A 144,179-nucleotide genomic window follows, 5' to 3' on the forward strand; every position below is an offset into this window, starting at 1 on the left:
CGGAAATATTCGGGTAACACGTCGGGAAAACGCGAATCGGGCCCTTAGTAAATGACCCCCATTATGTTATTGTGTGTGTAAAAGGTGTATTGCTATATTTATTTATTGATGGAATTGTTGCTTTTTTTGCATAAAATGTGGACATTTCAGAAATACCATTTTAAATGTAAAATAGCGTCGGCATCACGGCATAAAACCTCTTCATGGAGGATCGATGCCTCCCGATGATATCATCGTCACCAGGTGTGGCTTAGGTAATTGGAGCCACTGGGGACTTTGCCAACATCATTTAAACTGTTAAGACAGTCAGTGCCGCACTGTCCATGAGGCAGGGTGAAGACTTTGCCTCGGGCGGCAGCTTCCTCCTGCCTGTATGGAGGGGGGGGGACAGGTTTTACTGATTCAGATAAATGAGTACTACAGAGACTGAAGTCAGCTCCAGCAGCGGTCAGGAGTGGGGTTCGAATACATGATAGGGCACAGAAATGGCTACTCTGCACTGATCTTTCATCTGCAGTGCAATGCATGCACATTCTGCTCAGCACAACTATTAACAGCTCTATTCTCCCTGTGCCATGTATAATAATTTTGTGTTTCAGTAACTTGAGGTTTTTTTTAGCTTGTAAGTGAGAAGGGTTGTTATATCACTGCTCTCTGCAGGTAGCAGAATAGCTCGGTGCACCAGCTCCTCAGGGTGGCTCCATATTCCACTGCCACCTTATATCTGCTGATGCCTACTGCCCCCTATAGGATACCTGGAACAGATTCCTAGATATTTGTATAATAACTTTGTCCTTGAGACTAATAATCATGTTATATTAATTAGTGACATAAAGTATTTCCAGATTAATGAGACTTGGTTTAATCTCCAACGTGAATTAAAGAGAAGTAATAATTACCGTATTTTTCAGACTATAAGGCGCACCGGAGTATAATGCGCACCTGATTCTAAGGATGGATGACCAGCAGGTGGCAGATCTGTGCACAGTTCAAGGTAGCTGTTGTCTGTAAGTACGGTTCATATATAAGGCGCATTTGACTATAAGGCGCACCTTTGATTTCTGAGAAAATCAAAGGATTTTTTGGGCGCCTTATAGTCCAAAAAATATGGTACTTTATGGTACTCAAAATTATAATCCTGATGTATTGCTTCTCTATGAGACCTTGGGAATATATACTACCTGATTGGGTATATCCACATTAGCAGATGGTTGTCTCATTTTAAAACATCAAAGTCAGAATCTTCACAGTCAACCTTTTTCAGTCTTATCAGACACCAGATATCCTTCATATGGCGTACACTGTCGCTTATGGCTGAACGTATAGCAACTATGCCTGCAATTAATTTTAAAGGAAACCTACCATTTCAAATGGTAGGTTTAAGCTGTAAACACCGAGCACCAGCCGGTGCTTAGTTTCGTTAGTGTTAAAACCGCGGTATCGCGGTTTTAACACTTTTTAAACTTTATAGCATAAACTGCTTCGGCGCTGCGTGCGCGCGCCTACATAGGAAATGCCGCAGGCGTTGCGCGCGCACGGTCGCGCGCAGCGCCGAAGCGGCTTCTGCTATAAAGTTTAAAAAGTGTTAAAACCGCGATACCGCAGTTTTAACACTAACGAAACTAAGCACCGGCACCAGCTCACCCTGAGCTGGTGCTCGGTGTTTACAGCTTAAACCTACCATTTGAAATGGTAGGTTTCCTTTAAGTGTGTAAGCGGCTCTCTAGGTCCTTTGCTAAACACTTGTGGGTGGGTCCTTTGCTAGACACAGATGGGTACCAAGTCCTGTGCTTAATCGGCACAGGCATGTGTTTGCCACTTGCTCTCTTTGGCCCCTGGTCGCCAATTAAAGAATGGCTTATTGTCACTGTCTGTAGCTGCAGCATGAGGAGGGAGAGAGAAAATAAATATTTTTGATGTCTATTTTAAAACCAAGAAATCATTTCCCTCATCTCTCTCTCCTCATGCTGGAGCAGCTAAAACTAAAAGGAAGAAATAATGCTGGGCACCTGCATTGTGTTATAACACAGAAGAGTGGGAAAAACAAAATGAGAGGAAAGGCACACAAGAGAGGAAGACTAGAGAAGCGGCAGCACATCGGAAAAGAAGAGAGGCAAAACGAGAAGGGAAAGACATGAGGATTGGAGGAAAGGCAGAAAACAGGAGAGGAGTAGGTGCAGAAAAAAGAGAGGATGAAGCGCAGAAAGAAGGACTTGAGAACAGTTGGAAAAGAGGAGTGGAGGGGTAGAAAAGAAGAATGAATGGGAGGTAGAAAATATATCTATTGTCTTTATATACTGCAATATATAATGTTAATATAAAAATATTTAGATTGTAAGCATATACCGTATATACTCGAGTATAAGCTGACCCAAGTATAAGCCGAGACCCCTAATTTCAACACAAAAAAATGGGAAAACCCATTGACTCGAGTATAAGCCAAGGGTGGGAAATGCATTGGTCACAGCCTCCCAGTATATAGTCTGCCAGCCCCTGTAGTATACAGCCTACCCAGCCCCTGTAGTATACAGCCTGCCCAGCCCCCTGTAGTAGGAAAAAAAATAACACTGTACTCACCTTTCCTACGTCCCCTGTAGGTCCTCTTCTGTCTCCGATGCTCCGGCGCCGCCTCGAGGCCTTCGGTCCTCTTCGGATTCTTCCGCTCATCTTCGGCTCCTTTTCGGGTCTCCGTGCTCTGCCGGCACACAGAATGACGTCAGCTGCTTGCTGACGTCATTGTTTGTGAGACGCTAGCAACGCAAGGGGACCTGAAGAGGAGCGGAAATTCCCGAAGAGGAGCCGAAGAGGAGTGGAAGAACCCAAAGAGGATCTGAAGGACCTGAGGTGGCATCGTAGCATCGGAGACAGAAGAAGACCTATGGGTGACGTCAGAAAGGTGAGAAAGGTGAGTGACTCTAGTATAAGCCGAGTTAGGGTTTCTGAGCACAAATTTTGTGCTAAAAACTAAGCTTATACTCGAGTATATATTGTAATTTGATTTGTAAGTAGACACTTATGCATGTGACTATATTTGGAGTAGATAAGAGGAGCAGAGGATAAAAGGAGGATTAAAGGAAGTGCAGGAAAGTAGGTGAGAGGCATAGAAGATAAGTAAAGGAGGGACAGAAAATCAGAGGGAAGGCATAAAAAGAAACAATGTAGAGCCAAAAAATAATTAGAGGTGACATGGAAAAGGAGGGCAAGCATAAAAGAGAAACAGAAAAAAGAGGGAAAATATAGGAAAGAAAGGGAGGCAGGAAAAGGTAGATTGGGAGAGGCAGGAAAGCAGATCGCAGGAGAAGCATAAAAGAAGAATTGAAGAAATCAGAATAAAGAAGGGAAGGAGATAAAGCAGGTAGAAACAGAGAAGAGGCAGAAAAGAGTAGCAGAGGAGGGATCAAAGAGTACCTGAATAGTTAAGAAGTGAAGTAGTGGTTCAGAGGTAGAGAATATGAGCAGAGGAGAAACATAGAGGAGGAGCCGAAGGGAGGAAGAAATGAGAAGTAGAGGAGAAGCAGTGGAAGAAAAACAGCATATGGGAGCAAAGGAAAGTTGCAGTAAAGATGAGTAGAGAATGAGAGAAAGAGAGAAACCAAGAGTGTTAAAGAGTCACAGTAAAGATGTAGAGTTGAGGCTGAAAAGAGGAGAGCAGAGAGGAAGAAAAGGGTAGTGGAGGAGGGGCAGAAAACAGGAGTAATAGAAAGGTAGAACTAAGACGCAGAGGAGAGAAAGAAGGGGCTGAGGAGTTGCGAAAATAAGGAGCAGAGAAGTTGAGAGAGGCAGAAAAAGGAATCAAGGAGAGGCAGAAAAGGAGAATGGAGAAGAGGTGGAAAACAGGTGTGGAGTGAAGCAAACAAGGAGCACAAGATACAGAACAGGATCATTGAGATAGAAGAGCACAGTAGTGACAGAAAAGCAATGCTTTATACAGTTGTACACGTAGAACAGCAGAACAGGTTGTTTGTTTTGTTCTAGGACTTAAATATTAATGTTGGTCATTATCAGGTTAACAAATATACCAAAAATACAATGTATACTGTTAGAAATTCCATACACTGTGGAGTGCCCAAGAAAGAAAGCTGCATCTCAGCTGGATCTCATATACTGGCAGATGTCCGGTGTAGCACCCATGTACCAGATTGAAATCTACACCAGGTAGACAGCTTGCCGGCTGTCTTTTTGTGACTCTTTAGGTGCAAGGCAATGAAGTGCACCTTTCTGGATGCACTCCTGGCTGTGTGGCTTTTTGGAGAAAAAAAACATGGTAGTGAGCAACAGTCTTCATGAACCAGCTACAGTCCAGAGGATGGGACTCGGTGCACCATAGGGACATATGGTAAAATTCTTGCTGTGCAATCTTGAACTGTAACATCACAGAAAAAAGCCATTGAAATGTATGGAAAATGTCAAGCTAGGATGACTGCAAGTGTCATGTTAACAGGGTTGTCCAATCACTAAAAGGATAGGGGCAAACTCGTAGCGACTGGATAACCCATTTACAAGTGTTATAAGAAGGGCCTGTAAATCTACCCCAATGGCTTCCCTCACAACACTTTGGCTGATGGGATCATTCACAACTACAACTGCTGCAACTCCTATAGATTACCCAGTAGGATAATGTACAAACTGATTACACATGTCCTTTGGCCAGAAACAATCACATGGCCAAAACTCCACTATCTCTTGAACCATTAAAACAATTTCATCAAGAAGTCAGAACCTTCTAATAATTTTTACAGAAAAGATTTATGATTGTGGCTACTATGAAGGTAAACTTTATTGTCACTACATCCAGAACAGATGACAATTTCTTTGTTTCACATTCCTGAATAAATGAATGAGGAGCGAGATCTCTTTCTATCCTTTCCTGTGAAAAAAAACTGTGCCTACATCATTGGCCTTAGTAACAATTATCTTTTTATGAAAGACATGTGGCTCTCCTTGAATTTCCACTATTGAATTTAATTGGCAGAAATAATTGGTCTAATTAGACTAATGTCTAATAAATGGTTTTATACGTACAAAATGATTTTAATTCACCACAGGAGGCAGCACTTTCAGTTGCTTTTATCAGTTTTTCTAAATGGTGTAGTCAGTAATTGCTTTTACAACAGGAAATAAGAGATAAAATTACAAGAAGGAAGACATTAAGTGCAGGAATAGCTCTAAAATGTCAAATTCACCAACCTATATAATTAATATTCGTTGAAATCTACATATGTTTATCATATATGAGAAGAATATTTATAGTAAAATAAATACTCAGTCTACAATATGTTATGCATTTAATATTATATAATGTAAACTGCATGGCAATAAATTAAAGGGCCATAATAGATAGATGTCTTTTATATTAAATTGGATTATGTCTGCTTGTAAAGAAATGATTGTCAAACCCTTTAAAAGGGTTTGCCACTCTTTTACAAAAGTTGCCCATAAGGCTTTACTGTTTGCCACTCTTTTACATAAGTTGCCCATAAGGCTTTACTGCCTTAATAATAATCTTTGAATGTTCATCAAGTGATTCAGCATTCCTGCTACTTTCTTTAGTGCTGTCTGCAAACTCTCTAGGAGGGGTTGAAGCCGGAGAGATGACTGATCCTGATTATCCCCCTTCCCTCTCTCTCTGTCAGTGAGGACAGACTGTGAAAGAGGCACAGTGGCTTACTCTATTAGGATAGACTGAAGGAATGAGAAAAAGTAAGTTGTGTATATATACAGAGGGCAGCATGGTGAGAACAAGGAAAGGCTGAAGCTCTCGAAGGAAGCAAAGGTACAGATTTATTGAAAAACTGGTCCCTTTAAAAACATATATTACCTTTGGATGCTAGCTGAATGGGAGGACATGGAGTCATCTGTGAACCTCATGCTGTCAACGTCTGTTGCACCCTCAAGTAGAAATATTTGGAGTGCTCTCAGTCTTGATATACAGTTTGTGCCATATGTGATATAGATTGCTTATCGCTTAACATCAATATCCAGAGTTGTTTCCAATCAAAAATTAAACTTGGGCTCTGCGTAACATGAAAGACACTTAAAGGAAAACTCCAGTCAGCTAAGGGAGGAGCCTGACAGGAGGAGTGTCAAGGAAATACTATTCTTGAATGTGTAAGATTTGTTGAACTATTGGGCAATTACAAACTTTGTAGAAATATATGGCATCCATTGAAGCGTCCAGGCCTCTTTTACAACATCCTGGAGATCCTTACAACCTGATAAACTCTGACCTGCAGAATGTTCTCTGGTGACCTCAAAAGCCATTTGGTCACCTCTCCCCTGCACCTACCCCCACCCCTGCATCTAGGAATTTGGAAACAAAGAACTGTTTAAATATTCCTGGACTCTCCCCCCTCATTAACACTTTGCCCAATTGTGAATGACCCTCTGGACTAACTAATGAATGGGAGGTTCTGAAATCTGAACCAAACTGTAAAGATATAAAACAATATGGAATCCAGGAATTGGTGTTCACATTTTGGGGGCTGCTTGACAAGCTGAGTGTGTCCCTTATTTCTCCTACCTCCAGGGATCAGGATTTACATTAAGTTGTAAGTTTCTGTTATTTTTCTCCCTTTTTATTTTATAACTGTTTTGCCGTGTTGTGTGTCATTTTATTCTGTAATTCTTTTGTTTTTAATATCTTTTTTTATGCACTGACCAACTTTTCGTGATTAAAGCTTTTCACTTTAATTTTGGTCCCTGTATGCTCTGCGAACTCATAGCCTTGTGAAGTGTGACTAACTGTGTGACTGCTGGAGTGCTGAGTGTGACAAGGTGACTGCTTGAGAGCAAGAGTTGATGTAGAGTGGGATACTTATTGGTCCCAGTATAAATGCAATAAGTGGTGGCAGCGGGTCTGGTTCTGGTGCTGGAGCTGTATGAGGTGTGATTTAGGCTCAATTTGTGTCCTGAGTGAAAGGTGAGCGCAAGTTTGAGTAGGCTAAATTAACCCGTACAGTTGCACCCCACGTCACGTGACGAGGCGGCGGCGGGATAAATTCAATTTTGTCAGAGCATTAAGTGTTGGGATTAAGTAACTGACCCCTGCACTTAAGGACTAGTGGAATCCTTGCGAGGAGTACCCTAGTTTTACACGGACCAAATCAGTGCTGTTCTAAGACACACGTGCAAACAGTTTCCCTTCCCCGTTTTTCTTTTCTATCTTTTATTTGGCAAAGGTTGCACTCAGTGATGGCAACCATCTACAAGAGACAGAGCAAGGAGGCTCTAGTCCACCTCTGTGAGCAGAGAGGCATCGACCCGGCTGACAAGTCCAAAGAGCTGCTGGTTTGTGCTTTGATGGAGCAAGATGCAGAGCAAGGATCTGGCACGGCTCAAGGGAGCCAAGATATGGACATTAATCCTGGAAGAGTTTCCCCTGAGGCTACCCACAGCAGGAGCCCTCAGGAAGGCATGGATGTGTCTCTACAAATGGCCCTACAGCAGCTAGGTGAATGTGATCCTAGCCTGCGCCTGCAGCTTATCCTTCAATTTAATCAGGCGGCCGCAGCGCGAGAGGAGAGAGCAGCGCAAGAGAAGGAGAGAGTGGCCGCAGAGCGTGAGCGCCAGGCTGATAGAGAATTCAGGCTGGAAATGGCGCGTATTGAAAGGGGTATCAATCCTGTGCAACCCCAATCCCAGGATGTAGACCCCAAAAGACCTCGTCAAGAACGTTTTCCAGTACTGGACAAGGATGGGGACTTGGACATTTTTCTGCGGTCTTTTGAGAGGACCTGCAGACAATACCATCTGCCCCGTGAGCAGTGGGCACAGTATTTAAGCCCAGGGCTAAGAGGCAAAGCCCTGGAAGTATTTGCTGACCTTCCTCTTGAGCTTGATGAGGACTATGATGCTATAAAAGCTGCTTTGATTAAAAAGTACAACTTAACTCCAGAGGTGTATCGCAAGAAATTCCGGAGTGTAAAGCGAGAAACAACTGAGAGCTACGCTGATACAGTAGGCAACTTACGGACTACCTTTCTACAGTGGACCCGAGGACTTTCTGTCAACAGCCGTGAGGACCTGGAGGATCTCATGATAAAAGATCAGTTTCTGCACATTTGTCCTGTGGATGTACGACAGTTTGTTTGTGACAGGGAGCCTAAAACTGCGGATGAAGCTGCACAGATTGCAGACTCCTACACTGCCAACCGGATGCCTGAAGCAAAGAGGGAAACTTCCCCCCAAAGGTCCACCAGCTGGAAGGAGAAACAAGCCAGGACAACATCACAACCTTCTGTCTCCAAAGTGGGTGAGAACCTTACACTGAGGGAGTCTATAAATCAGGGGGATATGCGCAAATGTTTTATTTGTAACAAAGTGGGTCATCTGAGGTCTGCGTGCCCAGAGAGAGGGGCAACTGTCTACGCTACAGCACCAGTAGTCATGCTGCTTTCTGGTGATATGGAGAAATTACAGCACCACATGCAGACTGTGATAGTGGGTGATAGAGTCACCCAGGGATTAAGAGACTCAGGGGCAAGTTATTCATTGGTTCGCCCTGAGGTTATAAACCCTAAGGACATCATTCCAGAAAAGACTTTGCCTGTGAAGGGGATAACCGGATGCCATCCAGGAGTGCCCGTTGCCAAGGTTTTTATGGACTGGGGTTCTGGTAGAGGTATCAGACAAGTGGGAGTGTCACAAGAATTGCCTGTGGATGTATTGTTGGGAAATGATTTGGGAAAAATGACAACTGTGTATGTGCCTGATGTACAACAATCATATGAGAAAATGGGCAGAAGCCCAAGGGGACTGATTTGGGAGGGAGGACAGGATAGCAAGAGCAAGAGCAAGGCTATGCCTGCTCCAGAACCAGAGGTGTCCCAGTATGAGGAAGCTACGGGGGAGGGGGTGGTGAACGGGCCCCCAGAGATAACCCTGCAGTCAGCAGATATGGTGAAGGGTGTGAGAGGCTGCCAAGATGGAGTCTCTGAATCTGCACCTCAAAGCTCTAAGGTCCTGAGTGTGGATCTGGTGGAGGCCATTACTCAAGGAGAGGTCCTAGAGCAGACAAGAGGTGTCAAGATGAGTAAGGCTCAGAACATGAGCCACAAAGATGCCTCTACTCAGACTGGGGAGATGCAGTGTGTCTATGAGCCACAGACAGCGTGTACACTAGAACCAGTGCTGATAGAGGAGACTGGGGTCCACAGTGAGTTCGGGTTCCCAGTGATGAGTGTTGCCAGTGCAGTTTTGGGGAGCGATCAGAAAGGGGAGCAGGGGCATAGGGACTCTCAGGAGAGCGTTCAGTCAGTGGTCCAACCTAAGCCCTGTAGTATAAATGATAAAGAGAGGGACTCTAATAGCTGTACAGCTGGAAAACCAAAACACAATGTAATTGGGTACAGTAGTCCCACAACTAACTCCATTGGTATTTCCTCCAGCAGGGAGAGGGTTAAACGTTTCACACTTGGGAGAGGGGACACAGAACTTAGTGTTTCTGCAGCACAAAGCCATAAAGTCAGCAGGGGGTCCCAGCACAGCAGTGTACAAGTGACCAGTGATGATATTACTTGGCCTTATACACAGGACAAAGGACCAGGTGGTTGATGTGCCCAGGTAATCACATCTTATGGCAGTGATTTTTATGGTACTGAACTTCTGCTATGTATTATTGGTAATTGGCTTGGGAAAATTTAAAATGGCGTGGGTCATTTCAAATTTGCCCAATCTTGAAAGGGGGAGGTGTCAAGGAAATACTATTCTTGAATGTGTAAGATTTGTTGAACTATTGGGCAATTACAAACTTTGTAGAAATATATGGCATCCATTGAAGCGTCCAGGCCTCTTTTACAACATCCTGGAGATCCTTACAACCTGATAAACTCTGACCTGCAGAATGTTCTCTGGTGACCTCAAAAGCCATTTGGTCACCTCTCCCCTGCACCTACCCCCACCCCTGCATCTAGGAATTTGGAAACAAAGAACTGTTTAAATATTCCTGGACTCTCCCCCCTCATTAACACTTTGCCCAATTGTGAATGACCCTCTGGACTAACTAATGAATGGGAGGTTCTGAAATCTGAACCAAACTGTAAAGATATAAAACAATATGGAATCCAGGAATTGGTGTTCACATTTTGGGGGCTGCTTGACAAGCTGAGTGTGTCCCTTATTTCTCCCACCTCCAGGGATCAGGATTTACATTAAGTTGTAAGTTTCTGTTATTTTTCTCCCTTTTTATTTTATAACTGTTTTGCCGTGTTGTGTGTCATTTTATTCTGTAATTCTTTTGTTTTTAATATCTTTTTTTATGCACTGACCAACTTTTCGTGATTAAAGCTTTTCACTTTAATTTTGGTCCCTGTATGCTCTGCGAACTCATAGCCTTGTGAAGTGTGACTAACTGTGTGACTGCTGGAGTGCTGAGTGTGACAAGGTGACTGCTTGAGAGCAAGAGTTGATGTAGAGTGGGATACTTATTGGTCCCAGTATAAATGCAATAAGTGGTGGCAGCGGGTCTGGTTCTGGTGCTGGAGCTGTATGAGGTGTGATTTAGGCTCAATTTGTGTCCTGAGTGAAAGGTGAGCGCAAGTTTGAGTAGGCTAAATTAACCCGTACAGTTGCACCCCACGTCACGTGACGAGGCGGCGGCGTCCTCTCCGTGACAAGGAGCATGACTCATTTTTATTGTATTCCTAGAAGCTTGTGCAACATCCCCCACCGGGGCCTAGCCCTTGAGGTGAGGCCTGGAGACAGCCGGGGCCCGCGGTACCGGAGTGGCTGGCTGTTGCGGCCTAAGCACGCTATTGTCACGGTGCTTGGTACAGGGGAACCGGAGGGCTGTCCTACAGCCTGGCAGGTCTCCAGCAGGGTGGTGTTGGCAAGAAATGATGAGGGAGAGGCTGCTATAGCGGATCTCCCTGGGGCAACCCCTTAATGTCCCGAGTGTGAGTCTCTGGGTGATGGACAGGGTGCCGGTGATGAAGGCAGCCGTATTAGCAGGGACCAGACGGAGACAGAAGTTGAAGAAAACAACTTACAGTTCTTTATTTGAACCGCAGGAACCGCAGCAAACGTGCCTTTAACAAGTTGGTGGAGTACTGGAGAGGTATTTGGAGGGAGCCACAGGATGTAGTTCACCAGCCTGGATGTGGAGGGCAGGCTGGGAGGCAGCTGTGTCCTTAGAGGAGGCTTCAGCTCGGTCCTGGATCTCTTCAGGTATCACCCTTGAAGGTAGGATGATACCCCTTTCCTCACTACACTAGCTCTAGTCTTATCTTCCACTTCAGGCAGGGGCTAGGCTCTTCCTGCACTGGTCTGGTGTGCTAGAGACTCTGAGCTGCTACTCAGCTAACTACTCTCTGCTTGCGTCCTGCAGACCCAGAGGGCCTGACTAGGACCGGTCTCTTCTCCCTTCTGGGAGAGACTTCTCTCTAAGATCTCTAGAACATTCCTGGCCAGGGGGTTTTATTACCTCCCTTTGGTCAGGTGGTGGCTGCTCCTCCAATTACCTCTCAGTTCACAGAGACAGGATGTAACACATATCATTGGATACTGGACTTTTACATCATATACAGATTTAACTTCTGCCTTGCCAGGCAGGATTAACCACTGCAATTTCCCCTTTGTGATGTGGTGACATTGTTATGGGGCTTATTCGCAAGCACCCACTCGCCATTGCATCGGCGAGGGTGTTGCATACCCCGGGGGCAATTGAAAGAGCCGCCCTCGGCTCGACTACAGATGGTTTGGGGCACAGAGGGGGCTAAGGGCACTTCTAGGAAGTGCAGGCTGTGTGAGGTGTAGGGACAAACCGCCCATGGTCCTGGAGACAGGCACCTGGGTTGGTGTCGGACTAAGACAAAAATATGTAGCTGTATGACAGTTGGTCGCTGACGCCATTAAACCGAACTGTACAGTAGGAAAGGTGTGGTGTCATGTCCTGTAATCCACTCCTTGCACCAAGGCCTGTATATTTGTTTGATCAATGCTTCTTCCCTGGCGGCAATTATATGGTGTCTATCTGCATTGCATGAGCATATGCGACACGAGTACCTCCTGACTGACAACCTTACCCATGTATGAGTGGCATCCAGGTGCTATCTGTGTAACACCCCCGGTCCCCTAAAGACCCGCAGTTTACGGACTACCCCCATGTGCAAACCTCAGTTTGAGGGATCAGGTAGCGGTCAGTGTTTTACATAAAAGACGGTCCGACACAGCCACACTACAACCTGAAAAGCCTATAAAAGGGTTAATGCAGACTACTGGCAGATATGACAGTGTGCAACAGGTTAATTCACATTGGCTTAGGAGCCCAATGGGTACACATCTTATAACATTGCAAACGTTACAGAGGTGGATAGGCTACTCAGGGTAGCAGGATAAAATGTCTCTTTTCCTGAAAAGGAAAGGCATAAAAAGTGCAAACAGAATGTCCGTACCTAAAAAGGAAGGCATTAAGTGCAAAATAATAGTCAATAGCAATAGCAACTTTTCCCTGGTAGTATCTGGCAAAAGTCTCTCAGAAGGTCTCTAGTAACAAAGTCCATCTTCTGGGTAAAGCCCTTGATGTGGGGAAAAGTGCACTGAAGAAGCAAAGGGTCTCCTCTATGTGTAGAGGGACAGAGTCCTTTGAAGAAATCTCTGCTGTGGCAGAGGAAGGGTGCTATCATAGCACAGGACAATAATCAGTTCAAGGTATGTCTCTTGACTGAGATAAATAGGGATGAGAGTCTCAGGAAAGTCTCTGGCTCTTTGGGGTAAGGACAGAAATATACACAATATGTACACAGTACAGTACCTGAAGTGGGCTACAGCCCTTCAGGGGTTAGTCTGCATCTTCTTCGGTGGTAAGTACTTCGGTGTCAGAAAAACGTACCTGCCTCCTGCTCCTGCGGGTCACCAGCTGGTACTCCTGCAGGTACGCAGGAGCTTTACCTTTTGTCTCCCTTTGAGACCTTCGAAGTTCCGGCCTGGAGAAGATAACAATCTCCTCATCGTCGTCCTCTGATTCAGGCGCTGGAGTCGGAGTCTCAGCTGGCTCTGATGTTTCAGGGGTTGCAGACAGTGGAGCCGGATCATCCTCCACAGGCAGCAGTATTGGAGACTGCGGTGGGGATGATGGTCTCTGCGAGGTACCTCTTACTGGAGTGGAAACAAAACAGAATTGAGGCACAGTCACAAGTTCCAAGAAACTGGGGGTAGGCGAACACAATTAGGTCTGTAAGTTGGGGGTCGAGGTGAGAGGTGTAGACATAGGGGCAAAAGGACGAAGACATCTCTTCAGCCGGTTCCTATGTACCCGGAGTGGTGGACGGTCTCCTCTTGAAATCTCGTAGACTTCAGGGGAGAGACTGTCCCTAACTAGGTATGGCTCACGCTCCCAACGCCCATCTAGCTTACTGGTAGGATGGTTGTTGCGCAGCCACACTCGATCTCCTGGGGCAAAAGGCTCAGCACAGGCATTACGATCGAAGTCCCTTTTTTGTTTCTCTCGGGCCTCCTCCAACCGCAGATCCACAACTTCTCTGGCATCCGCCAGGCGCCTCTGGTGTTCGTGAACCCAGTCAGTCTGAGGGAGTAAAGACTGGGAATCAGGGGACTCCATGTCCCAGGTCATATCAGCAGGGAGATGGCCGTGTCTCCCGAACATCAGATAATACGGGGTGTATCCTGTGGAGCAATGAGTGGTATTGTTGTACAGGTACCCTAATTCGGGCAATAGTTTTGGCCAGTCAGCCCTTTTTGCAGGGGTCAGAGTCCTCAGCATATTGATTAGAGTCTGATTCATCTTTTCACAAAGCCCGTTGCCTTGGGGATGATAGGCTGTGGTCCTCAGCTTCTTGCAGCCATATAGAGTGCACAGCTCCTGGAAGACTTGGGACTTAAATGCTGTTCCTTGGTCTGTAAGGATCTGGTCCGGACAGCCATAGGGGAGGATGAAGCTCTTCCACAGGGCCGCTGCGGTAGTCCTTGCAGACAGATCTCTGACAGGTACTGCAACCACAAATTTGGTATAGTGGTCGATGATAGTAAGAGCATAACTGTGACCGGATCTGCTGGGCTCCAACTTCACGTGGTCCAATGCCAGGATCTCCAAGGGCCGTTGGCTCACAATGGGACGTAGAGGGGCCCTTTGATTGTGTCGCTCTCCTCGAGCGATGGCGCAGGCTGGGCATTCTCGACACCAGGCTTCAATGTCGGACTTCATGTTGACTCAGAAGAATCGCCTTCGGAGGGTGGCTTCAGTCTTCTGAGCGCCAAAGTGTCCGGACTGGTCATGGTACATTTCCAGTACTATCTTGGCGTCCCTCCTGGGAATCACAATCTGGTATAGCCGGTCATAAGTGATAGGGTCCAGAAGTCTTCTCTTTAGCAGCCCCTGGTGCATGCTCAGAGTCTTTCTCTGGCGCCACAATTGAGACAGTTCTCCATCAGCTCTTCTGCGCCGGATTCTTTCAGGCACTCGCCCACTAGAGAGATAGTCCATTACTTCTCCTATGGCACGGCTATCAGCCTGAAGACTCATCCAGAGGTCCTTTTCCACAGGGGGCTCTGACTCTTCTTGAGGAGTAGCTGGCTCTGCCTCTGTCGGTAGGGAGTAAACTCTCTGGGCATCTTGACGCACAAACCGGGCATAGAACGCTGGCATCTCCACATCTTCCCACTGAGCATCCGTGGAGGGTCCCTCCCACTGGTCAGGGAGACGGGACAGAGCGTCGGCGTTGTCATTGGTCTTACCAGCCCGGTACTTGATGGTAAAGTTGAAGTTGGCAAGTCTGGAGGCCCACCGTTGTTCCAGTGCTCCAAGACGTGCGGTGTTCAGATGCGCCAACGGATTATTGTCTGTGAAGACAGTGAAAGATGATGCAGCTAGGTAGTCCTTGAACTTTTCGGTCACAGCCCAGACTAACGCCAGAAACTCCAACTTGAAGGAACTGTAGTTCTGGTCGTTTTGCTCCGGTTCTCGGAGGGAACGGCTGGCGTAGGCTATGACCCTTTCAGTTCCGTTTTGGAGCTGGGATAATACCGCCCCTAGACCTTGCTTGCTGGCATCAGTGTATAGGGTGAAAGGCAGACTATAGTCTGGATATCCCAACACCGGAGGTTCAGTCAACCGTTGCTTGAGCATCTGGAAGGCAGCTTCTCGTTCGGCCGTCCACTCAATGGCTACTCGGGAACGTTGGCTCTCTTTTGGCAGGCCCCTTAGAAGCTCTTGCAGGGGAGCCGCCAGCTGGGCAAACTTCGGGATGAAACGCCTGTAATAACTGGCAAATCCCAGGAAGCTTTTGATGTCCCGTACGGTTGATGGGGTAGGCCAGTCGTAGACAGCTGCAATCTTCTCTGGATCTGGCTCAATTCCATGAGCGCTCACCACATGTCCCAGGTACTTGACGCTAGGTTGTAGCAGGTGGCACTTGGATGGCTTGACCTTCAACCCATGTTGGGTCAGGATTTGGAAGACTTCAGCCAGATGGTGGAGGTGGTCTTCATAAGTCTTGGAGTAGATGATGATGTCGTCCAAATATAGCAGGACGGTCTCGAAGTTGCGATGACCCAAACATCTCTCCATCAGCCGTTGAAATGTGCCTGGGGCGTTGCATAGCCCAAACGGCATGTTGTTGAACTCGAACAGGCCCATTGGGGTGGTGAAAGCCGTCTTCTCTCTGTCTTCTGGTGCCATGGCCACTTGCCAGTAGCCACTATTCAGGTCCAGGGTAGAGAAGTAGGCAGCTGACCCTAGGGCTGCGAGGGATTCCTCGATTCGAGGCAGAGGATAGGCGTCCTTGTGGGTGATATTGTTGATTTTCCTATAGTCAACACAGAATCGAAGGGTTCCATCCTTCTTCTTCACAAGGACCAGCGGGGCAGCCCATGGGCTGTGACTCTCCCGGATAACGTTGGCTGTCTTCATCTCTTGTACCAGCTTTTTCACCTCTTGGTAGCGGGCTGGAGGTATGGGCCGATATCGTTCCTTGATAGGAGGATGAGAACCAGTAGGGATGGTGTGTTGGATCAGAGTAGTCTGCCCAAAATCCAGTGGGTGTTTGCTGAAGGCCTGGTGGTGCTTCATAACGACATCCAGGACACCTTGTACTTGGTCTGCAGGAGTAAAATCGACGTCTCCAATATTGAGCTCAAGCCACCAGGATTGCTCGGCAGGCTCACCTTCAGCACTTTGCTTCACTTCCAACTGTTGGGAGGCAGACAGAGCGGTTTCCACCAAGTCTTCAGGATGGACACTGAAGAGAGTGGCTACGGCTTGGTACTTTCTCAGATCCACTGGGGAGTCTCCCACATTTAGTAGTCGAATGGGTACTTGTCCTCGGGATACAGTGACTAGACTCCTGGCGGCTAGAATGGGCAGGTCTTCATCAGCTGGTAGAGGTTCTACTATCGCCTGGTAGTCTTGACCTTGGACGCCCATGCAGGCTCGACACCATACTAACGTCTCAGTCCCAGGTTGAAGGCGGACAGGTTGGGGATCCTTGATCCGGGCTCTGCAGATTTCACCATTAGGGCCAGCAAACTTCTGTTGCGCCGCTAGAACCTGCATAGTCTCCTGAATTACCTTCCGGGAACCGTTGGGCACTGTTGGCAGGGAGTCGTGGAGAGCCTTCAGCACTTCAGGGTAGCAGTTGCGGAGGACATTGGTACCCAGTACCAGGGAAAAGTTACCGTTTTCGGGCACACGTGTCACCACTACGCCCTGTCTGGTTAACTCAGTGTCTCCAATGGTTAGCGTGGGCTCCCAGTAGCCGCGGATGGGTACGGGTTTTCCGTTCGTAGCAATGATATTCAAGTAAGCCTTTGGAGGCTGGACTAAGGATGCTCTTCCTCGGCATTTCTCGAAGGCAGCACTCCGGAGGGTGGTCACTTGAGAGCCGGTATCAATTAAGGCCGGTAGGGTAACTCCATTGATGGTTACATGAACCATGGGGCGAGTCCCCACGAACCTGGGCATCCAGTTAGCATCTCGGGGACTTACAAGTTCTTCCCTTGGAGGTCGTCCCTTAGCTCCAAGGGTTTGTCGTTTAACTGACGACAGTCATTCTCTTCATGCCCATATTTATGGCAGTAGCTGCACCGCTGACGGGGTTTCTTCTGACTCCAGGTGCTTAACGACTTCGCTTCTTTTGGTCGCTGTTTAGTCGGAGAGTCACGAGGAGTAGCTGACCGTACCGGGTTCTCTGGAGGTTTCCTCCTCATAGCAGAGACGGTTACTTCCAACTGGGTCAACCGATCAAGGATTTGATGCAGGGTGTCCGCCAGATTAGAGACCTGTCCTGCTAAGTCAGCAACTTGCGTAGCCGCAGGAGTAGGTGGTGTCGACTGCGTTGGATAGCAAGCTAGAGCAGATTCCTCCATTTCCACGGATTCAGGCTCTTTCTGCGGTCCAGTAGGCGGTCGGTCCCCTAATATGTCAATGGCAATTTCCTTAAACTCAAGGAAGGAGGCCTGGGCATGTTGAGAAGAGATGATCTTTAGTTGACACCTTTGATTTCTATCAACAAGTCCATTAATAAATTGTTCCCTTAAGGTTTGGTCAGAGGTTTCAGCGTCTTTGGGCTCAAGGCAGGTGATGGCCTTCCATATCTCCTGTAGGGAGAGGGCAAAGTCTCGGAGGGACTCTTGCGGCTTCTGTCTTTTCCCGAAGAATTTCTGCCTCAACTCGGAGACAGTACACTTGTCAAAGGTATTGCGTAGCCTATCAAGAATCTGGACCACATTCTGACACTGTTCTCGGGGCCAAGACTTGACTTCCCGGATAGCGGGTCCTTTCAACTGCCCGATGAGGATGCCCACTTTCTGTTCCTCTGTAAACGGACACAGGGCGAAGGTGGCTAACAATTTGTCTCTGAATTCAGAGAGAGTGTGTGATTCTCCCTCGTAGTGGGGTAACCAGGGGGCCCCCGGATAGTAGGGCATAGTCAGAGGCATCATGGTGGGAGTCCCAGGGACACTAGCTGTAGCAGGGCTGAAGGGACTCTCTGGAGGACTTAACATGCTCCGGTACCCTGAGGAGGGACCAGGGGATGGGACTTGCGCCAGTCCCGCATCTTCGTCCTGGGCGGACATGACTGGCCTAGCTGAGGGAAGTCTGTGGGGTTACACAATGTCCGTTGCTATGGGCGATGGCTAGAATGGGACGTGGGCACTTTAAGACACAGTCACTATTCCCTCGGAGGTGAGCCAATAACCTAGCGTCGGAAACAATCTCTACCCCCCTTTAACTTCCCCAGCGGTACTCACTCAGGATCAGCCGCGGTGACAGGACAGCTCCGGTGCACGAAGGTCTCCGTTCCCGATGTCCGGCAGGCAGCAGGGCTCGGTGATGCTCAGCGGTGTTCTCCTCCAGGACACGTGCGCCGGAACTCCGGATGAGGCGCACGCTGCTGGCAGGCTTCAGGCGCGGCCTGCGCCAAAATCCAAGATGGCCGATTAACCCTCTTCGTTGCCGGCCGAACTCGCTCCAGCTCCTCCTCCACGGTAGTTCGCGCCACTCGCGCAGGGGGCGGAGCCTAGTGACGCCTCTGGAGTTCCCGCCAGTGAGGATTTGGCGGGCTGGAAATACTTGCTGCGCCACACGCCTCTGAGGTAAATGCTTCAGGCGCAGCAGCGCCGGATGTAGCAGAGCTGAAACAGTTCTTGCAGGAATTAACCTCTTGAGTGCTGGAGCGGCGCTCGACAGCACGTGGCAGCAGTATAAAGTTCAATGTAGAAACACACAAATACTTGGGCCTAAACCCGGATGGCAGCAGGGTTAGGCAGCACAGTCTTTTTCTTAATAAAGTACAGTCTTTAGTGCCAGGATAAGGCACAGAAGTATATATCCTGTTCGTGACGCCACTTGCAACATCCCCCACCGGGGCCTAGCCCTTGAGGTGAGGCCTGGAGTCAGCCGGGGCCCGCGGTACCGGAGTGGCTGGCGGTTGCGGCCTAAGCACGCTATTGTCACGGTGCTTGGTACGGGGGAACCGGAGGGCTGTCCTACAGCCTGGCAGGTCTCTAGCAGGGTGGTGTTGGCAAGAAATGATGAGGGAGAGGCTGCTATAGCGGATCTCCCTGGGCAAACCCTTAATGTCCCGAGTTGTGAGTCTCTGGGTGATGGACAGGGTGCCGGTGATGAAGGCAGCCGTATTAGCAGGGACCAGACGGAGACAGAAGTTGAAGAAAACAACTTACAGTTCTTTATTTGAACCGGCAGGAACCGCAGCAACGTGCCTTTAACAGGTAGATGGAGTGCTGAGATGTGAGTTGGAGGGAGCCTCAGGAGATAGTTCACCAGCCTGGATGTAGAGGGCAGGCTGGGAGGCAGCTGTGTCCTGGTAGGAAGCTTCAGCTTGTCCTGCAGGGCTTCAGGTATCACCTTTAAAGGTAAGATGATACCCCTTTTCCTCACTATACTAACTCTAGTCTTAAACTCCACTCTTCAGAGGCAGGGGCTAGGCTCTTCCTGCTCTGGTATGGGCTAGACAGAGATTACTCACGCACACACTGATTCTCCTAGGATTCCACACTAGAATAATCATCCAGAACATTCCTGGCCAGAGGTTTTATTACCTCCCTTTGGTCAGGTGGTGGCTGCTCCTCCAATCACATCTCAGCTCACAGAGCACAGGATGTAACACATATCATTGGATACTGGACTTTTACATCATATACAGATTTAACTTCTGCCTTGCCAGGCAGGATTAACCACTGCAATTTCCCCTTTGTGATGTGGTGACATTGTTATGGGGCTTATTCGCAAGCACCCACTCGCCATTGCATCGGCGAGGGTGTTGCACTTGTTAGAACCAAGTCATGCCCCTCCCTTTTGCCCCTGCACAAAGTATAATAGATCAGCTTTGACTAGATTGCTACTTTAACCTTAGAAAAATCGGAGAAAAGAAAGAGTTGGCACTCACCACTTCCTTAAAACTTTCTTCTTTATTTGTTGATCTTTAAAACTGGCATACACAACAGGAGAGAGAGAGTAGCTGATAAACATGTCCTATCTTTATATACGTCCCCCAAACATGTGTGTGAATGTAGCCTTCCACTGACTTTCTTCACTTCAAATTTATGTATAAATCCTATAACTCTGCTCTTCATGTTGCTGAACAGGTCTGTTTTACTAATCTAATATCTTCTCTTTCTAACAACGCCGAAAGGTTCTTCAATTCTTTTCATTTCTTACTAACACCAAAAGTGCAGCCACCTGTTACAGTCCTTGGGGCTGAAGATATGGCCACCTACTTTAAAGATAAAATCGATTGCATTTGCTACGAAATAATTTCTCAATCCACTAACTCCATTAATCCCCTTCCCTCCAGTACCTCACCCTGTTCACTCTCTTCCTTTGAGCCAGTCACAGAAGAAGAAGTGTCCAGGCTCCTTTCCTCTGCTCATGCATCAGGAACCCCATCCACACACATCTCATAAAGTCCCTCTCCCCTGCAGTCACTTCTCACTTCAATACACATAATAATGTCACAGTATAAAGATAATACACAGAGTGATGTCCTGTGACATCACTGTGTGTATTATCTTTATACTGTGACATTGTTATGTGTATTATACCTGTAATGTGACACCATTGTGTGTATTATCCCTGTACTGAGACATCACTGTGTGTATTATCCTTGTATTGCTTTGCTATGGAGCATAATTTTTGCCAGTTATGCCACTTGTAGAAGGATCTTTTGGGAGATGTCAGTTGGCTTGTGCCAGCAATGCCCGCAGATTGGACATAACCCTCAGCCTTATACCAATGACTACAGTGAGTCACTACATGTATCTTGACTGTACTTTTGTTTTTATGCTTTGTATGGAATGTCTGCATAGAACTAATTTATACCATTGCATTAAAATATCCTCCAATATCCTATCACAGTCCTAACTTACATAACCAGGGGTTTATTTTCATGACCAGACCCCAAATGTAGAACTAATTGAGTAGTTCCGCCTGCGCTGCCTGCACCACCTACAGTACACTGCCTCTAAGCCCTGATGCTTATGTTCTTTGGGACTACTTTTCTGGTTATACGAAATATAATTAAAAGTGGCAATAAATTATGATATAAAATATAGCATAAAAACAACAGAACAATAATACAACAAACAATATTGCTTCTTTTTTCAGTTTAAAAGTCAAATTCCATTTTGTGGTGCAAACAGCCTTTTCAGTCCAGCATATTGCATTATTTACAATGCGTGATATATTATCCAAAATAGCTTAATGATACTCAGGTTGATGTCCGCTTGAATTACTTATTTTAATGAGCTCAGATAAAGTGTGGCCAATCAATACAAGTCTAGACAATTCAATTAATTCCCCGTCAAACATTTATCTCCTAAATGAAGAGCATTTCTACAGGAATATTGGCCTTTTTCTACCACATGTCTAATAGCATATTAAACAAAGTATCTGAAGGAACTTTCCATTTTTTTTATATAGTTATTAAACCAAATAAATTGTTTTGGTATTTGAAGACTATTCGGTGTAGATGCTTTTTGATGTTTTTATTCACAGTGGGAGGAATTCATTAAGAACGCCAGTCTTAAAATTCCCCCCCAACGTTGGTCCTGCAACCGTATTCATTCAGAGGCTCCCGCCGATAGTAAATATGGGTGCAAACTGACAGTTTCGACCTGTAGACCAGATGGGTTTTGGTAGGTTTTTTTGCTATATCTTTTCTGGCATAGACTATAATAAATGAGGCCCGTCCTCTGCCCGCCCCATTCCCCAGTACGACACACCCAAAATGGCATGCAGGTCGCGAAAAGAGCAAAACTAGTGGGAAGGGGGGAAGGAAATTCATGTGCAAAAGGCATAAAATTCAGGGTGCACTGGTAACTTGTCAATACCTCCAACAGGTATCGGTAGTAAAGAGCAGTAGTAAAGAGCAGTGGCATAACTAGAAGCTGATGGGTCCCAGTGCAAAGTCTGTGCCAGGCCCCGACTATAATGTATTGTTTAAAGTAATAGTCTTTTCATATGGGAAAGTGACACTATAAGGGCCCCCTAAACCTCTTGGGCCAAGGTGCGATCACAACCTCTGCACACACTCAAGTTAATAGACTTATATAATAATAATCCTTATTTATGTAGCATCATATTCCGTAGCACTTTACAAATCAATATATAGCTTAGATATAGCAGCTGAGGTCATGGCAGACAGATTATGCGCAGAGTTAGTTATCAGACTCTAGGATGGGATGAAAAGCACAGACTTTAAGGCAAGGTCGGCATGGGAGATCAGCGAGGCTAGGACGGATTACAAATGTGAAGTCAGTAACATGGGAAACAGTCAGAATACAAAATGCAAGAACTAACACACTAATAACCTGTTTGCTCAAGCACCGTCCTTTGAGGGATGTTTCCTTAGAAAACCAAGGACATGAGGGGTTTCGTTTGATATGTTTCATGTCATGAATCACTGGGATTATATAATCCGTGAGCAAGATCTGTTTCTGACTTCTTCTATATTTTGTAGCTCCTGTTACTTTTTTTTGCAAATGGCATATTCCAAGGTAATCATGGGCCGAACAGTGGCTAAAGGCATTTGGGGAATGGCTGTTGGAATTGCATTGATTGACACTATTAGATTAGATTGACATAGGATCTTGTGTGTAATAATGCTTAGGCAAGGAAATACTGAGGACGCATCGCCATGATTATACTGTACTGCTTGAACAGTTTGTTCCTGCTGTGTGTAGAGTGCTGTGCATAACCTGGTGTCATGTACTTGGCATTTCTGGATTTCTCATACTGGGCACAGCATGCACTTATCTGTTTAATTTTACATAATGCGGCATACTACTCGCTACTTAATATTCTATTCAAACACTTTTAATAGTCAAAGGTCTTACAAAAGTAAAGTTAAAAAGATAGATGAAACTTTATCAAATAGAAAAAGGATTTCCAGCGCAAACTCTTGTCCGGTAAAAAATCTTGCTTTATTGGTGCAACAATACATCAGTTGTGTTCACATAGAAGAAATAAACGATCGACGCGTTTCGGCTGTACAGCCTTAGTCTTGATCTCTCCTTTATCAAAGACATAGATTAAAGGGATTGTCCAGGATTAATAAAAACTTTCCTGGTGGCTTGGGGAGACGGGGCCCTGAGAAAAAAAAATAAACATATACTTACCTTCTTAGGCACTGTGCCACTGTCCGTGGCTTCTGTGCTCCTGTTTGTTAACAGGGGCACTGCAGCTCTGCTCTAACAATGCCCCCCACCCACTAACAGGCACAGAGACAGGAGACAGGTGGGTGTGCTAGTCCGCCGGAAGTTGTCGGAGCCGTTGTGCCGGTAAATAAACAGGACAGCAGCAACGGACAGCTGCGCGGGACACTGGGAGCACCAAGGGAAGTAAGTATCTTTTTTTTCACAGCCTTCCCCAGCCCACCAGGAAACATGTAGCATGGATAATTAGTAAGTTAACATTGTGAAAAACTTCCCAAAGTGTAAAACACTTTTTCTGTGTACCAGAACCAGATTGGTTAAAAACCTAGAGGATTGTGTGGAATTTTGTATACAATTTAAGGAAAATTGTATACATTTTTAGTGCATATTGTGTGGGCGTAATGTAGGCAGTTTCCATTGGGTAACACACAACATCACCATACATAGGCACACTTGGTTGGATCAAGAATTGTATATAGGTAGCCAGCGCATTCCCCCAGTATATAAGTAGCCAACATACTGCTCCCCCCAGTATATACATATCCAACACAGCTTCTATTCCATCCAGTTTGCATTTCGGTTTACCAATGGCAGGGCTTTAAGTCTGTGGACCCTCTGGTACTAGCTGACACCTGGGACCAGAGTCTAAGTGGCACCTGGTCTTCACTAGAGCCCGCTGCAAAGCAGGATGGTCTTGCTGTGGCGGGGTACCACCAGGTTGTTCCACAGGTGCGACTAGCCCGCAGTGGTAGCCAAGGTAGCAATGAAGGAGACAGCAGGAGAACAGCACAGGAAGGCACACTAGGACTCACGTCAGGACTCGCAGGAGCTGGCACACGGATCAGGAACACTGCAACGGACTGGCACAAGGATCAGGAACACAGCAATGGACTGGCACATGGATCAGGATCCACAGGAGGGCTTTCTCTTCATGGGATGGCTTGAAGATCCAGCAAGGGTCACAGGAAGGGGCAGGAATTTAAGTGGGAAGGTGGCAGGCCAGTGGCAATTATTGGCACACTGGCCCTTTAAATCTCTGCGAGCCAGCGCCCATGTGCCTTAGGAAACGCATGCCAAACCGCGGGAGCCGCAGAAGCCGCCGCTGGAGTCAGGAGAGGTGAGTTCAGCTGGGCTCCGGGAGCACATGGAGGAACACGGGTGCGCCCTCGATCCGAGACAGGGATCGCGGTAGCACCCATGACAACCATCATTTCTTTTTCAGCACGACAATGACCCTAAACACACCTCCAGGCTGTATAAGGGCTATTTGACCAAGAAGGAGACTGATGGGGTGCTACGCCAGATGACCTGGTCCCCACAGTCACCAGACCTGAATCCAATCGAGATGGTTTGGGGTGAGCTGGATGGCAGAGTGAAGGCAAAAGGCCAACAAGTACTAATTATCTCTGGGAACTCCTTCAAGACTGTTGGAAGACCATTCCTGGTGACTACCTTTTGAAGCTCATTAAGAGAAGCCAAGAGTGTCCAAAGCAGTAATCAAAGCAAAGAACCTAGAATATAAGACATATTTTCAGTTGTTTCACACTTTTTTGTTAAGTATATAATTCCACATCTGTTAATTCATACTTTTGATGCCTTCATTGTGAATCTACAGATTTTATAGTCATGAAAATACAGAAAACTCTGTAAATGAGAAGGTGTGTCCAAACTTTTAGCCTGTTCTGTATATTGCAAAACAATAGGATCAATTCTGAATATACTATAGCTCTAATATGAAAAAAACACCACCATAAAGCATATTAATAATAAAGTGACAGTGAACATATGGACTTAAAGTAAATATATGTATAATCACTAGTTCACCGTCCAAAGTGTAGGAACGTCTATTGTATTTTTCCACACAAGCAAAGTCTGGAAGAATGGCAGGGGGGTCATCAGTCTGCTGTCATGCTTAGTCCAATTTTCCTCTAAATGCATTTCACAAAACTAAAAAGTGCTTAAGGCTTTTTTTAACATTAGTTCTTTTTACAAGTACTCCAAGAAAGCTCCCAGCGTACAAGCCAAATGTGTCAGTACACATATCTTTTCAGATAGAGGCTAAAAAATATATTTTTGGTCTCCGAATGGTCAGTTTGCAGCAGGAAACACAGGATGGAATAGTGTAGTAGACTGTGCTATTTTATTTTAATGGGTGCTATAAGCTAAAGCAATGTTTGAGCGGATGTCATAATAGCCTATGGAACATGGATGCTACTTTGTTGAATCCACTACCAGTCTTTGTTACACGTAGACCCTGGGTGTATATTTATGGACAGCCTTCACATGTTTGCTCTTGCTGACAGGGCTGAGGACATTTCCCACTATATAACTATACAGTGTGATACCTACATCCTTATTTTGTGAGTATAGGTCAGAAATCCTCCAGTGTATACTTAGAATGGAAAGAAAAATGAATGGTGACACCAGTCTTAACTTTTTTTTTAAAGGAAATCTACCATCAAAATCAAGCATGATAAACCAGGGGCACTTACTTATAGATCCAGGCACTGTGAATATTCTTACATTTGTTATCCACGGCCTCCTTCCTTCTAAAATAAACCTGTATGATTATGCTAATGAGACTGAAGGTCTCCTTGGGGCGTTACCAGAGCTCCTCAGTGCTGCAGCTTCACAGGCTGTTAAATGAGAAGAACATGTCTCACAACCCCCCTGTTCTCACCCCCGCTCTCTGTTTGTGCAATCTAGCAGCAGTAGGAAGTGCAGGAGGAGAGGAGACCTGTTCTGCTCATTATAACAACCTGTGAAGCTACAGCCCTGAGGGCCCCTGGAAACACCACCAGCGTCCTTCAGGCTCATTAGAATCATTTTGAAAATTGTTTTTAGAAGAAAAGAGGCAATAGATTACAAATATAAAAAGATCACTAGCATCACACCCAACCTTAATAGTTTCAAATGTGGTCATAAAACCCATCTCTTTAAATAAGCCTATCACATTCTGTAACTGCATGAAACTTCAACTCTCTCCTAAGTAACCCATCCTGTGCACTCCTCCCGTCTGTTATCCGGTAAACCACAAATACCAAGCTCTAGGCTTCTTTGTAATTTTACTCACCTTGGACTTTGTATATAAGCTGGCGGCTGATGGCTGGTTCTAGCAGTAGCATTATTATTTTATTATATTCCCTTGGCTGGACCATTATACAAGCTCTGATACCTCTTGTGTTACCCCCTCATCCTCATAGACTGTAAGCTCTTGAGAGCAGGGTCCTCACTCACTCCTATTGTTTCCATATGACTACGTTTTTACTCTTTGTCTTATTTTATTTGTATATGTCCCCCATGATTTGTAAAGTGCTACAGAATATGATGGCGCTGTATAAATAAAGATTATTATTACAGTCACAGTGCCAGTATCTATGGGTAAGTGTCCCTGGTTTCCCATGCTTGATTTTGATGGTAGATTCCCTTTAATATTGAGACTAGGCAGTTGCACTGATATTATATTCTCCTATCACATAACCAACCAATTTAAAAGTAGACCCGTAACATAGTGACATGGCTAAGTGCACCAGTCACCCTAAAAGGGATGTCATTTTCTGCCAAACATACCTTACCGGAGGAATAATAATGCAATGGAGATTATACACAATTGTTCCAATTAATTTCTCCGGCTCATCATGTCGGTAGCTCAGTGTGTGAGTCACAGATCTGTGTGTATACTTCATGATCTAGCCTGACATCTACTTATTCTCCAGATACCACGATGCCTGTGTCAACATAACAAGTGTAGGTGTTATTGCCGGCTATGGAGTTATTCCTGTTATTTTCCCCCTAGACGATGGCTTTCTCATGCATTCAGTTCTTTCACTTCAAATCCTTTCTGCTTAGAATTTTTTCATCTGTTTCAGCCAAATCCTGAAACTGTTTGTTTTATCTCTCAGGACTAAAGCACACAGTTATTTTTAAGAACATAGCTGCAGAAATAATATTGCTACATGGTTCTGTGCTCCGTGTTATATCAGGCAGTTAAGATTATGTTTTCTGTTACCGTTTCAGATAATATCTATAACATTTGGAGGTTGAAATAGAAGAGATTAGCTTAAACTTAAATGTTGGAGCACTCGTGGAATGGGATTGAAGACCGTGATGATAAATAGCAGTAACACTACTGTGGATTTATACATTATTTAATGATGAGCTTGGATGCAAATCAAAATTCTGTCACTGTCTTCTTGGCAACAGACTACAAACTGATGCTGACAGTGTCGGCCTATTTGTTGTTTGTTTTTTTGTCAAGGATGTAGTGGAAAGAAAACAGGCAGATTTATTGATGAAATGTAGTAGATCTCATATATTTGGAGGACCTACAGTACAGGCCATTATTTATAATTGTTTTTGCATGGCTTTTTGGGCATAAAAAAATTAGCATCTTGTTTTTTTCACCTATTAGATGTCAAAAAGTCATAGGGGCACATTTACTTACCAGGTCCATTCGCGATCCCACGGCGCGTTGTCCGACGTGGATTCGCGTCCTTTCGGGATTCACTAAGGTCATGCAGCCGATATCCACCAGGTGTACCAAGGTCCGCCGGAGTTCACCATCTTCTTCCTGGTGCCAGTACGTGTCAAGTGACACAATTTTTTTTTTAAATACCGCAGTTTTTCCGAATCAGTCGGGTTTTTCTGACGGCTACGTCCCCCGATTTCCATCGCATACAAGCCGGTGCCAATGCGACACAATCCGATTGCATGCGTCAAAAATCCTAGGCAATTCGGTGCAAACGGTAAAATTTGGAAAACCCGACGGAAATGCACGATTCGGACCCTTAGTAAATATGAGGGCAATTATCATCACTGGGGCATAGAAACACTAACCAACAGATGAATCAATCTGTCCTCTAGTGCAAGGCCGTGCAAGGCCAAATTTATTTAACTTTGTAAACTTGTGTAAAAAACTTTTCCCCCCACATTTCGAGACTTTTTGTGCAACGTTTTAAGAAGAAATTGCAAAAACAGTCAGCAGTGCAGGAGAATAGCTTTAAACCAGCTTAAAAAATCTGAAAGGTAGTGGAGCACCAAACACAGTCTTAGAGTGCTCATGAGCTAGGTGCGCTCCATGCACAGAGGTGTCCTCTATATACAGCAAACCAGCCCCTAAGACCTACGGCGTCATCAGTGCTAGCAACATTCGTGGGTGTTAACCTGTAAGATGTCACATTCAAAGTCAACTGCATCACCTAAACAGCAGCAACAATGCATGCAAGCCGGAGGAAGAAACTAAATTTCAATATATTGCATGTATGTCGTATAGCCGTGTACTGATGGGGCGATTAGACTCCATTTAAAAATTATTTTTTAAAAAGTAAGTAAAAAAATATATAAATATAGCTAATGTATTCACCCATTTTCCTTAAAACACATTGGCTTAGTAGTCAGCTTTACAGCCTTACAGTTCTGGGGACCTAAGTTCAAGTCCCAGGGTCAACATCTGCAAAGAGTTTGTATATTCTCTTCGTGTTTGCGTGGGTTTCCTCCGGGTCTTCTGGTTTCCTCCCACACTCCAAAACATACTGGTAGGTTGATTAGATTGTGAGCCCCATCAAGTACAGGGACTGATTTGGCAAGTTCTGTGCAGCGCTGCAGAATCTGTGTGCGCTATATAAATAAAGGCATTATTATTATTAAAATAATATAGGTATCCTCATTATGTCCAATAATTCTCAAAATATTAATATCTAATACCTACTGTGGAGGTATTATTGAGGTAATAGTTCTTAGAAACATTTAATTCTGGGGAAGAATCTGAGACTTTACAGAGGTCCAATATGGTAGAACATAGTCATAGGTTTTTGGACAGGGAATGCTAAAGATTATCTTTGCATGAGGCTTTATTAAATTGTAAAGTGTATGATTTAGAACTCATGTTTTTTTTAATGATTTATCCTTGTAGGATAATACTCAAGAAACCCGCAATTATTAGCATTGTGCACATTACAGTCTGAAAAGTGTCATTGTATAAATTCTCCTTGCATTTCTTTCTGCAATTCCATTGAGCTTATCAGTAACAAATTGTAGCCCTTTCTCTATCATTTTCAAAACAATGAAGGCAAACACCCATTACTTTATATGTTTACTTTTCAAAGTATTTATATGCGGAGGCTTTATTTTTGGCCCAGGTTAAATACTGTAATTGCTCTGATGGAAAATCACTGTGAGATGTGAATGCTTGGAAGACAGTCAGGCATTCATGTGAACTGGGGAGAACGATAATGTTGGCAGCTTCATGATCATTGAGCGTGGAATAGATGACAGAACAAATGCTTTCCCTCTCTCAATTGGCTAAATCTATGAGGAGGTTTGGAGAGCTAATGCATTTACAAGGAGCAAATGCACAGTCACTGCAGCCTCAGATTGTATCTGAATGATCAAACATTGGACTTGTATATAAAAATGGATGATGACATGACTGGCCTCTCCTAGAATAGGAATTCTATTCTTTCACATTTTTCTCTTTCATTTATTGCTTTTCTTGTCATTATTTTTAGTACAGAATTACATGATTGCAACATATTATTTATATTGCAACCACATGAGATAAAATAGTAAGCATACTACAATTACCATAGTAAAAATGTAAATGTAAATTTTCTATGGAAAAACAAATGAACAAAAAAGTGGAATTTAAAGTGGTTTTTCAGCTAAAAATATTAATGATCTATCTACAAGACAACTGTCATCCCGGCTGATGGTGGAGGCAGTGTTCACCCTCAAATTATATAAACTTGGCCACGAACATGCAAAGAATTATAATTGTCCATGCTTTTGTTCTTTGAAATATGGAGTAGCAGCTTTTCCTCCTCTCTCTATTTAGAAGGTATGAACAACTTGGACAAACGAAACTTATACTGAATGGGGGAATTTCTTATTGTCTTTTTTGTCTATATTTGGTATTGTTTTGGTGCAGTTGTGGTACAAATGATGTTTTGTGACGTTCCATTGCGCTAAATGAACATAGTACAGTGCAAAGTCGCTTTAAAATGCGCTAAATTTATTATTTGCATTGAATAGGTTTCACAAAACTGAGCTGAATTCATGATTTGCGATTTGGCGCAAATATTTGTTTAGGTGCAAGTTTTTGCGCAAAATGACTCCAGTCAAAAACCACTACCAAATTTATCAAGATATCAAGGGACATGTGCGCCAAAAAAGAACATTTTGTGACAAGCGCAAAATAAACAATATTATGAGACAAACCAAAAAAAAAAAAAGGTACCAACATACATAGACACACGTGATGATTTCAGACAAAACAAAAATGGAATTGAACATAGACAACCAAGTTAAAGATATATTTCTAATGAAGAATTCTCTCCAATGTTTTTAACTATTTTACATGATAGCTGTAAGTCAAACATGTGTAACTATTTTTTATTTACATTTTTATTTTCATACAAACTATAATATAACAACATCACAATCAAAATTCATTTCCGTGTGAATGTCCCTTCTCCAGGGTTGGGCAATTAAAATTCATGAGTAGAGATGAGCAAAGCAATTTGTACTAGTGTACATATTCGAGTATAAGCCAACCTGAGTATAAGCCGAGGCACTTAATTTTACCACCAAAAACTGGGAAAACTGACTTGAGTATAAGCCAAAGGTTGGAAATGCACTGGTCACAGCCTCCCAGTATATATCCAGCAAGTCTCCTGTAATATATAGCCAACCATTCCCCTTTAGTGTAAAGTCAGCCCCGAGTAGTATATAGCCATCCAGCCCCCTGTAGTATATAGCCAGTCATCCCCCTTTAGTACATAGCCAACCCCCTTTAGTATATAGCAGACCAGCCCCCTTTAGTATATAGCTATCCCTCATAAGTATATAGCCAGGCAGCCCCCTTTAGTATATAGCCAGACCACTTTAGTATATAGCCAGCCTTGTGTAGCATATAGCCAGCCCCGTATAGTATATAGCCAGCCTTATGTAGTATATAGCGAGCCAGTCCCCAGCCAGCCAGCCCCCTTTACTATATAGCCATCCCACATAAGTATATAACCAGGCAGCCCCCTTTAGTATATAGCCAGACCCCTTTAGTATATATCCAGCCCCGTGTAGTATATAGCCAGCCTTGTGTAGTATATAGCTAGCCCATGTAGTATATAGCCAGCCCTGTGTAGTATATAGATAGCAAGTCCTGCAAAATTATCAAAAAAATGAACCTTTAGGTGTCCATGCATCAGAATCTGAAAACTTCTCCCCAGCTATACCATTCCCAGCCCACATTTAACAAACCTGGTGAAACAGGTGAATTTCTATCTCCAGAAATGAATGTCAAATGCTTGCTAAACCATAACAGGAGCCAGAGATGTAACTTGAGGTACAATTTGAGAAGGTACGCACATTAACCCAGGTGCCTTAGGAGACCTATAAGATGTCCCTTTCCCATGCAAGGAGACTTAGTCATACTATAAAACCCATGTGGTTGGAAGTAGCATTGCTCAAATGTTTATCCTTAGAGAAGCAATACTAAAGTTCTGGGAGGCAGTTATGGTTTGTAAAAGGAAGTTAGTTACTGCAAGATAATAATTCACAGAAAGGGACATATACATTTGGCTGTGAGACGACCCCTCAATAACGCTTCGCCTGTTCCCTGAGTCATAATAACCAGCAATGGTTTGTGTATTAGAAGAGGCAAACATGACATTGACACAGCACAGTAGATCAGTATTTTCTAATTGTGTATATAAATGTATTTTCCCTGTTTTATTATGTTACTATATGTTCTGTAAATATGTATGCCTCAATGTGGTTTAATTAGAAATGAATTTCTCCTTGGAGCTCACCTTATCACAGAATTGCTTTGCTGTCATTTGTTATTCATGCATCTTAATTCTTTTCTGAAGAGCTGTCAACAAAAGTGTGTGGCGTGGAATACATAATGAGTCCCCCTGCCTCTTCTCTTTTCACATCTGGAAATTAATAATCTAATGAATAAGATCAGAAGGCCGAAGTTTAAAAATATCGCTGTCAGAATTATCAGAATTTATATAAAACTTTGTCCAGCATCACAAGGTAGATAGCTCCATTAATATTGGCCAAGTGCAACAGAAGGCAAAAATTTGGAATATAACTTATTTAAATATTTTAGGCTAGACCTTCCCCTTGGATGTTATGTCTGCCATTTAATATGTAGATTTTAGATGTAGATTTAAACCTTTGTTATGAAATGGGTAGATCCACAACAAATCAGCATCATCCAGCTCATCACTAGTTGTCTTTCAGCCAAGAAAATTGCCAAACTGCATCATATTATTGTCAAGACAGTTGAAAAGCCAAGAAGTAAACATCCAGGCATAATATTGGAGTCAACAAGTCGGCTCATCACATGGTTTATCAGTTCTATGAACAATAGTAGGGAAAGAGCAGCACTGTGACAACTGATCTTAGTCCAGAGGTTGGGTGCACGCCTCAAACAAACCTGGCTCCAAGGTGCCAAAAATAAGAGTGTCTGTAAACACCAATATTCTGGCAGTTACACTTTTGAAATTCAGGACCGAAGAAAGGAAAAAAAACTCTGCTAGTTTTCCGTTTGAAAGGCCATAATAAATGACCCCCAATGAGTTGCTGTATTGGGCACCAAAGTCCCCGGACCTCAATTCAGTTGAACTCAGCTGGCAAGAGGTGAAGAAAAAAACTGTATTTATTTTAGTATACACCGGCTAAGGGTTAGTGTGTACTGGGATCAGATTTCGATGAAGGCATGGTTGAATCTGGTGGGGAACTTCCCCAGGATTCAAATGGGTTCAAAGCTTTAGTATATAGTGAGATATGTAGCTTTGAGTCCATTTGCTTCTAAATTTTGAAAAGTAACACTTCATAAATCTGTGGGACACATCTGGATTCACTTGATAACTATGAAGTACTGTAAGTTTACTGAAATAAAAAAGTGTAGTGGGTTGGCAAAAAGTAAAAAAAAGCACACATTTGGTGCTAATCAGCAGGTCCAAAAATTGTGAGACATTTTAAAGCCAGCAAATGGACATAATTGCAAAGATACTTCTCAACTTTTCTCAACATCCTATGATACTTCCCCCTCCATATACAGAGCCATGACCCGGAACTAACAGTATCTCATGTCTATGGTTGAGCATAGAGGGGCTCATTTACTAAGGCTCGCAGATCGCACTTTTGTCGGACTATTTGTCTTTTTTGGGATTTGCAGAGTTTTGACAGGTATTTAACATGTGTCTGTGCTGGGATTGGCTTTTTTTATGCAACAAAAATTGGGGGCGTGAGGTCGGACGATCCGACTGATGCGGACTGAGGTGAACTCCGTTGGACCTGAGCGGGGAAGTGATACATGCAGGATATCGGGCGCACAATCTTAGTGAATTAGTTCATTATCATCGGACAAAGCACTTTCATTGAACTCCATCGGACGGGGAAGTAAATGAGTCCAAGAATGTTTACACGAATATCACCATGTCCATTATTATTTACCAGTGAGAACGCATTCCGTTTCTGCAAATAACATATAGCTCATGTTAAAAACTGTTGAAATTCTGACATTTTAAATAAGTAGAATAAGATCCAAAAATTGTAAATTGTTATATTAGTAGAGGTTTAGAATAACATTTTTATTTTAAAAAATGTTTTAAAAAAGCACAAGAAATGATCATGGTTAATAACAACAGACCAACAGAAAAAATAAATGACACAGAAAGGAAGATAGCGGGTGACGTATTCCGGACTATAAAAAATCCTGATCCTTATTTATACCTGGATGTTAACTGACTATATAGTAACTTACTCAATGGAGGAGTGGGAGGCGCGTCGGAGTGTGATGACAGTTGTGAAGGCTGGACACCGAATCACATGACCTGATGAACGAACATGTCAGCTTGTGTATTTTCTTTAGTAAAAAATACATTAATTCATGTCTAAGGTTTAAAATTGTAAAAATTTTGGAAAACAAGTCTTTAAATTGAGGTTCCAATATGCTTTACGGGTAAGTATTTATTTTTTTCAGTTACCGCCACATAATGGACGTCGCGTGTGTTCAATGGTCTGTATTGTCATACATATCATTGAACACCTATGTGATTCTTTGAAATGCCCGCATACTCTAGATTAACTGTGTGTTCTAGCAAGGGTATTAGGATTAGCCTGTTATATGTTTACTGATGCGTTTTTTAAGTTTTTGGGTTGTACAATACACATAAAGGAGGTTTCGTTTAGTGCAATGTATCACGTAAACAATATGGATGCATTATCGAAGACATAAAGGAGACTCCATCGTGTAAGATACTTTGGAGGGTAGTTTCCCTTTTGTGTCGTATATTTCGTCTGTTGTTGTTAGCCATTATCACTTCTTGTGATTTTTTATCTTTTTTTGGAATAAAAATGTAATTTTTAACCTCTACTAATATTGTTTGCATATTGGAGTGCTGGATCCTAAAGTTGGTATGCATATCTTTTATGTCTTTGCTGTTGACTTAGACTTGTTTAACTAGTACATATTTCTGCTATTGACAAAGCTTTAGTCACTGCGGTGTGACTTAGGGAAACAACTTAGTAAGTATTGGCTTTAGCCCAGAGCCCTTGACGAACCTAAAGAATGATTTTCTTGAACGAACAAAGCACAGCACGGCACCCATCAGTTATGCTGAAAGAAACTATAATATTATCCTCCTTTCTCACACCCACAGTTTTTCTCACACTTGCTTCTAGTCATGTGAGACACCTGAATTTCATGTTTATGGACCTTTGCCATGAACTCTGGAGCTCAGCCAGCCAAGTCAAACATGGCAGCCTACATTCCACTACACTCCCAAGGAATGTATACAGCTTCATGCATTTATGGAAATCTTCTGCATTTCTTGCTGTCTTAGGCAGGATAATTGCATATTTATGTATGTCAGGAAAAATGGTGCTAAAGATGTCACAACCTCTGTTTTTTTATCTATGACTGCGAGTTACATGCTTCAGGAATTAGACTATGTAAGTAATATGTTCTATGTCACTTTTATTTGATATCCATCAATTTACTGTTATTACCTTATAAGTGCTGAGATATCCAAGCAATTGAGAAAATAGAAAAAACAGCAGCACAGCAGGTGATAATAATTCTTTATTTATATAGCACACACAGATTACGCAGCGCTAAACAAAGCATGACAAATTGGTCCCTGTCCCCATGGGGCTCACAATCTAAACAACCTAACAGTTTTGGAGTGTGGGGGGAAACCGGACTACCTTGAGAAAACACATGCAAACACGGAGAGAAAATACAAACTCTTGGCAGATTTTGACCTGGGTGGGATTTGAACCAAGAACCCCAGTGCTGCAAGGCAGAAGTGCTACCCACTCAGCCATAGTCTGGGTTCTCTCCCAAGGAGTAATCCAGCAATCTTCTGTAATATAACAGAAAGCATCCAGCACTTCAATAGATGTGGTGAAATAAATTGGCTTTATTCACCAATGCAGCTATGCTTCGGATGACCCACACAGCCTTTATCAAGGCTTTATGAAGGCTGTATGGATCAGTCGAAACGTAGCTGCATGGGTGAATAAAGCCACTTTGTTTTACCATATCTATTGGAGTGCTGCCTGCTTTCTGCTATAATACAAGTAATTTAGAGATATTTTATTTTTCTGCAAAGAAAAATAGAATTAAGCATTTTCAAGTGATTTTCGAGTGAATTTTCTATTTTAGTATATTAATTAATATTAGTACATTTTATGAATCGTTTTAGAAAGTGAACGGAAAAAAACAGCCAATCCTCAATTTTTTTTATATACCTGTTTCTATTATTATATGGATCATTTAGCTTTATGACCAGGGGCCCCACTTCTTTCAATAATCTTATCAGTAAAAAGATTCTTAGTGGGGTGGGCAGTGTTATTGCTAGACACTCCTCCTGGTCCAGTTCAGTGTGAAGCGGGGGGTTTGGCGGACCTGGTTTCTGATCTGACAAACCAGGTCCATGGTCTCTGACAACATCAGAATGAAATTGCTGCAGCGGTGTAGGCTGAGCAAGTAGGTAGGAACAGATGAGAAGTGGGTTTAGTCTAAGGGCCCACTGTCTCTGTCTGTAGTCCATTCCCTGATCCTGCATAACAGTAATTCCCCTGATTGCTCTGCAATGGTGAACCTTTAACTACTTTTAAAGTTGCAGAGATTTAGACATAAATATTTTCAATATACAGACCTCATTTACACACACCTCATATACACACCTCATTTATACACACCTCCTTTATACACACCTCATTTATACATACCTCATTTATACATACCTCACATACACACCTCATTTACACACACATCATTTATACACACCTCACATACACACCTCATATACACACCTCATTTAAACACACATCATATACACACCTCACTGCTGCCACTTTTTTTTTCATTAAACAAACTTTATTTCCATTTTCCATTTACAAAGCATAGACATTTATGCATCATATATCATATGCCATAATGCTTTCCATCATATATCCACATCATTATAAAATGTATACTCCCTCCCTCCCTCATCCGACAGAGCACCCCCTCCCCAAAAAAAAGGCAACTCCTTAACAATATTATTATGTTCTACACTTTAACATTCTACAATTACAGCTTCTAAAACCGATTATGGCCTACCTCCCATTATCTTGCCCCACTTTCTCAATGCATCTTTTCCCATTGCCAAGATTTTTTCACACTTTTTAACCTTGCTCATCAGTCTACCCCATTTCATGGCAATTTCCAATCTCTCCAAAAATAATATTTTTTCTAGTACCGGCCTCTTACGTGCTTCCTCTAACCTAATCAGACCCAAGATGGCCACTTCAATATTCTTATCCAGGACCACCATTTGCCGCCACTTTAAAAATTGTGCATTTTAGCAGCTCTTATTTATATATTTGTAGAATGGGTACTGAGTGGGAGTCAGTCTCCATGATGTCCATGTTCTGTAATTACATGAATCGTTTAATAAATGTGTTTAAGAAGCCGGTGTATATCTATATAGGCAATATGTAATATTGGGCAATTTAGAAAGGGGAACGTTGTATTGTTTCTGTCATGTTTAGCTAGAGGTATGCTTAGTGTTATCAAGGGCTTGTTATTTGTGTTACAGGGAGGCATAGCTAATAAAAGATATTAGCAGCCAAACATGTAATTACCATGTATGAAATAGGATGAATGAGACAGGATGAGCCTATGACCTTCCCGCTTAAGATGAAAAAAACAGCATTTCCCCCTGTTGTTGATAGCTTTTAATTTTCTATGAAGCATGGCTGTCAAGCCTTGTAAGTGTACAGCAACACTAAGAGAACCAACAACAATACAAGGATAGCAAATATAGAATCAGAATATGGAAATGTATTAAAGTATAATAATACTGATATCAATAAAGTATTCAACAGATAAATGATATTTTGTCTAAAACTCATATTCACTTATAAAATGTAAGATAATTGTGTGAAATTGTACTATATTAACCAAGTCTAGTAACACATCTAAACCTAAGCCCTCCCACTATTTGAATGTAGGGTAGGAACATTTTATTTATTTATGTAAATATAAAATTGACCAAAACGCCAAACTCTCAAGGCAACCTTTGGGGCAACAACATTATCAGTTCATGAAGAGGTGTTGAACTGTTGTTCACCATCCCTCCATATTTCTTGAACGCCACCAGATATAACCAGATTAAAGATAATTCTTTAAACCTTGACAAAAAGTGACGAAGCCATGGGAGAAGAACACTGTGGGAGGACAGGACAACTCACCTCCAGGTACAAGAAGTAGCAGTAAAGGTTAGACACTCCTTATATACTGTTCCCACCCACAGATTGTTTCCCATTGTTTGGAAGAGACATAGTAGTGAACACATCAATTCTGATTATTAAAGGGGTTGTCCAAGAGCATAAAAAAACCTATTGGGGGTTGGAGGGGGCTGGTTTAAAAGAAATAAACATTTACTTAACTTTGCGGCATCTCCTAGCGTCCTGCACTGCCATCACTCCAATTTGTACCCCATGTAAACAAATCTGGGCATTGAGGCCGTGCTGCGTTCAGCTTCCACGGCACGCCCACCCGTCCCACATGATACAGCACTGTTTAGGAATGGGCTGGAGGGAGGAGGAGGACAGAAATGCTGAATGGAAGGAAGAATAATTAGTAGGCAGCACCATAAGCGGCTCCAATGATGTAGACAGGAGCCCCTGAGGCTCATTTGCATGAATTTTAAAAGATGTTTTTCTCTCAAACTAAGCTATTAGAACCAAAAAGAAAAATTGATTGTGTTTCACACCAGAATGTTAGTGCTATTGCTTTATAAGAACTGGACCCATGTATTAGCTTCTTTTAGTGTTTAGCTTCTTTTAGTGTTTAGCTTGGTCGCAGCCAATCAATGTTCTCACCGTTGTCTTATCATTCCAGACTTAAAACAGAGCTGACAGTAGTGCCACTAGATCTAAGGGGACTGGTAAGTAAAAGAATTATTTTAAAAGAAAGCTGCATCATAGCAATTTGGTGTATAGGCTATACCAGTAATTTAGTGATGTTTCCTGACATTAACACATCATTAATGACCTCTAAAGGTGTGTGCACCTGACAAACATATCTTACTTTAGTAAATGAATCCTCTTTGGTTACTAATGACTTAGTGACCTGGAAGATTGTTTTTCTAAGAACAAAAACCCAAGACCTCGGAGTAAAATTCCTCATCATCTGAAGGTCTCCTAATGGCACTCTTACTGTACAGCGTAAAATACTTTATTGGATTATTAATTATTCTGAGAATGCCTCTCTAAGAAGGATTTGAAGAAAATCATTTATTTTAGATCACTCAAACACTTTGCTGCTGTTTTAGGTAAGAGCATAATAGATAATGACAACTGTAGGAAGTAAAAACTAGATTGTACTGCCATACTGCACAGTGATGTCGTATAAAGGATTCAACAAGAATACACAATAAAGTGGATAATAAATTATTTTCACAAGCACTAGAGAAACTAGATTTCTTATATTAATCAAAACCAGGTACTTTTTCTCTAATTTGTAGATTTTGTTGATGGTCTTTTCCACATTCACTGCTCTTTACTCACCACCTGACCCGAAATGCAGCGAACACTTTTCTTGTGCATGTGGCTGGTGAGCCAATACCTCAAAGGTCATATGTGAATAATATAAGTATCCAATCCTTCAATTTGTCACAACACCTCTTTATAGACTGTGCCATATAGTACTGATGCATCTATAGTAACTGTGTTGTTTTGCAATAGTTATTGATCTTACATAGCATTTTCCTAAGTGCAGATCATAAGTGCACATCTGAATTGTACCGGAATGTAGCATTATAGAATGTCACCTTGCCCTCTATTATGTTCAATCATTTTATTAAACATTTTCAAACATAGTTTACAAAACAAAGTAACCATCAAAACAAAATAAAAAATAAAAAAGAGGGGAAGTTTACAGGGGGGGGGGGAGCTCACATAGTCCATGAGGTTATGACATGTATTGAAGTGTCTGAGTCTGTCTCCAGTAGTTCTGGAGCAGAAGTGACGCATCACTAATTGTAGGAAAGGCAGAGGATTGTGAAATAAATCAACAGTAAGACATTCCGACTAATACACCTCCTCCCGCTTCCGGTATGATGACAATTTTAGAAACCACTCTCCGACAGGGGAGAGGGGATAGTCTTAGTGTGATAGCTTAAACAATCAGAAACATTCCGAACAATGAGCAAAGGATCGGACTTCACATAACATTCATACACATAGAAGGGTGTGGAAAAGACATTGGAAGACATAGTGGGAAAGAACAAGAGGAAGGTTGGGGAAAGGGTAGGGAAGAGGCCCTAGTGATGGGGAGATCAACTGGATCTGAGGTACTCGTCTAAGAGCAAATCGAGGGACTGGGACTCCTAGCACCCGGAGCCATAGTTAATATATCCTTGAAGAACCTCAACAACCTAGAACCTCAACAGGCTGGTTTTTTGTTTCTTAATGGGCCCAGGAAGGATCGATAGAAGAGCCACCTCCGGAGTCTTTGGGGGCTCTGAGCTAATGAGGTCATTGGTGACTTTGAAGATTTGGTCCCAGAAGTCTGTAATGTCTTGACATGTCCACCATATATGAAACATGTCTCCCCTGGCCAATCCACATCTCCAGCACGTTTCTGGGATCGAGGGATAGATCGAGTGAAGCATGGTGGGAACCCTGTACCATCTTGCGAGAATCTTGTAATTCCTCTCTTGGGAGGAGCATGCTACCGAAAGCTTATGTGTATACAGAAATGACTTATCCCAATGTTCTGGAGAAATGGAGGTTCCCAAGTCTGTCTCCCAATTAGCGATAAAACGTAAAGCTGATGTGTCTGACTCTTTTATCAAGAGGCTATATATTTGGGAGATACAGGGGCAGATTTACTTACCCGGCCCATTCGCGATCCAGCGGCGCGTTCTCTGCGCTGGATTCGGGTCCGGCCGGGATTTATTAAGGCAGTTCCTCTGCCGTCCACCAGGTGGCGCTGCTGCGCTGAAGAGCATCGGAACGCACTGGAATACACCGAGCCGGGCTGAGTGAAGGTAAGTGCAATTTTCGCGACACATTTTTTTTTTTAAATGCGGCGGTTTTTCCGAATCCGGTGGGTTTTCGTTCGGCCAGGCCCCCCGATTTCCGTCGCGTGCATGCCAGCGCCGACGCGCCACAATCCGATCGCGTGCGGCAAAATCCCGGGACAATTCAGGGGAAATCGCCGCAAATCGGAAATATTCGGGTAACACGTCGGGAAAATCGGGCCCTTAGTAAATGACCCCCACAGTGTTCTGGAGGGGATGCTGAGCAGAAGAGATTCTCAAAGGGCCGGATAGGTGAATTATATGCTGCCTTTGGACCTGGTTGTTTAAGGAAGAGGCTTCTAGCCAAGAGAGTTTGGCAGAGGCGGAAAGAGCTGATATTTCCTGCATATGTAGAATCGGGGCCTTACCCACTATGTCACGCATGTGTAAGTCCTCGTGTACTGAGTGACCCAAAAAGTTAGTCCTGAGGAACGCCGGGGGGAAGTCAGGATTTCTAAAGAGTGGGGTAAGTGGGCTGAATGGTCTGGATAAAATGGAACACTGAATGAGAGATCTCCACAGTTTCAAGGTCGAGGCCAAGAACAGAGTCTGCGGTTCGGTTTCCACTCTATGTGTAAGATACCCACGGAAGTAAATGAATAGGTATTGTGGAGCTGTATTGTTCCGGACGAACCCACTGCTTTGATGACAAATGGTAATGCCAGCCCAGAAGGCGGACTAAAACGGCGGCTTGGTGGTATAGCTTAAAGTCGGGGAGTCCCGCGCACCGTGCCCCATATGAAACGCAATATCATCGTCCTGATAGTTTTAAAGAAAGCGGGTGGGGGAATGAGTGGAATTCCCTGAAACATGTAAAGAAAACAGGGCAGTACGTCCATCTTTATGACATTTATCCGGCCGAACCAGGAGAGTCCCTTTTTGTTATAGGAGGCTAGGTCTTTATTGGTGTGCTCCAGTAAAACCACATAGTTGAGATTGTACAGGGAAGTTAAGTTGGAGGGTATCTGGATTCCTAGATATTTGATCGATGTGGCCCGCCATCGAAAAGGGAAGTGTTCTTTAATGGATTGAACTTCCTCTGTGGGGAGAGAGACGTTTAATGCCTCAGATTTGTTGTAATTAATTTTGAAATTACTTAGGTGACTGTAAGATTCAAACTCTTTGAGCAGTGCGTGAAGGAAAATGGAAAAGGTGGACCTTTCACACAAACAGAAATGGAAAGGAGTAACCGAAGGGGGAAAAAAAAAACAAACTAGTTAAAGAAACAAAGACAATACAGGGGGTAAGCCCCAGTAATTTGGGAAATATATAAATATGTATACAGACTGTATATAGCTGTATACATGTTCCCACGTGGAGGGTAGTCTAACCAGAGAAGGTGTCCCTGCTCTGGACCCCCGCAGCAATGTAGTTATAGCTGAACAACAATAGTATGCTAAACCCAGCACCCAAATGTACATCATTAACAATGAAATAGAATTTTAAATAACGATCAATAATGTATAGCACCCCTGAAAAAGGATACTCAATCTTCTGGTGTAGTGAAACAGGGTTGACCTATCCCTGTTCTCCTTCCTGAGGGCCTGCCTGGCGTCGCCGTCTTCTACGTGGCTCTCCTGGGCCGTTTCCCCTTTCTCCTCCTGGCCGCCGTGGAGGATGGGGTAGGTGTAACGGGTCCGTGGGGACCGGCAAAGCCAGCCAGTCCGGGAGAGCTGGCTGAGGAATATCCAAGGCGGCAGCTACTTGTGGCACCTCGGAGGGGTGTCTGATGAGGTAGATGTTTCCTGCATGGCAGATCTGAAGACGAAAGGGGAATCCCCAAGAGTATTGTATTCCTTTTTGGTGTAACTGATCCAGGAATGGACGAAGGGCTTTTCGTTTAAGGAGGGTTAATCTCGATAAATCTGGGAGTAGTTGAAGGACTGATCCCTGATAGATAACTTGTTCCAGAGCCCTGGCCCTGGACATAATAGCCTCCTAGAATTGGTAGCGGTGCACCCTACAGATGACGTTCAGGGGGTGACCTTTGGCATCCGGTCTGGCCTGTAGGGCTCTATGGGCTCTGTCCAGTTCCACCGGAGTATCTGCCGGTACTTCCAGCACAGAATTGAAGATAGTTTAGAGCATGGCATGAAGGTGAGCTGATTCGACTGATTCAGGTAGAGCACGTATCCTGATATTGTTTCTCCTTCCCCTATTTTCTGCATCGTCCAGCTGGTCTGTTAAGTAGTGAATCTGGAAAGCATGGGTGGAGAGCGTGGCAGAGTGTGTATCCAGTTGAGCTTGCACCGCATTCTGAGCAGCGTCTGCCATCTCAGCCCTGGCCTGTAATTGTTGTACTTCTTCTCTCAGCACTGTTAACTCTGCACTGTAAGATTGCTCTAAACGTGATACATAGCATTCCATGTCTTCCCTGGTGGGGATAGATCTCAAGTGTGTCTTTAGGTTTCGCAGTTCAGCCAGACCTTCTAAGATTTGAGCAAGCACAGAATTCTGCTGGGAATCTGATATCAGTGACATAGGGGCCTGGTGAGAAGAGACACTTTCTTGACTAGGCACATAGGGCTGAGGAGATGTAGCTACTTCTGGAGATTGAGTTGCCTGAAACCACCCTGGAGAGAGCAGCTAAATATCCCATGCGTGAGTAGCCGAAGGAGATAGAGGTTGCTGCGGTACATGTTGCGGCCTCTGTTGCCACGATGCGTACTGTGCCTGGGGAGGCCGGGGAGAGCCCCCTTGTGTCAGTTTAACAGGATCAGGATGGCTGTGGCTGTTCTCTGATTGTATGGCAGGAATAAGAGGGTTAGGGGCGCCTTGGCCCGATTCCCCATGTGGGGTACTGGATCTGTCCCCTGTGAAGGGAACTGAGACCCCCTGGGACTCCGGAGGGGTCTGTGTAGCAGGGGACGCCAATAGGGGGGGGGGGAGAGGAAGAACCCCATCCAGCTAGGGGGTAATGGAGGAGCTTTCCACGTTGAGATGCTCTGTGTTAGGGCATTGTTGAGCGGGGTCTTGTTGGTAGCAGGCCTCGTGTGCCGGGGCTGACGGCGGCTGCTCTGTTGCAGGATGTGTCGAGGTTCCCGTTGTGGCCGCCGCACATGGCCGCTGGGTATACTCCCGGGTAACAGCCCACTCCGCCTGCAGAGGGACCTTCCCGGGGTTTTCAAGGCTTGCCACGTGCGGCGTGTTCCCCTCCGATCCCGTGCGCACGTGTGCCGTGGCCATGATGGCTGGGGAGACCGGTGGCACCGCGAGTTGCAGTGTCTTGCAGGGGCTGAGTCGCGGAGTGGAGGGCTTCTGTGTGAAGCTGTCTGTCCCAACAGGTATGACCCCCCCCCGGTGTCACCGGCATCGTCTGAGGAGCCTGAACTTCCCAGGGGCTGAGGGCTCTGTGAAGACGGGCTGGGAAGCGCCATTTTCCCCGATTCCCGCGTTGCAGCCGGCTGAGCCACTAGGTAACAGCTGATTCCTCTGGAGGAAACTCAGAGCAGGGGGGCAGACAGAGTCTTGACCACTCTCTTTTTTCTTGGACCCATGTGTGGGTGCCGCTATAGGTGCTGGGTGAGCTGTTAAAGCGTCAGGGGCCCTTGCCCAACCTTGCACTCTATTATAATCATCATCTTCAAAGTCACCATTATCAGCATCATCCTCTGCCATCACTCTCCACCAGCCCTTGCAAGCCCTTGCAATAATGCCTTTTTCTACACCTTCCTTGTTTATTGGTATGTGTGAATCTATCTAATGTATGTGTCAATATAAATCTAATGGTATGTGTAATCTAAATCTTATCTCCTGCTAATTTCTGAAGACTCTCTGTTTCATTCTTTGCCACCCTGTCCTTTTTCACACCTGGTAGAAGTTAATAATTTGTCTTTAGTGTATAAATGTAAGACTAGTGGTCCTAATAATTCTTGGAGTGCATTCTACTAAGTGTAGATCGTAAGTGCATTTCTGAATTATACCAGAATGAAACCAGAAGTGAACAAAACAACACTATATGTAAGTAATAATCCATTACCCTTTCAAAAGGCCCTATTATTCCTTTTCCGCCATTACCCCAATATACCACCACCTGCTCTATCACCATCTCTTCTTCTATTCACTTCATGACCTCTGCCGTATTACAATACCACCACAATCTATCAGACTGCTGCCCTCCTTCAAATGTATTCACCCTCCATTCACCTCTATTAAAGGCAGGTTTATAATTGCCAATTATCCTGATTCTCTTGTTTCTTAGTAATCATAATTCAGTGTTAAAAATCACCCCACTCATACAGACTATGCTAGCATGCACTCCTATTCCTATAAACTAATGCTCCTTCCAATATACTTTTAACCATTGTAACTTCACTTTTATAAACTTGTCAATACTCTATACTAAAACCTACTAAAACTAATACCTTATGGACATGTGGATTAAGGCCCCAAATCAACCTGGATGAGGGCTGTATGTGGGAAAAAATACTTACACATCACATCTTAAGATACTAAGCCAGTTCCTTCTCACGGGATGCAACAAATAAGGCAGAGTTAATGCCCTTGCCTCACTAAACATGTGCCACATGTAAAGAACTTTACTAAAAGGAATTGGACCAATTGTCAGGCAGGGTTTGTTACTGGAAAGAGATACAAAAACCGCCCTAGGGCGGCACAAAGGAGCCCATATCCTGACAATAAGGAGTGGCGATTAAAACTTAACTTTTATTTATGAGCTAAAGTATATAATATAGGGTATGAATAGATACTTGGTGCTCAAAACAGAATTCGTGATTTAAAAGCACAAGTGTCCTAAATGAGGTGGCCTTAGGGTATAGGATCGTAGATCTGTGTATATAGTAACATCGGAGTGGGCTGGACTCGGGTAGTGATAGCTAGTATGGCAGATATACAAACCTGAACGCTATGGGTTATTATCATTTAAACCCAAGCGTTGATTCCTGTGGTATGGGATCAGTGAGATCCCAGACTTATACAGGAATCTATTGCGGTATCCACAGCCCACAAGACCCTAAGTCTATCCAGCCTACAAAACCAAGGTACCACCCCTAGATAGGACCACTGCAATTTAAAATAAGAAAAGAAATTAGCCCCCCGACATGTTTCGCCAGTGACCTGGCTTCATCAGGGGTCGGGCTAATACTAATCGGCGGCGCTGTCTCGCCGGGTATATAAAGATCTTAGCCCCTCCCCTCTGAGGGTATTTGACCTATGGGTGAGGCGGTTGCTCGCCGCCACCTACTTTTCTAAAGTGATTGAAGTGTAACAGAGGTGGGTGGAGCCGAAATCCGTGCCAATGGAGCGGGGCCAGGGGTGGTGCTACCTCAGACAGCTGGCGATGACACTCACCAATCCCTGCGAGCGAGTGTGCGCATGACAGGTTCGGCAGTGTTGATTCAGCGGTGAAGACGACTGCGCATGCCCAGGTACTTTGCCTCCGGAGTACGGCCGGCGGAGAGATGCTGTCAGCAATAGAGCTGACTGCGCACGCTCAGGCACTCTGTCCACAAACGCCACGGTGGAGATCAGGCAAAATGCACCCATCCGCTAGGTTAGGTAGGTATACTTCTGAGCATTTCCCATATAATATCCTAGGTCAGTAAAATGGTGCATAGAGGGGGAGGGGTATATGGGTATAGAATTCTTGGTTGGCACACCAAGTAATGAATATCCATCCTTTAAGAAGTGATGAGGTATACAATACCACTTCTAATAAAGACAAAAAAAAAAAAAAAAAAAAAAAACTTTAAAAAAAAAAAAAAAAAAAAAAAATTCTTTTTCTTTTTTTTTTTTTTTTTTTTTTCTTTCTTTCTCTTTCCTTCTCTTTTTTTCCTTTGAAAAAAATGAAGAAGATAAAGATGCACGTAAGTGGCCCCTTAGAGAAATGCTGCGAAGGTAAAGCCTTCATTCAGGCCCGATGGGCTCAGGGATTTAAGTCGGTGGATCCATCTGGCTTCCAACTGTAGAAGCTTATGGTCGATGTTTCCCTGTCGGGGTCCCGATCGGACCTGATCTATGGCCCAGAAACGCAGGACATTGGCATCTCCTTCATGATGCAGTCTCACATGTCTGGAGATCGGGGTATCCTTCCCTGTCGTGATGGAGCTGATGTGACTAGATATTCTCCTGCGGAGCTGTTGGATCGTCTTGCCCACATACCATCGTGGGCAGGTACATTGTGCCACGTATATCACAGCTGTGCTTTTACAATTTAGATGGTATTTAATCGTGTAGGTAGAACCATCTACTGGGTTAGTGTATGTTTTCGTTTTTAGCATCAACGGGCAAAACGAGCAGGACCCGCAGGGATATGAACCTTGTAAAGTGCTCCTTGGTCTCTGGGCCGATTCAGATGATTCACTAAAGTGACTGTGTACTAAAAGATTGCGTAGATTTAGGCCTCTCCGATAGGTGATAGTGGGTTTTGCTGTTAGTTTTTCTGCTAGGTCGGGGTCAGCCGTGAGTATTGGCCAATAGCGAGACATGATGTTCCTAATGGTCTCAGCGTATGCATCATATGTACCGATGCATCTGACAATTTGTTCAGTTGGTTGTTGATCTTTTTTGGCAAACAGTGTGTTTCTGTCAGTGTTCTTGGCTCTCGCATAAGCTTTATACAAGCATTTCTTCGGGTAACCCCGACTCCTAAACCTACGGTAGAGGTTGTCGCATTCCTTTTTAAACAGGGCATCGTCAGAACAGTTTCTTCGTGCCCTCAGGTATTGTCCTATCGGTATACCTGACTTGAGTGGTTGCAGGTGCCAACTCTGCCACTGTAAAAAGCTGTTGGTGGAAGTCGGTTTCCGATAGATATCCGTTTTGAGGCATCTTAGTGAATCCATACTGATTGTTAGATCTAGGAAGCAGATCTCGTTCTCATTGATCTCTGATGTAAATTTCATCCCGATCTGATTACAGTTCAGTTGGTTGACGAATTCCTTAAATAGATCCTTACCTCCCTCCCACAGGATAAGGATATCGTCAATAAATCTGCCCCAGTATGATATATACTGGGTGTACTTGGTGTATTCCTCGGAGAACACTATGGTGTCCTCCCACCATCCAAGAAAGAGGTTGGCGTATGAGGGCGCACAAGTCGCCCCCATCGCGGTCCCCCTGACTTGGTGGTAGAAGGACCCATTAAAGAGGAAGTAATTGTGAGTAAGAATGAAGTACAACAGTTGGAGTATGAACTGATTGTGTTCTCTGAACTGTATCGCCTTAGTGGTCAGAAAATGTTCGACTGCCTTCAGGCCCAGCTTGTGCTCGATATTGCTATACAAAGACTCCACATCTAGACTAGCAATCATGGTGGTATGGGTCAATGGTAATTCCTGAATTTTCTCAATGATATCCTTCGTATCACGTAGATACGAGGGAAGGGCTACAACAAATGGCTGCAGCATCTTATCAATGTAGACGCTGCAGGATTGTGTGAGACAATCGCAACCAGAGACAATCGGTCTCCCTGGAACAGGGGATCGACATTTATGCACTTTTGGTAGAGCATAAAATGTGGCTATGGTAGGATGTTTGTTGTAAAGAATTTTATATTCATCGTCACTAATCAGGTTCGCATCTTTGGCTTCAGAGAGAAGTAGATTCAATTCACTGATATATTTTGATGTGGGGTCATTATGGAGGACTTTATAGGTGTGTCTATCCGATAACAATCGCATGACCATGTTTATATAGTCCTTGGTGTCCATGACGACTGTGTTGCCCCCCTTGTCAGACGGCTTCACTGTCAAATCATGGTCATTTCGAAGTTCCTCCAGTGCCCTCACCTCATCAGTGTTCAAATTCTTGAAAATGTGTTTCCTGTCCATTTTCAATCCTTCAATGTCTCTAGAAACCAGTTGTACAAAGGTTTCTATATTTTTATACTTAGAGAAAGGGGGGGTATGTTTAGACTTAGGTCGCATATCTGTAAGTGGTGCTCTTATGTTGAGTGAGCCTACAGTGTTTTCCTCTTCCAGGGTGAGAAGTGCTTCCAGGGCTTGTGTTTCCCTCTGTCTAAGTCTTTTTTTGTCCGTGTCTGCCTCTTTGTGCCACTTGTGTAATGCCAACTTTCGTGCAAATAAATTAATGTCCTTGATCCACAAGAACTTATCGCTGGGGGGTGTGGGTGTGAAAGTGAGACCCTTCTGTAATAGTGCCAAGGTGTGTGGAGAAAGTGTTTTGGATGACAGGTTAATAACTAGATTTTGTGTGGAATCATGTATTGGTGGGGGGATTATTTCATGTTGTGCCCCCACTTCTCGCGATCTCTCTGTGGTGCACACAGGGCTTGTGTGCCTAAAAAAGGTGACGGTAGGGATGTGGTTGTAAGGTGTGGGATAATCGAGGTTTGAGTGTTGAAGGTAGGTAATTGCATCGTGGTCATGGTGGAACGTGGTGTTTCTTGTGTAGATCTTAGTTCTGTGCTCTGCAGTGGTGTCATTATCGGGTTGAGGGGACACAGTGAGTTGTTTACAGATGAGAATGAAGATGAGGTAAATGGTTGTGGTCCTGTGGAGGAAGAATTGTGGGCTACTGTACATACTGGTCCTGAGGAGCGGCTGTCTAAGTAACTAGTGTTATTCGTTGTTCTCTTATGATGCGGTGACTTACGGCTCTTGAGATTTTTACGTTTTGTACCCCCCTGTGGATTGGGATGGTTAGACCTAGAGTCTTCTGTACTGGAGAGATCAGATTCCGAGATGTCTGTATACACTGGTTTTGTAGAGTATCTTTTGTTACGTTTTTGATTACTTTTCTGAGGGTAGACCTGCCCTGATTCAAAGTCCTTTCTGTCACGCAGGTATTTTTGATGTTTTTTATCCTTTATGTCCCTTGTGAGTGTATCTATGTATTTTTGGAGTTTATTTTCAAGCGATGAAAATTCAGGGTGTTGGCTGAATTTCTGTATATCCTGAATGTCCCTTTGTAATTTCTCTTGTATTCTACAGAGGTTCTGTTTCTCATATATGCTCAGGTATTCAATCATGCGTAGGGAATTGGATGTCAGGATGGTTTGCCAGCCCTTAAGAAATTCCGGGTCTTCCTGATGTGAGTTAGGGGTGATCTGTATCCTGAGTCCCCTGTACACTAATTTCTGACTTAGGTAAGTTTCGAAGCTGACCACTTCCCAACTTGCTCTGATATATTGTTTGTATGTTTTATTGAGGTCATTGAAGGCTAGGTGAATATCACTCTGATTCAATGGCAGGTCCTGGGTGGAAAAGACCTGTGCAGCCTGCTGTGTAATAGTCTCTAGACTGATAGCCTGTGATAGAAAACCTGCCATAGCCAAAGTGTGTGAAGGTAACACGAGACACACTATTTATCCTGCGTGTGGTGCAGCTGTGTAGGGGCTTAGTAACGTGCACTCAAGAGTCCCGTCTTGGCAAAGACTGGGAAGGTGGGAGTAAATTCCCCCGTGGTCCTGTAGTGGAGAGTTAAAGCTCCAAAATAATCAAATTTTACTAAAAGGAATTGGACCAATTGTCAGGCAGGGTTTGTTACTGGAAAGAGATACAAAAACCGCCCTAGGGCGGCACAAAGGAGCCCATATCCTGACAATAAGGAGTGGCGATTAAAACTTAACTTTTATTTATGAGCTAAAGTATATAATATAGGGTATGAATAGATACTTGGTGCTCAAAACAGAATTCGTGATTTAAAAGCACAAGTGTCCTAAATGAGGTGGCCTTAGGGTATAGGATCGTAGATCTGTGTATATAGTAACATCGGAGTGGGCTGGACTCGGGTAGTGATAGCTAGTATGGCAGATATACAAACCTGAACGCTATGGGTTATTATCATTTAAACCCAAGCGTTGATTCCGGTGGTATGGGATCAGTGAGATCCCAGACTTATACAGGAATCTATTGCGGTATCCACAGCCCACAAGACCCTAAGTCTATCCAGCCTACAAAACCAAGGTACCACCCCTAGATAGGACCACTGCAATTTAAAATAAGAAAAGAAATTAGCCCCCCGACATGTTTCGCCAGTGACCTGGCTTCATCAGGGGTCGGGCTAATACTAATCGGCGGCGCTGTCTCGCCGGGTATATAAAGATCTTAGCCCCTCCCCTCTGAGGGTATTTGACCTATGGGTGAGGCGGTTGCTCGCCGCCACCTACTTTTCTAAAGTGATTGAAGTGTAACAGAGGTGGGTGGAGCCGAAATCCGTGCCAATGGAGCGGGGCCAGGGGTGGTGCTACCTCAGACAGCTGGCGATGACACTCACCAATCCCTGCGAGCGAGTGTGCGCATGACAGGTTCGGCAGTGTTGATTCAGCGGTGAAGACGACTGCGCATGCCCAGGTACTTTGCCTCCGGAGTACGGCCGGCGGAGAGATGCTGTCAGCAATAGAGCTGACTGCGCACGCTCAGGCACTCTGTCCACAAACGCCACGGTGGAGATCAGGCAAAATGCACCCATCCGCTAGGTTAGGTAGGTATACTTCTGAGCATTTCCCATATAATATCCTAGGTCAGTAAAATGGTGCATAGAGGGGGAGGGGTATATGGGTATAGAATTCTTGGTTGGCACACCAAGTAATGAATATCCATCCTTTAAGAAGTGATGAGGTATACAATACCACTTCTAATAAAGACAAAAAAAAAAAAAAAAAAAAAAAAAACTTTAAAAAAAAAAAAAAAAAAAAAAAACTTTAAAAAAAAAAAAAAAAAAAAAATTCTTTTTCTTTTTTTTTTTTTTTTTTTTTTTTTTCTTTCTTTCTCTTTCCTTCTCTTTTTTTCCTTTGAAAAAAATGAAGAAGATAAAGATGCACGTAAGTGGCCCCTTAGAGAAATGCTGCGAAGGTAAAGCCTTCATTCAGGCCCGATGGGCTCAGGGATTTAAGTCGGTGGATCCATCTGGCTTCCAACTGTAGAAGCTTATGGTCGATGTTTCCCTGTCGGGGTCCCGATCGGACCTGATCTATGGCCCAGAAACGCAGGACATTGGCATCTCCTTCATGATGCAGTCTCACATGTCTGGAGATCGGGGTATCCTTCCCTGTCGTGATGGAGCTGATGTGACTAGATATTCTCCTGCGGAGCTGTTGGATCGTCTTGCCCACATACCATCGTGGGCAGGTACATTGTGCCACGTATATCACAGCTGTGCTTTTACAATTTAGATGGTATTTAATCGTGTAGGTAGAACCATCTACTGGGTTAGTGTATGTTTTCGTTTTTAGCATCAACGGGCAAAACGAGCAGGACCCGCAGGGATATGAACCTTGTAAAGTGCTCCTTGGTCTCTGGGCCGATTCAGATGATTCACTAAAGTGACTGTGTACTAAAAGATTGCGTAGATTTAGGCCTCTCCGATAGGTGATAGTGGGTTTTGCTGTTAGTTTTTCTGCTAGGTCGGGGTCAGCCGTGAGTATGTCTCGCTATTGGCCAATACTCACGGCTGACCCCGACCTAGCAGAAAAACTAACAGCAAAACCCACTATCACCTATCGGAGAGGCCTAAATCTACGCAATCTTTTAGTACACAGTCACTTTAGTGAATCATCTGAATCGGCCCAGAGACCAAGGAGCACTTTACAAGGTTCATATCCCTGCGGGTCCTGCTCGTTTTGCCCGTTGATGCTAAAAACGAAAACATACACTAACCCAGTAGATGGTTCTACCTACACGATTAAATACCATCTAAATTGTAAAAGCACAGCTGTGATATACGTGGCACAATGTACCTGCCCACGATGGTATGTGGGCAAGACGATCCAACAGCTCCGCAGGAGAATATCTAGTCACATCAGCTCCATCACGACAGGGAAGGATACCCCGATCTCCAGACATGTGAGACTGCATCATGAAGGAGATGCCAATGTCCTGCGTTTCTGGGCCATAGATCAGGTCCGATCGGGACCCCGACAGGGAAACATCGACCATAAGCTTCTACAGTTGGAAGCCAGATGGATCCACCGACTTAAATCCCTGAGCCCATCGGGCCTGAATGAAGGCTTTACCTTCGCAGCATTTCTCTAAGGGGCCACTTACGTGCATCTTTATCTTCTTCATTTTTTTCAAAGGAAAAAAAGAGAAGGAAAGAGAAAGAAAGAAAAAAAAAAAAAAAAAAAAAAGAAAAAGAAAATTTTTTTTTTTTTTTTTTAAAGTTTTTTTTTTTTTTTTTTTTTTTTTTGTCTTTATTAGAAGTGGTATTGTATACCTCATCACTTCTTAAAGGATGGATATTCATTACTTGGTGTGCCAACCAAGAATTCTATACCCATATACCCCTCCCCCTCTATGCACCATTTTACTGACCTAGGATATTATATGGGAAATGCTCAGAAGTATACCTACCTAACCTAGCGGATGGGTGCATTTTGCCTGATCTCCACCGTGGCGTTTGTGGACAGAGTGCCTGAGCGTGCGCAGTCAGCTCTATTGCTGACAGCATCTCTCCGCCGGCCGTACTCCGGAGGCAAAGTACCTGGGCATGCGCAGTCGTCTTCACCGCTGAATCAACACTGCCGAACCTGTCATGCGCACACTCGCTCGCAGGGATTGGTGAGTGTCATCGCCAGCTGTCTGAGGTAGCACCACCCCTGGCCCCGCTCCATTGGCACGGATTTCGGCTCCACCCACCTCTGTTACACTTCAATCACTTTAGAAAAGTAGGTGGCGGCGAGCAACCGCCTCACCCATAGGTCAAATACCCTCAGAGGGGAGGGGCTAAGATCTTTATATACCCGGCGAGACAGCGCCGCCGATTAGTATTAGCCCGACCCCTGATGAAGCCAGGTCACTGGCGAAACATGTCGGGGGGCTAATTTCTTTTCTTATTTTAAATTGCAGTGGTCCTATCTAGGGGTGGTACCTTGGTTTTGTAGGCTGGATAGACTTAGGGTCTTGTGGGCTGTGGATACCGCAATAGATTCCTGTATAAGTCTGGGATCTCACTGATCCCATACCACAGGAATCAACGCTTGGGTTTAAATGATAATAACCCATAGCGTTCAGGTTTGTATATCTGCCATACTAGCTATCACTACCCGAGTCCAGCCCACTCCGATGTTACTATATACACAGATCTACGATCCTATACCCTAAGGCCACCTCATTTAGGACACTTGTGCTTTTAAATCACGAATTCTGTTTTGAGCACCAAGTATCTATTCATACCCTATATTATATACTTTAGCTCATAAATAAAAGTTAAGTTTTAATCGCCACTCCTTATTGTCAGGATATGGGCTCCTTTGTGCCGCCCTAGGGCGGTTTTTGTATCTCTTTCCAGTAACAAACCCTGCCTGACAATTGGTCCAATTCCTTTTAGTAAAATTTGATTATTTTGGAGCTTTAACTCTCCACTACAGGACCACGGGGGAATTTACTCCCACCTTCCCAGTCTTTGCCAAGACGGGACTCTTGAGTGCACGTTACTAAGCCCCTACACAGCTGCACCACACGCAGGATAAATAGTGTGTCTCGTGTTACCTTCACACACTTTGGCTATGGCAGGTTTTCTATCACAGGCTATCAGTCTAGAGACTATTACACAGCAGGCTGCACAGGTCTTTTCCACCCAGGACCTGCCATTGAATCAGAGTGATATTCACCTAGCCTTCAATGACCTCAATAAAACATACAAACAATATATCAGAGCAAGTTGGGAAGTGGTCAGCTTCGAAACTTACCTAAGTCAGAAATTAGTGTACAGGGGACTCAGGATACAGATCACCCCTAACTCACATCAGGAAGACCCGGAATTTCTTAAGGGCTGGCAAACCATCCTGACATCCAATTCCCTACGCATGATTGAATACCTGAGCATATATGAGAAACAGAACCTCTGTAGAATACAAGAGAAATTACAAAGGGACATTCAGGATATACAGAAATTCAGCCAACACCCTGAATTTTCATCGCTTGAAAATAAACTCCAAAAATACATAGATACACTCACAAGGGACATAAAGGATAAAAAACATCAAAAATACCTGCGTGACAGAAAGGACTTTGAATCAGGGCAGGTCTACCCTCAGAAAAGTAATCAAAAACGTAACAAAAGATACTCTACAAAACCAGTGTATACAGACATCTCGGAATCTGATCTCTCCAGTACAGAAGACTCTAGGTCTAACCATCCCAATCCACAGGGGGGTACAAAACGTAAAAATCTCAAGAGCCGTAAGTCACCGCATCATAAGAGAACAACGAATAACACTAGTTACTTAGACAGCCGCTCCTCAGGACCAGTATGTACAGTAGCCCACAATTCTTCCTCCACAGGACCACAACCATTTACCTCATCTTCATTCTCATCTGTAAACAACTCACTGTGTCCCCTCAACCCGATAATGACACCACTGCAGAGCACAGAACTAAGATCTACACAAGAAACACCACGTTCCACCATGACCACGATGCAATTACCTACCTTCAACACTCAAACCTCGATTATCCCACACCTTACAACCACATCCCTACCGTCACCTTTTTTAGGCACACAAGCCCTGTGTGCACCACAGAGAGATCGCGAGAAGTGGGGGCACAACATGAAATAATCCCCCCACCAATACATGATTCCACACAAAATCTAGTTATCAACCTGTCATCCAAAACACTTTCTCCACACACCTTGGCACTATTACAGAAGGGTCTCACTTTCACACCCACACCCCCCAGCGATAAGTTCTTGTGGATCAAGGACATTAATTTATTTGCACGAAAGTTGGCATTACACAAGTGGCACAAAGAGGCAGACACGGACAAAAAAAGACTTAGACAGAGGGAAACACAAGCCCTGGAAGCACTTCTCACCCTGGAAGAGGAAAACACTGTAGGCTCACTCAACATAAGAGCACCACTTACAGATATGCGACCTAAGTCTAAACATACCCCCCCTTTCTCTAAGTATAAAAATATAGAAACCTTTGTACAACTGGTTTCTAGAGACATTGAAGGATTGAAAATGGACAGGAAACACATTTTCAAGAATTTGAACACTGATGAGGTGAGGGCACTGGAGGAACTTCGAAATGACCATGATTTGACAGTGAAGCCGTCTGACAAGGGGGGCAACACAGTCGTCATGGACACCAAGGACTATATAAACATGGTCATGCGATTGTTATCGGATAGACACACCTATAAAGTCCTCCATAATGACCCCACATCAAAATATATCAGTGAATTGAATCTACTTCTCTCTGAAGCCAAAGATGCGAACCTGATTAGTGACGATGAATATAAAATTCTTTACAACAAACATCCTACCATAGCCACATTTTATGCTCTACCAAAAGTGCATAAATGTCGATCCCCTGTTCCAGGGAGACCGATTGTCTCTGGTTGCGATTGTCTCACACAATCCTGCAGCGTCTACATTGATAAGATGCTGCAGCCATTTGTTGTAGCCCTTCCCTCGTATCTACGTGATACGAAGGATATCATTGAGAAAATTCAGGAATTACCATTGACCCATACCACCATGATTGCTAGTCTAGATGTGGAGTCTTTGTATAGCAATATCGAGCACAAGCTGGGCCTGAAGGCAGTCGAACATTTTCTGACCACTAAGGCGATACAGTTCAGAGAACACAATCAGTTCATACTCCAACTGTTGTACTTCATTCTTACTCACAATTACTTCCTCTTTAATGGGTCCTTCTACCACCAAGTCAGGGGGACCGCGATGGGGGCGACTTGTGCGCCCTCATACGCCAACCTCTTTCTTGGATGGTGGGAGGACACCATAGTGTTCTCCGAGGAATACACCAAGTACACCCAGTATATATCATACTGGGGCAGATTTATTGACGATATCCTTATCCTGTGGGAGGGAGGTAAGGATCTATTTAAGGAATTCGTCAACCAACTGAACTGTAATCAGATCGGGATGAAATTTACATCAGAGATCAATGAGAACGAGATCTGCTTCCTAGATCTAACAATCAGTATGGATTCACTAAGATGCCTCAAAACGGATATCTATCGGAAACCGACTTCCACCAACAGCTTTTTACAGTGGCAGAGTTGGCACCCGCAACCACTCAAGTCAGGTATACCGATAGGACAATACCTGAGGGCACGAAGAAACTGTTCTGACGATGCCCTGTTTAAAAAGGAATGCGACAACCTCTACCGTAGGTTTAGGAGTCGGGGTTACCCGAAGAAATGCTTGTATAAAGCTTATGCGAGAGCCAAGAACACTGACAGAAACACACTGTTTGCCAAAAAAGATCAACAACCAACTGAACAAATTGTCAGATGCATCGGTACATATGATGCATACGCTGAGACCATTAAGAACATCATGTCTCGCTATTGGCCAATACTCACGGCTGACCCCGACCTAGCAGAAAAACTAACAGCAAAACCCACTATCACCTATCGGAGAGGCCTAAATCTACGCAATCTTTTAGTACACAGTCACTTTAGTGAATCATCTGAATCGGCCCAGAGACCAAGGAGCACTTTACAAGGTTCATATCCCTGCGGGTCCTGCTCGTTTTGCCCGTTGATGCTAAAAACGAAAACATACACTAACCCAGTAGATGGTTCTACCTACACGATTAAATACCATCTAAATTGTAAAAGCACAGCTGTGATATACGTGGCACAATGTACCTGCCCACGATGGTATGTGGGCAAGACGATCCAACAGCTCCGCAGGAGAATATCTAGTCACATCAGCTCCATCACGACAGGGAAGGATACCCCGATCTCCAGACATGTGAGACTGCATCATGAAGGAGATGCCAATGTCCTGCGTTTCTGGGCCATAGATCAGGTCCGATCGGGACCCCGACAGGGAAACATCGACCATAAGCTTCTACAGTTGGAAGCCAGATGGATCCACCGACTTAAATCCCTGAGCCCATCGGGCCTGAATGAAGGCTTTACCTTCGCAGCATTTCTCTAAGGGGCCACTTACGTGCATCTTTATCTTCTTCATTTTTTTCAAAGGAAAAAAAGAGAAGGAAAGAGAAAGAAAGAAAAAAAAAAAAAAAAAAAGAAAAAGAAATTTTTTTTTTTTTTTTTTTTTTTTAAAGTTTTTTTTTTTTTTTTTTAAAGTTTTTTTTTTTTTTTTTTTTTTTTTTTTGTCTTTATTAGAAGTGGTATTGTATACCTCATCACTTCTTAAAGGATGGATATTCATTACTTGGTGTGCCAACCAAGAATTCTATACCCATATACCCCTCCCCCTCTATGCACCATTTTACTGACCTAGGATATTATATGGGAAATGCTCAGAAGTATACCTACCTAACCTAGCGGATGGGTGCATTTTGCCTGATCTCCACCGTGGCGTTTGTGGACAGAGTGCCTGAGCGTGCGCAGTCAGCTCTATTGCTGACAGCATCTCTCCGCCGGCCGTACTCCGGAGGCAAAGTACCTGGGCATGCGCAGTCGTCTTCACCGCTGAATCAACACTGCCGAACCTGTCATGCGCACACTCGCTCGCAGGGATTGGTGAGTGTCATCGCCAGCTGTCTGAGGTAGCACCACCCCTGGCCCCGCTCCATTGGCACGGATTTCGGCTCCACCCACCTCTGTTACACTTCAATCACTTTAGAAAAGTAGGTGGCGGCGAGCAACCGCCTCACCCATAGGTCAAATACCCTCAGAGGGGAGGGGCTAAGATCTTTATATACCCGGCGAGACAGCGCCGCCGATTAGTATTAGCCCGACCCCTGATGAAGCCAGGTCACTGGCGAAACATGTCGGGGGGCTAATTTCTTTTCTTATTTTAAATTGCAGTGGTCCTATCTAGGGGTGGTACCTTGGTTTTGTAGGCTGGATAGACTTAGGGTCTTGTGGGCTGTGGATACCGCAATAGATTCCTGTATAAGTCTGGGATCTCACTGATCCCATACCACAGGAATCAACGCTTGGGTTTAAATGATAATAACCCATAGCGTTCAGGTTTGTATATCTGCCATACTAGCTATCACTACCCGAGTCCAGCCCACTCCGATGTTACTATATACACAGATCTACGATCCTATACCCTAAGGCCACCTCATTTAGGACACTTGTGCTTTTAAATCACGAATTCTGTTTTGAGCACCAAGTATCTATTCATACCCTATATTATATACTTTAGCTCATAAATAAAAGTTAAGTTTTAATCGCCACTCCTTATTGTCAGGATATGGGCTCCTTTGTGCCGCCCTAGGGCGGTTTTTGTATCTCTTACATGTAAAGAACTGACACAGTGACTAATGGGTGTATGATGCCAGATTCACTTGCTGCAAGTTGAAGGCACCCAAGGAAGCAAGGAAGGAGGTGATTATGAAGTTTTTGTCTTTCTTTTAATGGCCGCTTAGGAAAATAATACATAGCAATTTTGGAAGCTAAAAGGATCTGTCGGTTAAGTGCTCCAAATCACCATGAGTGGTTTCTTTTCACTCTTTGTTTCCATCCCAATGGAATTATACTATGAACCCCAGTCCTTCAACCTTCAACCAAGGGGGCATGGAGTGGCGTGAAGGGGTGTGTGTGGGAGTGGCCACAGCGGGACACTCCTGTCCATGCGCCTGTGCACTTGTTGGCAAGCGAATACATATGTAAACATTCGCCAACAACATTTATTTCTACACCAAGCCCTGCTGAATACATCGAGAGGCTGGAACCTCTTGATGTATCTGGATGCGTTGGAGCAGTGCCGGTGTATGATAATTAACCCCCTATGACTTCCTCTCCTATAGCTTATGAAAGTCTGGACATGGATGAGATTTTAAAAATATAAAATAAAAAAAAAAAATTATGGCTCCATGTGCTGTCCATGACTGGACTCACTAGGCCCTCATGTACTTAATGCTAAATATGCTCCTGGCTATAGTTAAGCAGTGACCACAAGGGCATGGGACTTTATAATGTAATGTTAATACTTGCTATTTACTTATGTGTAAATGGTCTGAAAGATAGGGGGAACGATTGTCATTTTCTGGGGGGAATATTAGTATCACGGTTGGGAGCACACTTATGTCTTTTGTACCCTTTGTTTTAAACTCCTATCTTTTTTAATGCTGAATCCTTAAATGGGTTTTCCCACAAATTCAAGTTAGGCCCTATCCACAGGATATGGTCTAACTTGCTGATCGGTGGGGGTCTCAGTGATGACACTCCCACAGATCAAGAAAATGAGGGTCTGTTGGGATCTTCGTCAGCTTCATAGAGATGAATGAAGCAGAACGGTCATGTGCGTCCGTCTGCTCCATTAATCTGCCAGAGCAACAAGGGGTCCGACAGAGATACCCGGGACCCCATCGGACCCCTCGTTTTCTTGATCTGTGGAAGTCTCATCACTGAGATCCTATCCTGTGAATAGGGCCTAACTAGAATTTGTGGGAAAACCCCTTTAATCCTTAAAAAAGCTTATTAACTGTTGCACTGCCAACTATCCCTCACATATCCATTCATACACTGCTTTATCTCTATTTCTGTTTCTGGCTCTATTAGTTTCAAAGTACAGAACAGCTTCCAATTTAGACATTTTAATTTTAGCTTTAATTTTGCGCCCACACACTTACCATTAAATCAGTACATTGACCATTCATGTTAAATGCATTTAGAATCACAATCATGAAATCGCTGGGGAGCCCTACCCCTGCTGCTAACAATAAATGCTTTCTGCTCTGAGATTTCAATGGGTGGTTACTTATTTTACTATTTTTATGCTTCCAAGCTGAAAATAATCTCTGCTCATGCACATTCCACTAACATACATTTTAGCATGCTGTTACCTCTCTGGTATGGGGTGGCTTATGTAAGTTTGTTCTTGACACCTATAATTAAACATGTATCCATGTTACGCTTTCAAGAAGTTAAATAGCTTTTAAAAAAGGAAATATTGTCTTAACCTCTAAATTACTTTTGGCATTGTGTGTTCTGAAGACTTGGTCTGTTTAAACACTTTGGGGTTAAATTAAATTCAGTTTCCTTTATTTTAAAGAAGCACATTTGTATTAATTTTTTTAGAGACTGATTGTTCACTACTTTATATACTTATATAAAAATATCAGCTCACTGCCATATGCTGTAATGATCAGGTTGTCTCTTTCAAATATTCCAGATGGTTCATGAATCCAAACACTGAGCCAGTTCCATGGTAAATATAGCATTGCTGATCTGGACCTGAATTTGAATCCTGATCCTGATCTGAATCATGATCTTTTTCAGGACCTGTTCATTAGGGGAAAGCTAGGTGTGTCATTTTGAGTTCTGTTTTCAGCCATGGATTTAGTGAAAAGAACCTTAACCAGTAAGCTGCTGGGGGTGGCCCCCGGGAACTCCTATTTATCTGCTGTGTTCTGATTATAGGTTGCCAGTTACTTCAGTCCCATGACACTTCCATACTATGTTTCTGACCCCTGCTACTTTTATTTGACAAATCTCTTGCCTCTTGATTCTTTCTGATTCTGTATTTTTCTGTTCTTGTGGTCATTTTGACCCCACAGGGTAAGATCTTACAAGGAGCTCCTGATCAAGGGAAATTATCAGTGGTCTTGTATGTCTTCCATTTTCTAATTATTGCTCCCACAGTTGATTTCTTATGCCCACAGCTGTTGGCCAATTGCAGATTCAGTCTCCCCAGCCTGGTGTAGGTCTACAATTTTGTAAACCAAACACACTGACATACTGGTTTGTTTCTGCTCATCTTATGCCCTGTTTTTTTTTTTTAAAGACTTTTAAAATTATGCAAATGAGCCTAGTCTAAGGGGCTCCAGGCAACATAGCTGTTAATGGAACCTGGAGCCTCTCAGGTTCATTTTCATATTGTTAAAGCCTTTTTTCCTTAAAATCAAGAGCATTGGAAGCTTAAAGAAGAGCAGATCCTGCCAGAGGGAGCACACACCAGTATGTCAGTGTTCTTGGTTTATAATTCTTGATCCTGGTGGTAGATGTCCTTTAAGGAAGAAGTTACAGGTTTGTGAGAGCCAGAAATCTTGTTTTGTTTGTAGGTGACCAAATGCTTATTTTCAACCATAATTTGAAAATAATTTAAAAATCAAACAATGTAATTTTCTGGATTTGTCTTTTCTCATTTTGTCTATCTATGATGTCAATTACAGACCTCTCTCATCTTTTTAAGTGGGAGAACTTTCACAATTGGTGGCTTTTTTCCCCAATGTATCTATTATTGTAAGAAATTGTGCCCTTGATCAATTATATGTTATTCTCTGAAAATGAATGTTACATATATTGCCTGCAACATTATTATTGAATAGAGCCCACCATGGTCAGAAATAATAAATAACATATCTTATCACTCCATCAAATCTAAATTATGGCTAAGTCTAGAGACAACATGAGAAAATCGAAAGTTCCAGCACACATCAAAGGGAGTGGTAAAATCTTGAAATTGTATTGCATTGAAAAGACAGAGAACATTGGATCAGAATGTGAGCACAAATAGCAAAGGGGAATCCCTGCAGGGTTCCCCATCCCATAGAAAAGTGTACAGTAATATCTAGTTTTGTTCTCCTCTCCCTCTCAGGATCCTTAAATAGTAGTTAGAATAATGTTCAGAGCCAAGATCAAACGTTTGGAGAGAGGTATTCTTGTACATCCTCCACTAAAGTAGAGTATGGTTGAACTTGTGAGTAGAGACCAATTAGCCTGAAGTTAAATGATACCACACATTCCAGCGCCGGCGTAGCCTCTTGATGTATCCAGTGGGGTTTTGCGCAGAGGTTATCTTCAGGTCCTGCCTGGTATAGAAACGAAAGCAACGGTCAACTTTGCACACATAAAAAATTTGCAGGCAGCAGCAAACGTGCAGGCGCGGGTACAGGAACGCCCTGCACCGACCAACTTCCCGCTAGCCGCAACACCTGGCCGGAAAATAATTACTATAAGCTGACTGACGCAGTGCAGAACCCCTGATAAATATACTCCAATTACTATATTAACAGGAAAATGTTTCAGAACTTTATACATTTTAAGGTCAGCTTTTTGGCCAAAACAAACTCATTGTACTTGATGCTTTAAAATTATTCCCATGGGTTTTCCCCCACATTTCACAAGTAATTTTATTTTATCTACTGCATGTAAAACATTGCATCGTTATTTATAAAGTTTTTGCTTAGGACTTGGAGAGTCCTTTAATAGTTTGATGTAGGAAGCAGCCTAATGTAGATGTAACCTTAATAAACCTATTACAGCAGAACATTGTCATCTGTCTTCAGAGAGAAAGACGTATTCTGAACACCTCTGGTTTCTGCTAGTCAGCTACATTTCTGTATCTTGGACGTGAGCCACCTTGCAGAATAAACAAGTGGAAGTCACGTCATACACTCTCATAGAGCCAGACTCCCAAATCAAATAGCAATTTAACAAACATGACATTTAAAAAAAAAAAAAAAAAGATCTGGATAGTGTACACTTTAGCTCAAACATATTTCCTTTGCCCGAGTGAGTCAGCGTACAGTTTAGTAACAATACCTGAACGTGTCCCAAGTGATGGCCAGTGAATCGCCGGAAGACCCGAATCCACCGCACAGAACGCGCCGCTGGATCGCGAATGGGCCGGGTAAGTAAATCTGCCCCATTATTTTAAAAAATTGCCAGAGAGGGTCTAGAAATGTAGTATTTTTCCTTAATTCCCTTATTTTTCAATGTTTTTAGACCCAAAACTTCTTGGTGAACATCTACATGTTAATTAATCTAATGCCGCAAAAAGCATACCTCCGATCTTTTGTGACATTTACAGAAGGACTAAGCTTGGTTAATTTCCAATGGACAAGCCCCAGCCTTAAAGAGGTTCTGTCACTCAAAATTTCGGCACTTGGAGCTGCTTACTAAAGTAAGCAGCTACTAGTGCTTGAACTAACGCCGCAGTGTTAGAGTGATAGCGTTACTGGAAACCGGAAAGAATGGAATCGTTGGACCGCTCACAAAGTGGTCTGATGTATTCATGAGGGAGATGCTCTTCCCCGGACCGCCACGCTCGCTCCATAGGGTGGCGGTGACTGCCACACATCATGCGGCAGTCACCGCCCATAACCACACCCAACCCCGCCCCCTCATGAATACATTGGACAGCTTGGCGAGCGGTCTGATGATTACATCGTACCCCACAACGTACAATACTGCCAAACTTTATTATATTATATTTCCTTTAACTACCTCCTTAAAATGCCCTGTTTCTTTAGCACTGCATTTATACAGTCCCCTTTTCTGTTGCACCCCATTTAAAATGCCCCCATTTCCCCAACATCCACCTTAGAATCTTCCCTTTTTTTAACCCCACGTATAATAACCCCCATTTTAGCCCCCTCTCTATTTACCCCTATCTTTTTAGCCCCACTCATAATCCCACCCTTTTATAACCCTCAATTTATGTTCCCTTTCCGACAGCACCCACCATCTAAAATGGTCCCTTTTTTAGCCCTTATTCTCATGATGCCCCCTTTCTGGTAGATCATATTAACAGGAAAATAAAATATCTCCTGACCTGTTACCCAGCCCTCTGCTCTTCTGGTTTCTCTGAAACCATTAAGAATAAATACTTACCTACACCTATAGCGGCAGAGACTCAATGGTGATGTGGGGAGCTGACAGTAACCTGCATCACCTTCGCATTAAACTCTATATATTTATCTGACATGGTAGAATTGAAAGTATTAAGAACCAGCAGCTCTTCCTCTGAGGCCCTCAGAAATCTTCTGTGTTCATGACATGATACATTACCAGAAGCATGGACTGTAAAGATCAGATTCCTCTTCTTAATGTCTTTATTGTCAATATCAATGCTTTACTACCAAAGACAATTGTAATGAGCGAAATGTACCAACATGTACCACTTAGGATCACATGACCCTCATTCTGACCTCATTTTATGGACAGAAATGCCAGCTGATGAGGTAAAAGACATATCTGACCCAGGGGCTTCACTTTATATTTCATGAAAGTTGTGTATATTTTAATTATCTAATATCATGTCCACTATGCTTACACTTACATTACAAAATACATGAACTAGAGTGATCAACCCCTTTAACAGAACACAAACACAGTACATTAAAAAATGGCCATGCAAACTAGTCCATTAAAAAGTATTGCAATTAGTAAAGCTGTTTGCTGTCCACTGAAGGTCAAAAACAGATCGTGTACTGTATTAACGAGTCAATGTTTTAGTGAATGTTCAGTTGTGAGCTTAAGCATTAGTACCTCATCATATGTATGTAATGTTTCTATGGCAATGTTTCTCAGTTCCTGCTCTTTTATCACAGATTTAGGCAGGGGCGTAGCCAAAGTGGTATAAGCCATAGAAAACACTATGGGGCCAGCAGTGTCAGGGGGCCCTGTCAACTGACCTGATACTAAAGAATGGAGGATGTGCACCATTATATAGATATTGGGGGTCATTTACTAAGGGCCTGAATTGCTATTTTTCGTCGGTTTTCCCGAATATTCCCGATTTGTGTCGTTTTTCCCACGATCGGATTGTGGCGCAACGGCGTCGGCATGCATGCGGCAGAAATCAGGGGGGGGGGTGGCCTTCGGAAAACCCGACGGATTCGGAAAAACAGCGGTATTTAAAAAAAAAAATGTGTCGCTTGACACGCGCTTACCTGCACCCAAGTTAGGATGGTGAACTCCGGCGAACTCCGGTGGACCCGAATCCTCGACGCAGAACGTGCTGCTGGATCGTGACAGGACCGGGTAAATAATGTGCCCCATTATGCTGCATGTGGCACAGCATAATATGTATATAACATATATGTGATGTATATATGCTGTAAATCTGTGTATGGCACTGTATGTGTGTATATTTAGTGTGGATATTCTCTATAAATGTGTGTATGTGTATGCAAGTGTAGAAATGTGTGTGAATTAGTGAAGAATTGTATGTTTATGTATATAAATGTATATATTTGAGTGTAATATGTATATTTTTAAGAGGTAGGGGGGCTTCATTCAGAAGTCTGCTATGGGGCCCTGCCTCTCCTAATTACACCCCTGGATTAAGGGCTTTTTCCCACACACAGCGGGATTAGCTCGTGAACCCGGACCATGTAAAATGCTGTGTCATGGGCTATCTACACTTCAGGAATGGAGCTCCTTGCATCAAACTATGATTCAAGAAGTCCCTGCTTCCCCCTCTAAACAGCAGCACCGATAATGTGATGAACTACAGTTTAGAGGGATTCCTTGCATCATAGATGAATGCGATGCAAGGAATCCCATTCTTCCATTGTAGTCGGCATGTGAGAGGGAACTCTGCCTGGTCAGTGATCACAGACTGATCATGCTGCGCGCGAAACAGCCCTCAGAAGTGGAAAGTCATGATCAATGCCAATACTTTAGCTCAATTAGCTTGAATTATTGAATTTCGATTGAGACATTCAAATGGTCTGATCTGCACCTTTATTTTCTCCGTGCCCTATAAAATATATAAAAAGTTTATCAGTTCAATTAAAGATTTGTTTCTAGTAATGCCATAATGAAAAAACTTTCAGCATAGAAAAAGAAGGCCATCCACAGATCCGCCGATAGCATCCTGCAGAGTGGGGGTGCTTGATCTCATAATGTGTTACTCTGTGGAAATAAATTGTACGGGCAAGTGCTGAAAAACACAAGCATCTGAAAACTAAAACACAGCTTGATCTTTTCACAGTCTACACAATTCATAGGGAAGTAAACGCACTATAAATATATTCCAACTGCAACTACTGAGTCATGAAATTAGATAAAAATAATCTCAGAAAACCATGGAAATACAAGAAAGGTGGAAATGATTACACAAATAAGTCATAATTTTAGAATGTAATTATTTGACTGTCGTAGGTGCCAGGCCTGGCATTCATTGGAAAACTGGAAATCAATTTTGAACATTGTTGGATGTAATACTGAACTTGCTGCTATTTTTGCTCATTGTAATGATTCAGTGACGAAAGACTTACGAAAGCAGAAGCATGTGCGGTGGTTAGTAATATATATTCATAATGGCTAAAGCAAAGAGAACAGTTGTGGGTCCATGCAGCCCACACAATGGTGCACAGATTTAGTATGGTTCCATATTACGATGATGTAGAGACTCCATTTGGAGGTATTTATGGGGCTATAGATTTTTATGAATTTCATATTCTTAAAGTGTTTGAACACAGATTGAGCAAGTCAGAGGTGGTGTAATTTGGCAGGACAGACAGGGATTGTATAAGAATAGCAAATACCATTTTCCCTAGTGGACTGTTGGGTCCTAGACAATGCCAACCTTCAAGGGAACCCACCAGGGCATTTGGGACAGTACACCATCCACAGGCCCTTATAAACTAGTGGATTAGTGCCCCAAATCTCTCTATATCATCCATGCCCTTTGGCCCCTTTCACACTTGCTGTGTGGGGACGTATATCCCATACATGTACGTCCCATCCCCTACCATACGCAGTGACAAAATAGAGCATGCTCATAATAGCGCTGTAACTAGTTTGACATCTGCAACCACCCTTTCCTCCCCCCTCCATTTTGTTCACTCCCCCCATTACCTTATTTGTTAAATTCAGATCAATACGTGTAGACAAATTGCAGATTAAAGGGGTATTCCTGCGAATGCAAGTTTAGCTTAGATGTACTCAAGATAACAAAATGACACATTGGGTCTTATTTACTAAGGGTACGCGGATTGCATTTCCATCAGACTTCCCGGGGTTTTCGGGAATTGCACGGCTGGGACAGGTATTTAGTAGTAGTTGAGCGGGGAAGTGACCGATGCAGGGTATCAGGCGCACGATTTTAGTGAATCGCTCCAAAGTGCATTATCGTTTTAACAATGCACTTCGGGTGAACTCCTTAGACAGGTAAGTAAATGTGTCACATTGGGGCTCATTTACTTACTTTCCCGCTGTAGGTCACTGAAATAAAAGTGTATATAAACCTTGAACCCTGATTATGTAAACACATTATCCCCATACAGCACTAGATGGATAATGTGTCTGCTACAGAGGCCCTGCACCTCACTCTGGGATTTTACACTGACCAGCCTAGAAAGTGATAGGAGCTAAAACAGCAATAAAACTGAGTAAAATTGTAAAGTAAGGGGTTAAAAATTATCTTTCTTATGTTAACATGGGGATTGAAATTTGAGAATCTTCTTTCATGACCAAACCAATTTAATCTTTGTGTACAATGGACTTATGTTTCAAAATTTCAACTGGAGACTGGTAACTTTAGGTACTGGGGCTTCTTGTACTTGTTTATCTTGTAATGTTGATTGTTTAAATAAAAACTTTTATAACCCCCGACCACCACCACCACCAAAAGAAAAATAGCATGCCCTGTTTATGGCCATGCACCGTGCATCACTTTGGAGAGTGGCATCGCTCACCCCTCCTTCTCCCCAGTGCACTGAAAGTAGCCTTCTCCACATCTCCGGCACCTGCACAATCATTTAGTAAAGCCAACCAAGCACACCCCCACTTCACTCTACATGTCCTTTAGGGCCTGCAAAAAAAATCTACAGCTGTAAGTGCTTTAAATTGTCACTAGTTTTTCAACATAGTTTGCAAAAATCGTTTGTAAAAAATGTTATATATTACACTTTATAATACAGTGGCCAGAAATGGCAATTCTTCATGTACACGTACTTGACTACTGCTTTATGCAAAGTTTCTTATACTTTGGGGAGATAACTCTAAATTTTATAATGACTTTAGAGCTCTTTTACACCTGAGATTTGTTAAAGTGGCTTAGATGGCTTTGGCTTATGAGGTGGATATGCAACTTTTCAGTCAATAAGTCACACAATAATCACAAACTAGCCCCCCAAGTACGAGTATCCTACACCAGGATAGGACTTTTTTGAAACCTTGCATATTATAAATCTGTTTGAATTTACATGAAACAACTGGAATAAAGTTGAATATGTGGCACTAATGACATAAAACTGACGTACCTGCAAATATACATCACGGCACACGACCATGTGTGCATTGTGCGCCCCATGCAACATGTTGTGTGCTGTTGCTTGTGGCCTGGTTGAGACTTATAGGAAGTGTCTGCTGATGCAGAAATAGGACCGGCCCTATCTTTTGTGGTGTGGGCAGTTGGCACATTACCAGTACGGTAGGCACAATGCCTTATCATGCCTCACCACACTGTGAATGTGCCCAATAGTAGATTAAGGGGTGAGTTAGCCACGGTCATGTGCATGAAACTTTATAAATTATCTTTACACTGGTTGCAGAGTGTTCTAGATCAGGTACATGCAGACTCTTATATACATTGTTACATAACCTCTTATGGCGGCCTTCTTTAAATGACTTCTTCCATCAGTTTACTGATGGTAGATGTGTCCTACAATGAAGGAACTATGCTCCTCAGGATTTCTTTTATTAAAACACCATGATTGCGGCAACGTAGAGTTCTGAGAATTATTCAAATCAGTCTTGGGCAATCCGGCTACGTCACCCTGTCAGGTCACCTTGTGTTATGATTTATTTACTCCCCCATTACGACACGAGTCTCGCCCGGCCACAGTGCATAGAGCAGATGACGTCAGGGACTAGGCAGGACTTGTATCATACAGGGAGGAAATAAATTATAAGACGAGGCTCTCTGAGGTGCTGAGCTCTGGTGATGTAGCCGGAGAGCCCCAGACAGATTAGCATAATTTTCACAACACTATATTGAGGCGTATATACTTATAATAAAAGAGGTCCTGAAGAGCATAGTTCCTCAGGATCTTCTTAGTAGGACAATTTTACCATCAGTAAAATGTAGATGTCCTTCAATTAATGACTTAATATTTAAAAATATTAATAACAAGAACACAACAAACTGCACTAGTTCCATGTTTGTTTTAGTCTATTGCTATTTGGGTATGAAGGACTATTTAATGAAGGGAAACTGTCAAGGTTCAACGATCCAAATGATATGTAAGAAAGATGATATGTCTTCGGGTTTTATCTGACTCACTGCAAAACAATGAGACTGTGCAAAGGCTCTCAAACAGACCATGCATGACTGGTCACCCTCAAGGTACTCGCTAATGTGGTAAAGGTTAGGTGCTAAGAGCTGGAAGTTGTTTTACACTCAGGAGCCTCCGAAAATAGATAGAGAAATACTTATACTGTAATACAATGATGATGCTATTATGTTTTAGGTTATAAAGCAATACATTTATAAAAAAAACAACACATTTGTACCAAGTTACATGCCCAAATCATGACTTTCTTAATACAAAATAGGCTAATTGATTAATTGTTGTGTATTTCTAGTGTTATCATTTATCATGTATCTCTTAAAGGGAACCTGTCACCAGGGATCTCACTTTCACTGAAGTCAGATTGTAAAAGCCCATGACAACTGCAGTGCAAAAAAGCCTCTCTGTCTTTTCTAAGCATTTGCATTACAATAAAATTGTGTGTTATAACTTACTCTTGCATCCTGACAAAATCCAGGGGTAGTCACAGGGGCTGGGCTTTGGTTTGGATGCATTTAAAAAAACAACATGTGACTTGTCTGAGCTGCAGGCTCCCTCCATCTTTGTGCTCCTGTGCAGCTTGTCCCTCCTCCACTTATGTCAGGCTAACCAGGCTGTGACCTCTGAGAAGGAACATGAGGTGGAGCTGTACAGGAGCACAAAGGTGGGGGCTAATATCTGAGGAGTGAGTAACACAGACGAGTCACATGTTGTTTTTTGAAATGCTTACTTAGAATAGGCATAAAGGCAGATTGCACTGCAGGTGTCATGGGCTTTTACAGTCTTTAGTGAAAATGAGGTCGCTGGTGACAGGTTCCCTTTAACAGACCAGCAGTGGTTTTCTAGCAGCTACGTTACCATGAAGGCTGCTGCACACAGTCTCCTCTTACCAGTCGTTGGCTGTTGAGATGTGGCTGCTAGACCTCTGTGCGGCAGTGACCTGGTCTCTAATCTGAGCTGCTGTTAACCTGCGATTTCTGAGGCTGGTGACTTGGATGAACTTACTCTCCGCAGCAGAGGTGACTCTTGGTCTTCATTTCCTGGGGCGGTCCTCATGTGGGCCCGTTTCTTTGCGCTTGATGGTTTTTGCAAATGCACTTGTGGACACTTTCAAAGCTTTTCCCATTTTTTTAGAATGACTGACCTTTATTTCTTAAAGTAATGATGGCAACTCGTTTTTCTTTACTTAACTGCTTTTTTCTAGCCATAATACAAATTCTAATAGTCTATTCAGTAGGACTATCAGCTGTGTATCCATCTGACTTCTGCAAAACACAACTGATGGTTCCAACCCCATTTATAAGACAAGAAATCCCACTTATTACCCCTGATGTGAAATGAAAACCTTTACACCTTTACACCTTAAAACCTTTAAACCTATTACACCTGTGATGTGAAACCTTTCCTGGTGACTACCTCTTGAAGCTCATCATGAGAATGCCAAGAGTGTGCAAAGCAGTAATCAAAGAAAAAGGAACCTAGAATATAAGATATATTTTCAGTTGTTTCACACTTTTTTGTTAAGTATATAATTCCAATGTGATAATTCATACTGTTGATTCCTTCAGTGTGAATCTACAATTTTTATAGTTATGAAAATACAGAAAACTCTTTGAATAAGAAAATGTGTCCAAACTTTTGGTCTGTACTGTAAATTGTTTGCATAAAGTCAGGGAGATGGAGAGTTAAACACTGAAGTAAAGTTCTCCCTGTCTCTGCTGCCTGATTGGATACATGCATCAGACTTCAGAAGATGTGGTTAGTGATGTCTCTGGATGCAGGACCATCATTTAAAGTGAAGGGGTTGTTCTGAGCCATGGACAGCGGACCTCTCTGTTAAATATACCTCCTCCTTGACTTTATATAAACATTGCATTTCTTACTTCAAAGTTGATTCTCTGGATGAGGCCACGAAATTGTACTATGAAAGAAACATTGGGGCACATTTACTTACCAGATTGTCTGTCTATAATGCACTGTGCCACAATTCACTAAGATTGTGTGCCCGAAGTCCTGAATGTGTCACTTCCCCACTCAGGATCGACAGAGTTCACGATCTTTTTAGTGGTGCAGCTAAGTGTTTGGGCTTGCAACATAATTTGAAAGTTAAATCCCACGCTCAGTCCGAATCAGTTGGGCCATACGACGGTCCGCCCCCCAATTTGTGCTGCATGGAGGCCAGCGCAGCTGCGCCACAATAAGGGTTGCGTGCTCCACAATCCCAGCGCACATGCTTATTAAATACCTGTGCAAGCCATTTTAGCCCCCAAAACAGTGCCCAGTCAGACAAAAGTGCGAGCTCTACCCTTGGTAAATGAGCCCCAATATCTATAAGTTGTAAAGCTGCTTGACAACATATTGGTAGTGGTTTATTGGGCCATTTTCTGGTGACAGGCTTCCTTTAAGGAATTGTGTCCTTTAGCACTAAAGCCGGATAATTCATGTCAAGTGTTCCTCTGATTTTACACCTAAGAGTACTCACAGTACAATAATAATATTCATTATACTGAAATGTATTCCCTTTTAATTATATACCACTGAGATGATGAGTTTTATTTTCTGTCTATTTCTTCAGATAGAATAGTTTTGCATTGACCTTTAAAACTCTAGGGTGGTAAATTAATTTTTGCCCTGCTTGAGTAACTCGGAAAAAGATTCATTTGTTTCACCATTTCAGTTCTAAAGAAACACTCTTGTCCTTTTCAGATGATTTCACGGTAACTTACAAGATGAAAGCACTTTTACAAATATGACCATATTTTTCTATTTGTTCGATACTATACAGGAGGTACAATACAGAAATGAGAAGTTTATCAGAAGAACATTTCTTTCTATTACAACTATTGACGAGGAGATAAACACAGTCCAGTCTCTGTCTCATCTACTTTTGTTTTGTCTTAACTGAAGCTCAGGTGGGATGTAGTGGATTACGGTAAGTGTAGTTAAAAACTATGAGGAGTTAGTCCAATTCCAAAAATACAAAGCAAGAAGTTGGATGGCAAATTTTGTACTTTCAAATGAATTTTATGTGGTTAAAGAGTAATCATCATTTCAGATGATTTTTGATATTGTGTGGGGAGAGTGTTGTGAACTTTTTTCTAATAAAATTCAATAAAAATGCAGCTTAGTTTGTAAAGAAAGAGACTGCACATTGCCCATGTAACGGTTACATTTGGAAATGCAAGCGACTATGTGATACTATCTGTAGTAATTTCAAGTAAAATTCATTATTAGGTAGCCAGTCATGGGTGTTAACCCTTTAAATGCCAGGGTTCAGGCTTAGGTCCCTGCGACATTTCTATGTCAGCGCATTGCACCAGATTTAATTGCCACCCCCAGCAACTACGAACGTTTGGGTTCGGGTAACTGAGACAAACCTTTTTTCAAGGTTAGCAGAATCTGCTGAACCTGAACCACATGGGATCTGCTCATCCCTAATCTCAAACACATTTTACTACAGAACTGAGTCGCTTCAAAGCGGCATTCGTTTTTTTTATGTTTTGGATTACTCAAGAGCTACCCAATAAAAGTGTACATTATCCATGTGCTAAGATGCACTGTGACATCTGGTTTTGACTGATTATAAGTAACTGTTTTGTACTGTACTCGAAATAGGGGCAGGTACACAACATTCATGTACTGCAGGAACTTGCAGAATTTGAGGAGGTCTCCTAGAGGTCTCCCAGATTCGACCCACTACAAGACTCCACAACTGGTAATTCCACTGTCTTTATGCTGTTCAGCTGCGTAGGATGAGGAGATACCTGAGACACTTACAATTAGTAGACGGATGGAGAAAGACAACACATTTTGCTCAACTGCTCTTAATAGCTTTCACAGACTAGACCATCTCCGTATCTTCCATCATTTATTAGATTTGGAACCTCGTTGCTCATTGGATGGGTCCCTTCTGGTCGGATCACGCCCTTTTGTTTGCTGCCTAACCCTGCCACCTCTTCTCTTGGAGACTAAACAACAACCTCCTTAACGATCCCATTTCTGTTTCTGCTATAAATCCAGCCATCCACTCATTCCCACACAGCAGATGGTTGATCACTCAAACTCCAAGCATCAGGGTGCATTCCTACGTTCAGTTTTTCTGGTGCAGTTTTCAGAGCTAAAAGCAGGTGTGGATCATAATGGGTTAGATAACATAGTTCAGATCCACTATTTCTGCTCATTTTTAAGTCCACTCCTGGTTTGGACATCCAAAGCTACATCAGAAAAACTGAATGTGTGAACATACCCTCAATGTGAAGCCTTGAAATATGATGTAAAGAGGAACCCATAAACCCACAGCTCTCTTTGCAGAGCTGGGACATCTGCAGGACATCAACAAAAAATCCCTCTTTACCACCTAGCAAAAATTTTTATCCATCTTTGTTCAAAATTCGCAGTGCATCCACAATCGCATGTGAAAGAGCTTTTACAAATATGGTGACAAATGTGATTCCTAGTTCGCAAGAACCTTCACCCCTGGGCTTCTCCCATGCACATTTTCTCTATTAATTCACCCACTAAAGGAAAGGTATGTCCCCTCTCTGATATATAAAGGAGTTTCACACCTTCTATGAGTATCACTATAATCTAGATAATCTAGGTTAACTCCTACCCTTCTTTTACCCCACATCTAGGGAATACCTTAACCACTATGCCCCCCATCTATGAGCATTACTATAATCTAGATAATCTAGTTCAACTCCTACCCTGCCTTACCCCACATCTAGGGAATACCTTAACCACTATGACCCCATCTATCCGCTGGGAGACCGTAGACGGCTTTGAACAAGATTTTTATGGAGCAGGAGTTCCAACGGGTCCTCAAGGACCCTGAGGCAAGAGCTCCGGTCCCAATCTTACCACTCCAAGGTTCTTTGAATCATTTGAGGGGGGGGAGCTTGTCACCCATGCTGCTTCGACATTTAACGCAGCCGTGAAGGGGGCTCCATTCCAGGCACAGAACCTCCAGATGCGGCAGATTTTAAATCTGGCTCACGGTCCGACTGAGTGCCGGAACGCCCCATAACTTGTGCCGCATGGTGGCAGCCGTGCTACAAAAGGGTCGTGTGCAACACATTTGTGGTGCAGACACTTCTTAAATACCTGTACAAGCAGTTTATGCTAGAAAAAAGCATGCAAAGTCCGTCAGAAAACTGCACAAAGCCCTTAGTAAATGTGCCCCATTGTGATTTTGTTTTAAGCCTGTAGTAGCTGAAAGTTGGGTCTATGGGCCACTTGGCTACTGGTAAAGTCCCTGACTGTGGTTCAGACATAACTTTCAGAATGACAGGTAAATATATATATTTTTTTAATTTATGAATTTATTTATTTAATACTTTATTTATCACACTGGAGCTTGTAGTGCAGACCAGCAATGATTATTTGTCGAAAGCTTTTTTTAAATTGTAGAAATGAGTGGCTTTTCTTTGGCCTTTACTTAACTGTATATGTAAAAACAGTGAAAAATAATGGTTTGCTCTTCCAATCATTCCTTGTAGCTTTACTAAATGTCATATGAAACATCAGAAAATATTGAAAAATGAAAGCTGTGATACAAATTGTAATTAGACTGCATCTTTTAATGACATGCACAATACAAAAAAATAATTGTTTTTGGGCTTTTCCCCAATGGAAATAATGGTTGTTGCTCTAGAGTGATGCATCACAGATAATGATGTGATGGATGTTTATCGTCATCCAAAAAAATGTTCTGTATTCCACAGTGATTTATAAATAATAGGATAGTTCTTCTTGCCAATCTAGTCATGGGATCATTGCTGAGTTAGTGAATTACAGAATGTTGTAAGCTAGGCCCACATAATGGGTGACATTTTAGATTTATTGATAAAAATGGAAAAAAAACTTCATCTTTTGATAAAAATGAGAGGTAATAAAATGAATGCTGTAAAAACGAGCCAAATACTTAGCTCAGTTAAAAAAAATCAATATTAGTTAACTACAGTATTTATACATCCAAATATTACCTTGGCTTATACACAAGTAAATAAAAACAAAAACTTACATCCTCACCTTCTGATGCTCCCCATTGCTCTGTGCGGCTCCTCTTCTTTCTATTTCTTTCACTGGTAACAGAGCGGAGAGGAGAGGACTTCATACTTGGGTGGCACGGTGGCTTAGTGGTTAGCACTATAGCCTTGCAGCACTGGGAACCTGGGTTCAAGTCCAAAGGTCAACATCTGCAAAGAGTTCTCTCGGTGTTTGCGTGGGTTTCCTCCAGGTCCTACGGTTTCCTCCCACACTCCAAAACATACTAATAGGTTGATTAGATTGTGAGCCCCATTGGGGACAGGTACCAATTTGGCAAGCTCTGTGTAGTGCTACACTCTGTGTGTGCTATACAAATAAAGGAATTTTTATAATTATTATTATCATACTGTGCATCGGCAAGCAGCGAGCATGGATTCGTCTCTGCCTGCTCTGTTACCAGTGAAGAAGAGAAAGAAGAGGAGATGTGCGGAACAACGGAGGCAGGGCATTACATTATCGGGGGGGGGGGGGGTGCAGGGCATTACATTATCTGGTGGCTGCAGTACATTTCTTTACTGAGGTTTGGCTGCACAGGGCATTTCATCACTAGGGGAGGCTGCTGGGCATTTTATTACTAAGGGAGGCTGTTACCAATGCATTTTCCACCCTAGACTTATACTTAAGTCAATAAGTTTTCCGAGCTTTCTGTGGAGAAATTAGGGGCCTATACTTGGGTTGACCGATACTTGAGTAGCCTATTTTGTTAATTACATAAGAATTGGGGTTTTAAATAGGAAATGTTCTCTTAGCTGAAAATCTATACGCCATTCATCATGCGTTAAAAAAATTGCACAATTTGTTTCCTTTGTATATCAGTATTCGGTCACTGGTATTTTTTTATGTTTAGAGATTTCCAAATCATTGGTTCATAAATTAAGTACAAATCTACAATTTTATCTTTTCTTATCTTGTTATCTTATCTGATTTGGTTCAGACCAATCTTTAAAAATGCCTGATAGTTAATACTGTCATTCATTCCAGAGCTTTGAGAGGGGTAGATGGCATTTGGAAATGTAAACAATTTTTTAATTTTAATTTAAAAGATGAGATAGGAGCTTTTAAGTTAAAGAGAACCCGTCATGCAAAATAACCCCCCTAAACTAAATATATTTTCATAAACTGCCATTAGAGAGCATTGCCTCTATCCCTTCATTGTCCCTCTACATGCCTGTAAACCTAAGCAATGAGGTCCTAAAGCTGTATGCAAATGACCTGTGAAGTGTCCAATGAAGCATTAGCATATTCAAGCTGTCCACTCTATTCATGAGTGGGAGGCACAGACACACCCCCAGTGCATGACTGACAGCCTGTATAACGATGTGAGGCTGTATAATGATGTGCTTCCTGGTGCTGGTGCCCCCTGCAGCATGTGTGTGCATGTGTGTGTGTTTAGGAGAGATACAGCAGCTCCAGGCAGCCATGTTACAGCAGAACATGTCAGATTGTCAGTAGCTGATGTCTGTGTCTCTCACCTGTATATTAGGAGGATGCAGCACACACTAGCCATGCTTTACTATACATTACACACAGACATGAGCAGGGGAGGAGAGGGGAGGGGTAACAGGGGTGACATCACTGCCTCTGACCATGTGACCAGCCTCATTTATATGATAAAGAATAGATGATTTTACAATGAATGATGTATGAAATAACTAGATAAAGGCTGGGATGGATCCTTGTGAGCTGCTCCAACAGGTAGAGGTGACAGGACTAGTGACACAGACCTGATGACAGGTGTCCTTTAAATCTGATCTGTGTTCTATAGGGCCACGGGGGAGGGGGGAGAGGGGGTTATAAACCAATTCCCAGGACAACTGAAGTAACAGCTTCTGGGAGTAGAATCTTGGATGATTCCTTGCATATTTACTATATATAGCGCCATCTGGGGAGAGCACAAGTGAGCTGTTGATTTACTTTCATTTTTATAAAGAATAATTGGTGCCCAAGGGCATCACTTGACAGGGTGCAGAGGGCGCAGTTGCACTGGCCCCAAATGTTAAATGGGGCCCATAGGGTGTCACTTTTCCAAATGAGAAGATTAGTACTATAAATTATAGGTTATAGTCAAGAGTCTGGCACAGACTTTTTGCTGGGGACAATCAGCTTCAAATTACGCAACTGCCGGAAGACTTTGCCACCTGCATGTGCCATGTTTAAACCACTGACATTAGACAAAAAAAGGGCAATTAACAGCTGAAAACTTGCCTGTGTATGATGGGGGAATAAATGGTGCCGAATCCAACTGATTGCTATCTCTTAGTGGATGTTTCTCCCTAAACTCTACATACAGTAACCCTTTATCTTTAACAAAAAAAAAGTTTTGGAATGTTATATAAGTTACAGACATAGATAATCCATAGCATAGCAACCAATAACAATTTGTATTTGGCATCTGACCTGCTTTTTATTCCAGACTTTTTTATTATTGTTCAATGTCACATACTAGGACGTGAGCACAAGGCAAGAGCTGTGTCTTACCGTAAATACAGTAACTTCAATCTATTACTGCTTTTGTGCTTTTTATGACTTATTTGAATCAATATTGCCATTCAGTACTTGGTAGTGTTCTGTTTTTAGAATTATCTTTATTGTTTGCCCCTGTAACCACAAAGATCAGAGTTTCAAGTACAGAAAAGCTGGGTCATGTTGCATTGATCTGTTAAATTCTTTTACTGGATCCACATATTGTTCATGATTCTTTGTGTTTCTCCTCAGCCCACTGCACACATTGTTTATCTAAAACCCAATGAGGAGGCGGAATGGAATAGAAATTTCCTATAAATAAGACAGCATTAGGCAGCCCTTGATCAGGGACGTTAATATAGCTAAGTTTTATTCAATTCACTGGTGCTGCTGAAACTATAGCAAGATGACATGTACTTCTAGAAAAAATAAAGACTTGTCAGATATGGTTGAGTGGGGAAATGTTTGAGATCTCTTTTATTGCTATTTCTGAAAGCCTAAGTCTTCCATCATTTATATGTGACAAAAGAATAACATTTAGTAATTGACAGTCTCTCCTTGTATGTCACATTGTAATAGCTGAACATAAAGGCAGTTTAACAAAAGAAAGAACAGAAATGAGTCTGAGGAAAATGATAAGAATAGCAATAAAATAATTACATCTGAATAGGGATTAATATGAGATTAAATGCAGTCATACATTGAAATATAGCACAAGTATAGGTCACGAATGTAGCCTGGGGTGGGGTGGGCCATGTTGGTTATTATTTAAAAAAAAATACAGATAATTTTGCAAAAAAAAAATGTTGACAGATAAGTTGTGGTTCAAAAACATATATGCTCCTAAATATGTTTAAAGCTACCTGGCCTGGAATAGAGGGGGTATGGGAGCTTAGACTGATTCTCATTGAGGAGATCTAGTCACTGTATGGAATCATACAAATTAGTTCTCCTCCAGAAAGAAGAAGAGTTTATATGTAGCGCTAACTACCATTCTCTCAAGTGATGACTAGGGATATTAACTAAACAATTGCAATCAGATTTCCTAACAGGGTATGGGACAGCCATACTTTAACTAATGGCAAATCTTAAGGGAACCTGTAAGCAGAATTAACCCAATGTGGAAAGGAGAGCAGAGTGAGGAGTACCAATATCCACAAACAGGTACTCTGCCTCAAACATTAACTACGGGTTGTGGAAGAAATAAAATAATGCAACATAGGGCTCCATGAAGAAAGGCCTTAAAGGCATTTTGTAAACTGGTTATGATCAAGTCTTCTGGTGTTGGGCAGTCAGATCCACAGAATGTGGGCAGCACTGGAGAAATCCTGTGTGATACAAGGAGGAAGGATAAGGCATGAACTTGGAGCAAACTTGCCTATCTCTATAAACAGATATCTTTATCTTGAACTATTGAGGGAAAGGACTCTGTTGACTTCCACTCTGATCACACTTCTGATCACAATGGGAACATCAGTCACTCTTCCCACAATGAGCACAAGAGGCCAGTCAGCAGTGTCACAGATGCACCCACGATCCTTGTCGCGGATCGCCGGTACACCCATCCCAGCTCCTCGGGCGCACGGGCCAGCTCTCCGGGACTTAAAGGGCCAGTGTCCTCCTGATTGGCGCTGGTCATTTCCGGGTTACTATATAATCCAGTGGCTCCCTCCATTCCCTGCTGTATCTTCCCCAAGGAGCTTCCATGGTTTCCTAACCAAGCTTCCCAAAGCTGTTCCTGTTGAAGAGAAAGCCATTATCCAGCATTCCTACGTTCCTGTTTCTCCAGCGTTCCTATGCTCCTGTGTCTCCAGCGTCCCTATGCTCCTGTGTCTTTGGAATTCCTATGCTTCTGTGTCTCCAGCATTGCTCCGTGTCTCTGTGTTTCCAGTATTCCTCCATTTTCCTACAGCAAAATGTTCCAGGGTTCCTTCCAGCGCTGTACTCCTGTGGGCATCCCTGGCACGGCCTGTTTCCCGCACTCCCACCTCGGCTCTGAGAAGACCAGGTGCCACTTAGACTTCGGTCGCAGGTTTCGGCTAGTGCCAACTCCCGCGGTGGTCCAGAGGATTCCCAGACTCGTTCCAGACTTTTCCCAAAGAGACCCTGAACCCTTCCTTTCCTTTCCTGTGACAAGCAGTGAATAAGTAAGACAAATTAAGGATGTGCTGGCCCTTTAAAGTTTCTGTAGCCAGCAAGCTTTGTTTATTTCTTATATACAATGCACAGGGAATACACTCCGGATTTTCCCTGGACAGTACGCACAAGGAATCCACTTTGGGTTTTTGCTTTGTTTAAACTGACCAGGCATGGTTCTCACGGTAGTGGATCCAAGGATGTATATTTTTCTGATAGCCATGCTGAAGGATACATTGTGTGTTTGAAACTTGTTGCAATTCATAAGCTGTTGCAAGTTTTTATCTTTGTCAAGCCCTGAAATGTAAAAAAGGATGAAGTATCATTTGAGTGGAGCAGTGATTACTATATACATACGTGGTGGTGCGAGAAGAAGTAAATGTGACACTGCAAATCTCCCTTCTCTGAGACCAGATTTTCTCATCTTCTTTAGCTGCATGACTTTTGATAGACTTTCCATGTAATAAACATTTGAATTGATTTGTTACTCTGGATCATAACTAAATATGAAGCACATCACCTTCTGCTGTTCTTAAGGAGTGGATATGAGAAACCAATCATTAAACTCCATTCTTCATGCTGGGAAACAAATGTTCATAAAAAGGAATCCAACTTTAGTTGGAAGAACATTTAGTTTATTAGAATATGACAAGTTTCATAAATCAAATTCATTTATATTTTAAGAAAAAAATTACAAGTTACATACAATTGTATTATAGTTTAACAATGGTCTTTGATAAGTACAGTACATTAAAATGTGCTTTGTGGACTAAAATATTGATAGGAAATCCATAGAATTTTTTGTTGGTATCAGATCAGTGGAGGTTCAACAACAAGGAGGCCCATTGAGCAGATATTAAACAGAAAAATAATAGGAATAAACATCTCCATTTTCTTTCCAGTAGTCAAAATAGGTTGCTACAGGTCAGCTCCCATTCATTTGTAGTAGTTTAGCCACTACACTGAAAACGGAGCCATTTTCTTTCTTTCCACTTTCAGCTGCTGAACAATGATTGGTGAAGTCATTGATATTATTATCCTGGGATACAATTGTTAATAGTCCCAGACACTAAATAACTGTTGGATAGAGAATTCTCCAACAATCTATCATCTAAGGACTTAGTCAGTCTCTTGACCTCATCTGTAGGAAAAAAAACATATTTTTTTACCCTTCAAATTGTTTTTATCTTACCTTTATGTGTAGGCGTAACAGGTTTCTGTCTGCTACTTACGTTACTGCTCTTACAGAAATAACTTTCCAATGAGCTGAGCATCTTTATGTCTATGGCGAATGGAATATTCAAATGCCATTTTGTGGTTCTAAAAGAGGGTGTTGAGGGTCAGAAATACATAACTTACAGGTCACATCAATGTTTTTTTCTGGAATTAAATGATAACTTCTCTTGGCAGTGACTTATGCACATAGAATGCACTTCAGAGTCTTCAGAGTCTTTAGATTTTTGTAGCACATTGCCACACTGCACCCCTAAAAATAACATTTTACAGTTTACAGTATAATGTCCTCTGTATGCCAACTATATCAAACTCTGTGCTCCAAAATAATATTTGCACACAATTGATCTGCTGAATTTATCGAATATACTATTCACACCGCAATTGACCATGCTTTGCCTTCTGCATGTGTCATATGTACCCTTTGTACCACAAATGACCACTCTGTGCCCCCCACATATATTATATATACCACTCACACCACAACCAACCACACTGTGCTCCCTACATACATATATACCATCACGCCATGCCCCCCACATATATACCCCCTCATACAACAACTAACCACTGACTATACCCCTCACACTACATCTGATATATCATTCTCTGATAATTAACTATATTATATATATATATAGTAGCCCTGAATTGAATGAATATATATATTTAGATTTTTTATATATCCTTACTCAACGCACCTGTATTAAAAGGACAAGGAATGGTGCCCCTTGTATACATTTAAAAAATATACAGTGGCTCTGAATAAAACAAAAAAGCACTTACTTCCTTGTGCCCCCCCGGTCCTCCATTTTCCTCCACTTTAGAATTATAGTTTGGACTTAGCACCAGTAGGCTGTCATACATGGCATTTGACAGATACGAGTTAACTCCTACTCTGTATGGAGATAGGATTCTTTAAGGAAAGAAAAGTGGTAAACTGCAAAACTTTGATGAAAAAAAGAAGAATTAGTCATCCTGGTGAAAATGTCATTTCACTTCTGAAGTAACGAAGTATGATTAATTCTGTGCAGAGACAAATACTTGCTATATTAACTGCTAGCTACATTGTTATTATATGGTTAAGTTACCCGATGAAGTGAATAATATCAGGTAGGCAGATTATGTATAAATTATATTTAGTGAATTCTCCATTCGATGTTCATGCTGCTGCCAAGTGTCTACCTCTTGCTATATTTAGTCAGTGATGTGCAGGGAGAGAATACATTTTTGTACCCTAGAACTCCTTTCTTACACTTTTCATTGGTTCTGTCACAGTCTCCTTTTTGCATGATCCATCAGTGAATGTAGGTGCACATTATTCACAGGTGATAATCTGCCTGACAAGGAAAGGTGATGGCTTGTCATTTACAGAATCGCACAGAGACACACATTTCTCAATAGGAAGAAAGATAAAATGATTTTCAATTAATTCTTGCAGCTCCAGTGAGATTTTGTGCACCTTTACAATCCAATGACAGGAAGGGGATCCTAAGGCTTTATTATTGTATTGTTACCGGTTTGGTTCTGTTGCTTCGTATTAGAGAATATCATTATTTTGCTACTATATTTTTACATTACTTGAATTGTTTGTGGCATCCTATCCATACAGTGAAGCATTTTGGCATATTTGGAGTTTATAGCTGTCTCATCTCTGTGCAATTTGAAAGCGCATCTGTACCGCATTAATTTCAGAGCATAAATCTTTATCCCGGAGTAAATCACTCTGGCAAGAGAAAGATTAACAGTTCAATTTTAAAACACATAGGTTATAGCTTTATGCTTCACTTACTTTATTTTTGCGTTAGTATTTATTAATATTGGGTTGATAAAACCTGCCATGGAAAAAGCCAAATCTTTTCTACAGTATTTTTTACAGATCTCATTTTGTATGAAGTGATTGGGGCATATTTTAGAATTTTTGCAAAATATAAAATAACAAAATACTCATTAGGTCATAGGAAACATTTGCTTATAAGAGAAACTTTAAAAAGACATAAGGAAACTGTTAACCTGGAGCTACATGACCTCATGGTTGCTAAGTGGCATAAGAGGAATCCAGTAGGCACCCAAATAAGCGTTGAATTAAAGCCTAAACCCCCAACACCGCCCCCAATCAAGTCTATATAAACACCAAACCATATACCAGAATTGAATATCCTGCACACATAAAAATATACTGGCGGTGAAAATACTGCACATTTTTTATAGCAGCAATAGATGTACTGCACACCAGCGCTGCCACCATTCAGTACATAGTGGGGCATATTTACTAAAGTCCCTGCACCGTTTATTGGCGGACTTTGCACATTCTTTCAGGTGCAAACTGCTTGCACAGGTAATTAAGAAGTGTCCGCTCCACATATTTGTCTCATCTGACCCTTTTGTGTCATGGCTGCACTATTCTTCATTCACAAATTTTATCACTGCAATGCGCGCTCCAGTGCTCAGTCAGACTGTGCGCCAAATTTAGGCTGCATTCACACACACGTATGGGGGATGTATATACGGCCGACGTATATATGGCTGATATACGGCCCCCATACACTTCTATGGGCAGCACCGTACCGCTCTGTAGCCGTAGAAAGATAGGACATGTCCTATCATTCTACGTGATATGGCTCCATGTGCTGTAAATGCCTATGGAGAGGGGCGGGGGTGATCTGCGCTCATCCCCTGCTCCTCTCCGCAGCGCCGATATATGCCCGCCATACTACGGTATGAATATAGCCTTAATGTAGCCTTAACATGACATTTCCAACAGAAATGTGTCACATGCCCCTTGTTAATGGTGCACCAATAAAAATGAAGAACAGGCACCAGAAATTCATGAATCTGGCGCCCTCTACATACTACACAGGCAAACAACACATAGCACAAAAGAAAGAGAGAAATTACTCTGACCGGAGCTCCGACAATCCTGTATAAATGCTTTATGAATTCAACAAAGTATATTGCTTGATGCATCGATCCTTTTCAATGAGTATTGCACATCTCCACAGATTTCTGACAAGAATAGGTCACCATTCAGACCAACTCCATCGCGTTTCCTAATCCTCCTTCATTGCCATCTCTCTTTAAGACAATTTCACTAGAAGGAATACACGTACGGATAGTGTAGTATATTCTTTGCAGTTTAAAATTTTATTTAAAAATATATTCACAAAATATTTGTAAAAATGGCCATATCTAGACAATAGCAGGACGTCAGTCACACATGTCCACCCGACCCTGGGTTTCGCCTACACATCTTCTTCCGGGGCATAGTGAAATTGTCTTAAAGAGAAATGGCAATGAAGGAGGATTAGGAAACGCGATGGAGTTGGTCTGAATGGTGACCTATTCTTGTCAGAAACCTGTGGAGACGTGCAATACTCATTGAAAATAAAGTTTATTAGATCATATTTTTATAAATCCACAGTGCAATTCCAGGAATAACCAATGCGTTTCAAATGGCTAAACCTTTCTTAATCATGGACCATGATTAAGAACGGTTTAGCCACTTAAAACATGTTGGTTATTAATAACTAATAAACTTGAAAACTTTTTTGGAGATTGGCTCCAAAATTTGAACAGCCCATATGATGATGTCACGTTTTAGAAGCTTCTGATTTTTGGCAACATTTGAGACATTTAGAGACACATCTGTGTGTGAATTTTGGCCTGAGAACAATTCCCAATTGTGAAACATGGAAGCGGTAGCATCATGTTGTAGGATTATTCTGCTACAGGAGGGACTGGTGCACTTCACAAAATAGATGCATCATGAGGAAAGAACATTATATAACAATACTGAAGTAACATCTTATGACATCAGCCAGAAAGTTAAAGGTTGTGTGTAAATGGGTCTTCCAAACAGACAATGACCCAAATCCACTGCCAAACTTGTTACAAAGTGACATAAGGACAACAAAGCAAATTTTTGGAGTAGCCATCACAACGCCCTGTTCTCAATCCTATTGAAATTTATGGGCAGCGCTGAAAAGGCAGGGTCAAGCCACTGACACATTGCAACAGAGCTGCAGAAATAATATGACCCCAGGCTGTAATGGTGATGGATCATTCCTCCTTGTTGACCTAACTTTGTCAGCTTTGACATGGTTAACACCTGCAATTGGTGCCAGCACCAATCACATGTGTTAATGGTGGGTGTTTGCTGCAATATGGCAGCTAACACCCTTTCTGTATGCAGAGGGCTCAGCACATCAATGCTCTCCAAACACTGCTTGCTGCACACCGAAATACAAGTACTATACTAGTACAATATTAATATGTAGTACAGAATACCCTGAATACGTGATAAACTCTGCAGGTCATTAATGCATATAGGGGCCTTTGATCCTCCTCTGCTAGTTCTATAATGTAATAATAATTAATAATTCTTTATTTATATAGCGCAGCGCTGCACAAGCATGTCAAATTGGTCCCTGTCCCCATGGGGCTCACAATCTAAACAACCTAACAGTATGTTTTTGAAGTGTGGGAGGAAACCGGAGTACCCGGAGGAAACCCACGCAAACACGGAGAGAACAATCAAACTCTTTTGCAGATGTTGACCTGGGTGGGATTCGAACCCAGGACCCCAGTGCTGCAAGGCAGAAGTGCTACTCACTCAGCCACCGTGCCGCCTACCTGCTGTCCTAAAGCAGGCAGCTTTCCATCAATTATTGTCTGCAGTTGCAATGTGAAAGATGGATGTAATATCATTATTGCAGAGACGTGTTGATACAGTGCCTTTTAGTCTAATGGATAAGTTATGGTTATATTTTTATTCCATACCATCACCCTTATTTCACAATTTCACAATTAGTTTTTGGCATTTTCTCCTTTGTTTTAGCAATTTTTATAAATGTCAGGTATGCAGTTAAAAAACTGGAATACCAAATATATATTATGATCTAAAATGAATTTGAAAAATACACGTCATGTCTTCTCCGAAAATAAAACACATTACAATATTATTTATTTATAGTGTCAGTCACTAAAACAAGCCCGAACAAGATATCATATGAAACTTCTGTTTATTTTACATAAAACTTGTCAACTATCTGCACCGAGCTCCTCTCAAAATGTCTCATTGTGGAAATAATGATGAAATACAATCTTTTTATAGACTTGTAGGATAATCACAGGAAAACTGCTGTCAAAATGTTCCTAGGACAGTACTTGCAAAAACAGACTTTCTACAAATATTTCCTGTTTTTAAATAACAGTAATTTACATTTGGTTACATCATATCACTGTTAACTCGAAAACTTTTAATTGTGCCAGATTTAGGAAGTTTATTATAACAAGCAGCTTACTGTTTTCTAAATATCTTTCATAAGAAACATGCCGGGCTAATTAGAAAGTAAATTACAAGTAATTAGAAATAATTAGAAAGTGTTGTACTTTAAAAATCACAAGGAATGAAGCAATTATATACAGAGTGAAATGCCATTCTCATTTGTCACTTGGCCTATATCCTATGTTAAAGGTGTCCCCACTTTACTCAAAATAGAAAACTTTGATACCTGTAGACAAAGCCACCCCTGACACTGTACTTATTACAGCCAAACTGAAATAACGTGGTTAGTGCAGATGCATTGTGTGGCTGCAACACAGTAAGGGAGATTTATCATCAAGTTTCTGAGGTAAAACTGTTCTAGTTGCCCATGGAAACCAATCAGAGCTCAGCTGTAATTTTATAAACAGCTGAGCTCTGATTGGTTGTCATGGGCAACTAGAACAGTTCTGCTCCAAGAGACTTATGATAAATCTCCCCCAGTGGCTTTTCAACAGTCAACACCCACAGTTGTTTTCAGGAGATTTTTTTTTAATTTAATCATTGGAGAATTTAAAAAATCATTGGAAATGTAGTATTGGTCTTTAAAATTAGGCAATCACTAAAAGATTTTGATGTTGTAGTGTTTAGGAGTAGTTTGACAGCCCCCAAAAATGTTGCCTTTTGCAGCTGATCACATTGTAGACTTTCTTTTCCTTTATAGCATCTTGAGAAATAGAAATCAAACTGTGATCAGCACCTGAAGCTACATGGACATGGCTACTGTACATAAATATGAACACAGACGGTCCCCTACTTAAGAACACCCGACTTACAGATGACCCCTAGTTACAAACGGACCTCTGGGTGTTGCTAATTTACTGTACTTTAGGCTACAATAATCAGCTATGGAAGTTATCTCGTGTGTCTACAATGAAGCTTTATTGTTAATCATTTTTAAAATAAATTTGTCACAGTGACCAAAAAAATGTGGCTGGGGTTACAATAATAAAGTGTACAGTTCAGACTTACATACAAATTTAAAGGGAACCTACCACCACGAATCTACCTATAAAGGTGGTAGGTGGATCAATAGGACGTGAGGATAGCCCTTTTAAGGGCCTGCACAGACGGCAGGATCGCAGGATCTTGCGCGCCCAAGATCATGGGTAGGAGGGGTAAAGTGGCTACTGGGGCGTGGAGTAGTAGCGCCGTGTAACCACAGCTGTGGCTACTCCACGCCCCAGTAGCCGCATAACAAAATTAGCATAAACCTTTTATATAAGTTCACAAAACAGTGCGGGGACGTGAGGATTAGCCCTTAAAAGGGCTATCCTCACGTCCTATTGATCCACCTACCACCCGATCTACCTATATAGGTAGATTTGTGGTGGTAGGTTCCCTTTAACTTCAGAACAAACCAACAAAACCTATCTTGTATGTAACGCGGGGACTGCCTGTATATAGATAATAATCATCCTGTTCCACCTAGTATGTTTCCTCTAGGACAGTGCATCCACTTTTCATTTGTGATATGTAGATTATACATTGACCAAAAAGGCTTCTGCAAAGTGATGAATGAGTCACTTACCAACTAATGAAATGATTAAAACAAACATATAAATCTTCCTGAACAACATAAAAATTGCTGGGAAACATATTAAAATAGTTTTCAATTAAATAGCACATTTGTAAAATGTAATTATAAAAATTGATAAAGGTCTATCATACTATCACAGGGTAAATACAAAGAAAACACATTTTTTTTTATATTTTTGTTTTTATTTAGCTTTTTTTACAGACAATTACAGATGATTACATTATTATTATGTTGGTGATTTTTTTTATTAGTACAAAATGTAAAATTTTTGTCCAAATCTTTAAAAATACACATGAAATACAAGAAAACTTTAAAAAAAAAACAAAAAAAAAAACGCCTTCTCACTCTTTAAAGGAAACATACCACTTAAAGGTGGTAGTTCTAAGACACAGATAAATGGCACCAGCTCAGGGGTTTATTTTATTAATGAAAATAAGCTCTGGCACCAGCTCACCCTGAGCTGGTGCCATGTATCTGTGTCTTAGAACTACCACTTTTAAGTGGTAGGTTTCCTTTCATCTCTAGATACTTAAAGTGTAACCGTCATTCTGAGAAAAAAAAACCTAAAATACATAATTCTGATCCAGGTGTCCCTGGGAATTATTCCTCAAAGTATTTTGCCTCTCTGTCCTCATTTAGCTATCTATCTATTATCTATCTATTTAGCCCATATCTAATATCTTTCTATCTCCTAGCCATCTATGTATATCCTATCCATATCATATCTATCTATCTATGTATGTGTCTATATCTATCTCATATCTATCTCCAATCTATCTGCTCATATCTATCTCATATGTATCTGTGTATATCCTATCTCTCATATCTATCTATGTATCTATGTATCTATCTATCTATCTATCTATCTATCTATCTATCTATCTATCTATCTATCTATCTAAGTAAGTAACCCTCCAGAACAGCACATGAGGGCACAGCACATGAGGGCAGAGCTTGAAGACTTGGAGAGTGTCTCCTGCCACTTCCTTGTGTGAGGTGATGGGGGGAGGGGGGCTGAAGTTTGTGTCTGTGTGGATTATTTGTTTATACACAAGTGTAGGGAAAGCTGAGGAGAGATAAGTGGAGGTGCTTGGTTATTACATTAGCCAGGGCTTCTACCTGCACATGACTGCTGGGGCAGTGAGACATGCTCATGCTCAAGTATTCTTCCCCAGCAAAGAAGAAGAAGCAAACTTAAAGGAAAGTTAACAGCAGAATCCATCTTTATTAACCACTATCTGTAGCTCCCGGCGGTGCCTAGGATAGTAAATAACTGCTCTTAGCTATAAAAAAATAGAATGGGTTAACAAAAAATATTTTCTATCTAGCCATCTATCTCTCTCTCTAGATCTTTCTCTTCCACTAGATGTATCTATCTCTCTTTCTGTCTGTCTCTCTATTTGTCTTTCTCTCTCTCTCTCTCTGTCTCTCACTCTGTCTCTATCTTGACACATAAGCTGTTGTTTACTCATTGCCTATAGTAACCAATCAAAGCTCAGAATTCATATTAATGACCTGTGGAAAAAATAGAAGCTGAGCTGGGATTGGTTGCTTACTGCCACAGCAGACAATGGCTCCTATACATGGTGGTTAATAAGTGTATTTTGGAAAGCACAGCTTGAAAATGTCTGACTCTATGATGTCCCCTGAGTCACAGGGAGTGGCTGTGCAAAATTTGCAAGGGACCAACAGTGCAAATACCTTTAACAGACATGCATACATACAAACACATACACTCAGCTTTATATATTAGATTAACAATGCTGGGTAGCTTTTAAGACACTAAAGGGGTATTCCAGGAATCAGCATATTTTATATATAAATATGTCCTTGTCGCATATTCTGCAGCTGCCAGTACAGGTCATGTGATCACCGCTAAGTCTGGCTGTAGTCAGTTGGTTGCAGTGCATCCAGTATAGTCAGTGTTGTGGTGATGTACAAGGATGGCAGTTACACATCATTAATATGGTAACAGAGCAAGAAAGTCTGTTACATCATCACTGGGAGCCGAGGAGGAGGAGTTATTGAGAACTAAAGCATCATGGGACTTGTAGTTTTCAGTGGTGGCCATGTTGGTGATAACACTGCCCCCCTTGCAGTCCCCTATGCAGCTACACTACCCCCTGTAGCCACACCGCCCCCCGCAGCCACACTGCCCCTCCCTCCTTTCCCCATAAGGCACACTGCCCCCCTTTTCCATAAGACACACTGCCCCGCTTCCCCATAAGGCACACTGCCCCCAACGAGCGCAGTATAGAGGAAAAGTACACAAGATGGTATCATTTGTACCAGTGTCTTAAAGCGACACTGTTACAATTGATCCAGGGGCCGAATTTCTTTTTTTCACCCCCCCCCCAGTGGGCCCCTCCAGCTCCCGGGGGCCCTGACACTTAGTATGACGATCAACCCCTGGTAATTCCATTTCAGTGGAGTCTATACCAAAAACCTGGAGTGCCCCAATTTAGTCCAAATTGTGAGCACAATTTACAACACCATGTCAGAAATTTGATGTTTAAATCAAAGGGGTAAAGATTATTATTCTGAGGCAAAAATTCACCACTGCACCTGATTGGCAACCAGCCATCTTTAAAATTGGCTAGAAGGCCACCCTGCAATACACATGAAATAACATATGCAACAATTAGGGTGGACCTTTATTGATTTTGACCGAGTCTACAGATATTGCAGATCCTCAATTACTTCTATGACTAAGTGGATCCTTGCAAGTTTTTTCAATGTGTTTTTTCCATATCTCCAGCAGCAGCTCACTTTTTAAAGGTACCGTATTTTTCTATAAGGCGCACCAAAATCCTTTAATTTTCTCAGAAATCAAAGGTGCGCCTTATAGGCCGGTGCGCCTTATATATGAACTTATACAGAAATGTACTACAGACAAGATGTACTGTACATTTACCAGTGTTTAAAAGCTCCATCCCCAGAAATTTCCTACACCTTCCCACACAGTATCTAGAGTCCATAGCTCCTAAAGTGCCCTGGCACCACAACTAACATTGTGCCCATCCTGCCCTCCCCTAGCACGGAGAGACCGGAGCTGCCATAGTGCCGACCACGAGGCAATCATCATCATCAGTAACCAATCCCCCATACCTGCCAGCCCTGTAACAGGGGAAAGAGAAGGAGCCACAGGGAACCCCACAGGAATAACACCCTGGCTGAGGAGGGAAGGAGAAGGGGCAGAGGGAGACCGCTTAACCCCTGCCGCATCACCCTGCATTAACCCCCAGAAGCCCATACCTCTGAGATCGGAGCTCTCTGACACGCTGAAGACAAGTTTCCCGGGAAGTGTAGCTGGTTTGAACTGTGCACAGGTCTGCCACCTGCTGGTCATTTTTAGGTACTGCATTTGATCCTGCGCCTTATACTCCAGTGCGCCTTATATATGAACCTAGATGTCTTAGCAGGCATTTATCAGAGGTGCGCCTTATAGTCTGGTGCGCCCTATAGGCAGAAAAATACGGTAACTAGGATTGGACATGTTGAATTCTCATTAGACCTGCTGTTTTCAGACAGTGAGACCTCAATATTAGAAGTATGAGATATGTTTATGATCGGGGTGGACAGCTCCAGTAGAAGGTCAGTGTATTTCATTCTAGACATCTCATTTGAAAAATTGAAGTTGATAGGTTGACTGTTAAATATAAACAGTTTTGAAATAAGACATTCTTGGTTTATTTTCAAGTGGAAATGACCATTAGATTACTACATAACTGCATTGATGTTCTCTATTCATAAAATGTAGCCAAAATCTACGGACAATATCAAAGGCTAGTGCCCATGTTCTAAAAGTAGAACATTGTTTTTACTTAAATACTTGAAATGGCTTTCATGAATGAAGAGTAGAATAGAACTGGAAATTAAAATATAGACCATTTTAATCTAAAATGTTTTACTGAATAAATATAGAATATAGACAAAAATTAAGACAAGATTTAGAAAAATGTATAGATGTTGAAAAAGATAAAAGCTTGCAGCTCACCTTATCAGCCGATATTCTTATATAAGGCAGTCCTATATGCAGTTTCCACTTGAGCCGTGTGAACGGTGCCCGGGTCCTTGGACAGCAGTATGCCTGTGCCGCTGCAGGTGTAGAACAAGAGAAAGGAAATTCTGTGGATCCAGCACTCGTGGTTCGTTGATTAAAAAGGCATATACTTTATTGGTTTACAAAAATATAAAAATCAAGTATTTTCTTAGCGGAAAAAATCATGGGATGCACAGAAAGTGCTATGTGCATATCATAGTGCCTGTTAAAAAGTGCATAGTAGCACTTTTTAATCAACCTTTTTAATCAACGAACCACGAGTGCTGGATCCACAGAATTTCCTTTCTCTAATAAGACAAGATTCCATTCTATGGAAAAGAACATTTTTTTGGATCACGTGCACCAAAAACCCCTGTTAAATGCGGCGCAAATCGGAAATAGTCGGGAAACCCGACGGAATGCGGTCCGTGGATCCTTAGTAAATGTCCCCAACATGTCACAATTTTGTATTTTTTTTTTATAAATTCAGTTTTGTAACAAAAAACTCAATCTGTCGCATGAAACTGAATATTTTTTATTTCTTCATTTTGTATCAAGAAACATTTTTGGGATGTTACTATTTCACAATATGTTTATATTTAAATTTTTGTGTTACAACTGTACTTGTACTAAGATAATTTAATGCTTGCTTAGCACTAGCACCCCATATACACATTCTATCACATCTCATGTGGGGTCACACATGGCTGCATACATTGATCTCATTACAAAAACCTGAAATGAAATTTAAGAATAAGAAAAGAGCTGGTGTGCAGAAAACACACTTCAGGAATAACCATTCCAAAATTTCTAGCGGTAACCGGTACCAAGCACATCGTCCATCAGTGAGATATTTTTGCATCTGAAATGACTGGGGCTGTCTCTTCACTTTTATTATATGTAGTGAAGTGTCGCTTCAGATAAATACAGATCAATGGGACATTTACTGCTTTAGTCACATTTAGTTCTGATGGATTGTCCAGGGATACATTTTTATAAAAACACAAGTGAAAGATTCTTTACTATGAGTCTTTACTTGTTTTTCTTTACTATTGGCCTTGTTCTTATTTATATGAGAGTATATTGACTATTATTCCCTTTGTAGTATTTGTAGTATAGTGATCACCATTCCGAACACAAGGTGATATTAGGTACAATGAGCCCTCCCTGTGTATTCCATTATGCTCAGGCTGTACATAACAGATTATGTATGTTGAAAGAGAAGCAGAACAAAACCGAATGATTTCTTTTCAGTAAACTACAGAGCAATAGAAAAATAATCTTAACCCATACTGAGAGATTATATGACTAGGAGGAGGTTATGTAATCTGATGGTGATTAAGTTTACTTCAATGTAATGGTCTTCAGCCAAATGTATGTATTTTTTTAAAGTAATATAAAATTGAACTGTATGTAACATATCTATAACTGGGTAGTAACGTTTTAATGTTTTGGAGATTTGTTGAATTGCTCTGAAATCCTTTTACATATCGGCAAGGTTAAAAAAACAAATCCATGTACACTTGCATAAAACTAGGTTTGCACCTCAATTTTGTCCAGTGTTAACACTTTGCGTAAGAAGTAGACATTTGGATTATAAGCAGGCAGTCCTCAACTTCAGAACACCCGACTTACAGACAACCCCTAGTGACAAATGGACAACTGTGGCCACTTTGACCCCTGACCTGGTAAAACTCTCTGGATGATGGTAATACTTTAGCCACAAACTGCAATGATGAACATAAGACCTATGAGAGGTGTCTGCAATAGAGCTATATTGTTTATCTTTGTTCCAATCACAGACCAAAATTATGAAAATCGTATAGTCACAGGGCTGAAAAAATACTTTGGAGTTACGCTTATAAAATAAAAGTACAAACACACAGAGGCTATTTGGTAAGGCCATTTTCAAAACTCTCTAGAGATGCTCAATTGGGTTTAGGTCAGGGATCTGGGTGGGCCAGTCATGAATGGTCACAGAGTTGTTCTGATGCCACTGCTTTGTTATTCCAGCTTTGTGCTTAGTGTCTTATTGGAAGGTGCAGCTTCAGCCCAGTCTGAAGTCCAGAACACTCTACATTTACTCATAAATACTGCTTAGAATTAACACCAAAAAGTTCAATCTTCGTATTATCAGACCAGGGAATCTTATTTCTCCTAGTCTGGGAATCCTTCATATGTTTTTTTTTGCAAACTATATGCGGGCTTACATATGTCTTGCACTGAGGAGAGGCTTTCATCGGCACACTCTCCCATAAAGCCCCGACTGGTGGAGAGCTGCAGTGATAGGCTTACTTTACCCCGGAAAACAAGGAGAAAATATTGTTGCGTCAGCAGTATTTTTGGCGCACGGACCTTTTTGGTGTGAGACCACACCTCCTTTTCAAAAAACATGGTCTTTTTCAAGCTAGTCATATGAGAGCCACATAACTGTCTAAAACCCTTTTATAAATGTGGTCCCGACATTTTTTTTGTGCAAACTATAACATAATTCTATCAAAGATAGATTAATAAATCTTCCCCGTTATGTTTTGGGGTGCTTCTCTGCTAAGGGCACAGGACTACTTCACCGCATCAATGGAAATTTATACATTATAATTTTCTGGATTTTATTTTTGATATTCTTTCTCTCAATGTTAAAATTAACCTACCCTACTGAACTATCATAATTGTAGGTCATCAAAAGGGTTATGTCATTAACCCCTTCGCGCTCCGCGGCGGATATATCCGCCACGGAGCGCAGTGACTTAGCGCTCAGTGGCGGATATATCCGCCACGGCTCCTATGCCGGCTCGGCTCTGGATCAGAGCCGAACCGGCATCGGGAAACACGGGGTGCCGGCTGTAACTAATAGCCGGCACCCCAGTGTAACACCCGCGATCGGAGTTGTCTCCGATCGCGGGTGCTTAACCCGTTAGATGCCGCGGTCAGCGCGACCGCGGCATCTAACAAGTATCTGGGGGGTCTTTCCCCCACGATCGGCCCCCCCGAACCGTTTTCGGGGGGCGCCGATCGTTGCTATAGTAACTCTGGGGTCCGATCTGGACCCCAGAGTTACTAGCAAGAATTGCCAGTAAGATGGCGTCTGTGACGTCATCTTACTGGCAAAGTGCCAGCCTATGCAAGTGCATAGGCTGACACTGATAATACTCTGCAATACATGAGTATTGCAGAATATTATCATGAAGAAGCAATCAGAAGATTGCTTCTTCATGTCCCATGGTATAAAAGTGAAAAAGTAAAAAAAAAAGTTATTCAATAAAAAAATAAAGTAATAAATCACTAAAAATGCCCAAAACCCCCAAAACATATAAAGAGACATATAACTCAAAAAAAAGTCTAAATCATAACACAAACCCCACATATATAGTATCACCGCGTCCGTAACAACCCGTAGAATAAAAGTAAATCATTATTGAACCCCCACGATAAACGCCGTAAAAAAAAACTGTTATAAACCCTCCAAAAATTATGATTTTTACCTTTTCAATCCCACAAAAAATGATATAAAATGCGACCAAAAAACCATATGTACTCAGACATGATACTGGTGCAAAGTACAACATGTCCCGCAAAAAACAAGCCATCAACCAGCTCCGTAGCCAAAAACGTAACAAAGTTATGCCACTTGGAAGATGGCAATACAAAAATTATAGATTTTTCCCCACATTAGGGTTTTGTTTGACAAATTTAGTAAAACGTAAGAAAATATATTCATGTCTGGTATCCCCGTAATCGTATCAACCCATAGAATAAAGATAACATGACTATTAGTCTATACGGTGAACACCAAAAAAAAAAAAGTAAAAAATCCAGTACAGAATTGATGCTTTTCTACTCCTGCCCTCAAAAAAAGTTCCTAAATTTTCAACAATAGGTGATACCAACCCCAAAATGGTAACAATGGAAAAAGCATCTCATCCCGCAAAAAAAATGCCGTCACATGGCCCCAATAACGAAAAAGCGAAAATTTTATAGCCTTCAAAAGGGGCCAATGAGGAAACTAAATTCCTGGCAGCTGCAGCGCCCTCCTTCCCTTCTGCGCCTCGCTGTGCCCCCATAAAACAAGTAACGGCCACATGTGGGGGGTCTTTGTACTCAGGAGAAATTGCAGAACAAATTGTATGGTGGGTTTTCTCTTTTTATATTTTGGAAATGTGTAAATTTTGGTGCTAAATGAACGTATAAGGGAACAATATGACCATTCTAAATTTCACCTCCATTTTGATTCAATTACTATGAAGATCTCAAGGGGTTAACAATCTTCGTAAAAGCTGTTTCTGATAGCTTGAGGGGTGCAGATTTGAAAATGGGTTGGTTATATAGGGGGTTTTGATGCTAAATATGTAAAATTTCATTCAAAACTGTATTTATCCCCAAAATAGTCAATTCTGAAAATCCGGAAAAGCGATATTCTATTTGCAAGCCGCGTGACGTCAAAATAAATTATCCAGATATTTCAGAAATTATGAAAATGTAAAGTAGACAAATGGGAAATGTTATTCAGCAACTTATTTAGCTGGTAAATCTATCTGCCTGAAAACGTGATGATTTAGAATTTCGAAAATGGCAAATTTTTCAAAAAATTCATCACATTTTCTTTTTTTTGTAAATAAACGCAAAACTTATCTGCCAAAATTTACCACTAAAATGAAGTACAACATGTGGGGAAAAAACAATCTCAGAATCGTTTTGATAAGTAACAGTGTTCAAAAGTTATAACCATATAAAGCGAAGCAAGTCAGAATCCAAAAAATCGGGCTGAGCCTTAAGCTGTAAAATGGCTGCGTCCTTAAGGGGTTAATAACATTTATCCTCTTTCCACAGGATTGTTGATCAATATAGGATCAAGAGGGGCACGATAACCCACAACCCCCATGATAAGCAACAAGATCTGCCCCATATCTGCAGGATTTAAAGGGGCTGTTCACTTTCAACAAATAATTGATACTGTATGTAATAAAAAGTTATATACATTTCTATATAATTTCTGTATCAATTTCTCAAGGTTTTCTACATCTATTCATAACATGACCACTGACCATATCCTTAGCCTTGAAACCCAATGAAACAGTGCAGAAGTAAACATGTATTCTAAGTCTCTAAGCAATGGAAAATGATATAGAAACATAAAAACTGCCAAGAAATGTAGTGTTTTTTTTAGGTTATGCATAGGGTATTTTGAATGAATGTACATATGTAAAATGTGGAGCTAAATAGGTGCAGATAATTCCAATTAAGGGATTTATGCTAACTTGTATTTATAGGGCTTTTCTTTGTCAACACCTGCAACTTGGCTTAGTATAAAGAGTTATCTTTCTCCTAACAAATAAGTAAGATGTTTAGTGACTCCGTAGATATTAATAGCGGTCACTCACACAAATTCTTATTTAGACCAAATATCATTGGAATAATGACTTCCCCCCAAACTGTTTGCAGACATCACAGCTCTTACAGTCTCTTATGCTAAATCTCTAGATCTGCATAGAAATGGCATTCAGTCCCACACAAAATGCATAGAGGGTTTATATAACATCTCCTTGTAGTGTTGGTAAAGCCATGCTTTGTACACAGGCTTCAGCTGATTTGTCTGGACTTGAATGGAGCATTTAGGATTTTGATCTAATATAATTAATTTGTCACGGCCAGCTGCTAAATTAGTTATACGACACAATAACTATCTATCTATATCTTATACATATTCTATGTCCTATATAATACTATTCAGACACTGATCCAGGCTTTTTGGGTTACTAGCACATCTGTACTTTAACATGTTTGCCTACCATTTTGAAGTTGATAATCCAAGTCATCCTACTTACATCAAACAGCACAGACTTTTCAGGAAACAATATTCTGTAAATTACTAAAACCAAAAAGCAATTTCACGGCCCTTAACTACCAATAAATAGTAAAGATTATTGCTCAAAATATCTTCTCAGAGAGATGGATTGATCAGCAATGAGATCGACCTTCCAGTTCCGCTATGATATTTCTTCGGTTTATGGATCACTGCTGTGGCATCTTTAATACTCAGCAAATTTTTACACTTGATTACTTTATTAAGTATGAAGACAGGGAATATAGCGGGTTGTACAGTGGTGCAACATACAGTGAAAAGATGACCTCTCGTGATCTATTTAAAAGATGTCCCACAGGGTTAACATATGATTGGGTTTTAGGAATGAAATATTTACCTCAGGGCAAAAAACTATATATTGATTAAAGAAAAGCATTGCTCATACAATAAGTCGATTTCTATACATTTTTTCTAGTCATATGCTTTCTACCTTACAATAATTTGCTGAGTAGATGAAAAGGTTTCAAATTAGACCTATAGAAACTTTGGTCTACATTAGAGATGAGCGAACATGCTCGTCCGAGCTTGATGCTCGGTCGAGCATTAGGGTACTCGAAACTGCTCGTTACTCGGACGAATACTTCGCCCGCTCGAGAAAATGGCAGCTCCCGCCGTTTTGCTTTTTGGCGGCCAGAAACAGAGCCAATCACAAGCCAGGAGACTCTGCACTCCACCCAGCATGACGTGGTACCCTTACACGTCGATAGCAGTGGTTGGCTGGCCAGATCAGGTGACCCTGGGATAGACTAGCCGCTGGCCGCGCTGCTCGGATCATTCTGTCTCTGGATGCCGCTAGGGAGAGAGCTGCTGCTGGTCAGGGAAAGCGTTAGGGTGTTCTATTAGCTTACTGTTAGGCAGGAGTGATTCTCAAAGAACCCAACAGCCCTTCTTAGGGCTACAATAACGTTCTACTTTTTTTATTTTAATTTGCATCTTTTACCATTTTGTGAGGAATTAGCAGGGGGACTTGCTACCGTTGTGTTTAGCTCTTAGTGGCACACATATCCATAGCAAAGACCGAAGTGGGAAAATTCAGTAGGGGTTGGATTTCTATTAGGCAATAACTCAGTGTCATCTCATCTGGCATAGTAGTGTGCTTCCTTTGATACTTGGCTAGAAAATAGCCATAGGAGAATACAAACAGCTTCTTGAAGCCTACAGTAGCGTTCTATATATTTGATTTCTGGTTGATCTGCTGGTGGCTGTAGTTTCTGCAGTGCATGTACTTGCCAATTCTGAGCAATTTGTAGTGAGACTTGCGACCGCTGTGTTCTGCGCTTAGTGGCGCACATATCCATAGCAAAGGCCGAAGTGGCAAAATTCAGTAGGGGTTGGATTTCTATTAGGCAATAACTCAGTGTCATCTCATCTGGCATAGTAGGGTGCTTCCTTTGATACTTGGCTAGAAAATAGCCATAGGAGAATACAAACAGCTTCTTGAAGCCTACAGTAGCGTTCTATATATTTGATTTCTGGTTGATCTGCTGGTGGCTGTAGTTTCTGCAGTGCAAGTACTTGCCAATTCTGAGCAATTTGTAGTGAGACTTGCGACCGCTGTGTTCTGCGCTTAGTGGCGCACATATCCATAGCAAAGGCCGAAGTGGCAAAATTCAGTAGGGGTTGGATTTCTATTAGGCAATAACTCAGTGTCATCTCATCTGGCATAGTAGTGTGCTTCCTTTGATACTTGGCTAGAAAATAGCCAGAGGAGAATACAAACAGCTTCTTGAAGCCTACAGTAGCGTTCTATATATTTGATTTCTGGTTGATCTGCTGGTGGCTGTAGTTTCTGCAGTGCATGTACTTGCCAATTCTGAGCAATTTGTAGTGAGACTTGCGACCGCTGTGTTCTGCGCTTAGTGGCGCACATATCCATAGCAAAGGCCGAAGTGGCAAAATTCAGTAGGGGTTGGATTTCTATTAGGCAATAACTCAGTGTCATCTCATCTGGCATAGTAGTGTGCTTCCTTTGATACTTGGCTAGAAAATAGCCAGAGGAGAATACAAACAGCTTCTTGAAGCCTACAGTAGCGTTCTATATATTTGATTTCTGGTTGATCTGCTGGTGGCTGTAGTTTCTGCAGTGCATGTACTTGCCAATTCTGAGCAATTTGTAGTGAGACTTGCGACCGCTGTGTTCTGCGCTTAGTGGCGCACATATCCATAGCAAAGGCCGAAGTGGCAAAATTCAGTAGGGGTTGGATTTCTATTAGGCAATAACTCAGTGTCATCTCATCTGGCATAGTAGTGTGCTTCCTTTGATACTTGGCTAGAAAATAGCCAGAGGAGAATACAAACAGCTTCTTGAAGCCTACAGTAGCGTTCTATATATTTGATTTCTGGTTGATCTGCTGGTGGCTGTAGTTTCTGCAGTGCATGTACTTGCCAATTCTGAGCAATTTGTAGTGAGACTTGCGACCGCTGTGTTCTGCGCTTAGTGGCGCACATATCCATAGCAAAGGCCGAAGTGGCAAAATTCAGTAGGGGTTGGATTTCTATTAGGCAATAACTCAGTGTCATCTCATCTGGCATAGTAGTGTGCTTCCTTTGATACTTGGCTAGAAAATAGCCATAGGAGAATACAAACAGCTTCTTGAAGCCTACAGTAGCGTTCTATATATTTGATTTCTGGTTGATCTGCTGGTGGCTGTAGTTTCTGCAGTGCATGTACTTGCCAATTCTGAGCAATTTGTAGTGAGACTTGCGACCGCTGTGTTCTGCGCTTAGTGGCGCACATATCCATAGCAAAGGCCGAAGTGGCAAAATTCAGTAGGGGTTGGATTTCTATTAGGCAATAACTCAGTGTCATCTCATCTGGCATAGTAGTGTGCTTCCTTTGATACTTGGCTAGAAAATAGCCAGAGGAGAATACAAACAGCTTCTTGAAGCCTACAGTAGCGTTCTATATATTTGATTTCTGGTTGATCTGCTGGTGGCTGTAGTTTCTGCAGTGCATGTACTTGCCAATTCTGAGCAATTTGTAGTGAGACTTGCGACCGCTGTGTTCTGCGCTTAGTGGCGCACATATCCATAGCAAAGGCCGAAGTGGCAAAATTCAGTAGGGGTTGGATTTCTATTAGGCAATAACTCAGTGTCATCTCATCTGGCATAGTAGTGTGCTTCCTTTGATACTTGGCTAGAAAATAGCCAGAGGAGAATACAAACAGCTTCTTGAAGCCTACAGTAGCGTTCTATATATTTGATTTCTGGTTGATCTGCTGGTGGCTGTAGTTTCTGCAGTGCATGTACTTGCCAATTCTGAGCAATTTGTAGTGAGACTTGCGACCGCTGTGTTCTGCGCTTAGTGGCGCACATATCCATAGCAAAGGCCGAAGTGGCAAAATTCAGTAGGGGTTGGATTTCTATTAGGCAATAACTCAGTGTCATCTCATCTGGCATAGTAGTGTGCTTCCTTTGATACTTGGCTAGAAAATAGCCAGAGGAGAATACAAACAGCTTCTTGAAGCCTACAGTAGCGTTCTATATATTTGATTTCTGGTTGATCTGCTGGTGGCTGTAGTTTCTGCAGTGCATGTACTTGCCAATTCTGAGCAATTTGTAGTGAGACTTGCGACCGCTGTGTTCTGCGCTTAGTGGCGCACATATCCATAGCAAAGGCCGAAGTGGCAAAATTCAGTAGGGGTTGGATTTCTATTAGGCAATAACTCAGTGTCATCTCATCTGGCATAGTAGTGTGCTTCCTTTGATACTTGGCTAGAAAATAGCCAGAGGAGAATACAAACAGCTTCTTGAAGCCTACAGTAGCGTTCTATATATTTGATTTCTGGTTGATCTGCTGGTGGCTGTAGTTTCTGCAGTGCATGTACTTGCCAATTCTGAGCAATTTGTAGTGAGACTTGCGACCGCTGTGTTCTGCGCTTAGTGGCGCACATATCCATAGCAAAGGCCGAAGTGGCAAAATTCAGTAGGGGTTGGATTTCTATTAGGCAATAACTCAGTGTCATCTCATCTGGCATAGTAGTGTGCTTCCTTTGATACTTGGCTAGAAAATAGCCAGAGGAGAATACAAACAGCTTCTTGAAGCCTACAGTAGCGTTCTATATATTTGATTTCTGGTTGATCTGCTGGTGGCTGTAGTTTCTGCAGTGCATGTACTTGCCAATTCTGAGCAATTTGTAGTGAGACTTGCGACCGCTGTGTTCTGCGCTTAGTGGCGCACATATCCATAGCAAAGGCCGAAGTGGCAAAATTCAGTAGGGGTTGGATTTCTATTAGGCAATAACTCAGTGTCATCTCATCTGGCATAGTAGTGTGCTTCCTTTGATACTTGGCTAGAAAATAGCCAGAGGAGAATACAAACAGCTTCTTGAAGCCTACAGTAGCGTTCTATATATTTGATTTCTGGTTGATCTGCTGGTGGCTGTAGTTTCTGCAGTGCATGTACTTGCCAATTCTGAGCAATTTGTAGTGAGACTTGCGACCGCTGTGTTCTGCGCTTAGTGGCGCACATATCCATAGCAAAGGCCGAAGTGGCAAAATTCAGTAGGGGTTGGATTTCTATTAGGCAATAACTCAGTGTCATCTCATCTGGCATAGTAGTGTGCTTCCTTTGATACTTGGCTAGAAAATAGCCAGAGGAGAATACAAACAGCTTCTTGAAGCCTACAGTAGCGTTCTATATATTTGATTTCTGGTTGATCTGCTGGTGGCTGTAGTTTCTGCAGTGCATGTACTTGCCAATTCTGAGCAATTTGTAGTGAGACTTGCGACCGCTGTGTTCTGCGCTTAGTGGCGCACATATCCATAGCAAAGGCCGAAGTGGCAAAATTCAGTAGGGGTTGGATTTCTATTAGGCAATAACTCAGTGTCATCTCATCTGGCATAGTAGTGTGCTTCCTTTGATACTTGGCTAGAAAATAGCCAGAGGAGAATACAAACAGCTTCTTGAAGCCTACAGTAGCGTTCTATATATTTGATTTCTGGTTGATCTGCTGGTGGCTGTAGTTTCTGCAGTGCATGTACTTGCCAATTCTGAGCAATTTGTAGTGAGACTTGCGACCGCTGTGTTCTGCGCTTAGTGGCGCACATATCCATAGCAAAGGCCGAAGTGGCAAAATTCAGTAGGGGTTGGATTTCTATTAGGCAATAACTCAGTGTCATCTCATCTGGCATAGTAGTGTGCTTCCTTTGATACTTGGCTAGAAAATAGCCATAGGAGAATACAAACAGCTTCTTGAAGCCTACAGTAGCGTTCTATATATTTGATTTCTGGTTGATCTGCTGGTGGCTGTAGTTTCTGCAGTGCATGTACTTGCCAATTCTGAGCAATTTGTAGTGAGACTTGCGACCGCTGTGTTCTGCGCTTAGTGGCGCACATATCCATAGCAAAGGCCGAAGTGGCAAAATTCAGTAGGGGTTGGATTTCTATTAGGCAATAACTCAGTGTCATCTCATCTGGCATAGTAGTGTGCTTCCTTTGATACTTGGCTAGAAAATAGCCAGAGGAGAATACAAACAGCTTCTTGAAGCCTACAGTAGCGTTCTATATATTTGATTTCTGGTTGATCTGCTGGTGGCTGTAGTTTCTGCAGTGCATGTACTTGCCAATTCTGAGCAATTTGTAGTGAGACTTGCGACCGCTGTGTTCTGCGCTTAGTGGCGCACATATCCATAGCAAAGGCCGAAGTGGCAAAATTCAGTAGGGGTTGGATTTCTATTAGGCAATAACTCAGTGTCATCTCATCTGGCATAGTAGTGTGCTTCCTTTGATACTTGGCTAGAAAATAGCCATAGCAATAGGATAGGATTGTTTGGTTTTAAAAACTCAAAAAAAAACAAAAAACACAAAAAAAAAAAAAAACACAAAAAAACACCAAAAAAAAACAAAAAGAAGTAAAAAAAAAAAAAAAGTTATAACTCTCATTTTAAAAATGTTTAACCCGAGGGCTAGGGGTAGAGGACGAGGGCGGGGACGTGGGCGTCCAACTACTGCAGGGGTCAGAGGCCGTGGTCCTGGGCGGGGTGAGACACCACCTGCTGATGAGGGAGCAGGGGAACGCCGCAGAGCTACACTCCCTAGGTTCATGTCTGAAGTTACTGGGACTCGTGGTAGAGCACTGTTGAGGCCAGAACAGTGCGAACAGGTGATGTCGTGGATTGCCGACAATGCTTCGAGCAATTTGTCCACCAGTCAGTCTTCCACGCAGTCCACCCATGTCACCGAAATCGGCACTCCTCCAGCTCCTGCACCTCAGCCTCCTCCCCCCCAGTCTGCCCCCTCCCAGCAAAATTTGCCATTTGAACCGGCATACTCTGAGGAACTGTTTTCTGGACCCTTCCCACAGTCACAAACCACTTGTCCGGTTGCTGATGAGCAATTTTCCGATGCCCAGGTTTTCCACCAGTCACAGTCTGTGGGTGATGATGACCTTCTTGACGTAGTGGAAGTGTGTAAAGAGGTGTCCGACGATGAGGAGACACGGTTGTCAGACAGTGGGGAAGTTGTTGTCAGGGCAGGAAGTCCGAGGGGGGAGCAGACTGAGGGATCGGAGGATGATGAGGTGACAGACCCAAGCTGGGTTGAGAGGCCGGGTGAACACAGTGCTTCTGAGACGGAGGAGAGTCCTCGACCTGAACAGGTTGGAAGAGGCAGTGGTGGGGCCAGACGGAGAGGCAGGGCCAGAGCTGGTGCATCAGCGCCACTGTCAACTAGTGAAGCTCCCGTGGTGAGGGCTCTTGCGGCGAGGGCTAGATCTTCAGAAGTGTGGAGGTTCTTTAAGGAAACACCGGATGACCGACGGACTGTGGTGTGCAACATTTGCCAAACCAGGCTCAGCAGGGGTTCCACCACTACTAGCTTAACTACCACCAGTATGCGCAGGCATATGAATGCTAAGCACCCCACTCAGTGGCAACAAGCCCGTTCACCTCCGGCCGTGCACACCACTGCTCCTTCCCCTGTGTCAGCTGCTAGTCAGCCCCCTGCCCAGGACCCTGGCACAAAAACCCCATCGTCGCCTCCACGATCCTCCACAGCATCCACCAGCGTTCAGCTCTCCATACCCCAGACGCTGGAGCGGAAACGCAAATATAGTGCAACCCACCCGCACGCCCAAGCCCTTAATGTGCACATCTCCAGATTGCTTAGCCTGGAGATGCTGCCCTATAGGCTAGTAGAGACCGAGGCCTTTCGCAACCTCATGGCGGCGGCCGCCCCTCGGTATTCGGTCCCCAGCCGCCACTACTTTTCCCGATGTGCCGTCCCAGCCCTGCACCAGCACGTGTCAGACAACATCATCCGTGCCCTGACCAACGCCGTTTCTGACAAGGTCCACCTGACCACGGACACGTGGACGAGTGCTGCCGGGCAGGGCCACTATATATCGCTGACGGCACATTGGGTTAACTTGGTGGAGGCTGGGACCGAGTCTGACCCTGGGGCTGCTCATATACTGCCGACGCCGAGGATTGCGGGGCCTACCTCGGTCCAGGTGTTTCAGGCCTACTATGCCTCCTCCTCCTCCCACCCCTCCTCCACCTCCTCCTCCGAACTACCATCCGTGGGCAGGCGCCATCAGTCGGTAGCTCTAGGCACAGCAGCAGTGCCGTCGCTAAGCGACAGCAGGCGGTGCTCAAACTGCTGAGCCTAGGCGACAAAAGGCACACCGCCCAAGAGCTATTACAGGGCATCACGGCGCAGACTGATCTGTGGCTGGCACCGCTGAACCTCAAGCCGGGAATGGTTGTGTGTGACAACGGCCGTAACCTGGTGGCGGCTCTGCAACTCGGCAGACTGACACATGTGCCATGCCTGGCCCATGTGTTAAATCTGATAGTGCAGCGTTTCCTCAAGACATACCCCAATCTGTCTGATTTGCTCACGAAGGTGCGCCGCATCTGTGCGCATTTCAGGAAGTCCAGCCCAGATGCTGCCACTCTCAGGGCAGCGCAGCGCCGCCTCCAACTGCCCGCTCACCGACTGTTGTGCGACGTGCCCACGAGGTGGAATTCAACACTGACCATGTTATCCAGAGTTTACCAGCAGCGCAGAGCGATTGTAGACTGCCAGATGTCAACTTCCACCAGAACTGGTAGTCAGGTCAGTCAGCTTCCTCAAGTCTACAATGAGGAGTGGACGTGGATGTCTGATATCTGTCAGGTGCTGAGTAACTTTGAGGAGTCAACACAGATGGTCAGTGGCGATGCCGCCATCATCAGCCTCACCATCCCGCTGCTTGGCCTGTTGAAAAACTCTCTGGTCAGCATGAAGTCGGAAGCTTTGCGCTCGTCACAAGAGACGGGGGAAGAATATTCCCTTGTTGATAGCCAAAGCACCCTGAGGTCTGTTTCTCAGCGCATATCGGAGGAGGTGGAGGTGGAGGAGGATGAGGAGGAAGAGGAGGAGAATGTTGGCGAGACACAAGAGGGGACCATTGTTGAGTCCTTCACTGTTCAGCGTGTATGGGCAGAAGAAGAGGAGTTGGAGGAGTTGGAGGAGGAGGAAATGGACAGTCAGGCCAGTGAGGGGAGTGAATTCTTACGCGTTGGTACTCTGGCGCATATGGCAGATTTCATGCTAGGCTGCCTATCCCGTGACCCTCGCGTTCAAAGAATTTATTCCAGCACCGATTACTGGGTGTTCACTCTCCTGGACCCACGGTACAAGCAAAATCTTCCCACTCTCATCCCTGGAGAGGAAAGGAGTGTGAGAATGCATGAATACCAGCAGGCCCTGGTGCACAAGCTGAAACAGTATTTCCCTTCTGACAGCGCTAGCGGCAGAGTGCGTAGTTCTGCGGGACAAGTAGCGAGGGAGAGTAGGCGAGCAGGCAGCTTGTCCAGCACTGGCAAGGGTACGCTTTACAAGGCTTTTGCCAGCTTTATGTCACCCCAGCAAGACACTGTCACCTGTCCCCAGTCTCGGCAGAGTAGGGCTGATCTTTACAGAAAGATGGTGAGGGAGTACGTAGCTGACCATACCATCGTCCTAAATGATCACACAGCTCCCTACAACTACTGGGTTTCAAAGCTGGACATGTGGCACGAACTGGCGCTGTACGCCTTGGAGGTTCTTGCCTGCCCTGCCGCTAGCGTCTTGTCCGAGCGGGTTTTCAGTGCAGCTGGTGGCATCATCACCGATAAGCGTACACGCCTGTCGACTGACAGCGCTGACAGGCTGACGCTTATTAAAATGAATAAAGGCTGGATTTCTCAGAATTTCCAATCTCCACCAGGTGAAGGAAGCTCAACCTGAATAATTGATCCACTCCTCCTCCTCCTCCTCATTTTCCTCCTTCTCCTCCTCTTTGTACAGTAAAGCAGAGGAAAATGGCTATTTTTTGACAGGGCCCACTGGCTCTTGCTATAGTACTTCATGCATTTAATTTTTCTGGAGGGCCACCTACCCGGTCCTCTGTTTGAAAAAATTTTTGTGAGTGCCACATACAGGCACTCAATCTATTCCATTTTTCTGGAGGGCCACCTACCCGGTCCTCTGTTTTAAAAAATTTTTGGGACTGCCACATACAGGCACTCAATCTATTCCATTTTACTGCAGGGCCACCTACCTGCTCCTCTGGTTTGAACAATTTTTGGGACTGCCACATACAGGCACTCAATCTATTCCATTTTACTGGAGGGCCACCTACCTGCTCCTCTGGTTTGAAACATTTTTGGGACTGCCACATACAGGCACTCAATCTATTCCATTTTACTGCAGGGCCACCTACCTGCTCCTCTGGTTTGAACAATTTTTGGGACTGCCACATACAGGCACTCAATCTATTCCATTTTACTGCAGGGCCACCTACCTGCTCCTCTGGTTTGAACAATTTTTGGGACTGCCACATACAGGCACTCAATCTATTCCATTTTACTGGAGGGCCACCTACCTGCTCCTCTGGTTTGAAACATTTTTGGGACTGCCACATACAGGCACTCAATCTATCCCATTTTACTGGAGGGCCACCTACCTGCTCCTCTGGTTTGAAAAATGTTTGGGACTGCCACATACAGGCACTATCCAAATTAAATTGTCTCCATAGCAGCCTCCACACGTTGTCTCCATTGCTACCTCCAAAAGTCGTCCATATAGCTGCCTCCATACATCGTCCCTTTATCAAACGAGGTGTGTCAGGCAGAAATTTGGGTTGTTTTCATGGATTCCACATCAAAGTTGTTAACTTTGTCGCCACCCTGCTGTGTTATCCACAAAATATACTGGCAAACTTTTACCATTTAGGGATATTATTTCAGCGCTTCTTGCGCATCTGTTTACATTCCCCTCACCCGGCATATCCTAAACTTATAAGAACGCTACTACACTTGATCTTATACAAAAGGTTCTTAGAAGTGCTGTTTGGGGAGTAGCCTAGAGACAGGGGCTTGGATTGGCGAAAGCTCGCCTGGCAGCGGAACGCCAGCTCCATGCGCATCATGCGCTTCTTGCGCATCTGTTTACATTCCCCTCACCCGCCATATCCCAAACTTATAAGAACGCTACTACACTTAACTTGGTGCAGGCTGGGACCGAGTCTGACCCTGGGGCTGGTCATATACTGCCGACGCAGAGAATTGCGGGGCCTACCTCGGTCCAGGTCTCAAAGGCCTACTATACCTCCTCCCACCCCTCCTCCACCTCCTCCTCCTCCGAATTACCATCCGTGGGCATGGCGCCATCAGTCGGTAGCTCTAGGCACAGCAGCAGTGCCGTCGCTAAGCGACAGCAGGCGGTGCTGAAACTGCTGAGCCTAGGCGATAAAAGGCACACCGCCCAAGAGCTATTACAGGGCATTCCACATCAAAGTTGTTAACTTTGTCGCCACCCTGCTGTGTAATCCCCAAAATATACTTGCAAACTTTTACCATTTAGGGATATTATTTCAGCGCTTCTTGCGCATCTGTTTACATTCCCCTCACCCGCCATATCCTAAACTTATAAGAACGCTACTACACTTGATCTTATACAAAAGATTCTTAGAAGTGCTGTTTGGGGAGTAGCCTATAGACAGGGGCTTGGATTGGCGAAAGCTCGCCTGGCAGCGGAGCGCCAGCTCCATGCCAAGATCCAACTAACATAGTTTTAACTGCAGCACCTTTAATCTACTACTAGTTCACTGCCTCCATACATGGTCCCCTTATCAAACGAGCTGTGTCAGGCAGAATTTTGGGTTGTTTTCATGGCTTCCATGTTAACTTTGTCGCCACCCTGCTGTGTAATCCACAAAATATACTGGCAAACTTTTATCATGTACCGATATTATTTGAGCGCTTCTTGCTCACCTCCTTTGGTTCCTCTCTGCCACCCATTGGTTTGAAGCCTGAGTCCATTTAGGGTATGTCGCCATGACACTCTCTAGCCTGCTGCCGCTGCCTCTGCATGCCGTCCCCTATAGTGTCAGGGTCAATTATTGGATGTTTTAGATGCTATCTAGCTTCATTCTGTCACTCTGTCATGGCCATGCTGTTGCCCATAATTTTGGCATAATGGTGCGATTATGCAGCCTCAGAGGCATCCATGCATGCTGCCCCTGCTGTTTCCTGTCCATTTCCGTGGTGTTTCCATCCTTTTCTGAGGTTCCCAGGTGTTTGGCCAAGCTTCCCTGTGCAGAGCCTTGGTCCCCTTGAAAAATGCTCGAGTCTCCCATTGACTTCAATGGGGTTCGTTATTCGAGACGTGCACTCGAGCATCGGGAAAAGTTCGTCTCGAATAACGAGTACCCGAGCATTTTAGTGTTCGCTCATCTCTAGTCTACATCTATTGCCAGATCAAAGTATTGTGATGATCGAAGAGGACTAAGCAGAAAGCATCACCTCCCCAACTCACACATTGGGGGGGAAATTATTAAGACTGGTGTTGGAAACTGCTCTGGTGTCCACGTCTACTAAGGCAAATCCAGAGCCAGGACCATTTAGACCAGTTCTTACTTGGCAGAGATTTCAGCCGTAGTATCCAGCGGTTTTCCAGGGTGTTGATGCCCTCCTGCCTTCCTCACTCCACTTCTGGTCACACCCAAGCAGGTTCAATTACAGGTTTCAGTAGGCCCCTGGGGACAGAGCCGCAGTAGACACCTATGTAGTGAACTCACGTAGTAGCATTCAAAATTCAGAAAGTAAGCATTCTCCTGTCATAATATATTCTACCAAACAGCTCCCTCACGGTTGTTTTATATAAGCCCCTCTCAAACCATATAGATTAATTACATATAGCCCCCCTCACCCCCATGGATTCCTTATGGAATGCTTATGTGGGCCCCCAAGCAGATCTGGGCCCCAGCACTTGCCCAGGTATGCCCAGTGCTGGCGCCGGCCCTGCACCCAAGTCTCCCCCATTATCTCCCCCATTATCTCCCCAAATGTACACAGCCTCCTATTCAGCTACAAAAACATATTTCATAATATAATGGCCATAACATAAATGGACATTAATGGACGTCATATTAAAAAGCTATTTCAGTTTGCAAAATTAAAGAATAATTTGGGAATACAAGTTAATTACCCTCTACACAGGACTGAATTAATCAAAATGATTCATGACTTTCCACAATATCTTTGAAATTCACTCATGAGATAGCAAGGTCATCAGAGACTGTAAAGTCCTTAATTTAGAGGCAATAAAACTTGTGTTGTGCAATCTAAAATAATTAAAAACCTTGTTTATAAACTGTTATTTTATTGCATCACTTAATGTTAATCCCTTGACCCTGAGAGTCCCCAGATACTGACATCATAGAGGAAACTACAACTGATATTATTTTACTTGAATTAAATTATTCAACTTTTGTCTTATATGATAATATTGCGGTGGATTTCATGAAACATTCAGCACATGAATGACACTGAGTATTTTGTGTGGTTTATACGTTTTCCTGATACATCCCGCAGCAGGTTGGAAAGCAGGATAAGCTCCGGGAATAACAATAACTGCTATTTCAGTCTTTATCCCTTAGGCAGGTATTTTTATTAACTGCATTCACTGTCTCAGTTATTCATGAATCCTGTTATGCGGTTTCTGCTGTCATGACACCATAAATATTACCTTATGAGACTGCAATTCTTGAAGTATGTACTACTGACTAGTGATAGTCACACACAATCTATTGGAGAACTGAAATTTTGCTATGCTTAATTTTAAGACACTTGTATAAAAAAGAAAGTTAACATAAATTTTCAGATATCAATTTTACAGCAAAGAGTCGAGGAATAACCCCAAAATTATTATTTAGAATTGAAAGATATTTATAGATTTTATCTATTAGACGAAAAAAAATATAGTTTTAGAATAAAAATGTATAAAGTACATAGACAAAGGATAAAACCTTACTCTTTAAAGGGAAAAGACATATATACGCTGAGCGGGCGTTTATGGGCAGGGAAATGGGCCATGGATTTCCAACCTGAGGCAAATTATAGCTGAATTCTAGGCCTGAATGGCAGAGAATTTTCCCGGGTACATGATCATGCGTCCAATATACCAAGAGGTTGGAGACTCTTAGTATATCGGGTGCAACCCCCCTCCCCAGAATCCTTGAACTTGGAATTACATATTACATACAGAAGATGTCTATATATAACTGGGCAACTGTGATATTGCACAGCTTCCTTAGAACCTAATTGGCACAGTGCCATTTTGACAAAAATGGAAGTACAAAAATGATAAAAAAAAAGATTTTCTCTCAATATTGTACTGTGATAACGATTGTCACAGGTTCTGGCTGCTGAAATTAACTTTGTGTCCAAAAAGGCTCCTCCCCTTGGCCAATGATTTTCTCCTAGTCGTTTTACTACAGAAAGTACCAACAATATAAACTGTTGGCCACAAAGGGGTTTTATTGATGTGGGCATCCAAGAAGTGCACATGTTGCATTTACATACTGACATTTAACATTTACCAGTAAACATTTACCAGTAAACATTTACCAGTAACAAATAAACATACAAGATAATTATTATTTAGTTTATAAATAAACACATAGATGTATGCTATATGACCAAAAAGTATATACAATTTTATTGATTATACAAAAACACAACAAGAACAGACAACAATAAAAACATTTAAAAAAGTGTGCAAAGCACACAAGTACAACAAGCAGAGCAACCCAGCATATGATAGTGTTGGTTGCTCTGCACACCACCAGCTCCCCCTACCTGCAGAAAAACCCCTTCTTCTGCACCAATATAAGGCAATATGTTTGAGGTAAATCGGTTGAAAAACCGTGCTGTGTCCCTAGACAAAGATGTAATTTGGCTGGGTAGTCGGATGTTCCAAGAATGGGGGAAAAAAAACCCCAATGCCGATAATTATTATTTAGTTGTGACAGTACATATATGATATATAGCCAGTTAAAAGTTTAAATGAGACGCCACTTGTGGCCACTCCGATGGCAAAATAAAAGTGTTGTGAATACAGCCATTTTCAGAAAGTTCATGGAGGAAATTGTTTTAGCTTTTCAGTTATCGGCATTGAGAGGGTCAAAGGGAGCCTGTCACCAGGGACCTAATTTTTAGAAGAGACGGGCTACAAAAGCCAAATGGAACTGCATTGCAATGCCTTTCTGCTTTCTTTAAGCATTTGCATTACAATATAATTTTGTGTTATAACTTACCTGGCACACTGACAGGTAAGTCTTAGAGGTTGACTTTGGTTTAGATGCATTTCAAAAAACATAATCTGACTTGTCTGTACTACTCACTCCTCAGCTCTTAGCCCCCACCTGTGTGCTCCTATACAACTCCTCCCTCCTGCTACTTCACAGTGGTCACAGCCTGGTCAGCTGACATCAGTGGAGGGAGGAGCAAAAAGGTGGGGGCCAAGAGCTGAACAGTAATTGAGCAGCACAAACAAGTCACATGTTGTATTTTGAAATGCATCCAAACCAAAGCCAACCCCTGCGACTAAACAGAGGATTCTGTCATGATGCACGGTAAGTTATAACACACAGATATATTCTAATGCAAATGCTTAGAGAAAGGAGAAAGGCATATGTGCAATGCAAGTGTAACGGGCTTCTGCAATCTGTCTTTAGTGAAAATGAGATCCCTTGTGACGTGTACCCACCAGTCTAGGGTTAAGATGACCCGATCTTCTCCCCAGATAGTCTCCTGAATACCAGAGTTGTAAGATGTAATTTATCAGTTTTAAACAACAATAATAATAATAATAATAAGGTACTATTTGGATTCATACCTGGTATTTTCGTATAATAACATGTTATCCATTTTATTGTTCTTCCTTGTCTGCACCATTGGTTGTTACTAGTCAATTGAAGGGGTGAGTGTGTGTTAGAGTAGCGCTGCTGTTCATATTGAACAAGCCATGACTAGGGATTCATTCTGAAATGTGTAGGCTTAGCATTTACTGGTGTTTTTTAACATGTTGGAGAATTTATATTTTTTTTAATTGTATACAGAAAGAGACAGGCAACCAGTGCAGTGTCTTGCCTAAACTGGCAGCATTCCTGTAACGTTTGGTTTGAAAGGCAACTGGCAGCTGAATTAAGAATTGATTGGGGAGGAGAGAGTTTAGTGAGTGAAAGACTGATTAGAAGGAGTTACAGAAGTCGAGTCGAGCAACAATTAGCTTTTTGGAGGTTTCAATTGTAAGATTGCAGATTTTTGCATGCAGCAAGAGCGAGCAAGAGACTGAATATGCGGTGTAAAGGAGAGGTCGGAGTCCAGCACAACCCCAAGACAGCGGGCCTGCAGCCTCGGTGTTATAGTGATCCCACAGACCGAGATGGAGAAGTCAGGGTTAGGTAAGTTAGTAGATGGTGGAAAGACAAGAAGTTCAGTCTAAGATTAAGTTTCAAGAAGAGAGAGGACATGATGTTACAGACAGCAGAGAGACATTCACTAGTGTTCTGGATTAAGGCAGAGGTCCATCAGCATAGAGATGATACTGGAAACCAAATCTGCTGATGGTTTGTCCGATGGAGGCAGTACAGAGGGGAAGGGCCCCCGACAGTGAGAGGAAGATAAGAAAACCAAACCCTGTGGACAGAGAGATAGGGAAAAAAAACTAAAGAGTACAGTGTCCTTTAGGCCAATAGAGCAAAGAATCCTGAGGAGTAGATGGTGGTCAACAGTATCAAATTCTGCCGAAAGATCCAGAAGAATGAGGACGAATAGTCACCTTCAGATTTAGCGGTGAAGAGAAATGGGAACTTTAGAAAGAGCAGTTTCTGTGGAATGCATAGTACAAAATCCAGACTGAAGTGGGTCAAGGAGAGAGTTAGCTAGTGATAGCTGGTTAGTCGAGAATAGATCTGTTGTTCCAGGAGTTTGGAGGTGAAAATTAGATTAAAGACTGGTCTTTACAAATGGGGTAACAACCGCATGCTTGAAAGAAGAGTAAACAACACCAGAAGAAAAAGAGAGGTTGAAAATTTTAGTGAGGTGAGAAGTAACTGCTGGGGTGTGGGACTCGATGTGAGGGGATGGGGTCACTGATGCAGGTAGTGGGGCAAACAGAGAAAAGGAGCCTGGACACTTCTTCCACTGTGACTGGCTCAAAGGAAGACAGCAAACAGGGTGAAGTATTGGAGGAAAGTGATGTCATCTCATTTAGGGTGCTCCTGACTGTATGATTATAAGGGTTAGTAACCAGGTTTGGACAGGTGAAGGAGGAGATGGGGGACAGTGAAGTCTACAAAGTTTCTGTAAGTTGGTGAGTATCAATGGAACATAGGTTCCTGTACGAATAATGAGTGAATGTATTATGAAAAGGTGAAGGATTATTAAAAGTAAAAGAAAGAAGTTTAGAATGTTATGGTCTGAAAGTGGAAATGAAGAATTGCTACATTTTGAATGCAGATGCATTTATCAATCAGAGTCAACTGCGACCCATAGCATTACCACAACATAAAGGCAAAAAATTGTGACATACTGATAATTAAGATATGACTCTATACAAAGACCAGTATTACAAATAATTTCACAAATATAAACTATATTTATTAATGATATTTACCACCATAATGGTTTTAACACCACTATGCAAAGGGCTATATCACTAATGATACCTCTGAACAAGACCAAAGTAATTAGGCTACATCATGACCAGTACATATCGTATATACTCGAGTATAAGCCGACCCGAGTATAAGCCGAGACCCCTAATTTTACCACCAAAAACTGGGAAAAACTACTGACTCGAGTATAAGCCGAGGGTGGGAAATGCATTGGTCAAACCCCCCCAGTAGTATACAGCCTGCCAACCCCCAGTAGTATACAGCCTGCCAGCCCCCAGAAGAATACAGCAGCCCCTAGTAGTATACAGCAGCCCCCAGTAGTATACAGCAGCCCCCCTGTAGTATACAGCAAGCCCCTAGTAGTATACAGCAGCCCATGGAGTAGTATACAGCAAGCCCCTAGTAGTATACAGCAGCCCCTAGTAGTATACAGCAGCCCCTACTAGTATACAGCAGCCCCCTGTAGTATATAGCAAGCCCCTAGTAGTATACAGCAGCCCCCATGTAGTATACAGCAAGCCCCTAGTAGTATACAGCAGCCCCGTGTAGTATACAGCAAGCCCCTAGTAGTATACAGCAGCCCCCATGTAGTATACAGCAGCCCCTAATAGTATACAGCCTGCCCCTAGTAGTATACAACCTGCCCCTAGTAGTATACAGCCTGCCCCTAGTAGTATACAGCCCGCCCCCACGGCCCTTAAAAAAATAAACTTAAATGCTCACCCTTCGATGTCAGCGCGGCTCCCCGATGTCGGCGCGGCTTACCGATGCCCCCGATGTCAGCGCGTCCCGTCTTCTTTCTTCTCCGCGGCTCCTCTTCACTCTTCCCGCGCCCCCTCTTCACTCTTCCCGCGCCCATGTTTTCTTCTAGCAGGCGCATACTATGACGCGGCCGCTGCTGACGTCATAGTATGCACGGCCATGAAGAAAACATGGCCGCGTCGATGATAGAAGAAAGAAGAGAGAAGAGGAGCCGCGGAGAAGAAAGAAGACGGGACGCGCTGACATCGGGGACATCGGTAAGTCGCGCCGACATCGGGGAGCCGCGCTGACTTCGGAGGGTGAGTATTTAATTTTATTTTTTTAAGTGGGTAATTTTTTTGGGGTAATAGACTCGTGTATAAGCCGAGGGGACGTTTTTCAGCACATTTTTTGTGCTGAAAAACTCGGCTTATACACGAGTATATACGGTAATGACTGAATGAAAACATATACACAGGCCAGTATTTAAAGGGAACCTGTCATTAGAAATTGACTAATAAACTATTATCAGTATGTTTCCAAGCAGCTGAACAGCATCTGGATCATGTTTCTTTCATGGCTCAGGTCAGTGCCATCATTCAGAAAATCAACTTTGAAGTAAGATGTAAGTTGGATGTATAAAGTCAGGGAGGCGGAGAGTTTAACACTAAAGTTAAGCTCTCCCTGCCTCTCAACACCTCCTCTTATGTGACTCACATCACGTGTCCGACTTTCAATGATGTCCATGGATGCGGGACCATCAATTACAGTGAATGGGGTATTCTGAGGCAGGGAAGGTTTGACTTTAGTTTAAACTCTCCATCTTCTTGACTTTACTAAACCAATTTACATTTCACTTCAAAGTTGATTTTCTGGATGATGCCACCACACTCATGAAAGAAAGATGATCTGGAAGGTGTTGTTAAGTTGCATGTCAACATAGTTGTAGTGGTTTATTAGGCCAATTCACAAGTTCCCTTTAACACAATGTAGTGACCATATAGTAGTAGATTCCAGTCCTGCATGGACTTTTTCTTCTCCCCATTCTCCATGGAGGCATGGTGTGATTTCATGTGATCAGATTTATGTATGGGGTACAGTTTGCTAATGTTAGGAGGCTTAGATGATGTCACCCTGGTCACATGACATTAATTGCTGAATGCTGAAAAGGGATGGGGAGGAACTGCTGAATTCAGTCCAAAGAGACCATGCCCCCTTTTACTCACGCTAGATTTGACTATATGCAAGGCAAGGTTATAAAGTTGATTTTATTGGGATTGTTAACAGAAACAATTTTTAGCTAACAGAGGGGTGTCAGTTAGTAAATAGGGCTTGATGGGAACATGCCATTAGCTGTATTTATGAAAAATGTGGTGACACATTCCCTTTAAGATAGGGGCCCTGCCTAATGAATTATTAAAGTAAATCTACCATTACTTTTTTACTAAAGTTAAACTAGGGAAGATGTGGGGAAAAAGATTGGGGCTGCAAAAGAAAAAAGAAAGAGAGCTGTAGAATTGAGATAAGGATTTGTATTAATAAAGCAACATGTTTCATATATATGTTTTATATATTTCATACTATAAAAATAAACAAATAGTCAAGAGATTGCATTTAAATAATTGGTTATGACATGGTAAAAATTAGGTATCCATGGAACCTTTAAGAAAAATTGGTACTTAAAAGAACATTGTTGTAAACATATTTTTAAAAAAATGTGTAAAAAATATAATAAAAACATAAATACAAATACAATCATTTCACATCATTTATACTATCAAAGGGTCACATAATATGGTATATAATAAATATGTAGTAAAATATATACATAGATAGATGTCAAAATATAAATAAAGGATAGTATATAAGCATAGTAAATAGCAGTGGTGGCTAACCTATGGCACGGGTCCCAGAGGTGGCACTTTGAGTGCTTTCTGTGCCTTCGCCCCAGCACAGTTCACAAGACAAGACTCAAAGACAAGACTCATCCTGCACTTTCAGGGAACTTAAAGTGGTATTCCCACCTGGGCACTTAAATTTAATTTAATTCATTTGCCATATGGAAACATTTCTACAATTGGATGTTATTTAAAAAAATGTTCCTGAGTGAAGATAATTTCTCATAAATGTAGTCATGTTGTCCCTTAGAAATGAGATAGCATTCTCGGATACGACCACCTCACATTTAGGCAGCAGTGGCCAGACATGCGCTATTGAGTCCTTCCTGACCACCTGGCTTCAGCAATCATTACCACAGGACGGCTGTGGGACATGCAGTAACTCCCAGACATTTCATATACAAAAACCTTTTGTTTCTTTGTGCAATCACTCCAGCAGAGGTGGTCGTATCCAAGGACACAGTATTGTTTCTTATGGACCATTTGACTGCATTTATGAGAAATTATCTTCACACAGGTAAATTTTTTTAATGACATCTAATTGAAAAAATGTTTATATATGGCAGATTAATGAATCTGGATTTGAATGCCCAGATGACAATACCCCTTTAAAATATGCTGCAAATGTAAAGCGACCATTCCTTGGCTGCTTGGGACTGCAGGAAGAATGAAAGGTGTGGACAGGACCTATTTATATTTGGAGGTCCTCCTGCTGACCCTATGATTCTTCCTGTACAGAGGGACACTGGAGAGCAGATACAATGATAGTCCAAATTTGCTACTTTGCTTTTTTTTCAACTTTGTTAATGTCTTCAAGGCCGCAATGATGAAGGCTGAACAAAGAGCAACAAGTTACTGCTCAAAGACCTGTGTTGGCACTTTGCAAAAAATAAGTGGGATTTGGGGTTGTAGTTTGGGCACTCAGTACTTAAAAGGTTCGCCGTCACTGGTAAATAGTATATAAGTATAGATCAATTAATTCATATAAAGAAGTAAAAATAAGAGTTTAATTTTACTCAGTTGGTGCGCCTATGGCTGTATTAATATAGCGCCATAGTGCTATGTCAGAACAAAGTGCTGCACATTTACTTACCCGTCCTGACACGATCCCCGAAAGCGCATTGTCCGACCGGAATGCACTGTGCCGCGATAAAGTGCATATAAGTGCTTGGACTTGCGACACAATTTGAGAGTTAAATCTCGCGCTCAGTCCGAATCTGTCGGATCGTCCAACAGCAGACCCTCCAATTTGTGTTGCATGAAAGTCAGTGCAACCGCGCCACAATCCGATTGCGTGTGACACAATCCCCAGTTAAATACCTGTCAAAGCGTCTCAAAGAGAATTTTGTAAATGGGTTTTCCCATGAAAGAAAATTCTCACCCCCCCTAGTGAGGTTAACACAATAAAGATCATTTTTAACCCTTAACTTCACAATTTTACTCAGTGTTATAGCTGTTTTAGCTCCTATTACTCAGTGATGTTCAGTGTAAATTCCAGGGTGTGGACGGGGCCTCTCTAAGCAGACACTCCATGATTCCTCTAGTTCTGTGAGCTGACAATGTGATTATATAAGCAGGATACAAGGTTTACATACATTTTCATTTACCTTCTGAACATTGTACTAGTATCCGACACATAGAAAGAGAGATGAGACAGATCAGAGATGAGAGATCCATGAGATTCCTATTACACACAATGACACAGTCAGCTCTCCTACATCTCTGCCTTTCTCCTCCTCCCCAGTTAAAGAACATATCTGTCTGTAGCTTTACACTCCTCACACTGCTGCCGACAGGATGTCAGTGTCTGTGTCAATGTGAGCATATTTTTACTCTTACAACTTTTTGAGTTATTCATGTGGCATAAGCTTTATTTTAATATTTAAACAACAATAAAAAATATCATCCAACTAATAAAATGGAAGAGGACAGCTTAGCTTTAAAAAATCCTAAAGAAGATGCACATGGATTTCTGCAGAGCTGTTAAGCCATTGCTACTGCACATACTTGATAGAGCACTCTGCATATTAAATATTGGTAATAATTAATAAAAACTCCTTGTTTAAGGTGAAAGGATTAAAGATTTATGCTAATTGTTAATGAGACATAAAAATCATGACTTTTAATAGCCAACACATTATCTCAAAGTTGTTTTTAATGGAGAGAATGTTAATTATCTAGCGTTCTGATCTTATAGTAATTGATATGCAGTCACATAATTCTGAAGATAATTGCAATTCATTCTGATTAATATCATTTGCTGTTTATTAAGCAGATCAGTGAAGCTGTTGATGTTGACTTTTACATGACATTTTATATAATTGTGAGAGGAGAATTCAGTTCATAGCTAAAAGATAATCTCCTTTTAGTGACCTTAAGGGCCTTGTGTTACTAGAGATCGAGTCCTGCTGCACATTTTGAAGTGGCCAGTTAGTTTTAGACACCATCAGGCTCTGTCAAAAGGCAAGTTGACTCTAGAGATTTATCATGATAAAGACATAGGGTGAGATTTATCAGGGGTACATGAGAGCAGAACTGTTCTAATTTCTCATGGCAACCAATCAGAGGTCAGCATTCATTTCTTGGCTTCTGTAGCGCACATTACCACAACATGATGCTAAGAGTATGGTTCTAAGTATTATACATGATATTAGCATTTGAAGTGACACTTCCCCTTTAGCCTCTAAAAGTAACTTATCTCATGCAGATCTTGCACCAATGGCATGACTATAACTGTAAATGAATTTTCAGGTATCAATTATGATCATGTGTCTTGATATGTTTGACTCAATTGAACCCCTGCTTCACCCCCTTCATTTTGTGTTGCCCTCGGCACTAGGCCCAGATTTATTAATAGTGAGGCAAACTGCACTACGGACAGTTTACCTGACTGATGTGCAGAGTGCATCGGATAAATGAAGACTGGCGCACGGTTTTCATTATTACTGCACATCCTGTTTTCACCCAAAGTGCTTAAACTGAGTGCACCAGTTTTTTTTCTGGTGCACTTAGTTTAATGGGCATGCACCAGAATTATGTCGGGCTTGTTGACAATGTGGTTCATAGTGAGAATACTCACCGGAAGGCCCTACAGTATTGTGTTGTGGCGGACACAGTGCAGCCATAACACAATACTGGTGCACAACCCTTATAAATACATGTACAAGCAGTTTGCACATGTATTTATGTGCATAGACTACAAGAATACTGGCATAGAGCCTTTAGGGATCATGTTGCCTTTGTTTTAGATTTTTCACTAATATTCCATTTTTGTTTCTTTAATGCCTTTATTTTGTCTACTTTATACATTTTTTTAAAATCACTTTTCTTATTTCATCTCATTTGCGTATGACTTCATTTGGTTGTGATTTTTAGGTGGGCGGGATTTAGGGACACAACTTTATAGTTGGTAAAATTGCTATCATTAACCCCCTTACTATTACCCCCCCCCCTACCTTCTACCACCGGGGGTAACGTAAGATACAGGTAAAATCTAGTACCTGACTGTAATTACATGGGGCAGTAACAGTTCCTAAAAAAGTGGGCTCTCCCATTTCAGAAATTCTAGTATGCTGTTGCGTCATTATACTTAGCTGGTTCTAGAAAAAAAGGGGAAATGGTAAGAGGACTCGAAATGGAATGAAAAGACAAGCAAGGGGAATAGGAGAAGATGTAGAGCCAGCAATTTATACAATAAATGAGTGGAAAGGCAGAAAGAACTTCTCTTAGGATTGGTTATGAGAAGTGATGAGCGGACTTGAATTCCTTGGTTCAGGACTTTAAAGTCCAAGGTTAGGGTGCGTCCATGCCACGCAACCATTCCAGCAAATTGACGACCCCAACCTACTAGCAACTAGCCATGACTGTGATTGGCCAGCCTTGGCCCCCTGGTCAATCACAGCCATGGCTAGTAGGTAGGGGCATTTATTTGTTGGATTTGCAGCCATGAAGGGACGCTCCTGGATCAGACCTTAAAAAGGAATCACGCTCATATCTAGTTATGATCAGAGAGGTTGGGTAGAACAAGAACTATTCGGCCATTCTCAGATACCTGTGGTACCAGAACCGACTGTAAGCAGAAGATGGAGCCAGAAGCAGAAGGCTATAGTGCTGCAGGTCTCATTTTTTTTAGCATGAGGATAAGTTATTAGTATCAAAAAGTAGCCAGGGGACCAGACAACTCTTTAAGACTCAAGGTAACTACTCAATAAAGCTTATTCTACAACCATACATGCATAAAAGGTTAGATAAAAATATTTACTGCATAATGAGTGATATTACATGTCATTTTACATGAGCCATTTGTCTACTGTACACTTAAAATTCATTTACTATTAAAAGCTCAGTGATTGATTTAATCGTGATGGTGAAAAAGAGAGAGGAGTTAAGGGGAAGGTTAAAAGGTGACTATATTGTCATGAATGATTGCACAGGCTAATCACCAGCATCAAGATTATTAAAAACATTATTAGACTATAATTTCAATCTTGATTTACCAGCTAACCATCTGCTACCCACAGGCAATTTCCACCGCATCAAAGTTGAAACTAGTAGAAAATTAAATCATCATTAGCAGATCCTACCACCATAAAGACGGCACAGTGCACATTTTCTTATCAAAAGACTATTTACCCTTATTTCCAAGGCAGCCTTTTTAATTTGAGGATTTTTAACAGTACATCAAATTCATCTGAAAGTAATAATTTTCTTTTGGCTCGAACATTTCATTTGAGATGCTTGGGAAAAAAAATACATTCAGTTCCCTAGTAATTTGGAATAGTAATTTGGAAGCCTACTTGCTGTTATTTCTTGATGAATTTCAATATAAGATGCCAATTTAGAGGAATGTTTTTTATTGCTATGCTGTACAAATGCACGGTGCACTTGATACGGGTACATGCATTCATCATATATAAAAGGGCAGATTTATTTGTGCCCGCTCATTCACTATTATGCAGATATTTCTGCAAAACAATTTGCTGCCATTAGGCTTTGAGAACACAAATGAGCCATTTAGTTTGATTTATGCCCCCCATAAACCCTAGGAAAAAAAAATCTTTATAATGACTATAAAGAAATATTTTACACTTTCCACAAACGATTACCATGAGGAGAGTGTAAATCCACAGCATTGATAAAATAGTAAAGATGGTTGTCAAACAAATTGACCTCAATAGTCAAAGAAACGCAAACTGGATGTGACAAGATATCCCTGGAGGGGCTGCAAAGAGCCATAGGAAAAGTTTGTTTGCATGTGGTTAAGGAGGTAACTGGAGATTTCCGGAAACTGAGCTCTAATTTAGCACATAAAAAACCTCTAATTCAGTGTTTAATATGGTGCATTTAATGTGTTTTCAATTTTCTGAAATAATAATACTCGATTCGCATTTTCACTTGGTATTTTCTTATGGTTCTCAAGAGAGGAACTTCACTAGAGGATTTGTACAGTGGTACATTTACCAACCATTGTCATTATGCAGAGCTGTCACATGTAGGAATCAATGAAGAATATTTGGAAAACGTACTTATTTTATTTGTAATATTTTGCATATCACTTATGAGTAGCCACAATAATGTTTCAGAAAACCAGAAGTAGAGATGTCTGAACATTTGCTATTGTGGCAGCCGGAATCACAATTTGTTATGTTAGAAAATCTGACAAATTTGGATATTTTGTTATAAACATATGTATTAAATCAATGTAACGAAAAGAAAATTATTTTTCTACACAGTCCATTTCTTGGATCATTAATGGTTGTAATTATTCCTCCTGTCAAAGGGTCATGTCCATATACAGTGTAATGACTATAGAAGACAACTGGTAACACTTGTAAGTATGAGTTTTTTACATAAACTTATAGAAGGAATAACAAAGAGACAAAAGCAAAAGCTGATCCAGAATACTGCTACACTGATATTACACAGAATATAATTATTTACTAAAATATGCATGTCAGAATAGCTGACAACACTTCTCTAATTGTATTTTTAAAGGACATCTACCACCAGCATCATGCATTGTAAACCAAGCCAAGCACACTGACATACCAAGGCTCTTCTTTAAGCCTCTTGTAAGCCAGCCCTCTTACCATCAAGCATGACTTTCAGGAAGTCTAGTGGCATGATGCAGGATTAAAGCCAAACCAGTATATCTATTCCTGAAGGAACAGATTCCCAACTGCAGACAGCACTGTTTCCATGTCTTTGCATCTTGTCAGTACAGTGTAGGGAACTGTTTTAGTTGGGTGAGAGACTTGACAAATTAACAGCGCCATGCAAGATTCTTCATTATCTGTAAAGCTCTACGGAATTTGATGGCATTATATAAATAAAGATTATTACAAGAGCAGTCAGGAACTGCTCCTCCTTATGATGGGGCATCATGTGACTGCCACATCCACAATGGGGCACGTGATGACCTTGTAACATTTCAGTAATTTCAGTACAACTTAGGCTATACTGATGTACTAAGGAGTCCAGATGCAGTTAAAAGGTCACTATCTTTTATACCACTAAAGTAACATATTAAAATGTAAATAAAGTAAAATATTACTTCCAAAGTTCCTTCTTTCATTTTAAAACTCAGCAGTTTTCTTATAAAAAATTAGATATCGATGCATCCAAAAATGCCCAATATATTAAAATATAATAACAGTTTTTCACTGTGTTTAACCCGTAACGGAAAATCGAGCCCAAATTCAAAAATGGCACTTTTTTGCAATTTAAAAAAAAAATTTAAAATTCTATAAAAAGGGATCAAAAGGTTGTACAGTTCTAAAAATTATAACATTGTAAGCATCATCAAAAGCCGCCAAAAACTACACCTCCCAAATCTCTGTATACCAAAGTATAAAAAAAGTTATTAGCGACAGAAGATGGCAAAATCCCCCAATTTTTTTTTTTTACAGGAGGTTTTATTTTTGTAAATGTATGAAAACATTATAAAACCTATATAAATTTGGTATCCCAGTAATCGTACCAACCCAAAGAATAAAGTAGACATGTGATTTGGGGCATAAAGTGAAATCTGTAAAATCCAAGACCACAAGAATACAACACAAATGCGTTTTTTTACCAATTTCACTTTATTTGGTATTTTTTTCCCGCTTATCAGTACACGGCATGGAATATTAAATATGTAAAGAGCTGTGTGAGAGCTTATTTTGTGCTTAACAAATTTTACTTTCCTGTGATGTTATTTATTTTAACATGCTGTGTACTGTGAAGCTGGAAAAAAATTCCAAATGTGGGCTCAGTTTTTACGACTTTGACTGTGCGCTCCAAATAACACCTCAGCTTTATTCTTTGGTTCGGTACAATCGCGGTGATACCAAATTCATACAGGTTTTATTGGGTTTTAATACATTTTTAAAAATTAAATGAATGTTTACAAAAAAGAAAAAACATTTTTTGCCATCTTTGACGCTAATAACTTTTTCATACTTTGGTGCACGGAGATGTGTGAGGTGTAGAGATGAGCGAGCACTAAAATGCTCGAGTGCTCGTTATTCGAGACGAACTTTTCCTGATGCTCGAGTGCTCGTCTCGAATAACGAGCCCCATTGAAGTCAATGGGAGACTCGAGCATTTTTCAAAGGGACCATGGTTCGGGAATAAAATGTGTTAATTAATTGAAAAAGAACGTCTTCTGATAAGTTAGCAGATGTATGCAAACATCTGCAATCTATTCTTCACTGTTCAGCGCGTATATTATCTCCCGACAAGTTAGCAGATGTGAAGAACAGTGAAGAATAGAATAAAAACAGTGAACACAGTGAACACAGGATCATTTAAGTGAAAAACACAGTGAAGAATAGATTGCAGATGTTCGGCACATCTGCTTACTTGTCGGGAGATACGCTGTCCCGGGATCCGCTGCTCTTCTTCCACTGAAGTCTCCCCGATGTCTCCGTGCCCCGATGTCTCCGTGCCCCTATGTCTCCGTGCCCCTATGTCTCCGTGCCCCTATGTCTCCGTGCTGCTCCGTGCCGCTGCCCGATGTCTCCGTGCCCCAATGTCTCCGTGCCCCTATGTCTCCGTGCCCCTATGTCTCCGTGCCCCTATGTCTCCGTGCCCCTATGTCTCCGTGCCCCTATGTCTCCGTGCCCCTATGTCTCCGTGCCCCAATGCCTCCGTGCCCCGATGTCTCCGTGCCCCTATGCCTCCATGCCCCGATGTCTCCGTGCCCCTATGTCTCCGTGCCCCTATGTCTCCGTGCCCCTATGTCTCCGTGCCCCTATGTCTCCGTGCCCCTATGTCTCCGTGCCGCTCCGTGCCGCTGCCCGATGCCTCCGTGCCCCGATGCCTCCGTGCCCCGATGTCTCCGTGCCCCTATGTCTCCGTGCCCCTATGTCTCCGTGCCCCTATGTCTCCGTGCCCCGATGTCTCCGTGCCCCTATGTCTCCGTGCCCCTATGTCTCCGTGCCGCTCTGTGCCGCTGCCCGATGTCTCCGTGCCCCGATGTCTCCGTGCCCCGATGTCTCCGTGCCCCGATGTCTCAGTGCCCCTATGTCTCCGTGCCCCTATGTCTCCGTGCCCCTATGTCTCCGTGCCCCGATGTCACCGTGCCCCGATGTCTCCGTGCCCCGATGTCTCCGTGCCCCGATGTCTCCGTGCCCCTATGTCTCCGTGCCCCTATGTCTCCGTGCCCCTATGTCTCCGTGCCGCTCCGTGCCGCTGCCCGATGTCTCCGTGCCACTGCCCGATGTCTCCGTGCCGCTCCCCGGTGTCTCTGTGCTGCTCCCCGGTGTCTCTGTCCTGCTCACCGTGTTCTTCAATGTGTTCTTCACACATATATATTGTTCTTCACATACTATTTTGTTCGCACCGTTCCGCGCGTATCTTCCGACAAGTTAGCAGATGTGCCGAACAGTGAAGAATAGAATAAAAACAGTGAACACAGTGAACACAGTGAACACAGGATCATTTAAGTGAAAAACACAGTGCAGAACACAGTGCAGAATAGATTACAGATGTTCGGCACATCTGCTTACTTGTCGGGAGATACGCGCGGAACGGTGCGTACAAAATAGCATGTGAAGAACAATATATATGTGTGAAGAAGACATTGCAGATGTATGTAAACATCTGCAATGTGTTCTTTACACACATATATATTGTTCTTCGCATACTATTTTGTACGCACCGTTCCGCGCGTATCTCCCGACAAGTAAGCAGATGTGCCGAACATCTGTAATCTATTCTTCACTGTGTTCTGCACTGTGTTTTTCACTTAAATGATCCTGTGTTCACTGTTTTTATTCTATTCTTCATTGTTCTTCACGGTGTTTTTTTAATTAAATGCTCGATCTCGAGCAGGGGAAATACTCGTCCGAGCAACGAGCCGTTTCGAGTACCTTAATACTCGAACGAGCATCAAGCTCGGACGAGTATACTCGCTCATCTCTAGTGAGGTGTCATTTTTTGTGAAATGAGACGACATTTTCATTGCTACCATTTTGAGGTCTGTGCGACATTATGATTTTGTACATTTGGGCGCCATTTCCCATCTCGGAGGTCACCGCCGGCCATATCCGTTTCTATATTTTGATAGATCGGGCATTTTGGGTCGCGGCGATACCTAATGTGTCTGTGATTTTTACTGTTTATTATGTTTTATATCAGTTCTAGGGAAAGGGGGGTGATTTGAATTTTTAATATATTTTTTTTTTTTAACTTTTTTTTTCTTTTTATTCCCACTATTTCTTAGACCATCTAGGGTACATTAACCCTAGATGGTCATATCGTTCCTACCATATACTGCAATACTTCTCTATTGCAATATATGGCATTTTTGCGGGTCATTCACTACAAGGAGCCACTGGCTCATTGTAACAAATCTGCAGAAGCCATGTAGCCTCGGGTCAAACGAAGACCCGAGGCTACCATGGCAACCGATCTCTACCCCCCGATGACGTTCAGGGGAGCGACAATCAGAATAAAGCGCGTGGGCGCCACCATCTTTTAAATGCCGCCGGCGACTTTGCCGGTGGCAAGGGACAGGTTAATAGCCACGATCTGTACAAGCACCGACCGTGGTTATTACCGGTGGCGGTTTGCTGCAATATGCAACAACCCCCACCCTTTTATGAAGAGGACTCAGCCCGTGAGCCCTCTTCATACATTCCCTGTAAGCGTTAAGGGGTTAATAAGGTATTTTGTAAAGTTCTAGGTAGCATAGAGCTCAAGATAGGGGAGCTGGAAGGGGCACTCTAAAGGTGACTAATCTCTGGCAAAAAGTGACTCTTCTCTGTACATTTGCATATGTGGTGACGATGACTATGGAGGTGATTTTTGTTTTCTATAAGTAAACGGAAAAGATTTAAAGGGGTGTTTCCTTTTCAGAAAACTAATGTTATTGTTTGTATTATAAAAAGTTATACAACTTTACACTACACTTTCTGCATCCATTCCTCATGATTTTCTAGATCCCTTGTTGCTGTCATTCTATAGAAAGCTTCTATATTTACTTCTAGTGGACATAAAGCTGCCCATGGTCACACAGCTGCGCACCTTGTTATAACCCACAGCCCTGATTACTGTATGAGATATTACGAGCCGTGCACCTGTGTGACGATGGTCAGATTTCTGTCTACTGGTTGTAAACATAGAAGCTTCCTATAGAATGACAGCAAGCAGAGATGTAGAAAACTGTGAGGAATTGATCTATATATTGGAAAATTGTATAACTTTTTAATTAACATTAATTTGCTGAAATGGGAACACCCCTTTAACATAAAATAGGAAATGCTAGAAATGTGACTTCATAACCTACCTGAGGAGGCTAGTAGTGTAGTGGGGTAAAAGCTGGTGACAATGTCCTTCCAATTCCATCCATAATACATAAAGCAGGCGATAAAGAAGTTTAGTGTTTGAAGTGTTTTTGAGGCAGAATAAAGTAATAAGGTGGAAAAATGTGACATCAAACTGAAAACACCACTTTCCATCGCTTTATTGTGCTTAGAAATGCCATGTCTTGTTGGAAAACAATGCGCTATTTTCAGCAGCACAAACCAGAGCAGGAGGAACACACTTTCTTATTGTTAGGAACAGTAAGCCATGTTTTCAAGAACTAAACATTAGTGGTCTGTAAAAAGGGAGTAAGCGTGGGCTGTAACCGAATATTTTTAGCTCTTTTCTCCCCGGAACATTTTTTCGCTGTGTGCAGTAAAGTAGGTTTCTATTCAAGCTTAAAAGAGACATTTGGATTATATTAAATTGATGAATTGTCAAACTATGAACGGCTGAGGTAAAATATATACACAGTACAGTATATAACATAGTACTCCAAACCATGGAAGAGAGAAAACTTTCTACAACATAATAAATGTTACCAGAGAACTTGTCCGGATAAACTGCAATGTGTGGAGATGACAAGTAACACTTCTCATGGTCTTTTAGTGACTAGTAAAGCTTTAGCCTCTGTTAGGCCTCGTCTCTAGTTTCATTTTGCAGCAACATGTAGGACATTATAGAGAAGTAATGAGCAGTGTCAGACTCATGCTAACATTGGCTATAGAGACATTGTGGGCCTCCCACCAGTCTTGAGAGTATAATACATAGATACAGAACACATCCTGGACATCAGATATATCATGTCAGATAAAATTACCAGTCAAATCTTACTAATTATCTCCCCATACATCCAATAAATACTGATAATATTATAAATAATTGAGGATATCTCACAACCAAACGTGGCACTTACACTTACAGATGACAGACTTGTCTCACTAAATGCAACGCAAGAGTTGTCTCACAAACTTGAAAGTTAGTCAATGAACTGAGATAGGAACTTCTATGCAGAATTAAAGCTGAAAACACTAAGCCTAAATAATAATATAATAATAATAATAATAATAATAGTTATTTATATAGCGCCATCATATTCTGTAGCACTTTACAAATCATAGGGGACATCTACAACTATATTACATTACAGAACAAAACAGTCATATGTAACAATAGGAGTGTAATAGCTTACAATCTATGAGGATGATGGGGAGACACAAGAGATATAAGAGGTTGTATAATGGTCCAGCCATTCTTTATAAGGGAAAAGTATAAAATAATTTAATAAATAATTTAATAAATAAAAATTCTGCTGCTTGAACCAGCCATCAGCCGCTGTCTTATTTACAGGGTCCAAGGTGAAAGTGACTGCAGAGAAGCCTGGAACTTGGTATATATCTACTGTTTACCAGATAACAGATGGGAGATAGGACATAGGATGCATTAGTAAAGGGACAGTTGACGTGTCATGCAGTTAGCGAGTGTGATAGGCTTGCCTAAATAGATGGGTTTTAAGAGCACGTTTGAAGCTTTGGAGGGTGACTATTAGTCTGAGAGTCCGGGGAAGGGCATTCCAGAGAATTGAAGCAACTCGGGAGAAGTCCTGGAGACCTGCATCAGAGGATCGAATTAAGGTAGAGATTAATCTAATGTCACAGGCAAATCGAAGAGCACGGGAAGGGCGATAGACTGAGATGAGAGAAGAGCTTTGTGGATGAGGGTAATTATTTTAAAGTGAATCCCGAAGGAGATGGGCAACCAGTGCAGTGACTGGCAAAAAACTGGAGGCATCCGTGTAGCATTTGGTCTGAAAGACGAGCCTGGCTGCTGCATTAAGAATAGATTGGAGAGGAGAGAGTTTAGTGAGTGGAAGACAGATTAGTAAAGAGCAACAGTAGTCTAATTGAGAGTGAATCAGTGCAACAATTAGCATTTTAGAAGTTTCAATTGTCAGAAATGGTCGGATTCTGGAGATGTTTTTGAGATGCATGTGGCATCTTATTTGTCTGTGAACATCAAAAATTAACCTGTCAGAGCTACTATGAAATGTACAATATTATATAATTCATATTATATTTATATTCTCCTGTCTCCATTATCTGTTTCAGTAATCTGCAGTCAGATGGGGTTGTCTGTAGTCCACCAATCTGCTATTGATGGAAAACCCTGCAAAATCATTTTAAAACTGACAGATCAATGTGCCAACTCTAGCCGGGTAGCCGAAATGTGTGCATTGAATATGATACATATTTGCTTTACTTCTGTTCACTTTATGTGAAGGTGTAGGTATAGAGACACCAGTTTTTACAAGGAAACTACACATGGTAACTAAGCTGTATACTAAGCATTGTCTGCTGATTCTGCTAATGCCAATGATTTCTTCCAGTGCATTTGCAGATTTACATTTAAAATGCAAATGAAACTAGACTCTTCTGGTGGTGTTTACTCAGTAGTGACCATTTTAACAGATTAGACTGCTAAAGGCGTCCAACTGAATAAACAAGGAATTGCATTGCTATCCATTACAAAGTTTGTGGAGGTTGAAAAATGATAAGCTATTACATTGCAGCCATGTTTTCTCATCAACATGATAGCTTCCTATGACCTTCTGTTAAGTCAAGGACTGAGAAGCGCTAAGGGATGATACATTCCAATTGTGAGACACTGAAGGGGTTAACTGTGGATGGGCGGTATGTTTCCCCTAGGTTTTCATACTATGCAAGGCCTTAGTGCTGAGGTTTGTGTTGTCCAGCACCTTGGACACAGGTGGTGGGAGCAGCCTAATCAGTCTGCATAAAGCCACTGAGCAGAGCTAAAAGTGTGTTCTCTCTGAAAGGAGGCTGGAGAGCACACAGCCCTGACCTCTGTGCCTGGAGCAGCGACTTATTTTATGTACTAGTGGTGAGTTAGAGAAACTCTGTTTAGTTAGCACCCTGACGGGTAGGATTTTGTTTGTTTAATGCCTGAATGTAAAGGCTGTTTTATTTTGCTGCTGCAATAAACGCAGGCGAGACCTGTTTTGGACTGTACCTTGGTGTCACTGTCTTGAACTGCATCCCAACACCCCACTACCTCAGACTCTACTGGGCCAAATCTCCCACATAATATATGCAATTTTACAGGTCTACCTGTCTACATGAGACTATTTAACCAAATTTACAACCTCTAGGCCCTGTGCTAAACCACAGATGGCAAGAAGACAACAGTCCCTACTCTGGGTATGTGCACAGAACAAATAACATACAGAGAGACAAACAGGCAAATTAGGTAAAAACTAAGATGGCGGCAAGGTACAGATTTGTGAGGCAAAGGATAGTCAATAACAAAGCAAAGATCAGAGTACACAGCAAACATCATGAGAATTAGTACTATAAGTAGCGATCAAAAGGACCAGCACTGACTGGTCAGGCGGCTCCACCATGCTGTGGTTTGTAATGGCGGGGAGGCCATGCAAGGGGATGGGCGAGTTAGGAAGCAGTTACCTGTGGCGGGGGGGAGGGCACTTGCGGAGGCGGAGTCACCTGTGGCCTGCGGGGTGGGCGGCGATGGGCAGGCAGCGGGCGGCTCCGTCATGCAGCGTTATGGATGGGCGGGGAGGCCATGCAGGGGGATGGGCGAGCTGGGAGGCGGTCACCTGTGCAGAGAGATGGGTTGGGAGGCGGTCACCTATGTCTGGGGGCGGCGGGCGGCTCAGGAGGGTGTGCGCGGGAGGAGCGGGGGTGCGGTATGGTGGGGGCCCGTAGGGGGGCAAGATGGTGGGGGCCCCGGGGCTCGAGCCCCGCCTTTAATCCGGCCCTGGATCCATCAATTAAAAACACATGGCAAGCACAACCAGCACCTAGATGGAGCAAGAGCAGAGCAAAAAGCTGTGTGTGAACTAGTCTTGAGAAGTACTACAGAAGTATCCTTGCAGTAGATCTGACCATTCTATGGACCCTTCTCTGATGTTTTCTTATCTGCCTCTTCACAGAAGATGCTTTGTGCTTTCAACAGGCTCCTCCAAGCCTGTGCCCAAACTAAACACAGGATGGAAACAACTTCATCTGCTTGAAATTTACTAGATGGATCAGAATACATACAAGAAAAACAAGGATTAAATCCACAACTGGAGACAAAAATGGATAAAATCATGGTTATGCACACTTAGGACTGTCTCCCCCATCCTTTATGACAGTCAGACACAAAATGCCTGATAAACTGTTTAACAACAAAATTGGTTCATGTAGACCGTCCGCTAGTCTGATTATTTGAAGTTGATCTCCAACTTCTTACAAAACTTACTCCAGAAACTTACTATTACATATTGTACCCATTGTACCCAAAAATGGGTACTCATTGTACCCCAAAAAAAAATCAGGTACCCCATGCAGTTTAAGGCAACCATATCAGGGAATAATTTGCCTAAAAAACAAGAATGCTTAGCAAGTACAGTACCGTGACATTCCTTAATTACCTTTAGTCGATAGTGAGAAGTTACAAATAATTTCCCTGCTGGAGTGTTGTAAGGAGCCAAGTGTTTGTTACAAATGACAGTAAACAAATCTGGCTCAATAGCAGACACAGCAGGGGAGATTAATTGGGGCACATTACTTACCTGTCTGACAGAGTTCACCGACAATAATGCATGTGGCGCTTCCCCGCTCAGGTCTGACGGGTTCATGTTCTTCTTCCTGGTGCATGTAAGTGCATTGTCTTGTGACACAATTTAAAAGTTAAATCCCGCGCTCAGTCAGAATCAGTTGTATTGTTCGATGGCCTGTCCCACGATTTGTGTTGCAGGAAAGCCAATCGCAGCTGCACCAAAATCCGATCCCGTGCAACACAATCCCAGTGCAGACACCTGTTAAATACCTGTCAAAGCCATGCAAATCCCAAAAAGACGAACAGTCCGACAAAAGTGCGATCTGTGACCCTTAGTAAATGAGCCCCATTATGCCTACTCTGCCCATTTTGTGGTGGAGAAAGCACATGAAACTCCCACTCCCAGCCAGTTTTCGGGCTTCTCCAACCAGCATGCCACTTTGGGCGTGTTGTGGCAGAGAGCAGTCAGGCCGAGGCCAGGCAGGGCCTGAACGCCCAGCCCACCACATTTATTATAAAAAAACTGGCGGAGACTATAGCAAAAAATCTCTTCCGCAGTTCAGATCTGGTCGAAAGTTTGCATCCACGGCTAGTATGAGGCACGAGCCTCTTAGTAAATGCAAGTTCAGAACTGCTAGCAGGGGGAATATTAAGACTGGCATTAGATACATCAGTCTTAATGGATTCCCTTCAACATCTTTAGGAGACAGATTTAGAGTCTTACAGATCAAAGAAACCAAGTCTGAGGGACTGGGAAAACAATTAATGGTCCATAATTCACCCAACAAGCCCCACAGGTGGCTGGAGTATGGAGGTGGGATACACAATGAAGTGACACCTAGAAAGACTACTTTAAAGGAAATCTATTATCAAAATGGATAAATCAGGGGTACGTAGCAGTACTAGGTACCTTGTATGCAGTAATATTCTTAGACATGTTATCGATTGACTTTCTTCAAAAATTAACTTTTAAAATTTCCTACTGCTGCCACACTATGCGGGTAGGGGGAAGCGGGAGAAAGCAGGGGGAGGGGAAGACATGTTGTGCTCATTGTAACAGCCTGTGAATCTGCAGCACTGAGGGGTTCCGGTAAGGCCGACAGAGCCCTTCAGGCTCATTATTATAATTTTAAAAGATGATTTTAGAAGGAAAGAAGCTATGACCATGACACATATAAGAAGATTACCACAGTCATAATGTATGGATCTATGAGCAAGGGTCACTGGTTTATCATGATAGATTTTGATGTAAAGCACTACGGAATTTGATGGCACTATATAAATAAAGATTAATATTATGGTAGATTTTCTTTAAAGGGGTTTTTCGCATGAAAGAAAGTTCTCAAATTTTATCCCCTAGTTATGTTTACACAATAAAGAACATTTATAACCCATTAAGTTACAATTTTACTAAGTTTTATTGGTGTTTTAGCTCCTTTAACTCAGTGATGTTCAGTGTAAGATACCAGAGTGTGGCGGGGACGCTCTAAGCAGACACATTATGATCCCTCTAGTGCTCTCTCTAGTGTGAGATGCTGTTTGCTGACAATGTGCTCAGATTATAAGACTTCAGGTTTATATACACTTTCATTTAGCTTTTGAACAATATACTAGTATATGAAATATAAAAAGAGAGATGAGACAGATCAGAGATGGGAGATGATGAGATGCATGAGATGGATATAACACACAATGACATACTTCAGCTCTGCTACATCTCTGCTATAAAACACACAGATCCCTGCTACAAAGATATTATCTTGCCTGTAGTTTGTAGATTTAGTATCCTCACACCCTGCTTGCCCCCTGCAGGAAGTGTGTAAGTGTGAGATCATCCTGGAATGCAGAGGGCATTTTTATGGGACGAATCTGCCATGCCTGACCCTAACAGAAGATTTACAGTCGGATCCCAGGCCAAACAAAATTGTATACACCAAGACTGATAGAGACATGTTGAAATTGTATCTCTGAAATGCTATATTTTTGTTAATAATTAGGGAATGTGTGTTATTTTGTTAACCTGAATATATGTAAAAATATTGAGGATAAAGGAACAGAGGTGGCAATCACCCAGTAGAGATCCCAAAAGTCCTTTATTAATTCCAAGCAGAGGTGTGGGGGAACTCTAAACATTGGTTTGAAAAAGCGCTTTAAAGCACGAAACGGACAGTAGCCATGTCTGGAGTCCCCCGTACCTCCACTAGTAATTAATAATGGACTTTTTGGATGTTTACCAGGTAATTGCCACTTCTGTTCCTTTATCATCGTGATTGTCTTGCTCATTCTGGTCGAGCACCCCGGAATTCCCTCTTTGCCTGTTGCCGTACTAACCTACCTATCCTCAGGGCAGTGGGACGTTTGGAGTTTGGTACAGGCGGTCCCCTACTTAAGGACACCCGACTTACAGACAACCCATAGTTACAGACGGACCCCTCTGCCCACTGTGACCTCTGGTGAAGCTCTCTGGATGCTTTACTATAGTCCCAGACTGCAATGATCAGCTGTAAGGTGTCTGTAATGAAGCTTTATTGATAATTCTTGGTCCAATTACACCAAAAATTTTGAAACTCCAATTGTCACTGGGGCAAAAGAAAAAAAATTGTCTAGAACTTCCATTATAAAATATACAGTTTCGACTTACATACAAATTCAACTTAAGAACAAACCTCCAGACCCTATCTTGTATGTAACCCGGGGACTGCCTGTATTGATGTGTGGATTGTGCCAGTCCTTTTGTCTTCTGATATTTAAAAATCTTGTCTTCATGAGAATACCCCTTTAAGTGTGACAATTATACAAAACTACCATAAATCACTGAATTGCAATAAAGCTAGAGTTGAGGGTGTTTCTAACAGTTTTACAGACAATAGAGATGAGCCTATTAATTTATGCCAGTTCACACATGAATATTGATTACTACCACTAGCATGTTTTCAGCAGGCGTTAGCCATTGGATTACAATGTTCCGACATGGACGACAGATCCGCTATTCCAAAGAAGCAGACTTCACATTAGTCACTGAAACAAATGACTTTGCTATCAATAGCATTTGAAGCCCAGCAGACAATTAGAAGACATCTGTCACCGACATCAGAGAAACAAATAACTCAAGAACTGGGCTCTACTGAACTCAATAGAAATATGATGGGCTAATTTATCACCATATGTGTATATGTGCTGAATGCCAAATGCTTTAACTTTTTCTCTGGAAATAATTAATCAAAAATGTATTCTGTGCCTAGAACAGTTAGAGATTGCTGTGGATATGTCATGGATTCTCTAAAAATACCAAGGCAGACTGTTCAAATGTTCTAGCTTTCTATATAGTAGAGGAATTTTCTCGCTGGCTTCCAAGATTAAGGTGATGAGTACATTTATAAAACATGAACCGTCAGAGCTTGTCTTGTTACATACAGCTGCACAACATCCACACATCTGGTGATTTATGCGAGACTCATCAGGAGGCGTATTTTTTTGCTAAAATTTGGTAAACAATTAGACAGATTTACTCATACTGTCTAAAGATAATACTAGACAGACTTAAACTGCACCAAATGTATCATTTACTGTAATTTCAGCAACTGTTATAAATCTGGCACAGTTTAAAGGACATCTACAATGAAGGCTTGTAAACCTAGCACACAGACATACTTGTGTGTGCCCCCTCTAGTAGGACACACTCTTCTTTAAGCTCTATATTGCCTTGCTTTTTAGAAAAAAGGCTTTAAAATTATGCAAATGAGGCCTGGGGGCTCCCGGCTCCATTAACATCTAAGGTCGCCCTTCAGGCGGCTCATTTGTATAATTTTTTAAGCTTTAAAAAAAAAAACAGGCTGTAAGAAGCATAAAGAAGAGCAGATCCTGCTAGAGGGGGAACACACCAGTATGTCATTGTGCTTGGTTCCCAATCCTTCATCCTGGTGGTAGATGTCCTTAAAAGGAAATCTACCATCAAAATCCATCATGATTAACCACAGACACTTAATCATAGATCTAGGCACTGTGACTGTGGTAATATACTTATATTTGTAATCCATGGTCTCATTCCTTCTAAATACAACTTTTAAAATTATGCTAACAAGCCTAAGGGGCTACCTTGATCTGATACCATGTAAGATCATGGAACTATTTGAAAACAGTCTTGCTGGGACTACTTTTTATGAACTTCTTCAGATTTAGATCTATCTTCAGATGTTGTTCCAACTTGAGGTTGCACAGAAGAGGAATAATACTCCTACCAGCATTTTTGAGGAATATTTTTAGTTGCGTAGTACTCAATGAAGTAAAGCTCCTAGCTTGCTTGCTAACTGTGTCCATAGACATATTGTGAAGTATTGTTTAATGAAAATGTTTTTATTTTTCATATACTTGCTGAATGCTGAGAATACCATAAAGACTTTTGACTATGGCTGAAGCTGATCAAAGTCCACGCCTCTACACCAAAGGAATGCAAGACCCCCTTCGGGATGTTTACCCATTTCCCAAGTGGGATATCCAATTCAGGGAAAACAGCCTTAGTGTCTCCAATGCCCATTGTAATAATTTACCAACCAATGGACTATGGATATTACTTCTTTATCCCTTAGTAATCAGGCCCAGCCCCACTGAAAGTTTCTGTATAATACTTTGTGACACAAATAAAGCAGCTCACATCTGCCTTACTTTTGATGGCATCAGTTTGCAGAGGTTGAGATATTATACCATACGATTCTCTTGGTCTGATTTCTTCTTCTGAGCTAACCTCTGACTTTTATCAGTTATTTGAGAACCTGAGGGCAGAACTTGACAATATACTGGAAAATGGAGGCCTTCTTTTAGCCTCTGTTGGACAAGAATACACTTGTCCAACAGAAGAAAAAAAAAGAACTAAAAGCAACCTTATACAGTCCTAATGTAAATATGTACATACAGCACACACAACACATATGCACATACAGCATATACAACATTCAAATATACGTGCAAACAACCTTGAACTCTTGGGGGTCTGATCACTTACATAATATACTGCAATACAACTGTAACACAACACAAGAGTGGTGGTCGTTAGAGGTCAGTGTTCGCACACTGGGGCACATAGGATAGGGCCTAACTTTTCTTTGTGGGAAAACCCTTTTAAATTCTGATTAGCTGCACTGGCTTCGATGCAACAGAAATCATGGGGCGTGCCATCGGCCGATCTGACTGATTCAGACTGAGTGCGGGATTTAAGATTCAAACTCTGTCGCAAGGCACTTACATGCACCAGGAAGAAGAAGGTGAACTCTGGTGGACCTGACCGGGTAAGCGACACATGCAGGATATCGGGCGCAAGATCTTAGTGAATCACGAGTCAGGGAATTATTTATAATGGTCTTTTTGAGTCAATTTGCAAACTAAAAAAATATACACTATACATTGCAAAAAAAATTACAATTTTAACTAAAAACTAAAAATGTTTAAATTAACTTTTTTATCTTCAACTATCCCTGTGTCACAAAAAAACACTGCAAACATTTTTAAGATATTGCACAGAAAAAGGTTGCCATGACTATGTGATGGAGGCTGCCAGACTGTCACCATATAGATCCTGTATGTGCTCTGCGCAGTGTTCAGTGGATTTACTTGTGGTAAACTAAATTGATTTAATGCTAAATTACTTTCAGTATGAACACAAGGCATCATGGGATCTGTGGGCAAGCTAATTGGCCTCAGCCTGAGGGCATAAACTGACAGACATTAGTCTCCGCCCACTTCACCTCTGGTGAGAAAGATTTTAGTAAAATACTTTCAGAACAGAAAATGTCAAAACTTTGGAAAGAAAATGACGAGCAGCACAAAGTAAGCCTTGTTTGTTTACAAAGGGGGAATCACATATAATAATTTGGTAAAATCATTATAGCTTTACAATTACGATTTAATGATTTTGTTTGCATCATGAAAAATTTAAAATTTTTCCAATATACTTTCTGTATCAATTCCTCACTGTTTTTTTAGATCTCTGCTTGCTGTCCTTCTATAGAAAGCTTCATAATCATCTGTGTTACCATGGACAGATTTCTGTCCACTGGAAAACCTTTCTGTAGAAGGATATTAACCAGATATATAGAAAATAGAGATGAGCGAACATACTCGTCCGAGCTTGATGCTCGTTCGAGCATTAGCGTACTCGAAACTGCTCGTTGCTCGGACGAATACTTCGCCCGCTGGAGAAAATGGCATCTCCCGCCGTTTTGCTTTTTGGCGGCCAGAAACAGAGCCAATCACAAGCCAGGAGACTCTGCACTCCACCCAGCATGACGTGGTACCCTTACACGTCGATAGCAGTGGTTGGCTGGCCAGATCAGGTGACCCTGGAATAGACTAGCCCCTGCCTGCGTTGCTCGGATCATTCTATGTCTGGATGCCGCTAGGGAGAGAGCTGCTGCTGGTCAGGGAAAGCGTTAGGGTGTTCTATTAGCTTACTGTTAGGCAGGAGTGATTCTACAAGAACCCAACAGCCCTTCTTAGGGCTACAATAACGTTATACATTTTTTTTTTAATTTGCTTGTGGCTGGCACTAGTAGTGCAGCCAGTACCATATTGTGAGGAATTTGCTGGGAGACCTGCGACCGTTGTGTTTAGCTCTTAGTGACAATTTATTAGGGGTTTGATTAGAATTAGGCAGAGTCTGCTGATTTATTTTTTTTTTTTTACCTTTATTTCATTTTATAGCTCAAACTCATCTTGCAAAACAGTGTGCTTTCAGTGTCGGCTACAAAATAGCCATAGGAGAATCCCAACGGCTTACTTAGGCCTACAATAGCGTTATATTTTCCTTTTTTTGGTTTGCTTGTGGCTGGGCTTGCTGGCATTAGTAGTGCAGCTAGTACCATATTGTGAGGAATTTGCTGGGAGACCTGCGACCGTTGTTTTTAGCTCTTAGTGACACGCATATCCACCTCAAACACCGAAGTGGGACAATTTATTAGGGGTTTGATTAGAATTAGGCAGAGTCTGCTGATTTATTATTTTTTTTTTACCTTTATTTCATTTTATAGCTCAAACTCATCTTGCAAAGCACAAAATCCAGTTGTGTGCTGTCAGTGTAGGTTAGAAACTAGCCATAGCAATAGGATAGCATCGTTTTGTTAAAAAAAAAAGAAAAAGAAAAAGAAAATAAACACAAAAAAAAAAATTTTAAAGTTTACATTTTATTTTGGAAAATGTTTAACCCGAGGGATAGGGGTAGAGGACGAGGGCGTGGACGTGGGCGTCCAACTACTGCAGGGGTCAGAGGCCGTGGTCCTGGGCGGGGTGAGACACCACCTGCTGATGAGGGAGCAGGGGAACGCGGCAGAGCTACACTCCCTAGGTTCATCATGTCTCAAGTTACTGGGACTCGTGGTAGAGCACTGTTGAGGCCAGAACAGTGCGAAGAGGTGATGTCGTGGATTGCGGACAATGCTTCTAGCCATTTGTCCACCAGTCAGTCTTCCACGCAGTCCACCCATGTCACCGAAATCAGCACTCCTCCGGCTCCTCCACCTCAGCCTCCTTCCCCCCAGTCTGCCCCCTCCCACCAAAATTTGGCATTTGAACCGGCATACTCTGAGGAACTGTTTTCTGGACCCTTCCCACAGTCACAAACCACTTGTCCGGTTGCTGCTGAGCAATTTTCCGATGCCCAGGTTTTCCACCAGTCGCAGTCTGTGGGTGATGATGACATTATTGACGTAGTGGAAGAAGTGTGTAAAGAGGTGTCGGACGATGAGGAGACACGGTTGTCAGACAGTGGTGAAGTTGTTGTCAGGGCAGGAAGTCCGAGGGGGGAGCAGACTGAGGGACCGGAGGATGATGAGGTGACAGACCCAAGCTGGGTTGATAGGCCGGGTGAACACAGTGCTTCTGAGACGGAGGCGAGTCCTATAGCAGAACAGGTTAGAAGAGGCAGTGGTGGGGCCAGAAGGAGAGGCAGGGCCAGAGCTGGTGCATCAGCGCCAAATGTTGCCCGTAGTGAAGCTCCCGTGGCGAGGGCTAGATTTTCAGAAGTCTGGAGTTTCTTTAAAGAAACACCGGATGACCGACGGACTGTGGTGTGCAACCTTTGCCAAACCATGATCAGCAGGGGTTCCACCACTACTAGCTTAACTACCACCAGTATGCGCAGGCATATGAATGCTAAACACCCCACTCAATGGCACCAAGCCCGTTCACCTCCGGCCGGGCACACCACTGTTCCTTCCCCTGTGTCATCTGCTAGTCAGCCCCCTGCCCAGGACCACGGCCCAAACACCTCCCGTGCGAAAACCCCATCTTTGCCTCCACGATCCTCCACAGCATCCACCAGCGTTCAGCTCTCCATACCCCAGACGCTGGAGCGCAAAAGGAAGTATAGCGCAACCCACCCACACGCCCAAGCCCTCAACGTCCACATCTCCAAGTTGCTTAGCCTGGAGATGCTGCCCTATAGGCTGGTAGAGACCGAGACCTTTCGAAACCTCATGGCGGCGGCCGCCCCTCGGTATTCGGTCCCCAGCCGCCATTACTTTTCCCGATGTGCCGTCCCAGCCCTGCACAAGCACGTGTCAGAGAACATCATCCGTGCCCTGACCAACGCCGTTTCTGACAAGGTCCACCTGACCACGGACATGTGGACGAGTGCTGCCGGGCAGGGCCACTATATATCGCTGACGGCACATTGGGTTAACTTGGTGGAGGCTGGGACCGAGTCTGACCCTGGGGCTTCTCATATACTGCCGACGCCGAGGATTGCGGGGCCTACCTCGGTCCAGGTCTCAAAGGCCTACTATGCCTCCTCCTCCTCCCACCCCTCCTCCTCCAAATTACCATCCGTGGGCATGGCGCCATCAGTCGGTAGCTCTAGGCACAGCAGCAGTGCCATCGCTAAGCGACAGCAGGCGGTGCTCAAACTGCTGAGCCTAGGCAATAAAAGGCACACCGCCCAAGAACTATTACAGGGCATCACGGCGCAGACTGATCTGTGGCTGGCACCGCTGAACCTGAAGCCAGGCATGGTTGTGTGTGACTATGGCTGTAACCTGGTGGCGGCTCTGCAACTCGGCAGACTGACACATGTGCCATGCCTGGCCCATGTGTTAAATCTCATAGTTCAGCGTTTCCTCAAGACATACCCCAATCTGTCTGATTTGCTCACGAAGGTGCGCCGCATCTGTGCGCATTTCAGGAAGTCCAGCACAGATGCTGCCACTCTCAGGGCAGCGCAGCGCCGCCTCCAACTGCCCGCTCACCGACTGTTGTGCGACGTGCCCACGAGGTAGAATTCAACATTAACCATGTTATCCAGAGTTTACCAGCAGCGCAGAGCGAATGTAGACTGCCAGATGTCAACTTCCACCAGAACTGGTAGTCAGGTCAGTCAGCTTCCTCAAGTCTACAATGAGGAGTGGACGTGGATGTCTGATATCTGTCAGGTGCTGAGTAACTTTGAGGAGTCAACACAGATGGTCAGTGGCGATGCCGCCATCATCAGCCTCACCATCCCGCTGCTTGGCCTGTTGAAAAACTCTCTGGTCAGCATGAAGTCGGAAGCTTTGCGCTCGTCACAAGAGACGGGGGAAGAAGATTCCCTTGTTGATAGCCAAAGCACCCTTAGGTCTGTTTCTCAGCACATATCGGAGGAGGTGGAGGAGGATGAGGAGGAAGAGGAGGAGAATGTTGGCGAGACAGAAGAGGGGACCATTGTTCAGTCCTTCACTGTTCAGCGTGTATGGGCAGAAGAAGAGGAGTTGGAGGAGGAGGAAATGGGCAGTCAGGCCAGTGAGGGGAGTGAATTCTTGCACGTTGGGACTCTGGCGCATATGGCAGATTTCATGCTAGGCTGCCTATCCCGTGACCCTCGCGTTCAAAGAATTTATTCCAGCACCGATTACTGGGTGTTCACTCTCCTGGACCCACGGTGCAAGCAAAATCTTTCCACTCTCATCCCTGGAGAGGAAAGGAGTGTGAGAATGCATGAATACCAGCAGGCCCTGGTGCACAAGCTGAAACAGTATTTCCCTTCTGACAGTGCTAGCGGCAGAGGGCGTACTTCTGCGGGACAAGTAGCGAGGGAGAGTAGGCGAGCAGGCAGCTTGTCCAGCACTGGCAGGGGTACGCTTTACAAGGCCTTTGCCAGTTTTATGTCACCCCAGCAAGACACTGTCACCTGTCCCCTGTCTCGGCAGAGTAGGGCTGATCTTTACAGAAAGATGGTGAGGGAGTACGTAGCTGACCATACCATCGTCCTAAATGATCACACAGCTCCCTACAACTACTGGGTTTCAAAGCTGGACATGTGGCACGAACTTGCGCTGTACGCCTTGGAGGTTCTTGCCTGCCCTGTCACTAGCGTGTTGTCCGAGCGGGTTTTCAGTGCAGCTGGTGGCATCATCACCGATAAGCGTACACGCCTGTCGACTGACAGCGCTGACAGGCTGACGCTTATCAAGATGAATAAAGCCTGGATTTCTCCGGATTTTCATTCTCCAACAGGTGAAACAAGCTCAACCTGAATAATGTATACACTCCTCCTCCTCATTGTCCTCCTTCTCCTCCTCTTTGTACACTAAAGCATAGGAAACTGGCTATTTTTTGCCAGGGCCAACTGGCTCTAGCTATAGTACTCTATGTATTTAATTTTTCTGGAGGGCCACCGACCCGGTCCTCTGTTTTAAGAAATTTTTTGGACTGCCACATACAGGCACTATCCAAATTAAATTGTCTCCATAGCAGCCTCCACATGTCGTCTTTTTAGCTGGCTTCACACGTTGTCTCCATTGCTACCTCCACACGTCATCGCCATAGCTGCCTCCAAAAGTCGTCCATATAGCTGCCTCCATACATGGTCTCCTTATCAAACGAACTGTGTCAGGCAGAATTTTGGGTTGTTTTCATGGCTTCCACATCAAATTTGTTAACTTTGTTGCCACCCTGCTGTGTAATCCACAAAATATACTGGCAAACTTTTATCATTTACCAATATTATTTCAGCGCTTCTTGCGCATCTGTTTACATTCCCCTCACCCACCATATCCTAAACTTATAAGAACG

General features: G+C 42.7%; 1 long non-coding RNA gene across 1 annotated transcript; it reads left to right on the forward strand.

Annotated features, from left to right (window-relative positions):
* Positions 1-29,479: 29,479 nt before the first annotated feature.
* LOC140120615 (uncharacterized) lies at positions 29,480-73,258 on the forward strand. The gene is made up of 3 exons (XR_011853907.1): positions 29,480-29,959; positions 38,528-38,573; positions 73,177-73,258. It is a non-coding gene; the product is annotated as an uncharacterized lncRNA (long non-coding RNA).
* The last annotated feature ends 70,921 nt before the right edge of the window (positions 73,259-144,179 follow it).

Source organism: Engystomops pustulosus, chromosome 3 (assembly GCF_040894005.1).
Source record: "Engystomops pustulosus chromosome 3, aEngPut4.maternal, whole genome shotgun sequence".
Lineage (NCBI taxonomy): Eukaryota > Metazoa > Chordata > Amphibia > Anura > Leptodactylidae > Engystomops > Engystomops pustulosus.